General features: G+C 37.1%; 7 protein-coding genes across 7 annotated transcripts in view; 3 read left to right on the top strand and 4 right to left on the bottom strand.

Moving 5' to 3' along the window:
* Nucleotides 1–52,001: 52,001 nt before the first annotated feature.
* Nucleotides 52,002–103,244, bottom strand: LOC128093078 (uncharacterized). The gene is made up of 3 exons (XM_052708642.1): nucleotides 102,872–103,244; nucleotides 97,223–98,702; nucleotides 52,002–52,284 (listed from the first exon to the last, which is right to left on the bottom strand). The coding sequence occupies exons 2-3, from the start codon at nucleotides 98,510–98,512 to the stop codon at nucleotides 52,054–52,056; spliced, it is 1,521 nt and encodes a 506-aa protein (XP_052564602.1). The 5' UTR covers nucleotides 98,513–98,702; nucleotides 102,872–103,244; the 3' UTR covers nucleotides 52,002–52,053.
* LOC120425808 (protein snakeskin) lies at nucleotides 77,910–89,308 on the top strand. Its single transcript, XM_039590427.2, has 4 exons — nucleotides 77,910–78,067; nucleotides 78,153–78,266; nucleotides 88,317–88,643; nucleotides 88,725–89,308. The coding sequence occupies exons 2-4, from the start codon at nucleotides 78,216–78,218 to the stop codon at nucleotides 88,830–88,832; spliced, it is 486 nt and encodes a 161-aa protein (XP_039446361.1). The 5' UTR covers nucleotides 77,910–78,067; nucleotides 78,153–78,215; the 3' UTR covers nucleotides 88,833–89,308.
* LOC120425795 (uncharacterized) lies at nucleotides 103,244–104,001 on the top strand. The gene is made up of 2 exons (XM_039590403.2): nucleotides 103,244–103,541; nucleotides 103,615–104,001. Exons 1-2 carry the CDS (start codon nucleotides 103,440–103,442, stop codon nucleotides 103,999–104,001), a joined length of 489 nt encoding a protein of 162 aa, XP_039446337.1. The 5' UTR covers nucleotides 103,244–103,439.
* A 5,589-nt stretch (nucleotides 104,002–109,590) lies between these two features.
* LOC120425799 (chondroitin proteoglycan 2-like) lies at nucleotides 109,591–110,436 on the bottom strand. The gene is made up of 2 exons (XM_039590410.2): nucleotides 110,384–110,436; nucleotides 109,591–110,320 (listed from the first exon to the last, which is right to left on the bottom strand). Exons 1-2 carry the CDS (start codon nucleotides 110,391–110,393, stop codon nucleotides 109,752–109,754), a joined length of 579 nt encoding a protein of 192 aa, XP_039446344.1. The 5' UTR covers nucleotides 110,394–110,436; the 3' UTR covers nucleotides 109,591–109,751.
* A 13,707-nt stretch (nucleotides 110,437–124,143) lies between these two features.
* Nucleotides 124,144–144,179, bottom strand: part of LOC120431882 (uncharacterized) — a 61,494-nt gene continuing 41,458 nt past the window's right edge. Inside the window, exons 6-9 of the mRNA XM_052707000.1 lie at nucleotides 136,405–136,895; nucleotides 134,846–135,519; nucleotides 124,917–125,326; nucleotides 124,144–124,855 (exon numbers count right to left, since the gene is read on the bottom strand). Coding sequence (XP_052562960.1) covers nucleotides 124,199–124,855; nucleotides 124,917–125,326; nucleotides 134,846–135,519; nucleotides 136,405–136,895 — 2,232 coding nt within the window. The 3' untranslated portion in view covers nucleotides 124,144–124,198. The remainder of the gene's footprint in view (nucleotides 124,856–124,916; nucleotides 125,327–134,845; nucleotides 135,520–136,404; nucleotides 136,896–144,179) is intronic.
* On the bottom strand, nucleotides 125,737–126,305 carry LOC120425791 (uncharacterized). The gene has a single exon (XM_052707901.1). The coding sequence runs from the start codon at nucleotides 126,303–126,305 to the stop codon at nucleotides 125,841–125,843; it is 465 nt and encodes a 154-aa protein (XP_052563861.1). The 3' UTR covers nucleotides 125,737–125,840.
* On the top strand, nucleotides 133,035–134,038 carry LOC120425811 (integumentary mucin C.1-like). The gene has a single exon (XM_039590428.2). The coding sequence runs from the start codon at nucleotides 133,061–133,063 to the stop codon at nucleotides 133,937–133,939; it is 879 nt and encodes a 292-aa protein (XP_039446362.1). The 5' UTR covers nucleotides 133,035–133,060; the 3' UTR covers nucleotides 133,940–134,038.

Genomic DNA, 144,179 nt, shown 5'->3' with positions numbered 1-144,179 from the left:
GATTACTTACAGAGAGCGAGTTGTGGCGCTATAACCACGGCAAATAGTGTTCAGGAGGGCATTCGTGGATATACAATGTCCCAATGGATGGATCCAAGAGGGTCCCGGAGTACCAAACCTTCTTAGCATGTTGCTCCCAACGAATACAACCAAATCTCGGAGCGTATGGTGGTCGGACACCTAGTTTCGAGTAGGAATCTCGCAATCGAGAACGCCAAGGCAATAGGGACGTGGCGTTACATCGTGCTGCCATCTGGTTTTTTTAAGTGCAAGAGTGGAAAAGTGCTGAGTCATCGTCTAAAAATAGACGGTGTCCTATCTCGCCCAGCAAAATGAAGTCGGTAAAGTAGTCGGTTTCGATGTGAAAAAGTGGAAAATGCGGTCTAAAAATAGCGACGCCATCTCCCTATGCTGTAGAGTGAATAATTTGAATTTTGAACTTGTTTTTTTAACAAAAAAAAACTCACCGCGTACACCAAGGTCGAACCGGTGCATTTAGCGTGAGAGACTAACTCTTTACCGCTGTGCCACGAGAGCATGTTGATAGAGAAGAAATAGAACGTTGACTTTTTTCTTCCTGTTAAAATAAACTTCTTTTCGCACACAGTAAAAAAAATGATAATGTTACATCTGGGAATGGGAACTTCTTTATCACAAAAAAGCGTTAGTTAATCTTCAACCCTATTTTAGTGTTTTGTAACTTATTCAGTCTAAATTGAGGTAATATTACATCATAAAAGAGGTAATACCCATACAAATAATATAATATACATTGAGCTAATATTGCACCTCGTCATTATAAAGCAAACGATCCAGTCCAGATTCATCCAGATCCAGAATTCCATGCAAAACAAAAGTTCAGCACATTTTTTTATATGTAACATCAAATTTGCAATTGAAAAACTAACTATTTAAGTTAACTGCACCAATTTCTAGTTATAACAGTTTTTAGTTCGATTTTAGAATATATCGTTGTATTTTTAAGGTTTTTTGCCGGGACCGTGGTGTAGGGGTTAGCGTGGTTGCCTCTCACCCAGTCGGCCTGGGTTTGATCCCAGAAGGTCCCGGTGGCAAATTTTGAGACTAGATTTGTTTGACCACGCCTTCCGTCGGACGGGAAGTAAATGTTGGCCCCGGACTAACCTAAAAAGGTTAGGTCGTAAGCTCAGTCCAGGTGTAGTAGTCGTCTCCCTGGGTCCTGTCTCGGCGGAGTCGCTGGTAGGCAGTTGGACTAACAATCCAAAGGTCGTCAGTCAGGTTTGCAATTTCCTCAACAATCAAGCCTTCGGACAACTAGTTTCGAGTAGGAATCTTGTAATCAAGAAAGCCAAGGCAATGCTATAGAGCGAATAATTTGATTTCATTTTGTTGCTGAGATATCGACGCAACAAATGGTCCGATTTACAATGTTGAAATATGAAACATACATGAAATTTTTCGATCTTTTCGAAAACAATATTTTCTTTAAAAATTAAAAAAGGGTCAAACATTCACTATTACACCAAAAAATCCTTCAAAAGATACGTTTTTTTTTTATTTTCATACATCATGTTTGTTTGGACATCTGCCAAATTTGTAAGGAAAATTATGTGGACAAACTAATGATGCAAAATGGCTTCTTTGGGCATACCAAAAAACATTCATTCGGATCAAAATATACAAAAAAATGAATGACCGAATTCTGAGAGAATTGATGTTGAGCTGATGTTTAACGACGCCACTGATTTAGCTGCAAATTTACCTCACTTAAAATGGATTAAATCTTTGTCCCATTACAGGTTTATAGTTTTGCGTTGCAATGCAAAGGGTTCCTTTCATTTGGAATTGTGTTCATTGGATTCTCCGAAGAAATGTTGATATTGTCACCCTTATTCCGGATGAAAATAAACCTTTTAAGCACAACATTACGGTTATCTTGTTTATCAAAACTGTAAAATAGGGGGTTAATCTGTTTCAATAATGAGTTTAGACAGTCGTCCCTCTTGGTCGGTTCACATCTTAATAGCTTGATATCTTGACAAATGACAAGCAATCAACATGATGGCGGTAGACAAGCTGGGGACATGATAGATATCAATTCAATCTGTTGCCATCAGAAGGCAAGCCACGGATACTTAATAGCCCATTTAAGCCATCTGTTATCCTTCGCAGATTGAGATTGAATGATACGTTACCAAATGTCGGTTTACACATGTTTGCTCTGGAAACTTTTTTTGACAGCATGATATCCGACAAATTGCTACTGTTTTTAACAACTCGTATATCGCAACGGGCAAAGTGCCGTCCTAATCTCACCTATAATGAGACCATTTTGTCGAGCAGGGTGTCACGGCCAGATAACATGGACCAACTGACAACAAAAGTTGGTCACGGATCGTTTCAGTTTCATGCGGGTTACAACGTCAGTAAAAATTATTAGTTATAATATTCACACAATTCGAAACATTTTGTTAGTGACATTCAAATTTACTCAACATGATCGACTGTTTGAAACTTAAATGGACAAATTTTAAAGTTTTATATTTTCAAACATTTTCATACAGTGCAACTAATCAATAACCACATTGTAGGCTCCAGTATTTGGCTGGTTCGTTTGAACGGAGCAAAATCTCAGTTTAGAAGTTACAAATGATGTTGGTTCTGGCTTTATCTACCACACAGGTGTGGTTGGGCAGTTTAGTTCGGAATGATGGTGTAATCGATAAGCTGCTCTTTGGTTGAATGGCAGTTTTGTGTGAACCTGTTCTATACTTTAAAGTTTTTGTTGTGATTTTATTTTATAATTTTTATTTCATTTAAATCTGAAGTAAATTAAAAAACTTTTTTTTAGTTGCCTGTCTTATATAGTAGTAAAGTTATCGTATTTCTTCAAATAGAAACATTCTTCATCATTTTTCAAACATCCTATTGATCCAGAAATAACATCTTTAGCATCGTCAGCACAGTTTCGCAACGATGACAAAAATATGCTCCAGATGACCTCCCACTGGGAGGGGCACCCCACCGCGAGGGGAACACCAAGAATGTCCAGTCCACTCCACTTGATTCCATCACGGTTGTGGGTTTGTGTATGCTCCTGCGGACACTTGTACGTGTGGGTATTTATGTCTTCATACCAGGAAGCAAAAGCTTCTCGAGATGGCAAAAATTCGCAGCCCGGTTTGTATAACTCAATAAAAACTTTCTTTCTTTTGCTGGAAGCGATCCACTTGTGCTATAAACTGGGCTAGAGCAATCCACCCAAAAGTTATAAACATGTGCAAAATTTAAATTCTTAAAAAACAACTTTTTCTAGGTTTAGATCGATACAAACACCCAAGCAGCATCGCGCAACATGTTGAAATTGTCTAAGTCCAGTTAAGTTTCATCAAAGGCGCAACGAAGTTGCAAATGTTTCCAAACCTACCGAAAATCACAATAAAGTTTCATGGAAACATTGTTCAATATGAAATAGTTACAATGATTTTCTGGGCTACAAATCGATTTCGTTTATTTTTGTAACGTTTCGGTGACATTGTTGCAACAAGCTTGAAACAAAACAAAATCTTTGTTCGTTTTGTGCGAAGAATGTTGCGAATTGGTTGCGCCATGTTTCCTTGATAAAACTAAATGTAAACATTGTCTGCCAAGAAATGAAAACATCTTCAGTAAAAAAAGCATTTCTGCGCAGTTTGTCAGTTTGTCCAGGTCTTTTAAAGAAATTCACAATGAAAATATAAATCTATTCGCTTTCTAACAAATAGATTTTGGGAAAAATGTGCATTCCACTAAAAACTAACGAATGGTGTGTAAAACGGCCGAGTCGTAAGCGCGGATTTACAACTGCAAGGATTGGAGCACGAATATTAATTTTTACCTAGATTTTTACCCGCCCCTGTCGACGGAAAGCAGAAAATTCTGCTGCAGGAGGATTTCCCGAATCAATCAAAAGCGAATCTGTGTGATTTTTGAGATGATCCCCGTAGGATTCCGTGTTCGGTACATGCAATGAAGCTTTATTCTTAAATTATTTATCCACACCTCGGTCCACACTTTCCGAACAACTTTATTCATACAGACTTGAAGAACTTTGTTTAAAAACATCCACCAAATAATGATCAATTCCGATCCCACTGTTACCGACGAAGGGGATTGATTATTTCGTTTGACAGTTCTGTAGAAAATTTGAATGATGGCAGGGGATGCCGATTGTTGCAATGGATACAAATATGTAATGTTACCATTATGCTTCCACGACGTTACCCAAATATAATAAACTTAGATATGTGGATATTCAACTCAAACAATTTTGTAACGTATCTGAAACATTGTTGCAACATACACAAAGTGTGACAATTTGCTCAAATCAGAATAACCAGAGACGTATCAAGGATGTAATATGTGAAATCTTAACAAATTTAATCAATTTAATTCGTAATGTTTTTACTCTGAATAAAGGACAGCGATGGGAAAGAAGGAGGGATACGTAAATAAAACAGTAAAATCAAATTATTTGCTCTACTGTATTGTAGAGTCGCAACCGGGACTCCTTGAGACACGACGTTCCGGACGCAGCACCATCGCTGCCGATCATTAACCTCCCAACCACCCACTGACCTCATGTCCGCTTCCGTCGTGTCCTGCTCCGGATTCCGCCAACCGGTTCCAGCACAATTCAATCGCACTTACACTTCCGCGCCAAACGTTCACTCTCAACTGTCCACAGCGTAAACATAAAAACGCGCCTCTTTTCATGCGCTGTCAAAAACCAAGTACACGCTTCAGTAAGGGATAGTCTGTTTCGGGTTATTATTACCCGGTCAATATATTTATATTGTTTACACACGGGGATGCTTCGGCTGTCATCTGCATACAATGTCACTGAAGCCTAAAAAGTACCAAAGTTTTGGTGTCTAGTGTCAAAATTATGGGGAGTAACATGACGAAAAGGGCGCAAAATCGAAAGGACGAAAATATTTTTTTTTCTTTATTTTTGTTTCGTTAGTTAAAATGAAATTAAATGTGTACCATTATCCGGGGCAAATCGAGACACATGGGGTGAATTGAGAAGTGATTTTAGCAATGTTTTTGCACAATATTTGAATATTTTTTAATTTGTTTCAGTAGGAATAGACACAAAACAACAAAAATAGTTTCTAAATTTGAACTTTTATGTCTAAAAACAGCTGTTTTGGCTTTCTTGTCGAAAATTTACCAACACATTCAAACCACGGGGTATCGTAGAAGTTGGTTTGTTTGACTCAAAAACATGCTTTTTTGTAAAGCCCCACAACGTGAGCCCCATAACGTCCCTAACAATGGGCTATGCCCTGTTCGTGGACTCGCTCTTAAGGTTTCCCAACAACATGGTTGAGCTCAACCGCCTCAAATTGAAGATTTAAATTAACATTATGATGATCTGTAAGTTCATTGGCCAAATAAGAATTTGCGGAAGACATTTCAGAGGATTTGAAAAAGACACCTGCTGGGAAGCTTTGCCTGAGACCTGATGCTAAACATATATTGTTGGTGGCGGCATTTATGGTTTATTTTAATGAAAAGAATCAATATGAGCAGCTACAGGATTATTTTCCAAAAAAATAAATAAGACTTATTATATTTTGATTTGTGACCCTCTGAAATGTTATTACCGAAACAGCGCCACCAAACATTTGGTGGCGGCTTCAGCAAGCTACGTCAGTATCACGGGCCTGTGTTTACATTATTTTGAAGGACGAAAACCCTACATGTATGGTAAGTTTCGTACTCGGGACTAGGTATCTGAAGGCTGTAAGGCAAATTCGGAATGCGCTGAATTTGATTAAAATTTTAAAGATATAAGTTACACAATTATTGTGAATATTCTACAATTGGTTTATCAAGAATAAAATATGATAACGTAATTTAACTTTACTCTTCTTTCAATTCCTGTGCTCACCAATCTCATGGAGACGATCATTGAAACCGCTGTTACACTATCACAAACAAACAAACAAACAAACTAGACAAGACACAAACCAAAAACGCTTCGCAAACAAACAAACAGTTTGATTGCCCATTACACTACAGCATACATGTTTGGCAAACTTATTGAGGAAAAGTTTGGGCAAACTTACACGCTTATGAACTTTTAGAAATTTGTGTAAGCCATGTTTTATTATTTTATAAAAAGAATTTCTTTTAGCATATCACGGTATTTCCACAGACTGTCTTTGGTATTTCTGTGTGTTTCCTTTTGTTAAACAGGTATGAAAATCAACATACTAAACATACTAAATTCTGAAAATTATTAGTTCTTTATACTGAAAAATATTTTTTAAGTACAAATTAAAACAAAATCTTTGAGTTATTATACAAAATAAAAAAAATAAATAGCGGCTCTAAAATATTTAATGAAAAAATAATATGTTTTGAATGGCAACCTAAAATTTACAGTGTAAAAGTTTGAGCAAACAGTTTGTTTGCCTGCAAACTTGTTTGCCAAACTCGCAAACTGTTTGTTAAAAAACTTTTCCGCAAACAATATGGGCAAACTGGCAAACTGTCAAACGTCAAAAAGGTGCGTGTCTTGTCTAGTTTGTTTGTGATAGCGCAATAGCGGCTTCAGACAAACTTTTTAAAATATAATGATATCGTTTCTGAATTGGAAGCCTATTTATTTTTGCCTCCTTGATTTTTCGGGCCGACTTTGGAGGGGGAGGGTATTAGTGTACCAGCCTAAAATCAAAATTAAACAATGAAACCGTTTTAGAAGTTGCAAATTAGTATTTACTTATTTTTTTTTTGTCCCTAATGTACACGTTTTTGCAAGCGATGCAACAAACAAATCAAGGAAAATTTTAAAATTTTCTTAAACATGGAATTAGTATATTTTCCAAAATAAATAAAAAAAAAGCTTGAACGATTCTTTCTAGAGGAATACTAATGTGTGTTTTGGACTTTTTTATTTCAATTTTCAATTGTAATCAAATTTAAGAATTGCTCACAAGGACAACCAGCAGTTAAGCGTCGAACTATATTTTACATTTTCGACCAATTGCGCATTTCGTCGCCATCGTGCTAACTTGTCGTACGTGCATTTTGGGCCAAATTGAGTTAAGAACGCCATTTTGTGCAGCTCACAATGCCTCACCTTTTGACCTTCACAGATTCCCAAAATTCGATTTCAATCCTGAGATATTCAACAAAAACCGAAAAAACTCCGTGCATTTTTGTCACTTTACATATGAAAGTAGTTTCAATCTTGTCGTGCTATCTTGTCACTCCATGAAAATTGATGTAAGTGCGACAAAAGGCCAAAGGGATTTCAGGCCAGGAAAGTCAGTATGCGTTTGACGCACGTACAAGCTAGACTACCGTAAACATTTGTAATTATAACTCGGGACTCCAGCAACCAACTTCAACCAAACTTCGGGACAATGCACAGAATGGTCAGCCAAACAAAACGTGTTGTTTCTATTGTTGTTTTTCTTCAGTTATATTGCACTAACAGTGCTTGAAATTTCTGTCGACAATAAATATCTACGGCACATTTCTTAAAGGGTAATTGACAATATTCGAAGCTACTTTGATGGCACTCAGTAAACATACATTTTTGAGTAGTAATCTTGCATTAGAGATATCCACGACACGTGGGTTGCACTCTCGTGCACAACAATCTATTGTAAGTATTTATTTGTGTTCTTAAAAAAGTATGCTTTCCTAGTTTGCATAAAAAAACAATAAAAAAAATCATACCGCTAATTTTACTAAAGGTTCCTGAATACAACCCTGTGCGTACAAAGCGCCATGATGGTAGATGTGGAGAAAAAAAATTAATAATCAATTTTCGGCTATTTAAATACATTTTTTATAATGTTTTGCTACAGAATTTACATTCTATGTAACTTGCATTGAAACGCAGATAATTTTCATATATTTTAACCAACTTTTGAAATTTTGATACTAAAATAGCTCCAGAAAAGATAGCAAATTTAAAAAAGATTGAGGGCGCATGAAAGAATCATGAGTAGAATGCAATTTTACTCGGTAAACTTGAAATGGCCATAGAAATCAACCTTCTATACATTTAAGAAAACCAATTTTGTTTGTTGTCGACGAAAAATGTGACAGGTTTATTTTTCCAGACTTATCCATTTTTGTTTTGTAGCGAAATCAAAGTGGAAACATATTTATTGAGAAATAAATTAGAAGTTTGTTGCGCTTGAAATCATTTCGGGTGCACGATTGATTTCAAGCAACCAAAAATTTCACCAAAATGGTGACATATTTGCAACATATTTGTTACATTGTGGCAACACCATCAATTTCTCCTACAAAAATTAGCATTGCATAGGAAACATTGCCGCAACACGTTCACAACTATCTTGCTATTGTTGCCAATCGCGTTGATGTCGTGCGCTTTTTTTGTCACCAGGAGTGTTGCGTGCATGTTGCCTCAGCGATTTTGGATTGTTTTGAATTAGTTGCAAATAAGGCTTGGCAACAATAATTGCTGCTTGGGACAAGATAATTATACGGAAAATGGAACAAATTTCAAATATAAACATTCTCAAAAAGAAGAGTAAAACTACTGAATAGAAAAAGAACGCATTGATCCCCTGCTTTTATGTGGCTTCATGCTGGTGTCCAACCCCCCGCCCTCCCCTCAATATATCTCGGCTTTCAGAGCGAGTAGAGACTGGAAGTATGAAAACTATTTCCCAGCTCGACAAAGCTTTTTTTAATACCATCCCAGCAGCTAAAACGGTTTCCCAATCTTGTTTTATGATGTGATGTATGCATAAACATCAAAACCTATAGGCTTGAGCCGTCCCGATTCAGTATCGATTGATTGTCGACAGATTTTGTGCAACTTTTTTCAGCGAACTCGAAATTTTGTTTTCACAGCTGCTGCTGCAAAATTGGTCCAACAAATCCGGACGCATTAAAACATAAAAAAAGAAAAAAATCAAATTGATCGTTCTACAGCATTGCCTTGGCTTGATTTTGTTGAGGCAATTGTAAATCTCTTTTTACACCTAAGTTTCCATCCACCCCGGGAGATTGGTGCGCTGGAAGTGGGGACGTGAAGTCGTGATTATGCAGGTTAATTTATTTGTGTGCTTTTGGAAGCGCGTGGCCGTAAAAAATATTCGGAGTGAAAAGTGATTTTTTGTGTGTGCCTTTTGTCGTGTTTTTATGTGTGCTATTTCTTGCTAGCAATTATAATATCAGTCCTTCCTTTATCATCGTTGATCGGAGGGCACGCCACCGGTTGAGTTTGTCGTAGTAATTGTGTTCCAAAGTAACAGGGTGTTAATTGTGTCTCCTACTTCAGTCGATTGCGGGCGGCGAGGCCACGCTTTTGCCTTACTGAATTATTTGTGTCTTGAGCGTCATTTTCGTTGAGTAATTGGTGTTTTTTGTGCTTTTGTAATCTTGATCAATTGTTTTGTGATTTTCAAAGCCCTTCATATGTCATCGTTGATCGGAAGGCACGGCGTCGGGTAAATTATGTATATTTTTTTCGAATAAGGTTTTATTTTTTATGGTGAAGAAGCCATTGCTTTATAATGATTGAAAGGCGCACTGACATTTTGGATCGTCGAGTTAATAGTGGAGCAAAATAATTTTGTGTGAGTGATTTTGTATGTTAACCAGAAAGACCTTCCCATAGCTTCGTTGCTCGGAAGGCTCGCCGACGGGTCTGTTATGAAAGTCCTTCCCATACCATCGTACACAGAAAAAAAATATGTAAATTTACACAGCACGTAATTACTGTTTCTTATGTAAACTCACTCAATGTAATGTTGAAATATGATGTAATGAGTAAAAAGTAATGGAAATTACTCCGATGTAAATTTAAATCTAATGTAAATCATGAATCTAATGGAAACATTGAGCATGGAAACTCAAATCTGATGAATTTCTACCCGCGTTCGGCTTCCTGTAAATTCCTATTTAATGTAAATCATATATCCAATGTATTTCTGCCAAACGTTGACTTCAAAACTACCCGAACTAAAAATAGTTATGTTTGGTTCTCTTTCTATCGCTCCCATACTTCGCTGGCTCACTGCCTGTGCCTCGACCTGAACAAGTTGATGCTTTAGCCGCTCGATTATAAGATGCGAAGATGGCTCAGTCGGCAGCGGGTAGCAGCAGTAACACCGAACATCCTACTCGTCGTCTGTTCGATTCCAGTCCAGCGTTATTCCACTTGGCCGTCGACGAGAAAGCGTCCCCTACCTGTGTAACAACTTTTTAGAATCAGAATTTCCTTTTGCTGTCCGCTTCAATAATTTTAAAATAGAACATAGGCCACACCCTTTTCCTACTGCAATCCATGTCGAGCTTCTCATTCCCATTGGCCAATCAGAATTAGTTGATTTGAAATAAAGTAAATTCCAAAACTAATGTAAATTTCAAAACTAATGTAAATTTTCAAAACTAATGTAAATTTCCAATGAATCTAATGTAAATTTCCAATGGATCTAATGGAAATATACATCATTTATCATGATACCTTTTGGTACATGATAAATAATGTAAATTTACAGAAATATTTTTTTCTGTGTAGCTCGGGAGGCATCGAAAAGCCAATACCTTATCCTACTAACCCAAAAAAATAATAATCACGTGATGCTTGAAGGAGATGCTGTGGATTCAACGGTCGCAAGCGGTATCAACAGGTATATGGCGAAAAACTATGTGCTTGATGAGTCTGCAACTTCAACTATCGGACTAACATTCCTCCCTTTCGTTGAACTGCAGGCTTCTTGGGAGGGCGCCGGTATTGACTAATAAAGTAGGGATCTTCAGAGGTTAAACAGTGTACGGATGGTTGGCTCCCACTGATCATTTTTGATTCATTGTTTAACTTCAGCTGATCTGTCAATAACGGAGTAGCAGCTCATTGGCAGACAACCATGCTCATCATGCTCATGCTCTAAGCTTCCATCCACCCCGAGATTCGAACTGACGACCTTTGGATTGTGAGTCCAACTGCCTACCAGCGACTCTACCGAGACAGGACCCAGGAAACGACTCCTACTCATGGACTGAGCTAACGACCTAAGCTCTACGTTAGAACGGAGATTGGACTTAGGTTTATGGTCAATATAGAGACTTCAATGTAAAATTGTCTGAATAATCAATTCACATTATGGGTTTTTGAATATTTTTGACGTTTAGGCCACTTTAAATGAAAAAAACAAAACACACATTTTCAGTTAATGATTTTTTATTATTTATTTTTTTAACTTTATATATCATCCTGCATTTCTTGTGAGTATTTTTGTAACATCTTAGGCTATTCATTCATCGTCACATCATTTTACAATTTAATTATTTAACTTAAATGTGGAAAAATCTCGTAGAAGTGGTGTGTATTCTACTTACAGTGTAAATAGAGATTACCAAAACTTGATTTGCAAAAAACATGTTTTATATGTTTTAGTGAACAACAAATGCCAACTTTTCAGAAATTTGCAGGTTGTGTAAAAAATCTTTAACCGAGTTATAAATTTTTTAATAATTACTGATTTTTTTTTTCAGAAAATCGAAATATTGGTCACACAAAATATTCAACTTCATTTTTCAATGTAAAATCAAATTTGCAATCAAAAAGCACTCAAGTAAAAATTTGATAAAATGCACCGTTTTCAAGTTAAAGCCATTTTAAGATATCTTTTTTTGAAAATAGTCGCAGTTTTTCATTTGATATTCCCTAAAACATATAACAAAATAAAAAAAGTGTTTTTTTTTTTGCAAAACAAGTTTTCGTGACAAAAAGTTTAGTTAAAAATCACAAAAAAAACCCTGTATCATTTTTATTCAGTGTGTCTCTTACCAAAACATACAACTTTGCCGAAGACACCAAATCGATCAAAAAATACATTCAAAAGAAACAGATTTTGGATTTTTTTTCATGCATAATTTTTCTATGGGCAGCTGCCGAATTCGTAAGGAAAATTATATGGACAAACTAATGATGCAAAATGGCTTCTTTGGGCATATCGAAGGCACCAAAAAAGTTTCAGACAGATTTAAAAAATACAAAATTAAATTAAAAAAAGGCTGATTTCGTAGAGCTTATAAATCTTTAAAAATAAACTTAAGAAATATTATGTTCAAGAAGTTCAAGATGTAACATTAACAGAATAACTTTTTTGATAAAATACTTTTTTCTTCAATGTTCTAGACTGCATTTATCCAGTGTGATATAAGTTTTATCGAGTCTATAGCTAATTTAAGCTTTAATTATCATTGGTCACAAAAACAACATTTTTCCGAATTTGAAGTAATCGTAACATTTAATCTCACGCCGTTTGTTGAGGTTGTGCTTGAAACAGCAAATAAAAAAATAATAAACAAAATCTTGACAACGCATTGTTAATAACAACAATGCATGTGCATTGTTCCGAAGGTTGGTTGCGTCTTGCAATTTTGAATATTTTAGTGCCCAAGGAAGTATACGTCACTCTTCTCATTTCAGAGAATTTTTCGTAAAATTCCCAAGGAATCAGATAAAATTATTTTTAGATATAGGCAGATAAAGTTTCATAAGACTTATTCAAATATTAGGCTAGATTTTTGAAACTTAGAACTATTTTTATCTTAAAATCCAGACTAATCACCATTAAATTTAATTTTATTGCATTCAAGTAAGCTTGAAATGTCACGGAGTTATTTTTTTTTTGCGGAAACGCTGCTATTTTTTGGTCACTTTAACCCTTATAGACAATAAAATGGGGCTTTATTTATTTCAAACAGGAAAATGTCAGTCCAATTTTAAGCCTGATCCAAGCATTTTTATTCGCAGATGAGCTGTTCTCGTGGGAAATTCTTGCATTGTTATGCTTTTGAAAAAAAAAATTATTTGCAATGTATAGAAAATTCATGAGTAAAGCATGAGTTGGTTGTTTATTGAAATATTTTTTGAACTGAGTGTTAATGTCCGTTACATTTCCCTACATTTTTCACATAATTTTCCCATCTGAATGACATTGAGCCCCCGTGCCGTGCGCTCCATTTCTGTGAATTCAAAACGAAAAAAATATATATAACGACAAAATGTCCCCATTAATGTCCGACGCGCGGTCATTCAGTGGATTATAACGCAACGACCGCTGTGACCATCAGGACGAAACCCGGAGAATCATGTTGTAAAATCAGCAGGCAAAAAAAAAAGAAGGGACCAAGCACACGTGCTCAAAGGTGGAACGACACGTGCGAAAGGTGTTCTACGGCCGGAGGGAGCACTAAAATTAATTTGCACGGTTTTACATCCGGTTCCAACGTGTGTATGTGTAAATGTAAGTGTGTGTGTGTATGTGGGTTGCCGTTGGGATTTTGGTCGTAAAAATATATTTCAATCATAAAACTTTGTTGATGGGCCATCATCCGGTTATTATTTGTTGATGGGATGAATAGAGATTTTGGAGAGGACCGTAGATTTAATTTATGGAGAGCTTTGATGGATCATTTTATTTGATAGTATAGTAAACTATACTTAGATTATTATTTTCAGCAACTCTATTGAACATCTTAGATTTTTTTTCAAATACTGCTCAAGTTGATTTAATTGCAGTTTAATAATGGACCATGAAAAAGTTAAACTATTATTTCATTATACAAGGAAAAAGATAAAGTTTTTTAGACAAAATTAAATCGGTTTTAAGCATTCTACTTATAACATAGACAACAATCCATTTCACAACAACCAGCAAACCAAAACTTCCTCCCCGATAACTGATCCAAGCGGGAAGCTTACTTTTCTCGATGAAAGCAGCATTAAGAATTCCACCCCTTTCGGCGCATTTACTTTCAAAGGATTTGCGCTCCCCCCGAAAGCGCTTTTCATTCCATCTTTGGCATCGTGCACGTTGTCGTCGTTTTTTTTTTTCATCTGAGATCGTTAAATTCTTTCAAACTTTGCTGGTTTGAGGTTGGAGGTGGCATTATTGGTTGAAAGCTGAGAGGAGAGATCTTTCATTTTTCTCACTTCCTTATCCGCTTACCTGTTAGGTTGGGGGAGGAGGAGCTTATTGAAAGTAAATTATGCACTTTATATTTTAAAGAAAATTCCATTTTAATTGTGAACCGTGCTGAAAGGGTGATTTTAAATAACATGAAACGTAAATGGGTAATTCTCCGCCAACTCACACAGCAGTTGCCCCGACCCCTCTTCAATTTGCGTGAAACTTTGTCCTAAGGGGTAACTTTTGTCCTTAATCACGAATCCGAGGTCCGTTTTTTGATATCTCGTGACGGACGGGTGGTACGACCCCTTCCATTTTTGAACATGCGAAAAAAGAGGTGTTTTTCAATAATTTGCAGCCTGAAACGGTGATGAGATAGAAATTTGGTGTCAAAGGAACTTTTATGTAGAATTAGACGCCTGATTTGATGGCGTACTCAGAATTCCAAAAAACGTATTTTTCATCGAAAAAAACACTATATTTTTTTTTAAAGTTCTCCCATTTTCCGTTACTCGACTGTAAACAAATTTGGAAAATGGCATTTTTTGGGAAATTTAATGTTCTTTTCGAATCTACATTGACCCAGAAGGGTCATTTTTTCATTTAGAACAAAATTTTTCATTTTTAAATTTCGTGTTTTTTCTAACTTTTTAGGGTTATTTTTTAGAGTGTAATAATGTTCTACAAAGTTGTAAAACAAACAATTACAAAAATTTTGATATAGAAACATAAGGGGTTTGCTTATAAACATCACGTGTTATTGCGATTTTACGAAAAAAAGTTTTGAAAAAGTTGGTTGTCATCGATCATGGCCGTTCATGGTCACCCGCCACAGACACGGACGACGAAACAAAGAGAAACGCAAAAAGTAACATTTTCAAAACTTTTTTTTCGTAAAATCGCGATAACTCGTGATGTTCATAAGCAAACCCCTTATGTTTCTATATCAATTTTTTTTGTAATTGTCTGCTCTACAACTTTGTAGAACATTGTGACACTCTAAAAAAAATAACCCTGCAAAGTTAGAAAAAACACTAAATTTTAAAATGAAAATTTTTGTTCTAAATGAAAAAATAACCCTTCTGGGTCAATGTAGATTCGAAAAGAAGATTAAATTTCCCATAAAATGACATGTTCCATAATTTTTTACAGTCAAGTAACGGAAAATGGAAGAAGTTTTAAATTTTTTTTAGTGTTTTTTTATGAAAAATATGTTTTTTCGGAATTCTGAGTACGCCATCAAATCGGGCGTCTAATTTTACATAAAAGTCCCTTTGACACCAAATTTCTATCTCATAACCGTTCCAGGCTGCAAATTATTGAAAAACACCTCTTTTTTCGCATGATCAAAAATGGAAGGGGTCATACCACCCCTCCGTCACGATATATCAACAAACGGACCTAAGATTCGTGATCAAGGACAAAAGTTACCCCTTAGGACAAAGTTTCACACAAATCGAAGAGGGGTCGGGGCAATTTTTCCCGATTTCATGTGACTTGGTAGAGAATTATCCAAATCATATTTGGTTAACTCTCCCCCAACTTTTCGAAATCGGAAAAAATCCGACCCTTCTTTGATTTTGGTGAATCTTTGCTCTAAAAGGCAATTTTGGTCCTGTTCGCGAATCCGAGACTACTTTTTCGAAATCCTTTGACGGTAAGGCGTGATGACATCTTTCAATTATTTTGGATTTTTGCAATGAAACGTTTTTCAAGATTTGTAGCTCGAAACCGCGAAGAGATTAAAATTTGGTGTCAAAAGGACTTTTGCGTAAAATTCCAAAAAATAGCCTAAAGTGATAAAATTGCTACCATTTTCTGTTACTCAATTGTCAAAAATCGAGAGATACGTCGTTGAATGGGAAATTTAATTTACTTCACGAATTTGTAATAACCCAAAGAGGTCATGTTTTTTTTCAGAACATCGTTTTTCATTTTGAAATTACATGGTTTTGTATCTTTGCAGGATTACCAGTAAAAATTTTATACTACCTTTGGAAATAATAAACTATAGTTTTGGGTTATGAAATAAAAACATTACAGTGGAATAAAAATACAAACACTCTTTTTTTAATAAAAATGTTGAAATATAAATTTTGAAAATGCATCTTTGATTTTTTTTGTGTGTGGAAATAGCCTACCCTAGCAGCATTTTAGGTTTTAAGAAGGATATCAGAACCATGATAAAACCAATAACTTTAAAAATGTTACTAGGGTAACATGTTGGAATATGCGTAAACATGTTGAAAAAAACAGGGGTGTTGACCGTTTCTGGTAATTTTCATACGTGTGATTAAATTTTTCAATCTCAAAAATATTCTAAAACCGGAAAGCTCGTCCAATTTAAAATTAGTTTTTTTTGACTGCATTTCAATTTGATTCGTTTTTATTGATGAATGCTTATTTACAATCCATATTACTACCAACTTCCAAACCGCCTTCTCGCGTATTTTCATTGCTATTTCTGAGAGAACGAAACACTCAGTGATGAGCGCACGAACATTCGAGGAAAAGAGGAGCAGTGGAGAAAGAGAATGCACTTGATAGGCATCGCGAAACAATGGAAGATATTTTGCTAGCTATAGTGACAGTTGATATAATCTCTGATGTTTCGGTGCAGGAATCTTCAAATGATAGTTTTTTTTATATCATTCAACACTGCCTTTAAACAATGTTTAATGTGGATTTTTTGATAATGCAAAATTTTCAGGAGAAGGGATCCATTTGATCGGTTATTGTAAATATTGACGTTTCGACCACTAAAATAAAGAAGGGTGCACAGCAACGAAGGAAGTAGTAGTCTTCTTAGTCCAAAATTGTCTAACTTACGGACCCAATCCTTCCACAACGTTATTGTAAAAATAGTCAAAGTTTGTTGTAATTACTTGGTGGATAGTACTTTAGGGGATGAATGAAATAATATTTCGATGGTACCCGTAGTTTTGAAGATACTAAAATGTCTGTAACAAAAATCTGGGTGCAAAAGCTCTGGTTGATGTGCACCGTTAAATAAATAGTTTTTGTATTTTATTGGAAGAGACATCCCTAGTAACATTTTAGGTTTTAAGTAGGCCATAAAAGGTCGTATGAGGGTTGTCAGAACCATGATAAAACCAGTAAGTTTAAAAATGTTACTAGGGATCGGTGGGCTCGCGTTCAAATTTCACTTTAGCCTTAAAATCCAAAAATCTCGTGGAAACTGCGCGCACTTTTATTTTAGTATGTTTTTTTGTTTTGATTACTTTTTGATACGATGAATTGGGGCCGAGATATATTTAAATGACTTAAACACTTCTCAAGTCTAATTCTTGAGTGCAACTGGCCCCATATCGCTTCGCTTCGCTAGGAGACGGTGATTTAAGCGGATTGCAGACTGGATTTTCGCCATAAGATGTGGAGATTGTCTAAGCCCAAGTTGCCTAGGAATCGATAATTGGGAATAGAACCAATTCCACCTGAACTAGATTCTCACCACCATGGCAGCCGTCCATTGCCGGCCGCTCCCATCTCCACCGCGCACCAGGTACAAGGAATGGGATTTGGAAGACGGGAAGTTGTGGAAGTGTTGATGCTCCACTTTTTTCAGAGTATTAAGGGAAAATCTCCACGGTATCCTGAAGTAAGTTTTGCTTGGAGTTGGACGGTTTTTGGGAAGGTGAATGGTCTGGGGAGCCACCCTAGGCGAGTGGTAATGACCGTTTTGCATTGTTGTTCGAATTCTTCGTCTGTTCTCATTTCTAATGGGAAAACTTTCAATTCTTCTCATCTCTTATTGGATGAATTCTATCAGTCGCCCAGGCTATTTTTGGCGAGGTATTTTTAGATGCAATTTCAACTGCGCTTGCAATCTTGCATGCAATGTTGTTTGAGTTCTAATATTCAACTTGCATTCAATTTTATTGTTTGTCCGATTCTTGGATTCAACTACATCAGTCTCAGTCCTCCTCAAGCTACCAATGCTCCACGGTTAAGTGGAAAGCATTTCTACTTGTCAATAATCCTAAGGACAGGAGACCGAACCCCGCCGTGAGCTTCAAGTTTTTCATTTAATTCAAATTTTAATGAGTCCATAATTTTCTGGTTGGGAGCAGATGGGTATCGAACCCAGGACCATTCGCTTATTAAGCGAACATCGTAACCATTCAGCCACGACCGCTCCTCTTGAGTGCAAAAAAACGGTGCAACTGGCCCCATATATACAAAAAGTTCTCTCTCTGGCATTGGATTCCTCGTTAGAGTATTTAACTTAAATTTATACATTCGAAGGAGATTGAGTAACTTAACAATACCTCAATACCAAACCTATTGTTCGCCAGACCAAAAGATGCTCTGTTGATTTTGATCATTTGGCCGATTTAAATTTGTAATGCTAATCTGACTGCTTTGCAAGGAAATTTGTAATCTACATAAAAAAGATGGTAATATTACATCTGGGACTAGTTACAAATTTTTATTTAAAAAAGTGTTATTTTACAAGAGGGACTGGTTAAATTGTCATCAGTTTCTACTGAATTTCACGTTTGTACACATTATTTAGGTGAAATTACTCAAAACAGAGGTAAAACTCAATCCAACAAATTTTCAACCATCCAAAATTCAACTTTTTTTACTGTGCAAGTAAAAGTCTGATAATAGGCTGAAAACAGGTCACCACCAAAAATGAACCAAATTCGTCTTATTGCTTGCCCAAGTTCAAGGTGAATAATGTGTTTATTTGCGTTGACAAACATAATCAAGTTGATCCTCCAAACAGCTTGAATGATGCTGTGGAACATCCTGCCCGAAGGAATCTCTATCGGCAAGATTCATCAGTACATGTCGCCCCCGCGAGTTTGTCGAGCCTCTTGGGAATAATTTACCATGGGAAGCAGCAAGGACATGGCCAGAGGATACTTCTCTCGGTAGCCGGCAGCAGCCGCTAGCTGAAGAGTAATGTGCGTTCATGAAAGTCGCTTTAATGGATTTTCCCACTCTTGGAGTTTCCCCCGAAAATCCTCCGGGAGGTTTGCCGCACAGTTTATCGTCGTAGGTACGTTTAACCTTCAATCTTGGCTTATCCGAAGGAAGGATGGTTGGTCGTTTCGGATGAGATTCTCATCCCGGATAACAAACTGCGCGACCTAGAGAACGAACCCTCCTGGGATTGTGGATTGGCGCACACTTGATCTGAGATCCAAAGCAGAGGTTGGGTCAGTTCCCCGAATATCGATTCACCGAATGACCAAAAAATGTTACCAAGTTTCAAAATTCCTTAAAAATGGCATTCTATGAAAAGTCTTTTCGATGAACCAGCTTACACCCCCACGTGGCCTACCATCTAACTAGCACTTCTTGGCCTGAGTGATAGCATCTTTCCGGATTACGGGCACTTCTTATCCACAAGTGGGCACTGACATCACCACCTTGGTGACCGTCGGCGCCAGCAAAGAAGGAAGAAGAAGGTTACCCGGGTTATGTTGACATTTGGTTCCGAGGGTGGGCTCGGGACCACCGGTCGCCAACGGGACGGAGAGTTATGTATAGATTTATATTCCATTCACGCCGTGCCGCGTCATCGTACACCTTGGAACACGGTAACAATGAGGCAAGTATTGATCGAAAATGGAAAACTAGAACATATTGACACGGGTTTGTGAGGGGTTGTCACACGCCACCTTCACGAACTGACGGGAGCGAGTGAAGATGACGTCGTGTCAAGGTTGAAAGCTTGAGCAGCAGTGTTGCGACGACCGGTGTGGTGTGGTTCTTGGAAGGGTTTGTGTGGTGACTTCGGATTGATGGGATATTTAAATTGAATTTCTTTTGCTGTTTTTTTTTCCTTTTTGTTAGGAACACTTCTCCTACACATTTTATTTCAATATTTTAAACTGTGCAACTATTTTGATCTGTAAACAATGTTTCATTTATTAGTATTATTTGTTTCATAAAATATTCTTTTTTTTTACTAAAACTGGTTCCCACAATCAGTTTGATTGATTTAAATATAATATGCATCATTACATCTGAATACTCAACTGAACCTTAATATATTTGCATACCAATTTACAAGCAATGAATCGCTCGTACTAGTTCAAACAACCCTATTCTTTTTCCTCCGGTCATTTTCTTCTGCAATCACAATCCTGTGCGAGGGGAGGTAATTTGTTCCACTTAACAAGTCAATTACGACCTCTCCACTTACCTTGTTACTTTTGCTGCTGATGCTCGTACTACCGAAAAACCGCCCGGATGGTTGTGGCTAGTAAGACGAAAAACTCCCTAAACTAAAGCCAACGTTGTTGCCACAAGGTGGGCTTCCCACGTTGGTGGTCAGAAGCCCCAGGTTGGCTGCGATTAGAATGATTAAGGACCGCACTGCGCCTTGTACTAAGCACGCACCCCTCACGTGGTTTTGCTTCCTTCTTCTTTTTTTGTTAGTTAGTTAGTACGTCGACATCACCCTTAGTTAAGGTGAGCGGCGCGGGGGGTGGTTTCGAATGACGTAGCAATTAACACGGAACTAATTGTGGTTTTTTACACCTTTTACTAAGCGATTTGATTAATTTGCAAACACTTAAAACAGCTACAAACACTAATTACTGGGCTTATTTCTTCGTTACAAATTTGTGACTGCGCTCGTTTCTTCGAGGTGATTCGAAAGACAGAGAGCAAAACGATTACAAATTTTTGATTTAGAATGTAAACACTTTATCGTTGGAATTAATATTTACACAAATTTTTCACTTGTTTTCCTCTACACTAACTGGCACTCTTGCTCTAGCTCAAAAAATCACACCGTTTCACCTGAATTAACAAAATTTAATCCAAACTGCCGCCGGTTGCTTGCTGCTGCCGTGCTGGAAAACTGCTGACACTCAAGAACTGACGATCGCCTTTCATCGCCGAACGGTGTGAGCAGTGGAAAAGTGGTTGTTGGTGGTGGGAATTTTCCAATTTCCCGCGGGATTTGTTCCCGCGCTTTTTCCAACGCTTTTCTCTCTTCCGGCAATTTTGTGGTGCCAAAACAAAGCGCCCTTGCTGCAGCACGATGACTTTTACTTTATTCTTCTTGCGAAAATCAACTTCCGGGCTTTTAAGGAAGCTCTGCTAACTAGCTAAAACCACAAAGAAGCGAGAAAAAAGTACACTCAGTTGCGTTTTTGAAATCTGGATTCAGAAATGAGAACTCAAAATTGTTTAACTTTGATTTAAATCATTTTATTATGTACTTTTGATTTAATAATTTTGAAATCATCTTCAAGACAAAGCAAAGTATTTCTTTAAAAAAAGGCAAAGCTTGGAACCAGAAATTCTTTTGTAAAAAAACCAAAATGCATGGAAAGTTGAAAAGATACGGAAATTGACAAGAACGCCAAAAAATTAAACACAAAAACTGAAATAACAAAAATACAACACATTTTTATTAACACAAACTTTAAAAAGCATTCCGTCTATTTTTAACTTTTAGACCTGTTTAAGGCTAGCAATTTCACTTGAATCTCATATTCATTAGTTTTTTTTTAATTTTACAAAGCCAAGATTGAGCGAAGTTTGGCACCATAACTTAATGTCCGTTTTACTGGAACTCTCATTTTCTGTTGTCCAACGAGTACAGTGAAGCATTCAGTTTTCAGAATTGACACTTGGATTTTTTTATTTTTTTATTCAAAGATTTCAAATCTTTTAGTTTTTTATTTAGATTCTTTGAAAATATTTTCTTCAATATTTGATTCATTTTAGAATCATTGAGAAACAAAAAAAAATACAAAAAAATGTTTTATAAGAGATTATATATGTGCAATATATACAAGATTTGATCAGCTTTGGCTTTCTATTTTTTGACCTATTTTTGTCAAATGTTTGTAATTCGATATAGTTTGTGGTCCAACAGGTCCCTGTCAAAACTACAAACTTTGTTACAAAGAGCAAAAAACTGTGTGAATTTGGAAGGTGTAAAATTGGAAAGATTAATATTACTTCTCTTAGGATTTAAAAAAGGGACATTACAACGAAAGAGTGGTAAATTACACATTTTCAGAGGTAAAATTACACATTTTTTCTGTCATGCGTACTGATTCCCAGAAGTTATATTACCACGATTTTTTTACTGTGTAGTTATTCAAAAATTATACATAAAAAACGATTCTGTGTATAGTCTAGAAGTTTGATGGTATTTAGAAGAATCAAGTTATAAATTGCTGGAAAGATATTAACACTTGTAGCACCAACGGGGTCAAAACTTACGCGAAGCACCAAGGGGGTCAAAAAAGTTGGAATTGCAACTTCAACCGGCTGTGTCTCGGCGAAAACTCAACCGATTTGGATGATTCTTGTTGCATTCGATCCGGAAAAATCACCTCCAACAAGGTAGATCCAAAACAGATGCGTCTGCTTTAAGTAATATTAAAAAAGGCATTTCCAACTTTTATTCCAAGGGTCGTATGAGCCAGTGGAGTTGCATTTCCAACTTGTTTGACCCCGTTGGGGCTACAAGTGTTAAAAGACGGATGTGGTACATTTAATTTTTTTGCTGAACAAATTAACTTTTTTGTATAAATTATGCTATTTTTTCGCTGCAGTGCCATCTTGTAACTCACTCATGCAAACTTGTAGAAGGAGTGGCAAGATGGTAATATAATAATGTAAAAAAGTTAAAAAAAGTCTCATGTTTGAAAGAGTGTGAAAACTCACAGAACTAACACAAATAATTTGCTTAAAAAACAAAGAATGCAAAAACAAACGGAAACGAGTCAAAATTATTTGCTCAACATAAAACTGCTCAGGTTTAAAAGAATGTAAAACCTTACAGAAATAAAACAAATTATTTACTTTAAAGTGAATGCAAAAACTCACAGAAATAATAAAAAAATGCATAAAAATCCAAGATTGCAAAAACTAACAGAAATTTTCAAAATGTTATGCAGAAAATCAAAAGAACTGCTCATGTTTGAAAGAATGCAAAAACTCACTAAAGATTTACAAATAACATGCTTAAATACAAAGAAGGCAAAAACTAACAAAAATTAATCAAATAATAAACAGAAAATAAAAAGAGCTGCTCATGTTTGAAAGAATGCAAAAGCTCACAGAAAACAAGAACGCAAAAACTAGCAGAAATTAATGCAAAATTATATGCAAAAAATACAACTCCTAGTGTTTGAAAAATTGCAAAAACTCCCAAAAATGATTAAAAATTGTATGCAGAAATCAAACAACTGCTTATCAGTTGCAAGGTAACCGCCGACCTTACAAGTCGCATTATCAACGCCTGTCCGCAGTTTGTGTGCGCGTCGCCGCTTTTTTTTAAATGTGCACCGTAGACAAAAACAGTGTGGTTCTGGATTTTTGTCAACTCCAAACCCAACCAGGCCCGAAGCTTGTAAAAAAAATCCTCGCAGACCTTCAAGTAAACCAAGAAAACTTGCGAGCATTGCAATTATGCAATAGAAGAAGAATAGCCGTGTTGCAGTTCGCCGACTCAGCAGTGGCCTCGTCCATTATCGACAAACCTCTGGTATATCAGGGTTGCAAAATCCCGATTTACCTGGACAACAACGCTACGGAAGTTCGTGTGCTTGACCTACCTCTAGGCATAAGCAATGACGACGTAGTAAAAGTGATGAGTAAATACGGCGAAATTTTGACCATCACCAACGACCGCTGGATTAACTTCTTCCCAGGAATCCCAAATGGAGTTCGGGCCCTGCGGATGTTGCTTAAACAGCCAACGCCGAAATCAATCACTGTAAACAATGCTGCTGCAACAGTGACGATTATAGGCAAAAAATCGCTTTGCAAACTCAAAGCAAAGAACAAAAAATGTGCGGATTCAACTAAAAAGGTGAACCAAAAAAGCAGTACACCACCGATTGAACCTGAGCCAAGTAGCAGCAGCAGCAGTAAAAGCAACAACAGTAAATCAGACCAACATCCAAAGCAAACGAGTCAAATTGACGAAGAAGACAACGATGGATTCGAGACCGTGCTTTCTAAGCACACTCGCAAAACCCGGAAGCGCTTATAAGCATATTTGGACGCGGATGACGAATTGACAACAAAACGAAGAGAGATGGCTGAAGAAGAAACAACAGATGAAGAAGATGAAGATGTCGTAAAAGCAAAATATTACAGGAATAAGTGTTATGAGATAACTGTTAAATCCCTGGAGGAAGAGGACGAAGATAAAATTGAAGAACTTGATAATTTAAGATCAAAATTTTCCGCTAAATATTTGAAACATAGACAGAAATATTTAGAAAAAAGGCATGGTAACAATTATTGAAAAATAGCCAGACAAGTGATTTAAAACTCTGTAACCTTTCCTCTTCCACTATCCACCTTGAAAAGATGAATGCACAATGGTGTAAAGTCTCTATAATAATAAAAAAAAAAACTGCTTATGATTGATTTTTTTTATACAATTGTTATGCATGTAAAAATGCATAAAAACAAAAAAGACATACTATCAAACAAAAAAAATATAGAGAAATGACATTCGGCGAAATATCCCGCACCCTAAAAAGACCTTCTCACGAGGGAAAAGAACTAAAAATAGTAATATTGAAGTAATATTTGGCCCTTTTGAAATGTTAGTCTTGAATTAATTTTTTTTGAAAATATTGTTTTCGAACAGATCGAAAAATTTCACGATGTTTCATATTTTAACATTGTAAATCGGACCATTAGTTGCCGAGATATCGACTTTAGAAAATGGTGGGTCGTTTGGGTGAGACTTGGAAATCATTAATTTTCATGTTTTTAAACCTTTGCATGGCCATATCCTCAGCAACTGAGGGTAGTATCAACAAAGTTCAAAAAAGCAAAATATAGAGAATTTTCTCAGCTTTTCAAAAATATTTTTTCAAAAGTGGGCAAACATGTGCACTTATTTTAAAAAAATTAAAAACTGCGACTATTTTGAAAAAAGTTACCTAAAATGGCCTTAACTTAAAACCGGTGCACATTATCAAAATTTCACTGAAGTACTTTTTAATTGCAAATTTGATTTTACATCGAAAAATGAAGTTGGAAAATTTTTGCGACCAATATTTCGATTTAAAAAAAATGTATATTGATTAAAAAATTCATAACTCGGTCAAAGATTTTTTGCACAACCTGGAAATTTCTGAAAATTTGGCATTTGATGTCTTCAAAAACATATCAAAAAATAAAAAAAAATAAAAATAGTGTTTTGTTGCAAATCAAGTTTTAGTGACAAAAAGTTAAAGACAAAATCACCAAAACTTTTTTTACCGTGTATCATTTATTTCCATTGTAGTCCGTATCCATACCTACAACTTTGCCGAAAACACCAAATCGATCAAAAAATTCCTTCAAAAGATACAGAATTTTGAATTTTCATATATCGTTTTTGTATGGACAGATGCCAAATTTGTATGAAAAATTATATGGACAAACTAATGATGCAAAATGGCACCAAAAAAGTTTCAGTCGGATTAAAAAAAAAAAAAATTAAAATTCTAAAAAAAAACGATAATAACAAGAAAATTTCAGTGTTTTTGGTATGTTGACGATGCTTCAAACTATCTCTCTTAGACCAAATCCTGCTTCTAAAAATTCATCAAAATCCAATTTTTTCACCAATTTCAAATCATCAATGTGTATTGAAAACCAGTAATTTTCAATTTAAAAAAACTTGCAGTTGATAATGCTACTTGTTCTATGTGATTTTGGTACTGTTTTGAAAATCGTGCTTTTCATACAAATTTAGAAGTTTAGTTTTAATTAATACCCCCTTCTCTAAACGTAATGTTCCATATTATGGTTTACCATATATTGTTTTGACCTTAAAATTAATGGTTAAGTTTATCTGAAAATGTTAAATGTTAGAAATTGAAAAAAAACCCAGGAAAACTTTGAAAAATAGCATTTAGCCAAAAGATAATGTTTGAAAGTTGTAGAATTTGTCTGAAATGCATATGAAACTACTGAAAAAGAAAAACTTAAAACAAGAGAAGTATAACATTTCGTAGAAAGATTTTAATCAGATTTAGCTCAAAGTTAAATTATTTTGATTCACACTTCATGATTATTTTACATTTTTAATTTCTTCACGCCACTGACTGCACAACAAAGTGACGATGATGTCGCTGATTTTAGAGGAGAGACCCGATAACAAGAATGACTTTCGTTTTTTTTCTTGTTTTGCTGTCTTATCCCTACCACCCGGAACCTTTGGGCACCCGTGAGGTCCAGGTCTTCTGGGAAAACGGCTTACGTACGCATCCTCTGATAGAAATTGTGTTTTGGGCGGGTGACAAGGAACCACAAGCAACAACCGAGAAGGTGTCAATCTTTGAGAAGGGCTAGGTTGACCACGTGACGCGGGGTCAGCAGGGGGAGCAGATTTAGTCAGATTTGAGGCCAGATTTTGGGCACTAGAGGAAGAACCGAGTTGGTTGGGGGTTGTGACACCGTGGTCAATTTTGGGATTTTCTTTTCTCTTGATCCGCTATCTGATCGGTTTATCGTTACTTACGGAAATTGTTTTGACTATGGAAAGGAGCAGTCTTAGGAGTTTCCTGGAATTAACTTAGTTAATTTAAGGTTTTTCTTTTTTATCATTGTGGGCCCAATGGCAGCGATACTTTAAAAACTTAATTTTATTAGCAAACTGTACACAAAAGGTTTTTGGTTTTTCAAGAATCAAGTGCTTGATTTCCCTAAGTTTTTAGACATACAGAGTTCATCAAATGCATACAGGACGCTGAAGCTATTAATTTTGTGAGGAAGGCATCAGTTTCTTAGGCGGTATTTGATAAAATATATACTTCCAAACTTGATCAACCGAACACCTCAGATAAAATACACTTCGGATAATAGAATCACGAAAAAAATCGTAGTCTAATTATCGGTCTTTGAGCTCAAGTATGACCCCAAATATACTCTACAAAAAATTGGGAATAATTAACTGATTGTTCAAAAATTTTATGAAACTCTCGAAATTTGGACAAATCTGGACTGTACAGCTTAAGTTGGGATTGAATCAGTGAATCACTGCAAATCCAATTATTGGTCTCACTTCACTCCATCGCAAAATAACCCAAATTACCACCCCAAATCTGCAAAACACAACAACTCCCCGCCTCAGCCTCACCTTCACCCAGATTGCCTCAGGTCACGTGGTCAACAGTCGTCGCCATACCCTTCCCCATCGGGGTCAACATTTGCATGTTCAGTTCCGCGGATACTCACAATTCGCTGCAGGAAGCAGCTACCAGCGTTGGCCGTTTGCCAAGCCACAAACAAATCCTTCTCCCCGGTGGAATCTCACGTGCCTTGACACACACTCACACGTACAACTACACCATGTTTCTGGATGCAAATACAATTACATTACTTGGGGGTGGGACACCAGCCGCCAAGCGCTCCCCACTCCTCACACTAATCCACCATGGGCCGAGGGTCTTCAACGTGGTTTATTTTCCAAAGTTTTGCCGGGCTAACCCTCTACTGTCCGAATTGTTTTTTGGTATTTTTTTGTTTTCCTTCATTTTATTTTCTTCATTCAAAGGGTTTTCACTTCTTCTGTCTGTTCCTTGATTTTCACTATCTATTATTTTGATTTGTTTCAAAACTTGTAAAAGTTTCCTCCAAAATAAAAATTCTTGTTATGACTGTGATTGATTAGGCCGTAGAAGGTTAAGGGGTGGGAGCAGTAGAAGGGGGGTTCGTCGCTTATCGATTCCAACTTGATTCACTTTCCTTCCACTTCCCCCCTTCATCCCCAACAACTCAATCGACGCCAGCCCCCCTAGTGGAAACGAAAGGGAAAACGTGATGTTTTTCCTTTAGGTTAGGCTGGCAAAGTGTGTACTGGCTTAATCCTTCCTAAGATGGGGGAAGGGAGGTTGCCCCGAGGACAATCCGCCACCAAGATTTAGCTGGACAAGCGTCAAAACAAGCAGCGCGTCGTGGAAATTGAGGCCACCATTCCGGCGGGGTTTTTTCCCGATTGCAGCGCAGGGTGAAGGTGGGTGGAAGGGGGTGTTGGGGTGGAAAAACTTATTTCCTTCTTCCTTCAAGGTCTTTTCGGCTTGGCGTTTGTTGTCGATGGCGTCATCTTTTTGGTGGAGGAGGGAGGTTGAATGTTTTTATTTGCCTCGAAACATAAATTTGTCCTCTCTCTCGTAGTAGATCAACAAGGTCCTGCTGAGAGGGGGGGTTTGAGTGACAACTTTTAATTATATTAAAGTGACCGGTCTGGTTCGTTAGGGTGGGTAGCGTCTTGGGCCGTTGATGTTTTCTTTTGGGTTTTTGGGAGAGCAGGAAGACCAGGTGGCAATGTCTATTTCGGGAATGGAACGGTGATGATGTTTGATGACTGTCCCTGTTTGGGCGGTTGCTTTTGAAATTAATTGGACGTCATTTGAATTTGTCAAAGTTATTTTTATTTTAGCATGTTTAAAGAATGATTAAGGATTTTTGAGATACTTTGAGATAAAAATTTAATAACAAAAGAATTAAGCTTGTCAGGCTTCAACTGCAATTATGATTTATTTGATAGATGATATTAAAAATCTTTTTTACTATAAACCAACTTTGCCAAAATTAAGTTTTAATTAATAAATCATCGATACTCAAGGCCAAAAATGGCAAAAAATACTTAAAATTTAAAAAAAAAATCAACATTACAAAATGATATAACTCAAACTTTGAAATCTTTGTGTGATAAATTCAGTATTGTGATTATTTTTCAAAAAAATATAAAAAAATCAAATACTTATAAAAAAGATTATGTGAATTTAGATCATTGAACCCCTGATCAAACATTTTCAGTGCCAAAATTTTTGATTTTGAGTTTCAAAAAAGCTTCAAACAGAATAGGGTATTTTAACCATTAGTGGACCCCCTAGTAGAGCCGAAGCAAATTTTTCACAAATTTTCAATATTTTAAGCACTATTTCAAAACTTTTTGTACAAAACAGTTAAATTTGAAGTCTTTTGAACAATTCTGACTATTTGTTTGCTCATTTATATGCTTTCGTGCAGAAAAATAGCCATTTGAAAAAACGTGTTTTTTGCCAGTTATGGACCCCCTTTTCCTATAGTGGACCCGGAAAAGGGGTCCACTATAGGCAAACTGTTATTTTTATACCAAATTTACCAAATTCACTTTTCATCATAAATAAATATGTTTTGTTAACAAATTTGGCTTTTAACAACAAAAAAACCTTACAGACATTTAAAACCATTTAATTCCGAAAAAGATCAAAGCAAACGTTTCAAAAACCACTGTAAACATAAAAAAAATCAAGAAAGTAATATTGATGCAATTTTTGCCCATATTAATTACATAAATGGCTGACAATAGAATTGTTTACAGTTGCTGATAAAACCACGCATGTTTATTTAAAAAGAAATGTTCAGTTATTGATTTATTATTATAAAATATCATTTCAAACTGCAATTATAATGCTTCAGTTAAGTACAATTAATTATTCAAAACAATAATTATAAATTCCTTCGGCTTCAGCATGTTTGGTACTTTTAACATGAAAACAACTTTATTTTTACTCATAATTAAAAAATATGCGTTTAGGTTGATTACAGCAAGCATTTATTGTATGTTTAAGAGAAACTTTTGCTTAAATACACAGTTTTCTTTATTTTTGAAGGGTAAATTAACAGGGTCCATTTTTGGAAAAGTTAGGATTTTCATTGGCTTATAGTGGACCCTTCTCATTTTTGCTCGAAAGTGAGCAATTTTTCGCTTTATTTTAGTACACCCAAAGTTAAAGAACGAGGGGATAGTCCTCACGAAAAGAAACGTGAGGAAAGTGCTATTTTGCGAGAGTAAAGTCCTCTCGCGTGTTCATTCGTTCATTGGAACAGTTCATCCTATTGAGTGGCTTATATGGACAAATGACCGCCTCTTAGACACCGAATCATCATATTTATTTATGATGAAAAGTGAATTTGGTAAATTTGGTATAAAAATAACAGTTTGCCTATAGTGGACCCCTTTTCCGGGTCCACTATAGGAAAAGGGGGTCCATAACTGGCAAAAAACACGTTTTTTCAAATGGCTATTTTTCTGCAAGAAAGCATATAAATGAGCAAACAAATAGTCAGAATTGTTCAAAAGACTTCAAATTTCACTGTTTTGTACAAAAAGTTTTGAAATAGTGCTTAAAATATTGAAAATTTGTGAAAAATTTGCTTCGGCTCTACTAGGGGGTCCACTAATGGTTAAAATACCCTATTCTGTTTGAAGCTTTTTTGAAACTCAAAATCAAAAATTTTGGCACTGAAAATGTTTGATCAGGGGTTCAATGATCTAAATTACGGCAAAGGCACGGTTCAATATGCCGAAGGTCTCGGGTTCGAGTCTCGGTACCGGTACTTTTTTTTGATAGATGAACTTTTTTTGAAGATGAACCCATGAGTACACTCAAAATTCAGGTCGAGATAATCGTTCTCTCAAAATTTATCGAGGGCTCAGTGCCAAAATCGATAGAATAATGGTACCAACTCACACCATCATAACAAATGAGTTCATTCGTTAGTTGAATCAATAAATCTCCAACAAGTGTCATACATCGACTTCTGACTTCTCCTTGGTCACCAAGCTGTGGTGGCCGAGGCAGCTAAGTCATTGGATTGGTTTGTCAAAGGTCTCTGGTTCGATTCCCGTTGTCGAGACTTTTGGTTTTTTTTGACGGATGAACTTTTTTTGCAAATGAACCTCGAGAGAATAGTTCTATCGCCCATCTCGAGCTGTGTTCTCTGCGTCCGTGAATGGTACCACTATTCTCTCGACTCGAAACAATCATTCTCTCAGACTAGCGCTGCCAGTTTTGGGTGTAAAGTACTCTCGGTAGTTTCAGGATTTATCCTCTCAGTCCGCACACAGTACCATTTTACTACCGAATCGTGCTCTTTATCCTCTCGAATGCCGATGTCCAGTTCTGGGTGTAAAGTTCCTTAAACTTACATTGTTTCGACTTGCTGAAGTTAAATAATTAATCAAAAAAAGATTGGATAGTTAATACAATCATAAAATAGAAATGCTGTTTTGTTGTGAAAATGCTAGTGGCCATGGCTGATTTGAGATGTCGAACTCAAAACACTTATTTTGGTGAGAAGGACAATTCAATGTCAGCCAACATTGTTTTAAATGATGCTGAACATGCCAAATAAAAGATTTGTAGAAGACAACATGCTTGAAATTGTGATTTTATTGAATTTTTCATCAAAAACCCTTCAGAGGGTCCACTATAGGAAAGGGGTCCACTAATGGATAACGTACCCTATCTCGCAAACAATATTTTCTCAGTTTCGATCAAAAGAACAACTTTTGATGTTTTAATTTAATATATAAGGTTTTAGCAAGAACAATAATCAAAACACAATCTTAAATCATGTACATTTTTTTCAGCGTAGATTTTGTTAGTGTAACACGGTTGCCAGAATTGAAATAAAATTTAGTCCAAATAAGCATTATTTTTTTGCTTGAAAATTGAAGAAATGTCCATGGCCATTAATTCATTCAAATATCAAAAAGGAATAAACAATTTGATACAAATAACATGGCATATGATAACATAAATATATTGGTGCGTCAAATTTTAGGTCCAGGGAATTTTGAAATGTACTGATTTTGAAAAAAAAAAAAATCAAAAATAAATAGTGAACTTGATTTAATTTGATATACTGTTGTTATTTAACGTACTCTTTTAAATTTTTTCTCTCAGATTAAATGATAACTATTAGGCTTTTTTTAAACAAACCCCATTTTGCTAGATTGAAGACAGTCTGATTTCTCACCCACATGAGAATAAATAACCCCACACGGTCAATTTTGGGAAATATCCTCCGTTATTTCAGCTTCTACCAACACAAAAATATTCACTTTTTTGTAATTCACCGCAAAACTCGGGATTGAAAATGCAGAAAGAATAAAATTCTCGGTAATCCATTCAGAGCACAAACAACAAACGTCACCACCTTTTCCCATTTTTTGTATGTGCTCGAATGAAAAGGGGTGGAAACCCCCACACTCGGCATCATTTATCATCATTTCACTCAACATCGTGCCGTCGTCCGTCCACTTATTTATCCACTCGTCATTTTCAACCCACTCCCACCTTCACGCACTGAGCACGCACGCACGTTATTCTTGTTAGCGTTTGTCCAGCTTGATCCACTTTTCACGCGTGATTCCTTAATTGGATAGTGTCGGACGGCTCCAACTCCTTGGAGCGGGTTCTCGACGGGATTTCAAGATTTATGCTCGAAGATAAGGCCGACGGTGGCAGTTGGTTCCGAAAATGTGGTCGATATAATTATTAATTTGGTGTGTTTATTAGTGGACTCTTTTGAATGTGTGCAGAGTCCAATATATATTCAAGTAAGTTGGACATAAAAGTATACTCAGTTGCAATTAAATTTATCAAGGATCAAGAAACATACATTTATCAAGGATCAAGAAACATACAAAAAAACGTTACGTAATCCACCTTAACTTGGTTTGTGCCTTCCTTACGATAAAATACTTTTGATAGGGGGTTTTTTTTTGAGGGTTGAAAGATTTTTAATATTTTGTACTCATTGGAAAGTTCTTTTGATTATGTGTCTAACGATGGGTCGCATGATTGATTTGGTCATCATTTTCATCAAAATATTTAAGATCCACCTCTCAGCAACTACAATTATCCCGCCTGAATAATCATGCCTCAAATACAACTGCTCTTCTCTCCTTATTGAAACTCTCAGCGCCGAACATAGCCGATCACGTTTTCGTGTTTACACACTCGCGATTGACATTTTCCTTTTCTCTCTCATTCCCGCTTCCACGGTCATCCTACCGCAACAGTGTTTAACCACAAAAGCCGCCACAAAACCAATTTCGCAAGCGCATTTTAACGAAACGTCATGCGTGGTCTGCTCCTAATCGTCATCTCGCGTTCTTTCATTGCAGTTTTCGGAGAGATTGAGAGACTCAGCGGTGAGAGCGCAGAGTCGAGGAAAAGGGAAGAAGTGATAGAGAGAGAATTCCATCGCTGGGAATCACGAGACACAGAGATGCAGGTGCAGAGGTGCAGAGATAATCACTCATTTGCAACACTGCACATAAGTAATCATAACTTTTGATATGGTTGTCTGATTTTCAATATTTTGGGCGCGTTGGGATGGTTTTTGATTGCCCATTAGGGTGACAATAAAAATTCGACATCAGGGATACCGCTTGGCTCGATTTTTTAGGCAAAAATAATTAACTGTGCCAAATCGGCTAAGGTAAGAGCCATCGTGACCTCCGACACTAATATTCGTTTTTTTCCCAATTGTAACAAAATTTCAATTTTAAGCATTTTTGAAAATTGTTTTTTGTAAGTAGGTCGGATACCGATGCAAAAAAAGCTTTTTTACCATTGGATCTTACGCATTTTTGAAAACTAATCCGAGATATGGGGAAAATCACGAAAATATATGGGGAAAACATCGCTTCAGAGTGTAAGATTCTTGTAGGAAATTTAATTCCCTACATTTTTGTCGAAGGGTGCAAGAAGATCCGAGCAGATCCTGATGAGTTATTAGCAATGCGATGAAAAGAAATCGGCTTATATACTTGAAAGTATATAAGGGGTATAAAGGAAGAATACAAAACAATATTTTTGCCTTCCTCACCTTACTGAAGAAAGGCTATAGAATCACTCAAAAATGAACTTTTTAAGTCGAACTCGTAGACCAACCTTCACGTATACCTATCGACTCAGAATCATGTTCTGAGCAAAGGTCTGTGTGGATGTGTGTACTGTGTAGGTGGGTGGACAAAAAAATGTCATTCGATTATCTCCGGATTGACTGCACGGATTTTTCCGTTTTGGTCTCATTCGATCAGTCTTGGGGTCCCATAAGTCTCTATATAAAATCAGCAAGTTTAGTAAAGTACTTCAAATGTTATGCTAAGAAAACCATTTTCAGGAAAGGCCGGAAGGGTGGTTTTTGTAAGTTATACATTTTTAGAAAGGTATTTAAAAGACCTTTCCAACGAGCCCAAAACATCGAAGATCTGATAATTCTATTAAAAGTTATTAACACTTTTGTGGTATTTAAACACTTTTTGGAGGCCGGATCTCAGATATTTCGATAAAAATGGTATCCGGGTCTATCATGCGACCATGTTGTAAGTTAGATAATTGAAAGACCTTTCAAATGAGCCTAAAACATCGAAGATCTGATAACCCTATAAAAGTGATGACCACTTAAGTGTTATTTATACACATTTTTTAGGTCGGATCTCAGATATTTTGAAGAAAATGAAGTCCGGTTCAATCATCGGAGGATATTGAAGATCTTACAGCCTTGTCAAAAGTTATGAGTAGGGTATTTGTCCCTATTTTGGGCCTTCTAAGCCGAGCGAACTTTTTTTTTATGTATTCTCAAAGGCTGCTTGCTTGTGTTACATGAATAAGTTGGTTTTTTAATGCTAATGCTCTTACTTAATCACAATTTTGACGAAAAAACTTTATATTTCTATATAAGCTCGAGAAAACTAAAACATTTTTTGTCCCTATTTTGGGGATATTGCTTCTAGCATACGACCTTCTTTGTGCATATTTTCGGCCTACCTTCTGATTGGTTGAAATCTTAAAGCACGTGGCGAACTTTTTTGATATACGGTTCAGCCCCAGCTCGTACAGTGCAGCCGCACAAATTCGGTTGACAAACATGCTCAATCATTGTGATGTTTTAAGCCACAAATCAATATTAGAACGATTGATTTCACATGCATTACGTGCATCATTAGCTTGGACATGGTTTATATCATTCTTTACGAGTTTTAAACATAATTAAACATTTGTTGCGAAGCCAAACAACAAGCCCGTCATTTGCAAGAAACACTGTAACTTGTTAAAACCGCACACACACTGTCGCAATTTGTAGAAGTGTCAAATGGACTGAATATAGAGCCATTCTCTCCGAAATGAACGAAGTAACTTTAATCAGTTATTTTATTGATTTGGTGGCAGTTTAGTGATTGTTTTTGCAACGGATTTGTGCAATCCAAAAAAAAAAACATATTGCCGGTGGTTGGAGATTCGGGGGACGGCTCTCATTCGTGTGCTGAGTGATGAAAGCCGTGACGCTGAGCATTAACAAGCGGTTAGCAAAAGTGGTGAAAATTTTCGACCTAATGGGCAACTAGCGATTCGCCAGGAAAAAAGTGAAGAGTGCTATTTTATTGCTTTATTTCTAATTTAGGCAGAAACAGTAAATTATTCTTGCTCACCTAAATGAAGATAATAATGACTGCACGTATCAATATCAAGTGGCGGATTCCTGCAAGATTTGGTGTAATGCTCAATTTCGTTGAATTAAGTTTGGTAGACCCAAAATAGGTACTAGGCCCAAAATAGGGACAAATACCCTATTTGATGATAGATTTCGTATTTGTATTTGCATTGCTATTTAGCAGGAAAAACTGCATTAATGTGAGGAAGGCACCAGCCACCCCAAGGTGGAGGGTTAAGTAACGTTTTTTTCTAAAAAAATCACCAAAATCAGGATGAACTCGGATCGTATGTAGGATTTTTTGCCATAGATTAAGATGCACTATTAACATTTGACCAAATTTTAAGTTTTTTGCTTCTCCCATGCTGATTTAGGACGAAAGATCGTTTTTTCTGAAACTTTTTTCAGAAATGCTCATTTAATTTAAGGTAGCTCATTTTGATCATTAAAACCAATGTATAAAGCTTGTAGGAAATTTCACCACGAACTTTTTTTCCTTCTAATAAATGCAATTTCAACGGCTCCAGATATTAGTGTTTTATTGAGAAAAAAATGCCAAATTTTAAAATTTCTCCGAATCCACAAGTAAACCCTACTAATTACACGACGTTTGTCATAGAGACCAAGCATTCTTAAAGTATTTTTGCCATTGAATTTAAATCTGGAATCTTATTTCAAGTAGACAAATATGATTCCGAGCTATGAACATTTGGAATTTTATTTTCGGGTATTAGCTGCAATTTAAATCAGGTATCGTTTCGATATTTAATAGAACTTTTAATATTTATTTTGTTCACGTTCTGATCATAATAAGAAAAATTCAGCATAAAACGTTAAATCGAATTTTCATTTTATTAGATCATCAAGAGACACTTCAATTGATATTTAATAGAACTTTTAATATTTATTTTGTTCACGTTCTGATCATATTAAGAAAAAATTAGCATAAAACGTTAAATCGAATTTTCATTTTGTTAGATCATCAAGAGACTATATGTCCAATTTCCCGGGGTTACAAATTTCCCGGGAAACGGGAAATTTTCAGCCAATTTTCCGGGAAATCCCGGGAATTCCTGGGAAATTTTAAATTTATTGAAAATTGTTATGATCTTGGTTTTAATTAAAACTATGCAACAAGATTGTATAGAACATCAACATCAATGGTTTAAATAGGTGTGAAGATCAATTAACATCTTGACTGCATGTAAAAATCATTCAACTACAAGAAAATCTATGTTGGTATTTTTTGATGAGAAATTTTAAAATTGCCTCTGTGAAATAAAAAAAAAACATGCAGAAATTATGTTTTTTTGTGTCAAATACTGGATTAAGATCTTGAACAAATGCTAAAGCTTTTTAGTGTTGGTTTTACTCCCAACAACCTTATGTTTTCAACGATTTGAAGCAAGCTTTGAATATATTTTTGCATTTTTGAGAACAAACAATAGAAACTAATTTTTCAATTATTTTTTTTCTGTATTATAATGCAATATGATTTAAATTATACGATATATTAAAATCATTCCACAAAAAGTCTTCTATTTTTTCACATTTAACCCTCTAACACCTGTAGATGCACTAGTGCTCCATAATTCTTTTACTTTAAATTTTATTTTCTTCAGTACAAGGTATTCAACCAATTGAATTAATTCTTTATGCACACATTCGAATTTCATCCCATTTGATCATGGTAAACAAAAACGTAAAAAAAATCTCAGTTTTGATTTTGAGGTAAGGAGTTAACATTGTTTTGATGAAATAACGTGAATCTGTTAAAAGCTTACTCAATTGTATTAATTTAATACTCATAAGCAATTCACAGCAAAAAATCCGATGGTAAAATCGCATGCAAAAGCATGCACATCACCTTTGTCAAAATAAACACTTAATATTACACACTGCATGTACAATTTTTCTACTCACAAAAAAAAAGTTGCAACCGACGGGATTCAAACCCAGCACCAACAGTAAGGGCTGGCGCCTTAGCCCGCTCGGCCATCAGACCGATGAAGAATTGAAAGGATAAACGCATATATGAGCTTGACATTTCGGTCAAGTAGGTTTCCCATACTGATGGGCTACATATTTCAGGGTGTAATATTACATAGAATTTCATAAAATAATGCAACATTTATTTTACACCCAGGCCTTTTACACGCAGCTGGATTACTACTTTATTTGCTGTGAAGATCTATTCCCAGTTGCTTCAAAACTTAATATCATCAGAAATAATTCTGATATCATAATTTTAGATAGTCTGATTAATCATATATAAACCAAACAATATATTGAATTGAACAAAATCATGTTGAGTTTGTTCATTTATATTTTATTTCATACAAATTTCCCGGGAAATGGGAAATATTTTTTTTTTCGGAAAATCCCGGGAATTCCCGGGAATTTTTTTCCCGGACGGGAAATTGGACGCTCTATTGACATATTATAAAAAAATAAGAAAGCTGAAAAATAATGTTTGGTGATGTGTAAATCTAAAAAAAAATACTATTCAATTTCTACTTGGCCACGATTAGTATAGAAATTCGAAATCGTATGCATGCCTCAAAACAAATCGGATTTGTCTTTTTTGCCAAAAGATCACTTAATTTGTCAAATATGCTTTCTAATATATTTTTTTTCATTTCATTGCTGACCATAGCAAAATTTTGCAGCAAGATTGAAATTTGGTAACTTTTTTTCATTTCATGGCACATAATAAACAAGATGTTTAAGCAATAAAAAAATGTATTCACTCAAAAAAAAAAATCACTTTTACTCGACACAAAGAATAAATAACCTTTGGTTTATTTTCTTTTTTTCAATTTTAGAAATATTGAAAGGACTGCAATAACATTCAAAAATTCTCTGATTTAAGCCTCAAAATTACGAAAAAGAAATTCTTTTCGATCAGGTTAATTATTTCTCATAATTCAACTTAACCTTAACCAATCATTTTCAATGTTGGTTATTGAAATATTTCGATGACATTCTCAAAATTTATTAAAGAAATATTTATGCAAACTGCAGTTTGAATTTTATTATATTTCCTTTTTTTCTTAATATTCTTTTTAACTCAGTTTACTTATGATCCAAAGTTTTGCAGGAAAAATTTGTTTACCAAAAATTCCATATGTTCACATCACTTTAACCAATTTTTGCCAGATTTTGATTTTGATTTACTTTTTTTCATTCCGATCACTTCCTTAAACTGTTTAATCTATCATATCCACACTTAAATCCAAACATAAACTGAGTGTATCCTGCGGCTGGTTCCAAAAATAAAACACACTGATGACGAATTACGCCGCGATTGACAACGGCTTTTGATGACGATTTTTCCTGTCGCGTCTGAGGAGGAAACCCGGCGGTGGGCGGGAAAAACACAAACAAATACGACCACTTCTCGAAATAAAAAGCGGAGAGGTTTTTTGCCCCCCCTTCTTATTAGTGTCACACTTTTCCTTTTCTTCTGTATCCACTTTAGTGCTGTAGAGGACTGCCCTTCGTTGTTGATTCGTGTGGGGAGCGAGGGGGAGGGGGGCTCGGTATCCGACGGGGTGGGGAAAACTAGTTTCGTTTCTTCAAGGGACGGCTGATTATACTTCTTCTTTATCCAAACTTTGCCTGCTCCTTTTCTTCTTCTTCTTCGTTATTCCGCGGGAAAATTAAACTGGCACCGGTACTAGCAGTGTGTGTGTGTGTGATTGTGACTGAATGTGTGTGTATGTGCGACTGTGTGTATATGTTATATAGGTGTCTACTTAAAACTATAAAAAATAAAAAGACTGAAATGCTATGTAATGGTATGTGTAATGGTTTGCTGTTGGGTGGTGTGTTGTGCGCGTTGTGTGTTTCCCGTTCGGCGGTACGACTAAAACTGAACCACCAGCGTCGAGTGTCGGTGGAAGTCCTTCAGCGAGAAAAAGAGAGAGCAAGTCCTGGTCCGGGCTCCCGGTTTTCGAGTTGATGGCGCGCAAGGACACATTCGGATCAAAGCTTCGGGTGCCGACTTCGGGAAAATCATATGGCTGCCCGCTGCTGCTGTGTGATCAATGAAAAGCTCACTCTCCGGCGTGTGGGGCGGCTGGCAGTGATTCAAGGAAAGTGGGAAAAAGAGAAAAATAACTAGAAAAAGGAGCTTTTACTACGACGGCAAACGGCAGGGGGATTTGGAGAGGTCGTTGAGGGTGAAGGGCATTTCGGAGAAAAAAAAGTAAATAAGCTGTGAATTGATAGAAAGGGCTTTTGGCCTGGAGTGTTTAGGGCATGTGTACGGTGCTTTGTATTGGTAAGGTTATAAGATATAAGTTATAACTTATAACTTATAACTTATAACTGACAAAGGATGTTTAAAAATTAGAAAATAATACCAACGATTTAATAGAAACCAAGTAGTGTATTTTATTTTTTAAGTAGTGTATGTTTAAAGGTTTTGTTTACAACGTTTTCACATACTTTGATTTTTTTTTTGATCTTTTGAAGTCATTTGTGAAAGCCATCAACGCTCAATCGAAACCTGAGACTGTGTAACGTTATTACCCAGAGAATCACCAGTTCCTTTTGGATTCTATGTCGAATATACAAAATAAAAGAAGTGAAAACGGAAGTCCACGAATAAGAAATAAAATGGAATGGTAGAAAACTGCGTGGCACGCAGTTTGTATGAGAAATAATGTTTTTTTTTATTTTGTAATTTCGAACAAAAATCGAAACCAGAAGTAAAACCTCCATTAATTACGTCCCATTTATAAATGAAGAAGGTTAGATCATGAATTCTGAATAAATAACCGATTGTGCATGTTTTCTACATTCGATTTTTTTTTGTTTTTTACCTTAATAGATAACTTTGAAGGGGATTTACAATAATATTTAATCAAATTTGATTGGCTTAACAGTTTTGATAGAAATGTCTCCCACCACTCGAATTGATTACGAAAATTTTTCCTGAACTCTCAAAAAAACATCATCGAGCACATGATTTTTAATTGCTCTTTTTGTTAGATTCTTTTGAGCAATTCTCTCAAATTACGTTCATTCGATTGTTTTTTGTATTTTTTAATCATGTTGAAACTTTTTTGGTACCTTTGAAATACCCAAGAAGACATTTTGCATCATTAGTTTGTCCATATAATTTTCCATACAAATTTGACAGCTGTCCATACAAAAATGATGTATGAAAATTGAAAAATCTGTATATATTGAAGAAATTTTATATTTTTTATAATACCCATTTTTTATTTTTTTTATTTTTTTTTTTAAATGTTTAAGGAAACATTTAATGCCAACTTTTCAGAAATTTCCAGGTTGTGCAAAAAATTTTTGACCGAGTTATGATTTTTGAATCAATATAGATTTTTTCAAAGATCAAAATATTGGTCACAAAAATTTACAACTTCATTTTTCAATGTAAAATCAAATTTTTAATCAAAAAGTACTTAAGTGAAATTTTGATAAAGTGCACCGTTTTCAAGTAATAGCCATTTTTAGTTAACTTTTTTGAAAATAGTCGCAGTTTTTCATTTCTTTAAAAAAGTGCACATGTCGACCAATATTTCGATTTAAAAAAAATCAGTATTGATTCAAAAATTCATTACTCGGTCAAAAATTATTTGCAATACCAGAAAATTTCTGAAAAGTTGGAATTTTAGGTACCCTAAAACATATCAAAAAATTAAAAACAAAAATAAAAATAGTGTTTTTTTGCAAATTATGTTTTAGTGACAAAAAGTGAAATGAAAAGTTACCTTTTCTCTACCGTGTATCATTTTTTTCAGTGTAGCCTTTATCCATACCTACAACATTGCCGAAGACACCAAATCGATCAAAAAATACCTTCAAAAGATACAGATTTTCTAATTCTCATTCATAATTTCTGTATGGACGCTGCCAAATTTGTAAGAAAAATTATATGGACAAACGTATGATTCAAAATGGCTTCTTTAGGCTTACCGAAGGCACCTTAAAAGTTTCAGCCGGATTAAAAAAATACAAAAATTAAAATTAAAAAAAAGAACGATTGCGTAGTGAACTGCTTTTTTGTTAGAATTAAAATGTGTTTTGTTTTTTTTATTTAAATACATGAAATTTATAGTTATTCCAACTTGTGTGTTTTCAAGATATAAATAGTAGCGCACTCTTTTTTGAATTTCGCTGCTCAGTAAGTGCTCAACTCATAGATATTGCTTAGATATTTTAAGAGAAAGGTTCTTTGAGTAGGTTAAACCCTATGTAAAAATTGCAGTTTTTTGGCCGGCAGCAAAATTATGGGAAAGTATAATTTGTATCAGACTTGGGTTGTGCTGATACAGCTTACCTCAGTCCCGGGTGTTAGGTGGTGACAGCTCTCCCGCTGCTTCCAATGACCCATTTCAGAATGGCAGAGATCCTAGCGGCCCAATTCCGAGGTCATTGGGCATTGTCTGGCCCCGCCTAAACATAGAGCAAGAACCAGACAGGTCCTCGAACTATCTTTAAACTTCCAATCCCATCAGGCAAAACAGGGTTCAGCGCGTGTATAATAATAAATAAATGGCATTTGTGTAGAATATTTCATGGTTATGTGTCACCGGATCCTGTCCTTCTGTTCCTCGCTCGCGCCAAACGACAACTCAAAATTCCTGTTTTGCGCTGGAATTGCTCTTTCCTTAACACGAAAAAGTTTTGTGATTTAAGAGATTTCTTAAAGGTTTTGATCCGGGAAACAACTTTGCAGAATATCACAATGCGCTGAGAAATGATCCCGAAAAGATGCAGGTTATTTTTTTTGCCGAAAAAATACTCCAAAAAACATCATTTGCATAGGGGTAATTCTCCGCCAACTCACACAGCAGTTGCCCCGACCCCTCTTTGATTTGCGTGAAACTTTGTCCTAAGGGGTAACTTTTGTCCCTGATCACGAATCCGAGGTCCGTTTTTTGATATCTCGTGACGGAGGGGCGGTACGATCCCTTCCATTTTTGAACATGCGAAAAAAAAGGTGTTTTTCAATAATTTGCAGCCTGAAATGGTGATGAGATAGAAATTTGGTGTCAAAGGGACTTTTATGTAAAATTAGACGCCCGATTTGATGGCGCACTCAGAATTCCGAAAAAACGTATTTTTCATCGAAAAAAACACTAAAAAAGTTTTAAAAATTCTCCCATTTTCCGTTACTTGACTGTAAAAAATTTTGGAACATGTTATTTTATGGGAAATTTAATGTACTTTTCGAATCTACATTGACCCAGAAGGGTCATTTTTTCATTTAGAACAAAATTTTTCATTTTAAAATTTCGTGTTTTTTCTAACTTTGCAGGGTTATTTTTTAGAGTGTAACAATGTTCAACAAAGTTGTAGAGCAGACAATTACAAAAATTTTGATATGTAGACATAAGGGGTTTGCTTATAAACATCACTAGTTATCGCGATCTTACGAAAAAAAGTTTTGAAAATGTTGGTCGTCGTTGATCATGGCCGTTCATAGTCACCCGCGACAGACACGGACGGCGAAACAAAGGGAAACGCAAAAAGTAACTTTTTCAAAACTTTTTTTCGTAAAATCGCGATAACTTGTGATGTTTATAAGCATACCCCTTATGTCTATATATCAAAATTTTTGTAATTGTCTGCTCTACAACTTTGTAGAACATTGTTACACTCTAAAAAATAACCCTGCAAAGTTAGAAAAAACACGAAATTTTAAAATGAAAAATTTTGTTCTAAATGAAAAAATGACCCTTCTGGGTCAATGTAGATTCGAAAAGTACATTAAATTTCCCATAAAATGACATGTTCCAAAAAATTTTACAGTCGAGTAACGGAAAATGGGAGAATTTTTAAAACTTTTTTAGTGTTTTTTTCGATGAAAAATACGTTTTTTCGGAATTCTGAGTGCGCCATCAAATCGGGCGTCTAATTTTACATAAAAGTCTCTTTGACACCAAATTTCTATCTCATCACCGTTTCAGGCTGCAAATTATTGAAAAACACCTCTTTTTTCGCATGTTCAAAAATGGAAGGGGTCGTACCACCCCTCCGTCACGAGATATCGAAAAAAGGACCTCGGATTCGTGATCAGGGACAAAAGTTACCCCTTAGGACAAAGTTTCACGCAAATCGAAGAGGGGTCGGGGCAACTTTTCCCGATTTCGTGTGAGTTGGTAGAGAATTACCCATAGGATCATTTAGGAATTAATCATATTAAATTTATGTATTCCCGAAATATTAAAGTAAAAACTTGTTTCTTCTTTTTCAACCAGTCAAAATGAAAAAAATCTTATGAACTTTGGCTTAAAAATGGACAATTTAATGTTGTTTTTTTTTTTAACAATAAAGGCCTTTGCAAATATTTTGTTGATGTTTATATTCCTCAACTCTAACAAAAGTCGATTGAGAGAGGGGCAACATTTACTTCGATTGCTATAAGCTGCATTGAAACACCCTCAGCATGAAACAACCTATAAATTCTAAATTATGCAGCAATACAAATTGCATACACGACAAATGTTTCGGTAAACCAACAAAAAATCCTCCTCGATTTGATTTCCACTTCTTCTCCACGGAGCTTTCCCAATACCTTCTCCCCCTAAAAGTAATAAAATTTATGATGACCAAATGCCGGCCATGGGACAGGTGTTTTTACGATGTTATTCGGGTATGTGTGTGTGCGTCATATTTTAGGACACAGAAGGAACAATTTACGTCACACGTGTTCTCACATACACACCCGTACACGAGAGTGAAATATGAACTGGCGATTCGGTTGAAGAGGCGAACCAAATTTCCACCAATAAAACAAACATGTTTCCACTTTATCGCCTTTTCCAGGCCGGACCACGCTCTGTCGCCGTGCCGTGCTCAAGTTTTGTAAAGCTCTGCGAATGAATTTCGGCGTTTGAAAAGCTCTTGAAGGTGGTAGTAAAACCTTGTGAGCTTTATTGGATGCCAGTTGAGTGAAAATTTGAACAAAAAAAGGTACGAGTTCCACTTACCTCTCTTATCGACTAATAAAATGGAATGATCTAGACCGATATTTGGTCGTGTGCACACGTGCGATTTATTGCTGAAAGGTTTGCCTCATTTCATGAAAACTTAAAGTTTGGTGAGGTAAATTGTGGAGATTTGCTGTCTTAAAAAAAACAGACTAGAAATACATTAATAAACGCTTTGAAATAACAAGTTATAAACAAAATAAGATGGCAATGATTACAGAAATTTTCAGCAAGAAAATTTATTGATCAATTTTCATTTCATCTGAACCAAGTCTATTCTCCAGTGATGTAAATAATGATCATCCGTCATCGCCGTCCGATACACTTCTTGACTATGGTAATGACTTAATCCTAGCCCAAATTACTTATTCAAATAAACTGAACCAACACAAGCCGAAGAAAAACAAAGCGAGAAAATTAAAATTTTCCTCCATTTTCCTTTTGTTTTTCCCCAACGAAAGTTCTCTCTACAGCAGCACCAATCTGGGCAGAAAAATAAATCTTTTCCTACTGCTTGCAATTTCTCAACTTCCTTGACAGTCTCCTTGCGTGGAAGTTCTTGACTGAGCAAATTTTTCGCTCAAATTGAACCCCCCTCACTGAGCAATCGAATTCCCCCGGCGAGTCATCGTGGTGGGAGGGTTTTCCCAGCATTCCACGCCAGGATGACAAATGACCTTCCCCAGACGAGTTTGTCAGCTTTTCAATGCACAGGAAAAACTTGAACAACCACAATGCCGCATGTCAGTCTGCGAGACGGCTGTTTGGGCAGGTGACTTTTTGTGCTTGAACTTTAATGCTACACTAGGGGAGATGATGAATGGCAGAGCAGGTGTGCAAGAGTTGATTGTGAACGTATGCTTGCAACTTGTCTTGATTATTTGCAGCAACTTACAGGTATGTTTAAGAATGGGGGAATGTTTCTATTAAGTAATTTTCAAATGAAACGCTTTTACACTCAACCTCCGCTGGTTGGTCACTTTTTCGTTTGACACTTGTTTAGTTTGTACTCCGATGGTTTGACAAAGTTAAACTAAAAAGTGACGAACTGTTACGCATTTTGACATATGAGCAGTTCACTCAGATTTCGGTCATTCGATATTTTTTGTATTTTTAATCCGACTGTATCTTTTTTGGTGCTTTCGGTATGCCCAAAGAAGCCATTTTGCATCATTAGTTTGTCCATATAATTTTCCATACAAATTTGGCAGCTGGCCATACAAAAATGATGAATGAACATTCGAAAATCTGTGTCTTTTGAAGGAATTGTTCGATTTGGTGTCTTCGGCAAAGTTATAGGTATGGATATGGACTACACTGTAAAAAATGATACAAGGTAAAAAAAAAAATTGGTGATTTTTTATTTCACTTTTTGTTACTAAAACTTGATTTGCGAATAAACACTATTTTTAATTTTTTTTTATTTTTTTGATATGTTTTAGAGGACATCAAATGCCAACATTTCAGAAATTTCCAGAATGGGCAAAAAATCTTTTACCGAGTTATGGTTTTTTGAATCAATACAGATTTTTTCAAAAAATCGAAATATTGGTCGCAAAAATTTTTCAACTTTATTTTTCGATGTAAAATCTAATTTGCAATCAAAAAAAACTTCAGTGAAATTTTGATAAAGTGCACCGTTTTCAAGTTAAATCCATTTTTAGGTGACTTTTTTGAAAATTGACGAAGTTTTTTATTTTTTTTAAATAAGTGCACATGTTCGGACGAGAATGGTAAACTGAGTTTTACAGCGGCGCTTTTTCTTGCGGCTTAAAACTAAAAGAAATGATTTATTAGTTCATTGAATATTTGCTTATCATTCTTACTCACATCATTAGTTTCATTCTTAACCTCCTCCTCAACTCATGAATCAGATTCAAGTCCTAAATCTTTTCAATTGCTCATAATTGGTTTATAGTTTAACTTACGATACAAATTGTGATACGATCAATTTAATTGTGTTGCAAGCAGATCTTACGGGTTCACTTCTTCACGTGATAATTTGTTTTTAACTTCTCGCTTCTTCCAATTCTTGACAAACGTCTATCTGACAAATTGCAAAGTGCTATGGTAAAGGTGCGACTCTTTTGCCCACTTTTGAAAAAAAATATTTTTGGAAAGTTGAGAAAATTCTCTATATTTTGCACTTCTGAACTTTGTTGATACGACCCTTAGTTGCTGAGATATTGCCATGCAAAGGTTTATAAACAGGAAAATTGATGTTTTCCAAGTCCCACCCAAACAACACACCATTTTCTAATGTCAATATCTCAGCAACTTATGGTCCGATTTTCAATGTTAAAACATGGAACATTCGTGAAATTTTCCGATATTTGCGAAAAAAATATTTCCATTTTTTTAAACCAAGACTAACATTTCAAAAGGGCCAAACATTCAATATTACGCCATTTTAAAATGTTAGTCTTGGTTTAAAAAAACTTAAAAATATTTTTTTCGAAAAGATCGGAAAATTTCACGAATGTTTCATATTTTAACATTGAAAATCGGACCATTAGTTGCTGAGATATCGACATTAGAAAATGGTGTGTTGTTTGGGTGGGACTTAGAATACATCAATTTTCCTGTTTATAAACCTTTGCATGGCAATATCTCAGCAACTAAGGGTCGTATCAAGGAAGTACAAAAGTGCAAAATATAGAGAATTTTCTCAGCTTTTTAAAAATATTTTTATCAAAGGTGGGTAAACATGTGCACTAATTTAAAAAAATGAAAAACTGCGACTATTTTAAAAAAAGTCACCTAAAAATTTATTTAACATGAAAACGGTGCACTTAATCAAAATTTCACTGAAGTACTTTTTGATTGCAAATTTGATTTTACATCGAAAAATGAAGTTAAAAAATTTTTGCGACCAATTTTTCGATTTTTTGAAAAAATCAGTATTGATTCAAAAATTCATAACTCGTTCAAAGATTTTTTGCACAACCTGGAAATTTCTGAAAAGTTGGCATTTAATGTCCTCTAAAACATATAAAAAAATAAAAAAAATAAAAATAGTTTTTTTTTGCAAATCAAGTTTTAGTGACAAAAAGTTAAATAAAAAATCACCAATTTTTTTTACCGTGTATCATTTTTTCCAGTGTAGTCCATATCCATACCTACAACTTTGCCGAAGACACCAAATCGATCAAAAAATTCCTTCAAAAGATACAGATTTTTGAATGTTCATACATCATTTTTGTATGGCCAGCTGCCAAATTTGTATGGAAAATTATATGGACAAACTAATGATGCAATATGGCTTTTTTGGGCATACCGAAGGCACCAAAAAAGTTTCAGTCGGATTAACATTCCAACGCCCAAGGCTCCAAAAAAGTTGGAACGGTAACTTCAACTCAATGATTCTCGGGCATAACTCAACCAATCAAGATGATTCTTCTTTCCAGTGATTTGTTAGGATGTCTAGATGATTCTAGAACTTTGCAGAACTTAATTTGATCAAATCTGTAATTTTTGCGATCAAAAACATCGTTCCAACTTTTTTTTTCGCGTGTAAAAAAAAATTCGCCAAAAATTCCGCGGAGGCAGTCGTTTTGAAAAAAGGTGGAACGATGTTTTCGGTCGCAGAAATTACAGATTTGATCAAATTGGGTTCTGCAAAGTTCTAGAATCATCTAGACATCCTAACAAATCACTGGAAAGAAGAATCGTCCCGATTGGTTGAGTAATGCCCGAGAACCAGCGAGTTGAAGTTACCGTTCCACCTTTTTTGGGAGGCTTGGGCGTCCGTGTAAGTTGGACATGCGTTGGGCGTTCCAGTGTTAAAAAATACAAAAAAACTAACTTAATCCACCTATGTGGTTGATGCCTTCCTCACTTTTTACCAACAATGGATAATATATCTGGTTTGGACACATATTTCAGCTATTTTTTTAGATCTAGAAAAATACTGGACTCGTTGGAAAGGTCTTTCAATTACCTAACCAACTATGGGTCGGATTATGGATCCGGACATCGTTTACATACATTTAAGTGAGATCCAGCTTCAAAAAAGTACATAAATATCACTTAAGTGGTCATAACTCGAGACAGGGTTGCCAGATCTTCAATGTTGTGGACTCGTTGGAAAGGTCTTTCAATTACCTATCCAACGATGGGTTGAATGATGGATCCGGACATTGTTTACATACATTTAAGAGAGATCCGGCATTAAAAAAGTACATAATTATCACTTAAGTGGTCATAACTCGAGACAGGGTTACCAGATCTTCAATAAGTTGGACTCATTGAAAAGGTCTTTTGATGACCTATCCAACGATGGGTTGGATAATAGATCCGGACATAGTTTACATACATTTAAGTGAGATCCGGCTTCAAAAAGTACATAAATATCACTTAAGTGGTCATAACTCGAGACAGGGTTGCCAGATCTTCAATGTTGTGGACTCATTAAAAAGTTCTTTCAATTACCTATCTAACGATGGGTTGGACGATGGATCCGGACATAGTTTACATACATTTAAGTGAGATCCGGCATCAAAAAGTACATAAATATCACTTAAGTGGTCATAACTCGAGACAGGGTTGCCAGATCTTCAATGAATTGGACTCATTGAAAAGGGCTTTTGATAACCTATCCAACGATGGGTTGGATAATGGATCTGGACATAGTTTACATACATTTAAGTGAGATCCGGCATCAAAAAAGTACATAAATATCACTTAAGTGGTCATAACTTGAGACAGGGTTGCCAGATCTTCAATATCTTCAATATATTGGACTCATTGGAAAGGTTTTTCGATTATCTCCCTAACGATGGGCTGGATGATGGATCCGGACATAGTTTACATACATTTAAATGAGATCCGGCTTCAAAAAAGTACATAAATACCACTTAAGTGGTCATAACTCGAGACAGGGTTGCCAGCTCTCCAATATTTTGGACTCGTTGGAAAGGTCTTTTGATAACCTAACCATCGATGGGTCGAGTGAGGGGTCTGGATATAGTTTACATGCATTTATGTGAGATCCGATTCGCAACTCTGACACTTTTTTATACGTAACTTTTGAACTACTTATCGGATCTTCAAACAATTCGATAGTGCAGTATGGGGCACCAAACCGGATCGAATGCAACTTATTTGACTCAAATCGGATCACCCAGTGCCGAAAAAACTTGGCAAGAATTTTGAGCACCATGGGGAATACGCACACACATACACACACACACACACATACATTTGTTCAGTTTTCGATTCTGAGTCGATAGGTATACATGAATATAGGTCTACGAGCTGTTTTTTAAAAGTTCATTTTTCGAGCAGGATTATAGCCTTACCTCAGTGAGGAAGGCAAAATCGGACCATTAGTTGCTGAGATATCGACATTAGAAAATGGCGTGTTGTTTGGGTGGGTCTTAGAAAACATCAATTTTCCTGTTTTTAAACCTTTTCATGGCAATATCTCAGCAACTAAGGGTCGTATCAAGAAAGTTCAAAAATGCAAAATATAGAGAATTTTATCAGCCTTTCAGAAATATTTTTTTCAAAGGTGGGCAAACATGTGCACTAATTTAAAATTGTTTATTGTTTATTGTAAAAAATATCATTTGACTACTTATGGTCTAAATGATTCGGCTTATAAAAACTAGCGACGAGACCGACACATATACATTAAAACTGACTAGAATACCAGAGTCGAGCACGTTGTTGAAACATGGAAGTGGAAATGTTAGGACGATAGAGTTGAGAAAAAACATTAAAACGACTACACATAAATCGAATCGGCTCATGTTGTCCATAGTTGGTGTTGCGACGTGCGAGCTGCAGGTATGGACGTTGGCGGAGCGGCCTTTCGGGAGCGTAAACTTGGATCTGCGCTAGGATCCAGGGACTGTCGATTTCGCCAGCCAGCACTTTGGCAACGAACGATGCTTGTGAGATGTGCCGCCTTTTTTCAAGTGTGTCCAACCGCAGGATTCGGCAACGTTCCTCGTACGGACTCCAACCAGCAGGATTGTGCGCACGGCGAAGGGCAAGTCGAGTAAATTTTCTTTGGACTGATTCGATCTTGGCTGTCCAAGTGCTTTGGTATGGACACCAGACAACAGAGCAGAACTCGAGGATGGATCTTACCAGCGCGCAGTACAGGGAGCGCAGACATGCAACATCCCGGAAGTCCTCAGCGATCCTGAAGATGAATCCCAGCTGACGGTTGGCTCTGGACACGATGTCATGACGATGGCTGGTGACACTGAGTTTGCAGTCCAGAGTAACTCCAAGATCTCGTACTTGGGGCACCCGCGCCAGTGTGCTTCCCGCGATGGCGTAGTCAAAGATCACAGGCTTCAGTTTTCGATGGAAAGAGATGGCGTTGCATTTGTCAATGCTGATCGTCAGGAAGTTACGCAAGCACCACTCGTTGAAACGATCCAGCTGTCTCTGCAGAGTTGAACAGTCCAAAACGCTCCTTACAACTGTGAATATTTTCACGTCATCTGCGTAGAACAGCCGACATCCTCCGGCTAGCAGCAGTGCCAATTCATTGGCGAACAGGATAAACAGTAGGGGCCCTAAGTTACTGCCTTGGGGAACGCCAGACAGACTGGTGAATATGTCCGATTCAGAGTTCCCAATCCTGACACGCATAACCCGGTCAGTGAGGTAGGACTTCAACCAGCGAATGAGATTAGCAGAAACTCCAAGTACTTCCAGTCGTTTCAGAAGAACTCCGTGGTCGACTCGATCGAAAGCAGCCTTGAGGTCTGTATACACAGCGTCGACTTGCGCTCCGGCATCCATTTCCTGAAGGCAATGAGACACGAATTGGGCCAGATTCGTGGCAACCGAACGTTTCGGAATAAATCCATGCTGGTCTGTGGAGATGTAGTGTTTACAGCTCTCAAACAGGACACTGTTTATGAGGATTTCAAAAACCTTGGAGCAGGCCGAGAGGGAGGTGATTCCACGATAGTTCTTGATGCTACTTTTGGCACCCTTTTTGTGGACTGGAAACATAAAAGAGCGTTTCCACTTAGCCGGGAAGGTACTTTGACATAAAGAAAGGTTGAAGAGGATAGAAAGAGGCAATAGGAGAACATCTGAACAACGTTTGATGACAGAGGAAGGAATGCCGTCGGGGCCGGCCGAGTAGGAAAATAATGAAAAACTGCGACTTTTTTAAAAAAGTCACCTAAATATTTATTGAACTTGAAAACGGTGCACTTTATCAAAATTTCACTGAAGTACTTTTTGATTGCAAATTTGATTTTACATCAAAAAATGAAGTTGAACAATTTTTGCGACCAATTTTTCGATTTTTTGAAAAAAATTGTTTTGATTCAAAAATTCATAACTCGCTCAAAGATTTTTTGCACAACCTGGAAATTTCTGATAAGTTGGCATTTGATGTCCTCTAAAACATATCAAAAAATAAAAAAAATAAAAAAATCAAGTTTTAGTGAGAAAAAGTTAAATAAAAAATCACCAAAGCTTTTTTTACCGTGTATCTTTTTTTCCAGTGTAGTCCATATCCATACCTACAACTTTGCCGAAGACACCAAATCGATCAAAAAATTCCTTCAAAAGATACAGATTTTTGAATTTTCATGCATCATTTTTGTATGGCCAGCTGCCAAATTTGTATGGAAAATTATATGGACAAACTAATGATGCAAAATGGTTTCTTTGGGCATACCGAAGGCACCAAAAAAGTTTCAGTCGGATAAAAAAATACAAAAATTAAAATTGAAGAAAAAAGACCGATTTCGTAGAGAATTTCTTATGACACTATTTAAAATGTAGGCGAAAATTTGTCTAAGGTTCGACAAAGGCCTTGTTGTTTTAAAAAATAACAGCTAAGATCATTCACAGTGTCAAGTTGAAATAGTCCCTCAGAAACAAACATCCTTCTTCAAAGGTCTTCCTTGATCACTGATGCACTGGTCTCAGTAACAGTCGGTGTCATCACATCTCTTATTGACTTCGCTTTTCGTGACTGTGACTTGGGAAAACAGGAAAATTCTTACTGCTGCTGCTGCTGCCACTAACTGTTGACTGCTTGTCGATGCTGGTGCAGTGTACGACGCATTCACCGGGGAACGAATATCCAACTCCAGTAAAGATGAGTGTTCACCAAATGATTGCACTCGGTTGATTGGAAAACGTGAAAAGATTACCTGAAATACGAAAAGAGATGAGCGGGGAAAAAAGTTAGTTTGGATTTTAAAAGAGATAAAACGATTGAATGTAAACTACTCCACGAAGAAACGTTTTGAGCTAGTGAAGCAGCTACAGTTGGATGTACAAACAGGCAGAGAGGATTTGCAACCAGAACGATCAGAAATCGATGATCGGTTTATTTATTCTGGAAAGGTTTAAGGTTGACGTAAAAAGGTTGAAATTTTTGGGGTGAAGAAGAAACTTAAAAATGTTATGCTCATTGTGTTTTCTTGGAAACATTGCTCCTTAAATATATAAATAATCCAAAATAATGTGCTCTTGTCTCATTCCGAAAGAACAACAAAATGTCATAAACATAATTCTTCCCAAAATTCTTCCACATTTTCTTTTCACTTCTTACAAGACACACACACACACCACGCAACGCATCGCTACACACCTTTTCAGACTTCACCCCCCTAAAAAAAACACAAAAAATCTCAAAACACCCCGAAAAAACAAACTTCATTCACCGATCCGCGTCGCCCTCGTTTTGGGTTGGTTCGTTCGTTCTTCGTACTCGCAATCTTGATGCCAATGCTGCCAGCATACATTTTTTATGCTCATGTGCTCTCAACGCTGACGCATTCGCGCCCGCCAGGACTATATTTAGAACCTAAGTTTTGGGGTGGAATCTTGCAGGGGAGGGGGTGGGAAGCTTTTGTTTGGAACAAAGTTCGCATTAAAGCTGTAAACTTTGCAAAGTAACACCGTTTTTGCGAGTGTGAGGAGGATGTGCGAGTATGTGTGCAGTTCTTTCAACGGTTTCGAGGGGTTCAACTTTTTCCAAAGCTTCTTCCGAAACTGCCACCCGAGACCTCCTCAACAAGTGAAAGAAAAGTGGCAGGAGCGTGAGGTGCTCTGAAAGCTATTAGCACCTAGTCATCAGTTCTCATAAAGGTGCGTTGGAGTAGAAAGGAGGTATAAAAACATAATTTGGAGGTGTTCAATTCTCAGCTCAATTTATTTTATTTTATGGATATTATTATTAACTTTGACTCTGACTCTAATTCTGATTCTGATTCTGACTCTGGACTCTGGAATTTAAGTTTTTTTTAATTGATAAAAAAACTGACCATTCCTAGTCCTCGAAGCCACGTGTATGTCACGTGCCAGATTGGGACGAAAGGTGTGAAACTGCCAGCAAACTCACGTTCCGATGCTTTCATGCGAGTGAGAAACCAAACAAAATCTGAGACGAAGGCGGAGATGACAGCCCGCTGAAAGCTCAAAGAAAAACTTTTGCGAAAAGCTTTCGCCGAGATTGAGACAAACCATGGGGCCAAAACCAGCTAATCTGTTCGTTTGGATAAACATTTTAATCTTTAATAACAACGCGAGTGCGCGCGGGGGATGTCTCCAAGTCTGGTGTTGCAAGAGCTTGGAGAAGACGGGGCAGCGATGCTCAAATATTTACTGCCAAAGTTTACTCATCAAAGGCGGATGGTGCTGCTGCGGTGGATGACGTTATTTGGGGAGGAGATTCTTCGTTGGTGTGTAGCATAAACAGTCGCCCAGATGTTCGATGCCGGTTTGCCGGGGTGGTTTATTGGGAAATTGAGGTTGCTCGAGAGGATCTCATTGTAATACCAAGGATTAAGCTGATTATGCGTGTCATTCATGGATAATTTGTGCAAAATCTTTTAGTGGCAGATATTGAGAGAGTCAGCATCAATTATAAATCAATTTCAATAACAATAATACGTGTTAATCACAGGATAATTGCATGCAACTGGCACCAGGCTTTATTTTATTAATGGTAAACAAGCTCATGCTTTTTCACAGATAATTATTATTGTTATTTTTTGCTTTTCATAAAATCTTGACATTCGATGCAAAATGAATTATTATTGTATCTTTCTGACTTTCAAATGTTACCACAAATGGATAGTGCAAAAATCATTAAAAAATATTTGCACCGACTTTCATCACTTTAAACAATTTGGGACGGTAAATCTTTTTGTTTTTAAGGTTCAGCATTCTCCGTATAATTTCCATTGATTTTCTATTTCACCCTCGTTACGAAATCGGACCGTTTATGCAAACGTGCGGGCACGTTGAAAATTGAAGAATTTCGTTCTAGAAACCAAACCAAACAAAAAAAATAAACCTCATGCATATTTTCTCCCCTTTTTATGGTCGATCGTATTTTACCACCGTCTTATTTACGACTTTATCTTATCTCGAATTCCTTTTATTTTCCTTGCTTTCGTGTTTTATTTTTTGTTCGCTTTTCCAAGACCCAGACACCGAGCAGGTGTGCAATTCCAGAAAAAGGATTGAGGTTAAGCGTATTTACCGGAAAAAGCTCTTGCAGGTGCTTTCTTAGCACTAAACTTCTTTTCCTGTGCTTTCTTGTGGAGGGGGTTTTCCCCTAATTGTGGACCAGGAAATGGAATAAGTCGGAGGGGACAAACTTTTGCTAACTTTGGATGACTTTTTTTTTGCCTGTTGCAGTGTTTGAAAAACACAAAAACTGACGTTTTAAAGTTAAAGTTCAATTTGTCATTTTTTCAAATTCTGCTTTTTATTAAGATTTAAAAAAAAGTCCGCCTTACTGTTAGGCATACTGCTTGATACTTGATAATATTTTTTTTTATTTTTTCAACTCTATCCCACAAAATTCTTGAACTTGTGGCAGAGGTAACTCGTTTGCTCCCAAAATAACCACTGCCGAGGAGTTACTTGTACTTTCTTCCATGCTCTCGCTGTGAATGATCTTTTTCTACGAGTCTGTCCATTCACCCGGTCTGCCCGAGACGGGCGCGCATTCCGAGCATTCCCAGAATGAAATTCACTTCTAACCAACCGACGCAAAAGCTTCAAATTGTGAGTATTTTTTGGCTGAAATCACTGTTGAAAAGTTCATCTTATGTGACAAATTTGAAATGTATTTTTTAAATAGTTCAGAACAAACTGCACTTAAAATTTGTATCTAATATTTTGAACCAAAAAAATGTGAAAATCTCAATTAAGCTTTTTCAACCTGTGATGAAAACACAATGAAGCAGCTGGGAATGTCCAGCGCCGGCAGTCATGAAAATCGCATAAAGGTTAGCAAAGGAGCTTTTACAGGACCATCTGGTGCAGAACAAAAAAGGAATCCAGAATGTCCAAAATGTGTGCCCTGTGTGAGTGTGCGAGAATGAAGCGGACAGGGGCCATGAACTTTGCAATAAATTTTTAATCAAGGACACTTTTCTCGTCGCACTCGTGGCACTCGGAACCTGGATCTGGCCATTTTGTGCATCAACCCACACAAAAAGGGAGAGGGCGACGAACAAAAAGGATTGCAATCATATTGTTTCACGCTCAACTGGGAAACCCAAGAGGACTTCCACTTGAGGGGTAAAGTTATAGAGAAAGTGTGACCGTAATAAATGCATTTATGGTTTGTTTGTCTACCCGGAGTATACGTGGATGAAACAGGGACAGTCATGGATGGGCTTTGTTGGAGTGTCAATGAAATCGAACAATGACGTGACGCATTCGCTGGAAATGTAGGATTATGTTGTTTTTTGTCGATTTTAGTATTTTTTTTTACATTTAGCAAAACAAAAACAAAAGTTGAATTTTGGATGGTTGAAAATGTTGTTGGTTGAATATAATATTGAATATTAGTTGAGAAATTTTACATCAAAAAGATGTAAAAATGTTAAATTCAACAGATCAAAATTACACAATTTTTTGACACAGCTGTTACCATTCCCAGATGTAATATTAGCATCATATTTTTGTGCAGCATTCTTAGAAATATCAATTCGCAAAAAAATCTTTTATATAGTTTAAATCAGAGGCAACTCGTCCACCTGTTCAACCTGTTCATTGAACAGGTAGCCGATTTCATGCGAATATTTTTTTTATTTAAGTACCGCGGTGCTTTTTCAACCAGCAACATACAATTACAATTTTTGTTTGAATAAACGTTAACAAAATCGACGCCTTATGTTCAGCAGCGCTGCATGCACCAAAAAAGCATTGGCCCGCCACCCTTCACTCTTTACCTCTCTTTACAACCCACCAATACTAAAGCGAGCCAGCCTGGCGGGCCACGCGCAAATGCTCGTCGCGTTCACACCGACCCTCTGAACGTCGGGGAAAAAATCTCCATACGGAAAAAAATCAACACATGTAAAGAGCTTCCTATTCATACGCAGCGGCATTATCGATGTGTTGGTAAATCTGGTTCAATCTGAGAGCGTGAACTGACAGCATTTTTGGGAGAGAGCGAAATGCCACCCCCAGGCCCCAGCTGACTTAGCTCGCTCAGCTCTGCAGGGAGCTGCTTGCAAAAGGTAAACAAGCCAGCGCGTTGACAGCATGTTGAGAGCATGAATAAATGAGAGAGCGCGAGAGCACCACAGATATTGCTCTATATTTGGCGCACTTTTAGGCATCAGGCTGTTTTGCGCAGAGTGGTGATGGCTTGTTTTAAAACTGGAATGTTCAACTGCGCGCGTTGAACCTCTTCGATCTTCTTGGTAACTAGTGGATTATTGCTCTACTGGAAAGTGATGTAATGTTAAGTTTAGATAGTGTGATTGATAGATTGAGTTGAAATAATTGAAACAAAAAAGTACTGTGTTTTTTCCAGACTCAGGACACATGAGAAGAATTATGATCGTAGATTCAACTATGATCGTTATTTTATTTTCAGGATGATTGTATTTAAAGCGGATGCAGTCCTAAAAAGTGCAAGATTTGATGCCATTAAATGCTCCAAAAACGACTGTGTTTATTCAGACTGTTGGTCCGGTTCACTCTAGTTGAATATATTATTATCATATATTGTAGCATGAATTTGTTCGGAAAACTTTTTTTTCACTGATGCTAAAAACAAATATTTTCATTATCTCGGATTCATGTCAATATAGTTTTGTTTTTAACATCAGAAGAAGCTCTTCTTTTTATTCAGAAATTGAATTCCAAAACCATGAGGACATAACAGTGAGTAAATTCAATTCTCTAAAAATTTGACAATGGATCAAAAGCGATACGACCTGGTTCTAAAAAGTATAAAGTAAAATGTCAATTGAATTTTTAAATAGTAACCAAGTTAGCTCAATATTAGTTGGTCCTTAAAAAGCCCAACAAACAGTTTTCCTTTGTGAAGGATGAGGTATTTTTTTCTGAACATCCTGATGAAGAGTTTTGAATTTTAGTACAATGTTCAATAACTTCCCTAGTCCCTAGTCCCTAAGTCAAATCATCCAAAAGAGTTGAACCAGCCTCCGGCTGAAAAACTCTATAATAAAGAATTTAAAAAAATAACATTGAACAGGTACTACATTCGGGCACGAGTCGCCTCTGGTTTAAATAGATAGATGATCCGCATAAACAAAAACAGTGAAATCGGATTTGTTCAATTTTTATCGTAAAATTATAAAAATACGTTTTCATCGAATCTCCTAGATTTCACGAGTCGAATTTTATGACTTTGTCTGCCAACTTTTAAGAGCAGAACTTCAACCTACTATCATAAATATAAAAATTAAAGTATGTTTCAGCATCCATTTCATTGCCGACAAGTTTTACTTTTCAGCACATTTATGTAAAAAATGTTATGAGTTAAACTTAGAGAAGGCCTACCATCCTTCATAGTAAATAAATGATTTATTTTGTTTTAGTTATTGAGCCACATGGTGACGACCTTCCAGGTGGTCAACCAAAATCTAACTTTATTGGAAGATGTCTTCGGCAAAGTTGTAGAGGGGAAAATTTCATAAAAATTTTGTCGAAGACGTCAAATTTATTGCTCTTGCTCTACGCATTTTTTGCAAAAATGGTTGAAATCAAACCAATCAAACAAAGCATCTGAAAGCACGCACTTTCAACTACATTTACTCCGTGTCTTTCGGTGTCTGTTTCTAGATATCTCAATTTGAATTAAACGGATTAAAATCAATTTAACCATGATAATATATATCTGCTCGTAAACCTTCCATGTTACACAGAAAAAAAATTATGCTAATATTCATCAGGAAATGGTGACTGATTTTGTGGCGAAAAAAATGTATTATACAGCCATGCCTCGGTTTTGCACGCCTCGGTTTTGCACTGCCCCGGTTTTGCACCGTTCAGCTGCCTAACTGAAGCACAGAGCTTATGGGATTTTGGCTATATGGGAGACATTGGCTATAATTCTATGAATAATCATGCAAACATCAAAAAATTATAGTGTTTTGGAATCGGGATGATGTCAGCTATCCATTAAAATTTTTATTTCATGAAAATTTTCACAAAAATACGTATTTTTCCTATATTTTGAAAATGCATATTTTTGTCTCTAAAGAAACCAAAAATATATTGTTATTGCAATATATGTACCAAATGATCAGGTTTTTTTCATACATTTTGGATGTAACAATAACATTTTTAGAAAATACTCAAAATTTTTACAAAACTACGTATTTTCGAAAAAAATACTCAAAATTTCAATTTTTACAATATGGGTATCTAACGATCGGGATTTTTTCATACATTTCGAATGTAATAACAACATTTTTAGAAAATACTCAAAATTTTCACAAAACTACGTATTTTCGAAAAAATACTCAAAATATCAAATTTTACAATATGGGTATCAAACGATCGGGATTTTTTCATACATTTCGAATGTAATAACAACATTTTTAGAAAATACTCAAAATTTTACGTACGTAAAACACTCAAAATTTCCGTTTTTGCAATGTGGGTATCAAACGATCGGGATTTTTTCATACATTTCGAATGTAATAACAATATTTTTTGAAAATACTCCAAATTTTCACAAAACTATGTAATTTCGAAAAAAAATACTCAAAATTTCCGTTTTCACAATGTGGGTATCAAACGATCGGGATTTTTCATACATTTCGAATGTAATAACAACATTACGTATTTTCGAAAAAAATACTCAAAATTTCCGTTTTTACAATATGACTTTTTAAATCAAATTGAAGCATAGTCTCAATCTTCCTGCTCAGCGGATTTCGCCAGAAGGAGAAGACGATGATCACGATACCAAATGAACACAAAGCGATCTTAATATACTGTTGTCATATACTGTTGGCATAGATACCAAACTGTCACACGTAGCAATACGGTGGTTTGAGATATCTAGAATCTCAAGGGCCTCAGTGGTACAATTGGCGGTGCGTCTCAGTACTAATGAGGTGGTTGCAGGTTCAAGTCCCGTCGTACCTTAGAAAAATCGGTCACATGACGATACAAAGTAACAATTAATGAAAAAATCTCAACCATTTATCATATAGTAAAAAACTGAAATTTGGGGTTTTTTTTTGAAAAAAAACGTAGTTTTGTGAAAATTAGGGTAATTCCACAAATTTGTGTTATAACTTTTGAAATGTATAAAAAAATCCCGAACGTTTGATACCTCTTGTGAAAAACAGAAATTTTGAGTATTTTTTTTTCAAAAATACGTAGTTTTGTTAATAACTTTCGAAATGTATGAAAAAATCCCGAGCGTTTGATACGCACATTGTAAAAACGGAAATTTTGAGTAATTTTTTTTCAAAAATTCGTAGTTTTGTGAAAATTTTGAGTATTTTCTAAAAATGTTGTTATTAAATTTGAAATTAATGAAAAAATCCCGATCATTTGATACCCATATTGTGAAAATTGAAATTTTGAGTATTTTTTTTCGAAAATACGTAGTTTTGTGAAAATTTTGAGTATTTTCTAAAAATGTTTTTATTACATTCGCAATGTATGAAAAAATCCCGATCGTTTGATACCCACATTGTGAAAACGGAAATTTTGAGTATTTTTTCGAAAATACGTAGTTTTGTGAAAATTTTGAGTATTTTCTAAAAATGTTGTTATTACATTCAAAATGTATGAAAAAACCCGATCATTTGATACCCATATTGTGAAAATTGAAATTTTGTGTATTTTTCTCAAAAATACGTAGTTTTGTGAAAGTTTTGAGTATTTTCTAAAAATTTTGTTATTACATTCGAAATGTATGAAAAAATCCCGATCGTTTGATGCCCACATTGTAAAAACGGAAATTTTGAGTACCGTAATCTGGGGTGAATCGGGACTACAGTCTGAATAGGGACAGCAGTTTTTAGAGCACTTAAAGCTTTTAAATTTGGATATGGATGTATACATTTTGTTGGCCTGAATCTGTTCTAACCGAAACCAACCAGAAAAATCAAAATATTGTGCTCCAACATGGTAAAAACTGCTGTCCCAATTCGCCCCATGTGTCCCGATTGACCCCAGTTTACGGTACTTTTTTTTAAATTCGTAGTTTTGTGAAAATTTTGAGTATTTTCTAAAAATGTTTTTATTACATTCGTAATGTATGAAAAGTCCGGATCGTTTGATACCCATATTGTAAAAATTTAAATTTTGAGTATTTTTTTCGAAAATACGTAGTTTTGTGAAAATGTTGAGTATTTTCTAAAAATGTTGTTATTACATTCGAAATGTATGAAAAATCCCGATCGTTTTATACCCATATTGTAAAAATTGTAAATTTTAAGTATTTTTTCGAAAATACGTAGTTTTGTGAAAATTTTCAGTATTTTCTAAAAATTGTTGTTATTACATTCGAAATTTATGAAAAAATCCCGATCGTTTGATACCCTTATTGTAAAAATTGAAATTTTGAGTATTTTTTTTCGAAAATACGTAGTTTTGTGAAAATTTTGAGTATTTTCTATAAATGTTATTGTTACATCCAAAATGTATGAAAAAACCTGATCATTTGATACCCATATTGCAATAACAATAAATTTTTTTTTTCTTTAGAGAAATAATATGCATTTTCAAAATACAGGAAAATTACGAATTTTTGTGAAAACATTCATGAAATAATAATTTAATGGATAGCTGACATCATCCCAATTCCAAAACACTATAATTTTCTGCTGTTTGCATGATTTTTGGTACGATTAAAGCCAATGTCTCCCATATAGCCAAAATCCCATAAGCTATGTACCTCGGTTATGCACGCCTCGGTTTTGCATCCCCCATATGCGGTGCTAAACCGAGGCACGACTGTATTACATCAGGAATTAATGAATATTCATCAGTTTTTGACGGCCCTTGGTGGGCCATCTGAGGAACCATACACTCTTCGGGAAAGTTGTAGAGCAACTTTCTTAGCATACGATTATGAGTCTGGTTTCAAAATAATAAAATCCAAATAACATCAGCTTTCTCATACAAATTGCCATTGAAAATTGAATCACTTTGCGCAAAGTGGAGACTGAACCACACAGAAAAAAAAAGTTGAATTTTGGAATGTTGAAAATTTGGTAGGTTGAATATTACCTCTTTTTGCCTTCCTCACCTTACTGAGGAAAGGCTATAAAATCACTCGAAAAACGAAATTCTTAATTTGACCTCCTAGACCCACCTTCATGTATACATATCGACTCAGAATCAAATTTTGAGCAAATGTCTGTGTGTGTGGTGGGATGTTGATCAAAAAAATTTGCACTGAGTTATCTCGGCACTGGCTGACCCGATTTGGACCGTTTTGGTCTCATTTGATCCGTCTTGGGGTCCCATAAGTCGCTATTGAAAATGATAAAGTTTAGTTAAGTACTTCAAAAGTTATGCTAAAAAAACGAATTTAACAAAAGTCCGGAAGATTGTAAAAAGGGTGGTTTTTGTAAGAAACCTCGTCATGCTATACATTTTTAGAAAGGTATTCGAAAGACCTTTCCAACGAGTTCAAAAGATTGAAGATCTGACAACCCTATCAAAAGTCATAAGCACTTAAGTGTTATTTATGATTTTTTTGGAGGCCGGATCTCAGATATTTTGACAAAAACGTTGTCCGGATCTATCATGCGACCTGTCGTTAGATAGGTAATCAAAAAACCTTTCCAACGAGTTCAGTAGATTAAAGATCTGACGGTCCTATCAAAAGTTATAAGCACTTAAGTGTTATTTATGAACTTTGTGGAGGCCGGATCTCAGATATTACCTAGCATTACACTCAAAATGTGAGGAAGGCACCAACCACCTAATGGTGGATTAAGTAACGTTTTTTTGAGTAATATTACATAAACAATGTGTAAAAATGTGAACCTGATGCATATTCATCAAAAACTGATGAAAATTAATCAATTTTTTTTACACAAAATTTGTCACCATTTCCTGATGAATATTACCATCATTTTTTTCTGTGCAATCGCTCCCAAACTCAGAGTGTTCTAAGGACCCTGTTCCGGTTGTTTGAGCCAACTCTCCCATCTGGCGATTTGGCAACCCTGCTCATCTGACACACTGGTAAACAGCATTACACTTTTTTCAGTTCACTTTTACACACTTGTATGGGATTTTTCAATCCCATACAAGTGTGTAAAAGTGAACTGAACAGTGTGTAATGTTGATTATCAGTGCAGATCGCCCGCAGGATGAGAAGCAGGAGGAAAACCACGCGCATTATTGTTTTACGACTCGAACGGAATAAACAAATAGTTTAGTTTAGTTTATAAACGGTCGTCTTTCTTTCCTCCGGGATCTCTCGCGTTCCGTCGGCCCAGTCCAAGGTCCAAACAGACCCCAAAAGGAACTGAAAACGACAACGTAACCATTTTGGATCAATTGTGTCCAGCCTCATCTAACAGGGCTCTGGACTTGATCATCACCGATTTGGACCAAACAAATTTAGTAGAAAGCACCCTATTGTGTTAAAATGATTTGTAATACATTTTATTCCTATTTCTACATAGATTCTAACTGTTTTAGAAGAAATGATTTCAGAATGATTGAACTACGGCTTTTTTTCACAATTATTAAACTGTACATACGAAAACGTGATATGAATACTAGGTTGACAAGAAAGAAATAAAATTTTGGAAAATCTTAAAAGAAACCTGGGTCGATACTTTTGGCAAAAATAAATAATGTGTAGATGAGAACTAATAAGATTTTTTTTTATTCACTAACTTGCAACGGTCATCCTAACATGCATTTCATAGTGTCCTACTTTCAAACTTGTCAAACGATGCGCATCGGAAGAATAAATTAATTTAGAACGTGCAACCAACGACGCGTGAAACTTCATCAGGAACGGAAACGAATCTTCCAGGTAAAATAGTTTTCTAGACAGCTTGTCATCGATCTGGTTTTGTTTGCTCAAAAGTTGTTCGAATAATTTATAACGAGACATTCCATCGCCGTCACTTAATCCTTTGCTGTAAAGAACGGATGCCCATCAATCTTGACTCCATAAATAAACTCATCCCTAATAATGGCACAAATCTGAATTCCGTTCCCGCTTCCCCAAAAGGCAAGCAAACTTTGAATGGCAGCTGCCGAAAGGGAGCTTTCCCAAAAGTTCAATAAATATTCACCCACTCAACATTCCTCGGGTGGAACATTCCAATCAGCGGCTACAATTTACAAACGATATAATTTACCTAGCAAACCCACCCCTGGGTGGCCCCTGATTGAAAACGACCTCGACGACGATGGATTCCAGCGCAGACCCTGAGAACTAATAAACATCGACTTAACAGAGCAAACCTTCCCGGTGGATGCTGTTTTGCCCGCCCTCTCGGAACAGATAAATCTCGATATAGACTAGAGTGTAACAAAAATGACTTTTTGGCGGGCATTCAAGGGTTTGTTCCGGTGGGCATACTAAGCCCAAATCCAAAATATGAGCTTGATTGGACGTAACAGGAGCTGGCGCTCCGCCCTTCAATTTTAAATGGGATTTAACCCGTAAAAAAAGATTTTTTCAAAAATGTCACTTTTTGAGGCATTTTGGCCACCAATGCGTTTACCAAAAACATCACTGGCGTGTAGGCCAGATCCTTGCGCATCTTTTGGTATATATAACATTGACATTTGGAGCACCCTGGAGCTCGGTACAGGCCTTCAATGTTTGGCATTTTTTCGAAAAATCGGTCCCGGCAAAAAAGATATGCGTCGCGCCTCGCGACGCCCTAGACGCCATTTGATTTTGCCGGGGCCGATTTTTCGAAAAAATGCCAAACTTTGAAGGCCTGTACCGAGCTTCAGGGTGCTCCAAATGTCAATGTTATATATACCAAAAGATGCGCAAGGATCTGGCCTACACGCCAGTAATGTTTTTGGTAAACGCATTGGTGGCCAAAATGCCTCAAAAAGTGACATTTTTGAAAAAATCTTTTTTTACGGGTTAAATCCCATTTAAAATTGAAGGGCGGAGCGCCAGCTCCTGTTACGTCCAATCAAGCTCATATTTTGGATTTGGGCTTAGTATGCCCACCGGAACAAACCCTTGAATGCCCGCCAAAAAGTCATTTTTGTTACATCCTAATATAGACACAACCAAAACATTCCAATAAATCACCACGTGCTTCTGGGGCCGGCTCCACGTGTTGTTCGTTACCCGAGCGGCGTTGAATCACGTACCAACCCTGCCCCGCCAACGAATTCACGGGCGTCGATTTTCCCTGACCTCCGTCGAACCTGGACAAAATCGGCCGGAAGGAAGCAGGTACGCGCCATTTGCAATTCCAAAACGTGAGGACCACTCTCGCGCGGACCCTTGTCACGCGTTCTTAAGTGATTACGTCGTTACGATCGTGATTACGGGCTGCAACCGTCCCCGTGTTCCCCAGTTCGCTTGTTATTTGAAATGATTTAAATTGTAGCGGTGTGCTTTTTGAGTTGTGGGCATTGCAAAAATGTGGTTCACTGAATGAAGCAATTAAACTTTTGCTGGCGCGGGAGAGGTCAGTGAACTTTGTATCTTGATCTTCCACGAGAGGAAATTACTTATGGAGCTTAAAGGTTTGAGGAAATTATGAAATAAAATATTACAAAAGCATAATTACAAACCATAGTGATTTGCACACAAAACTCAGATATGAACAATAAGCATTTTTTTAGGGAACACAGGGATTAAAAATTTAAGGAAGAAGATTTACAATAATTCTTATATAGATATCAAGACAATTGGCTAAGCTAGAAATATGTTGATTACTTTTAATGAAATTTTGGAGTAAAACTTCTATTTTTCTCAAAAACTACAATTCGCTTCGCTTCGCTAGGAAACAGTGATTTTAGCGGATAGCATACTGGATTTTCGCCAAGTGATGTGATGATTGTCTAAGCCCAAGTTGTCTAAGAATCGATAATTGGGAATAGATCCAATTCCACCTGAACTAGGTTCTCACCACCATGGCAGCCGTCCGTCCATTGCTCTCATCTCCACCACGCGCCAGGGACAGAGAAGGGATTTGGAAGACGGTAAGTCGTCAGCTGTGTGCTATCTTGTGACATAGACCATTTTTGTCGAAAATGAGTCATTGATGACGTTTTGCTATACTTAACAAACACTACAAGATGCTTTAACCCGATTTTGGAAACTCGCTTCCGTTTAGCGGATATCGCAATACACACTTGTGACATGGACCAATTTATCATCAAAATGATCGTGCACATTTGTGACACGTCATACATGTTGTAGGAAAATGTGGCAAATTTTTCTTGTTTTTCACAAAATTATGCGCACACATACTTTCTAAAGACAATGAAACCCTTTTGCCTTCCTCACTGAGGTAAGGCTATAATCCTGCTCTAAAAATGAACTTTGAATCAAAACGTCGTACACCCACCTTCATGTATACATATCGACTCAGAATCGAAAACTGAACAAATGTCTGTGTGTATGTGTGTGTGTATGTGTGTGTGTATGTGTGTGTGTATGTGTGTGTGTATGTGTGTGTGTATGTATGTATGTGACCAACAAACTAGCTCATGTTTCTCGGCACTGGCTGAACCGATTTGACTCGAACCTGTTGCATTCAACTTGGTTTAGGGTCCCATAGATCGAGTTTTATACAGATTGAAGTTTTGATAAGTAGTTCAAAAGTTATGTTTAAAAATGTGTTTTCACATATATCCGGATCTCCCTTCAATGTATGTAAACTATGTCCGGATCCACCATCCGACATATCATTGGTTAGGTTATCAAAAGACCTTTCCAACGAGTCCAAAACATTGAAGATCTGGCAACCCTGTCTCGAGATATGGCCACTTAAGTGATATTGATGTACTTTTTGGAAGCCGGATCTCACTTAAATGTATGTAAACCATGTCCGGGTCCACCATCCGACCCATCATTGGTTATGTTATAAAAATACCTTTCCAATGAGTCTAAAACATTGAAGATCTGGCAACCCTGTCTCGAGATATGGCCACTTAAGTGACATTTATGTACTTTTTGGAAACCGGATCTCGCTTAAATGTATGTAAACTATGTCCAGGTCCATCATCCGACCCATCGTTGGTTATGTTATCAAAAGACCTTTCTAACGAGTTCGAAACACTAGAGATCTGGTAACCCTGTCTCGAGATATGGCCACTTAAGTGACATTTATGTTCTTTTTTGAAGCTGGATCTCATTTAAATGTATGTAAACTATGTCCGGATCCACCATCCCACCCTTCGTTGGTTAGGTTATCAGAAAACCTTTCCAACGAGTCCAAAACATTGAAGATCTGGCAACCCTGTCTCGAGATATGGCCACTTAAGTGATATTGATGTACTTTTTGGAAGCCGGATCTCACTTAAATGTATGTAAACCATGTCCGGGTCCACCATCCGACCCATCATTGGTTATGTTATAAAAATACCTTTCCAATGAGTCTAAAACATTGAAGATCTGGCAACCCTGTCTCGAGATATGGCCACTTAAGTGACATTTATGTACTTTTTGGAAACCGGATCTCACTTAAATGTATGTAAACTATGTCCGGATCCACCATCCAACCCATCGTTGGTTAGTTTATCAAAAAACCTTTCCAACGAGTTCAAAACATTGAAGATCTGGCAACCCTGTCTCGAGATATGGCCACTTAAGTGACATTTATGTACTTTTTTGAAGCTGGATCTCATTTAAATGTATGTAAACTATGTCCGGATCCACCATCCCACCCTTCGTTGGTTAGGTTATCAGAAAACCTTTCCAACGAGTTCAAACATTGAAGATCTAGCAACCCTGTCTCGAGATATGTACACTTAAGTGATATTGATGTGCTTTTTGGATGCCGGATCTCACTTAAATGTATGTAAACTATGTCCGGATCCACCATCCGACCCATTGTTGGTAAGGTTATCAATAGACCTTTCCAACGAGTTCAAAACATTGGAGATCTGGCAACCCTGTCTTGAGATATGTACACTTAAGTGATATTGATGTACTTTTTTACTCCGGATCTAAAAAAGAGATGAAATTTTTGTATCTGAAAGAGATGAAATTTCATATCAGCCATTGTTGGTAATAAGTGAGGAAGGCTCCAACCACATAGGTGGATTAAGTTAGTTTTTTTTATAAAAATATACTGATTAAGTCAATTAAACCATTGATTTGAGCTTATTTTAGTTTGTATGGGAATTCTGTGCACACTTGTAACACGTAGTACAATTTTACTTTCGAAACACACTTGTGACACGTGCTTTTTAGATTTTTGTTTACATTAGTTACTGTATCTTTTAACTGGTGTAACCAAATTAGTTGAAACTTGGAGCGTTTGTTAAACGATAGTATACGAACCGATTGCTTCAAAAAGTTTGGCTCTATCATTCATAGTTTTGAAATTATTTACCAACAAACTTAAAAAATCGATTTTCTCGAAAAGTACTAAATGGTCGTTGTCACAAGGTAGCACACAACTGACGAAGTGTTGATGCTCCACTTTTTTTTAGAGTATTAATGGAAATCTCCACAGTATTCTCAAGTAAGTTTCGCTTAGAGTTGAACGGTTTTTGGGAAGGTGAATGGTGTAAGGAGCCACCCTAGGCGAGTTGTAGTGACCGTTTGCATTTTTTTTTAATTCTTCATGTGTTCTCATTTCTAATGGAAAAGCTTTCAATTCTTCTCATCTCTTATTGGATGAATTTTAAAAGTCGCCCAGGCTATTTTAAGCAAGGTAATTTTAGATTCAATTTCAAATGCGCCTGCAATCTTGTATACTTTTGAAATTCAACATACATTCCATTTTTATTCTTTGCCCGATTCTTGTTTTAATGATATTGTATTAATCAGTCTAAATCCTCCTCAAGCTACCAATGCTCCAGGGTAAAGTGGAAAGCATTTTGCTTGCCAATCCTTATGACTTATCCTTCTCAAAAACTACAATGAAAAAAAAACTATTTTTGAAGCAAAAATTATACCCGTGAAAAACCCGATTTAATCCCACCTGGGGTGAGATAGAGCCTTTCTTACTAAAGAATATAACAATGATAGAACTTTTTTCAATTCATAACATCGACTTTGTTTATTTATAACGTCAGCACAAAAGAAAGTCTTATGATGAAAGCAAAGTATTATAAATGATATCTAGAGTTTTTTTTTTGAAAAGGACCAATAAACCGAATTTTCATTTTTTTTGCTTTTTGGGTGTTTTTTAATACCCCTGACTCAAGGCGGTTTTAAAAACACCCAAAAAGCAAAAACTGAAAATTTGGTTTATTGGACCTTTTAAAAAAAACTCCAGGTATGATTTCCAAAAGAAATAAAAAACGCAATTTTCACCTAAAGAATATATTCAATCGTACAATATGTTTGTACGTTTATAATCAAACAAGCGTTTATGACAAACGTGATCATAGCAAGCTTCCCACGCACCAGTGGCAACGCACACCGCGGTTTTGGTTTTTTAGCTTCGGCGAACCGCGTGTGCCGCACGGTGCAGGGAAGCTAGCCATTCAGCTTCTAAGAAAGTGACAGAGTCAGAGATAGCTATTTTCAACAACCGCACCACTACACACTCAATCGCGAGAACCTTAGGTAGAAAGCCATAGGCGTCGCCAGCTTTGAAAACTTTGAAAACGATATAAACGATGAATGCTTGGAAAGCTCCTATTGGAATCCAATGAACTCTGTTAAATAAAATTACGAAAATGAAGTCTACATTTAGGCAATTTTAGGAGCGCACGGGAAACAAATTGATTGTAGCCGAATGAATGTCCTATGTCACAAAAGTTTTTGCATAAACATTGGACAGTTATGCAAAAAAGGACAGAGCAAAAGAAACCGAAAAGCTACGATATCATACATGTTGTAGGAAACATCGGTAGACAAGCTACTACAAAACGAGTATAAGTCGAGCCACAAAATATATGCGCCAGCATTCTCGCGCCAGTATTCGAAGCTCAACTTGACAACTTGTCGACTTGGCGACGATGCGTCGAAAATCGATGCAGTGTGATTTTTTGACGATTTTTCCGAAGAAAATTCATGCTGAATCAACATATATACCGAGATGAAAATGACGTCCAGCCTTAAAGTAAAACCTATACCTTTCTTTAGTAAGAAAGGCAAAAGGTAAATAGTTCTAAAAATTGATCGGAATTGCCGATCGATGTCGAATTTGTTTCAGATGCTCACTCATGGTTTGTACTATGAATGTAGAAAGAAATTTCGGATAAAATTGGAAATGAAAAGTGTTGGCGAAGGTCACCAGGTGTTTTTTTACCTTTTTTAGGGATTTTTTTTCTTTTGGTAGGTTAATCAAACGGCTCTAACTCCAGAACCAGATTATGGATCTGGATGAAAATTTGGTAGGTTGTAGAGCTCGAAAAATGCAATTTTTGAGATAAATAAAAGATATGAAAATGAAAAATTTTGACCATATTTTCATTTGAAAACTGTGTATTTTGTTGAAAAGTCTGGCCACATCCGAAAACAGATGGATACTTCGAAATTTGAGCAGCAACTCGCCCAGGTTCAGCATATTAGCTTTTATCTGCATTCAGAAGAATCGAAATCGGATATATGGGAGCTGAGAACGGCGCGACACAAAATTTTGCAAAATTTTACCACATGCGAACATCACTCGACCTTCACGGAATTTATTTTCTCAAAATTCGAGGGTTCGAGATAGACGAGTTCTGTCAAGGTGAATCGATAGAGCGTCAAAAATCGATGCCGTGTGATTTTTTGACGATTTTTCCGATTGAAATTCATGCTGAATCGACATATTTAAGAAGCTGCAAATGACGTCCAGTCTTAAAGTAAAACCTATACCTTTCTTTAGTAAGAAAGGCAAAAATAATCATTTTGAAATCGGATTTTTTCCGGATACTATTTTTTTCCAAAATTGCATGGAACTTGTATGAAAGAACAAATGACAACAGTTTTATTGAAATAAATAAAATCATTTCTGAGAAATAGGGAGAATTGCTCACACACTAGAAACTTGTTCTGCAGAAAATGTTTTATTAGTTTGATGATTCTTTAAGTCTGTTTCAATATCGATTTATGGCAATAAAAAATGACCTCAGGGGTCAGGGATGCCACAAGATTTTTAAAATGTCTGTAAAAAAGTCTTTGTATGTCTGTGCATGTGTCTGAAATTCAAATATTTTAATTTATAGTCAAGGAAATCCATCAGAAATTACATTTTAAGCATTTTAAGACTAACGAAATAAGTTTCGGGTGATACTTTTACAAAATATTAGCTTAATGAAGTTTTTCAAAAGTCTGTGCAACTCAAAAAATGTCTGGCACAACCTCAAATGTCTGCGAATCACATATTTGTAACTGGCATCATTCTCAGGGATACCCCCTGAATCGACTCGTTAAGCAAAAACAAGTAACTGTGAAAATTCTGAGTAAAATCGGTGAAGGTTTAAGGGCCACTTTTTGAAAAGATTTTTTTGCACCAGCATTAACAATATTGTTAATGCTGGTACAAAAAAGTCTTTTCACCCAAAAACGTCTTCTTTAAATCGATAATAACTCCTCAGGGTTAACTCGGATCTTTTTGCCGTCTTCAACAAAGTTGTTTTTTTTTTATAAAATTTGACTCAAGCATCTTACACCTGCCAAAGATCCATTATATTTAATGCCCCCTTTTGGTGTAATTTTGATATTGTTGCTTTTCCCCATACATTATTGCGGTTTCCCATACAATCTACAACGACAAAAGCAACCCTTGTATCTTAACCGATTTCTCTTAAGATTTTCAAAATTTTCAATTTGTCACCCTAATGTATACTTATAATAAATAAACGATTTTTTGCTATTAGTTGAACAAGATTTCGAAAGTTTTACACGTTTTCCCATTTTAAATTATTTTCATCAAAATTAAGAAGGTTCTCCTCTCTTGCGCGGAACACCGAAGGTCAAAAAATTAGCTTTCACTTTTCGAAGGTCAACAATGTACGTAAAAAAATCTAAATAAACAGATTTTTGTGAAATTCCCAAAAATTCTACAACTGATTGATTTTCTTAGAAAAGTTCGGGAGTGTTTTTCTTTTCGGAGTTACGCCTCCTCTCTCTTTCGCGGTGAAGAAAGTTCGCAAGCGAAAAAGATTTTTTTGCGATTATTCCATTCCTGCCCATCAATATCACCAAGAGTTAAGTTCTCAAAAATTGCAAAGATTTAATCTCAACTATGAAACACATGTCTAAGTAAACACCTGGAACATTTCAAGAAAGTGAGACAAATCTGTGGGAGCTGACAGATTGAGACCATCACACCATGGGGTATTTCCATATAAGCGAGCGGCCAAAAATATTTTTTTGCTTTTTTGTGACTTTTTTGTGTTGTTTGTACTTAGTATAATGAAAACAAATGAATTTTGATATTTTTCCAAAAAAAAGTTTAATTTTCGATTTTTTCATATATTTGAGGCCACATGCATTAAAGTGGTGAATTTTAATATTCTTGCTCTGTCTATTTGATGCACGGAATGGCGGTTTATGCTATGTTAAAGTTTCTGATTTACGTTCAATCTCCCTCCCCTTCTTCTTGAGTTAAAATCCACCTCTCTTTGAATGAATTTCTAATTTTAATAAACGTACCTAAGTACCAACAAAGTCATGAATATCAAATCAATTTCAAAACATGCATAGTAGGTACATTATTTCTTCCTCTGCAGGTAAAATGATATGCTTTTAACCAAGCGTATACGCGAAATCATTAATTTTCCTGCATGAATCAAAATATTCAAAATGGCATAACTCAAAAAGTGCACATAAGTGCACTTTGAAATTTAGAGACAAGTTAGGACATGGTTCAAATTTTAGGCTGCAAAATTTTCAGATCGCACAAATGCACACAAAAAAAGTACTCCATTAACAAAGTTGAAAAAAACTAAATTTTGAATAATAATCCATCTTTTTTGATTTTTATTATTTTTTTTTAGCGTGTAAAAGTGTGTTTTGAAAAATGTTATTGAAAAGTTGAATCAATTACCTTTCTGAATATATATAATGATGCAGGAAAAAATACATAAACAGCTACACAGTACAACTATGAAAAATAATCATTTTTTTGTCAAAAAACATGTTTTTTCTTACCATTTTCGCCTTTGAAGGTCTGCAATTCAGTGAATTTTGATCCTACAACTTTCAAACTCCGGATTTTTCTTAGTTAGAATGTTTATTTTCGAAAAAAAATACCAAAAAAATAATTAGAGTATGTCGGTTTTTTGATTTATGACGCCTGAAACCCCATAGTGCATCACTTCCTTATAATAGATATATCTAAAATTTCTGATTTTTTATTCTAGCGCCCATGACTTCCCATTCCTGAAAATATCTTTCTATTTAAGGGTGCACTGACTTTTTATTCCAAAATTGATGAACTTACGGACCCAATCCTGAAATAATTTGATATAAAGATTGATTTTTTTTGTTTTAAATCGTTATGGAAACAGTAGCTTAGGGGATGACATCAACAAGAGTTTTGGCACCCAGATTTTTTAGTATTTTGAAAACTACGAGAACCATCGCTTTTTTATTCAACCCCTAAGCTACAATATACATAAAGATTCGCTACAAAAAATTTCAGGATTGGGTCCGTAAGTTCACCAATTGTGGAATAAGAAGACAACAACTTCTTTGGTTGCTGTGTACCTTAATTGTAATAAGACTCTACGCATTTTTTTTGTTTTTGTTTATCCTTATTGAAATGTTTATATTTTTTAGTAAAGCATGAATTTGTCTATAACTCAGCTTGTACAAAAATTGAAGTTCTGGCTAGTTTTCCGACAAGTCAAATCACTTCGCAGTCTTCATCAAAGTTGTTTCCTGAAATATAAACTGAAAATTCAAGATAAAGCATAAGCATAAGCATAAGCATAGGTGCCCACCCGCAGTTGCTACTCCGTTATTGACCAGGACATCCAGAAGTTACATCCACGAGCCGTGGAAGATAAGTGGGAGCTATCTTTCCTCGTTTCGCAACTTCTCAAAGGCCCCTATCATGCTGATCAATACCGGCGCCGGCCACGACCAGTGGTAGGGTCACGGGGAAGTGGATGGGAATGTTAGTCCGATACTTGAGTGATAGAGACCGCCCAATTGACTGCATCTCCGACAAAGTATCACATGAGTTTTGAGGGGGTTAGTAGATGGGATGAGGTCAGGATTCAGGAGTGGCAGTGATGTGACCATGAGCATTTTGTTTATCGGTTGGAATTTTTAAATCTTAGGCAGCCGGCTGCGGAAAGATAGATAATTGATTATTTAAAAAGTTTTTTTTATCGAACGTGTGCCAGCCGAGCAGTAGTGCTATGGGCTGGACTTATCAGTATATTTTTATTGTTTTTACAATTTAGATAACGCGAGCAAATTTCAAAAATAGTAAATAAATGACGCTTTACTCTTCATCAAATCGATAGTTTGATGAGTTAATACTACAACTGCCAGTTGGAATAAATTTTTACGATCATTTACGACGAAAATTATCGCGAAAAAAACAGGACTGCGCGTCCCCAGAAGCACTGCACTTATGATGTCATTATTCAATTATAATGACCAATCACCCCATGCACACAAACAGCGACACAAAAGAAATGAAAATAAGCATGCAAAAACAAGACAGCGTGCCCCGTGGTCAGCGCACTATGGGTAATAGGGTGGGTACGTTTTTCAAAAAGTTCTCGGATCAAATTTTGGTATGGTTTCCCTTGTAGGGCATGCCCATAGGTACTTTCATGCCAAATATCAGCTTATTTGGTTGTAAACTGGCTGCGCGCATCAGGGTTAAAGTTTACATGAGAATTACTATGGGAAATTGGAACTTTTTGTTCAAACGCTCCTACAGGTCTGGGAAAATCACGCGCCAACTTCTGGTATGGGCAGGCCTATGGGGAATGGTCTGGAGAACACTTTTCCCGAAGAGAGCATATGGATTCGTTGGCCCTAGACCTGGCGCATCGGCAAACAATCCGATGTCTCCGGAATCAACGGTTTTCCCTGAAAATGCATTAAATTTTCCTTAGCATGCTATGAAAGCTTGATGAACACCGCGACGCCATACGTCAGGCAGCTACCACGTGGTTGAAATATATGCAAAAAAAGTACAAATTTGCTATGCAAAGATTCTGAAATCGACTAAATTATATCAGGATTACTCGAAATGATCATTTTCTAGTTAAAAGAAGGTTTGCAATTGAATATTCCAGCCGTTTCTCACCCACTTGGTAGCTATCTGACGTATGGCGTCGCGGTGTTCATCAAGCTTTCATAGCATGCTAAGGAAAATTAAATGCATTTTCAGGGAAAACCGTTGATTCCGGAGACATCGGATTGTTTGCCGATGCGCCAGGTCTAGGGACAACGAATCCATATGCTCTCTTCGGGAAAAGTGTTCTCCAGACCATTCCCCATAGGCCTGCCCATACCAGAAGTTGGCGCTTGATTTTCCCAGACCTGTAGGAGCGTTTGAACAAAAAGTTCCAATTTCCCATAGTAATTCTCATGTAAACTTTAACCCTGATGCGCGCAGCCAGTTTACAACCAAATGAGCTGATATTTGGCATGAAAGTCCCTATGGGCATGCCCTACAAGGGGAACCATACTAAATCTTGATCCGAGAACTTTTTGAAAAACGTACCCACCCTAATGGGTAATCTCCATACAAACAGGCGGCCAAATTATTTGTTTGCTTTTTAAATGTTTTTTCATACAAATTTGGGTAATTGTATGGTATTGAAATGATATACGTCGATTTTTATGACTTTTCATGTCTTTCAATAGTTGATTGTTTATAATAAATAGTCTTTTCATACATTTGCAAGTGCAACATAATTGCATATATATTGTATTGCAAGTTTATATTATTAAATTATGGATAAGCTAATACATCCCCACTTTAAGGACACAACCCCTCCCTCCTCTTTCTTTCACCCCCCCCCCCCTCTCCTCCTTCCCTCCAACAAAATTTTGTTAAGCCTAATAAATTCATTTTAAGTCAAATATTTATTATTTACTGCTGTGTGTTTCTTTTTGTGAGTCCATGCCATATAACTGAGCCCCCCCCCCACCCTTACGGGCATAAATTGCGAAAATTTTAATTGTTAAATCAAATAACAGAAAAAATAATTTTATTCCAAATATTAATTATGAAGTAAAACGATAAAATACAAACCATATTCTTAAAATTCATTTGATTATAGAGTTTGTGACAGCTTCAGGATATGTTAAAGGTACTTTTTATGATGTTTTGTACTAACCAACATAGAACTTAAATGTGGATCAGTTTCATGGATTGATCGCAGAAATTCATCATGCTAAGTCAACATTTTGATGAATACTTTTTCCGGTATCAAACTGAGATTCTCCAGTTTCGCTTGAGAAACTTCGGTACGAATACCTTATTTTGACTAAGGTACTCAATTTTAAATGTAGGCAACAGAAAATTCCAATAAAGTCATTTCGAACTTCTTGAAACCAGGTATTAATTTTTGAAGCGACGATGCCCACGAAGTAGGTAGCAAAGCAAGTGAAATAAACGGGCGCATATGTAGATTGCAGCAAATTTTGATAAAACGTAAATGTTCAAAATGGCATATCTCCGAAAACGCAAAAAATCGCAGGCTGGAAATTTCAGCAATGTTAGATTATAATCCAATCTTTCAAGTGATCTTAGTTTCATGTTTAGCATCGGTTAGCAAAAAAAGTACTCGATTAACAAACACAAAAAAATATGATTTGTCAAAAAAAATGCTCCAGTTATTCGATGAAAACTTCAGTTTTTGGTTTGGAAACAACATTTTATCTATTAATAGTTTCAAAGCTTATCTCATTACCTTTCCAACGATGTATATTTGTCCTAATAAAACATTTAAAATGGCTGAGCTATGTTAAAATTAAACAATCAGCCTTTTTTACGAAAAACGCTGGTTTTTTACCCCATTTTTTGACTTTCAGCTTGCGTATCTCCGTAATGAACAAACTTAGAGCTTTGAAAATTTGGATTTTTCTTAGTTAGAATGTTTACTTTCCAAAAAATATTTGGAGAAGGTCACTTTTTTGAAACTTGGCCACCCAATGTACCATAGTGCAGCGCACTGATCAATATAAACTGAAAATTCAAGATGTTTCTAAACATAAATATAATATGCTAAGGCATTCAAAAAGACATGGAATTCTAGAATTTGAATCCAATCGGGTTGAAACATTGGAATCAAAATTTATGATGAAATTTTCCGGAAAGCAGACCGTAAATTTCAATAGAAGTGTACACAGATCTAAATGGATAATGAAAAAAATGATTCTTTGGACATGAATGAATCCATTGATAAAATAGGATCATTGGAATCATTTAAAAACGTGCGTTGGCAGAATGCCAAAAGTGGGACATTATTGAAACTTCTAACCGGCACCTTTTTCATATTTCTTGATAAGGATACAACTTAATGCTATCAGCAGCATACCATTGCCTAACAGTATACCAAGTGATGAATTATTTATTCGCTCTCCACCTTGATAAGCAAAAAGTTTACAATCAAGACGACCTGCGTTCCCCTTCGTTTTGCATATCGACCTCCCTCCGGTTCACTTATGTGATTGGAATTAATGTTTCTGTAATATTTGCATTTCAATTGCCCCGTTGTCGTCCAGATCCCAATTTCAGATTGCTCAACCTGGGCGTCTGGGTTGGCTGAGGCCGAGATGAATGGGAATTTCGATGACCCGCCGAGCCAACTCAATGAAATTGACGGCTGAAATGATTAAAATGTGCAATGTTATTGGCTCTCGGGTTTGAAGATTTGTGGAAGGTCCTTCAGGGTGAAATATGTGATGGGTTATAAATATTTAGTAGGTTTTAATGGCATTTCAATTCTGTGTGCAGACTGGGATGAATGGCATATTGAACCATCCGTTGAGCTTAGTTTGAAGCAGGTTCACTTATTCGATCGAAGGCAAGATAACCCAAAGCCAGTTTTAATTAACCTTCCAAAGCTTCTTCATTTAGTTATACTAAATTGACATAACAAAAACAAGATTTAAGAACTTAAAGGGTTGCCCCTTTCCACCTCCTTCTGGCTCTTCCATTCAGAGTCAGACATTACCCAATTCACAGTAATTCCGATGACTAGTTAACTCTTATCTGGGTTCAAAACCTTTGCTCATCCACACAAACAACCAAAACCGCACAAACCACAACCATTACACCTGTTCTGGTGGTGGTGGTGTGCTTGTGCGTTTGTGTAACCAAAATGAGTAACCTCACCAGAAATTGCCTCACACCTGTCACCACCTCGATCGAAACAGGCAAACATGATAGTCGTCTTCCCGTTACCCAGTTATACGAAGCCTTTCATGATGTGAAGTAACATTCCACGGTCGACCACAGCTAGTACAGATATCACAAGTCTCGTGCCTTATCTTATCTCCGCAACTTGCCTCAATGGTGGTAATGGTGCACAGATAAGCCACATCGTTTCTGCTCGAAACCGCCGAGGTGCGATGAAAAAGTTCAGAATCGATTCAATTGTCCACCGGAGCACTCCTGCTTGACGTATTCAGGATTAAAGGTAACCTTAACCCCAATCTGAGAGGACGAAACTACTCTCTAACAAGCTTTTCTAATTGGTGGTTTTCCTCATTCTTTTTTTTTAGGATTTTCCAGCCTCCAGACTACACCATTGACACAGTTCCAGGGTGCCCCCAAATCCGGACAAAATGGTGTCCGCTGAAACGATTGGTTCGATATTCATCAAAGTGTTCAAATTGGTGAGAACGAACGGTTGATTTTATAGACTAGAACCTCATTGAAAAGTCGAGTTCAACAATGACGTCGGTCAAAGTTGGGAACGACTTTTTCCGCACCCGCTTTGTCGTTTGGGGATTTTGTCGATTTTCCCACGGCAGAAACGAAAAAAAAAAACAGCACGACCGTTGCTCGAGTGCAATAAATTTCCCAACGTGGAAAGAGCTTTTCCGCAGTAGCCGCTGAAACGGACTTTTTCCGGTGAAAATGGTGGTGCAATCGAACCCCCCCTCAGGAGTGAAAGTCGTTGAGCTGTGTGGTAGATTGGTTTACAAAGTGAATCAATGATGAGTAAACCTGGCTGACCTGGTTGAGTTGAGTTGGAGGAGGTTCATAGCGCTCGCAAAGTGGGAAAAGTTTCATCATTAGTACAGGTTGTGGGGGAATGAAAAAAATGGCGATACTAAAGGTGGGATTGATAACGACCACACCCAGATAACGGAAATTGTGGTGCGTGGCGTGGTAGTGGTAGTGAGAGAGTTTCAAGTGATGTAGGTTTTTATGCTGCGGTAGTAAAAATAAGTGAACGAAAAAATCCACTTATCAGTGCTCGATATTGACATGAGTGGTTGGAATTGATAGCGGCGGGAAGCTTATTGGCAAAAATTGGATTACTCATCGACGTTTGTTGTTTGTGCAACGTGTAGTGGGGCACGCTAGACAATGAAAGGATTACTGATTGAGAATCAAATGTTGGCTTTGATACTTTTACTGAAAACAAACATTAGTGCAAAAATTGGACAAATCTGTGCAAATCAGACTGAAGTAATCAAATAATATTATTATGTTATTGTAAACTAACAAATATTGCACAATATCGTGATCTATAGCTTAACACAGGTTGTGCCATGCTTGAATTTAAATAAACTTTCAATGCAAATAGCATTCATCACTTGTCCTAGATCAGGGGTGATCAAAGTATGGCCCGCGGGCCAAATGTGGCCCACGAGGTGATTTTTTGTGACCCGCGAGCCCATTTTGAATAATCACGTAAAATGGCCCTTTGACCAATCTGTAAAGTGATTGTGAATTGATTAGTTCAAAAATTTTAAAGAACTTTTACAGACATTTTTAACATAAAAATAATTATCATTTTATATTCGACTTCGATTGAACGAACAAATATCTATTATTTATTAGCAAAATGCTAATTTGATCAAAGTAACATCAAATCAAAGTTCCATATTAATTAAAAAATCATATTTCACCATTTTTTAAAGACTAGGCCTCAAACTAATTTTGCTCCAATAAAGCACCTCGGGATTTGAACTCTTGACATTTGGTTACGAAATTGGAGAAAGTATTGTTGAAATATCCTTTTGCATAATTCCTTGACCGAACCGTGGTGTTTTAAAAATCCTTACAAAAACACTGTGTTTACTGATAAAATTTTTGGCATGAAATTAACAATTTAAAAATCTAACGAATAATATTTTTTGCTTTTTGTTTGTTTTGTTTATTAATAAATTTGTACCACATGATTGAATGCTTTTTTGAACAAAAATGTTGGATTTTTTTTCGTTATCTTATAAATAAAATCCCCAACAATTGTGTTTTTCTGTATTACAGATTGAAATAAAGTAATTTCCATTCATTTTTTGCAATTGGCCCGCAAGCTCATGTGAGCTTTAAATTTTGTCCGGCATTAAAAACTTTGAGCACCCCTGAATTAAACCCTTTCAGGCCTGATGGGTCTTGTATAACACAATAATCAAAATTTCCAAGCCAACCTATAATTTTCGTATGATCAAAAGAAGCATTTTTCCATCGACAACCATCAAATATTTTTGAAAAATGAAGGGCTGAAAGGGTTAATGGCTCTACTAGTAAAATTATATTTTGATAAATATGTTTATCGTGGATTATTTTTTCATTGCTAGCTTTTCTTAAAATATATCATTCATCAATCAATTTAATTTAATCAGAAAATAATAAACTGACTCACAATCATCAATAACTCAATGATGTTTTTCGTTGTAATATGAAGTCACCACATCACATCATTGTACTCAAAATTTAAGATGTTTTAATTTTATCGAAACAAATTGGCTTAAGGCATGTGTTTGAACTGAAAAGCTGCTTCAAAAATGTGCTTGATGTCACGTAAATTTGATCGCTTTTCAACATAGTGTTTTAATTCGAAGAATTTTTAAATGAATTCAACCATATTTAATTTGACTTAATTTTAACGAAACTTTTAATATAGTATTAAAATTCTCGATCTCAACCATTGTTGTATTTTTCAAAGATACTCTCTTTAATAAATGAAAATCATGAAAATAACAAATGTCATATGGGCTGCACCCATAACTGGGCAGGCAGTCCAGGAGAATAAAAACCTCAAGCCGAGAGAATTATGCTCTCCAGTTCATATCCATGAAAAAGTTAACCCGTCAACACAAAAATTGTTGTCTACGGGATTTAACAAACTAACTCAATGACTTAGTTGTCTCAACCACCACTGGATGTTTGATCCCTGTAGAAGATTTACGGTTTCAATTATCTACTGAACACATTTGTTTTGATGGTGTGAGTGAGTTGGCAGCACTGTACTTCGAATTTAACATTGAACTCTCAATAATTTCGACTCCATTATGTGTGTGTTGTGTTTTTCGCGGCCTTAATATTGAAATAATACTGTATGTCAAATTAAAAAACATTGAAATTTTGCGCTAATTTCAAGGTGCTCTCAAATATGTTATTTAAGCAAAAATTGTGTAAAGGAAAATTACTGCCAAAAAGAGCAGTTGTTTAAAGTCAAAATATAACCCCCAACACAAAATGTTCGTGACAAAAAATATGAAATTAATTTTGTGAAATTTTGAAGAATGGGGATCACGATTCAGCCATCCTTTTTAACGATATTTTAGGAATTTAATTTGCTTAAAAAACCCTTAAAAAAGAAGCACATCCTAAACGACAAAAATAACAAAAAAATCAGTAAAATTATAGCAATAAAATATTAAATTATTCTAAAAGGTTAGGAAAAATTCAAATCAAGCATTCTAGCTTTTTTTAAACGTTGATAATTCCAGAAAAAAATCAATACATTGCAATGTTTTAAAAAAATATCCTTATAAAAAAAGTATTTTAATTGAAATCGAAAAAAAACGTCATTTATGACCAAAATATATTTTTTTACTGAGCAGTTCTCTACAAAATCAGTCTTTTTTATCAATTTTAATTTTTGTATTTTTTAATCCGGCTGAAACTTTTGTGGTGCTTTCGGTATGCCATTTTGCATCATTAGTTTGTCCATATACTTTTCCATACAAATTTGGCAGCTGTCCATACAAAAATGATAGATGAAAATTAAAAAATCTGTTTCTTTGAATGATTTTTTTATCGATTTGGTGTCTTTGGCAAAGTTGTTGGTATGGATAAGGACAACACTGAAAAAAATGATACATCGTCAGCTGTGTGCTATCTTGTGACAACGACCATTTAGTACTTTTCGAGAAAATCGATTTTTAAAGTTTGATGATAAATATTTTCAAAACTATGAATGATAGAGCCAAACTTTTTGAAGCAATCGGTTCGTATACTATCGCTTAACAAACGCTCCAAGTTTCAACTAATTTGGTTCCACCAATTAAAAGATACAGTAAATTATGTAATCAAAAATCTGAAAAGCACGTGTCACAAGTGTGTTTCGAAAGTAAAATTGTACTACGTGTCACAAGTGGGCACAGAATTTCCATACAAACTAAAATAGACTTAAATCAATAGTTTAACCGACTTTATCAGTATATTTTCAAAAACAAAAGATTGCATTGCCTTCAGAAAATGTGTATCAACATAAATTTGTGAAAAACAAGACAAATTTTCCACATTTTCCAACACCATGTATGACGTGTCACAAGTGTGCACGATCATTTGACGATAAATTGGTCTATGTCACAAGTGTGTATTGCGATATCCGGGAAACGGAAGCGAGTTTCCAAAATCGGGTTAGAGCATCTTGTAGTGTTTGTTAAGTATAGTAAAACGTCACCATTAACTCATTTTCGACCAAAATGGTTTATGTCACAAGATAGCACACAGCTGACGACATGGTAACATTTTTTTTGTGATATTTAATTTAACTTTTTGTCACTAAAACTTGATTTGCAAAAAAAAAACACTATTTTTATTATTTTTTTTCGTTTTCTGATATGATTTTGGGGATTTTCAGAATTTTTCAGAACTTTCCAGAATGGGCAAAAAAACTATATCTTCAAAAATTTTAAATCAAGGATAACATTTCAAAAGGGCCAAACATTCGATGTTATGCCTTTTTAAATGTTTGTCTTAATTTAAAATAATTGAAAATATTGTTTTCGAATAGATCGGAAAATTTCACGAATGTCTTAAATTAAAAAAAAAATTACCGTGTATAACTTTTTTACAGTGTATTCCATATCCATACCTAGAACTTTGCCGAAGACACCAAATCGATCAAAAAAATCCTACCTCGGATACAGAATTTTGAATTTGAACATATCATTCTGCTGTCAAATTTGTATGGAAAATTAAGTGCACAAACTAATGATTTAAAATGGCTTCTTTTGGCATACCAAAGGCACCAAAAAAGTTTCAGCCGAAACGAATGACCAATATTTCAGAGAATTGCTCTTATGCAATTGATCGGTATTTTAATAAGTGTACAGAGATTTAAAAATAAAATTACTCAAACTGCTCTTCGCTTTCTTTTATTGCACTTTTAAAAAGCGTTGCTCACATTCTTTTTGAAACGTTATGTAATAAAGATTGATCGTGTCTGTGTTAGAAATATATAAATTTCATAATGTATTATTCATGCCATTCCTACAAATATTTTAAATATTGGTTCCAATATGCTTGTTTAAAACCGTTGACGTGTTCAGATATTCTATCGGTCAAATTATGTCTTATGGCATTTAGTTTTTTTTATTTTGCTTGAATTTTTAAGTGACTTACCCTAATAGGTAAAAATATATCATCATGGACCCAACAGATCGTTTCAGCAGTTTTTTGTTAATTTTAGTAGGCTGGTACACATTTTATTCAAATGTTTTGTCCCCTCTCTCCACCCTATTTTAAGTTCAGCAAAATTTTAGGACCATTTGGACATTCTTATAAATCATTGGAAATAGGAATCATCCCGATTGGTTGAGTTATGCCCGAGAACCAGCAAATTGAAGTTACCGTTCTAACTTTTTTTGGGAGGCTTGGGCGTCCGTGTAAGTTGGACATGCGTTGGGCGTTCCAGTGTTAATAAATATGCACATTCTGAACCAAAATATTTCGATTCACATACTTTCAGTGATAAATTCCAAAGCATTAAAATTGTGCCATCCACATGCTTCAAACCAGTGCAAGATTTTACAAAAACGCGATAAAGCATACTAGTCAAGGCACAAAACCCGAAAATAGCGATGCAAGAAGCAAATCGTGTAACAGGCCAGTTTTTTATGGATCTAGACTAAATCGACCCTCCTGAATCCGAATCTGCCTGTTGATTTTCCCGATTCTCAAAGGGAACCGAGATATTCAAGATGGCGTCCAATATGGCGGCTGAATGGAAAAATCACAATAAAAGGATTTTTAAGTTCAATCAACTACTCAAATTTAACTAAATTGGGGTCGCTGAACTCGAATATGATCCCTAGAATACTCCAAAGTACTCAGGGAATGTGCAATCCAAGATGGCGGCCAATATGGCGAAGTTAGAATATTGGAAATGTTTATACAGAAATGTAACAGGCTATCAACAGGTCAAATTTAACTAATTTGGGGTCGCTGAACTCGAATATGACCCCTAGAATACTCCGAAGTACTCAGGGAATATGCAATCCAAGATGGCGGCCAATATGGCGAAGTTAGAATATTGGAAATGTTTATACAGAAATGTAACAGGCTATCAACAGGTCAAATTTAACTAATTTGGGGTCGCTGAACTCCAATATGACCCCTAGAATACTCCGAAGTACTCAGGGAATGTGCAATCCAAGATGGCGGCCAATATGGCGAAGTTAGAATATTGGAAATGTTTATACAGAAATGTAACAGGCTATCAACAGGTCAAATTTAACTAATTTGGGGTCGCTGAACTCAAATATGATCCCAAAAATACTCCAAAGTAATTCCCTGAGTACTTTAGAGTATTTTTGGGATTTATACATTTCTGTATAAGAATTTCCAATATTCTAACTTCGCCATATTGGCCGCCATCTTGGATTGCACATTCCCTGAGTACTTCGGAGTATTCTAGGGGTCATATTCGAGTTCAGCAACCCCAAATTAGTTAAATTTGACCTGTTAATAGCCTGTTACATTTCTGTATAAACATTTCCAATATTCTAACTTCGCCATATTGGCCGCCATCTTGGATTGCATATTCCCTGAGTACTTTAGAGTATTCTAGGGGTCATATTCGAGTTCAGCGACCCCAAATTAGTTAAATTTGACCTGTTGATAGCCTGTTACATTTCTGTATAAACATTTCCAATATTCTAACTTCGCCATATTGGCCGCCATCTTGGATTACACATTCCCTGAGTACTTCGCAGTATTCTAGGGGTCATATTCGAGTTCAGCGATCTTATATTAATTAAATTTGACTTGTTGATTGCCTGTTACACTTCTGTATAAACATTTCCAATATTCTAACTTCGTCATATTGGCCGCCATCTTGGATTGCATATTCCCTGAGTACTTTAGAGTATTCTAGGGGTCATATTCGAGTTCAGCGACCCCAAATTAGTTAAATTTGACCTGTTGATAGCCTGTTACATTTCTGTATAATCATTTCCAATATTCTAACTTCGCCATATTGGCCGCCATCTTAGATTGCACATTCGCTGAGTACTTTGGAGTATTTTTGGTATCATATTTGAGTTCAGCGACCCCAAATTAGTTAAATTTGACCTGTTGATTGCCTGTTACATTTCTGTATAAACATTTCCAATATTCTAACTTCGCCATATTGGCCGCCATCTTGGATTGCATATTCCCTGAGTACTTCGGAGTATTCTAGGGGTCATATTCGAGTTCAGCGACCCCAAATTAGTTAAATTTGACCTGTTGATAGCCTGTTACATTTCTGTATAAACATTTCCATTATTCTAACTTCGCCATATTGGCCGCCATCTTGGATTGCACATTCCCTGAGTACTTCGGAGTATTCTAGGGGTCATATTGGAGTTCAGCGACCCCAAATTAGTTAAATTTGACCTGTTGATAGCCTGTTACATTTCTGTATAAACATTCTAATACTCTAACTTCGCCATATTGGCCGCCATCTTGGATTGCATATTCCCTGAGTACTTTGGAGTATTCTAGGGGTCATATTCGAGTTCAGAAATCCCAAATTAGTTAAATTTGACCTGTTGATTGCCTGTTACATTTCTGTATAAACATTTCCAATATTCTAACTTCGCCATATTGGCCGCCATCTTGGATTACACATTCCCTGAGTACTTCGCAGTATTCTAGGGGTCATATTCGAGTTCAGCGATCTTATATTAATTAAATTTGACTTGTTGATTGCCTGTTACACTTCTGTATAAACATTTCCAATATTTTTACTTCGCCATATTGGCCGCCATCTTAGATTGCACATTCCCTGAGTACTTTGGAGTATTTTTGGGATCATATTTGAGTTCAGCGACCCCAAATTAGTTAAATTTGACCTGTTGATAGCCTGTTACATTTCTGTATAAACATTTCCATTATTCTAACTTCGCCATATTGGCCGCCATCTTAGATTGCACATTCGCTGAGTACTTCGGAGTATTCTAGGGGTCATATTCGAGTTCAGCGACCCCAAATTAGTTAAATTTGACCTGTTGATAGCCTGTTACATTTCTGTATAAACATTTCCAATATTCTAACTTCGCCATATTGGCCGCCATCTTGGATTGCATATTCCCTGAGTACTTCGGAGTATTCTAGGGGTCATATTCGAGTTCAGCGACCCCAAATTAGTTAAATTTGACCTGTTGATAGCCTGTTACATTTCTGTATAAACATTTCCAATATTCTAACTTCGCCATATTGGCCGCCATCTTGGATTGCACATTCCCTGAGTACTTCGGAGTATTCTAGGGGTCATATTCGAGTTCAGCGACCCCAAATTAGTTAAATTTGACCTGTTGATTGCCTGTTACATTTCTGTATAAAAATTTCCATTATTCTAACTTCGCCATATTGGCCGCCATCTTGGATTGCATATTCCCTGAGTACTTCGGAGTATTCTAGGGGTCATATTCGAGTTCAGCGACCCCAAATTAGTTAAATTTGACCTGTTGATAGCCTGTTACATTTCTGTATAAACATTTCCATTATTCTAACTTCGCCATATTGGCCGCCATCTTGGATTGCATATTCCCTGAGTACTTCGGAGTATTCTAGGGGTCATATTCGAGTTCAGCGACCCCAAATTAGTTAAATTTGACCTGTTGATAGCCTGTTACATTTCTGTATAAACATTTCCAATATTCTAACTTCGCCATATTGGCCGCCATCTTGGATTGCACATTCCCTGAGTACTTCGGAGTATTCTAGGGGTCATATTCGAGTTCAGCGACCCCAAATTAGTTAAATTTGACCTGTTGATAGCCTGTTACATTTCTGTATAAACATTTCCATTATTCTAACTTCGCCATATTGGCCGCCATCTTGGATTGCATATTCCCTGAGTACTTCGGAGTATTCTAGGGGTCATATTCGAGTTCAGCGACCCCAAATTAGTTAAATTTGACCTGTTGATAGCCTGTTACATTTCTGTATAAACATTTCCAATATTCTAACTTCGCCATATTGGCCGCCATCTTGGATTGCACATTCCCTGAGTACTTTGGAGTATTCTAGGGATCATATTCGAGTTCAGCGACCTCAATTTAGTTAAATTTGAGTAGTTGATTGAACTTAAAAATCCTTTTATTGTGATTTTTCCATTCAGCCGCCATATTGGACGCCATCTTGAATATCTCGGTTTCCTTTGAGAATCAGGAAAATCAACAGGCAGATTCGGATTCAGGAGGGTCGATTTAGTCTAGATCCATAAAAAACTGGCCTGTTACACGATTTGCTTCTAGACACGAAAAATGAGCACCGTTTTTGATTTCGTGCCTTGACTATACTCCCTACCGAGACTTGTCACTTGATAGGAGTGATGAGCCATCGCGCCCAAAGCAAACAGTTGATTCATCAACCCGCCCAAACTTCGCTATCTAAAGGTGCCACCGAGTGCTGTAGTGACGCAAGATTTGCCCCTCAACAGCTAAGTCTTGGTGGAATCATAACTTTTAAAAAGTTTTTAATTTCCCAGGAATGCTTCATTAGTCCAAACTTGCAATAATGACAATTCAACGGGAGCCATAAATTTCGTAAACTTTTCACACCAGGGACAATTATTCCTAGAGAGTTCCACACTTCGTACAGAAAGAGAGCTTTACCTTTCACATTCCAAATAGGACATTAATTTTCGTAAGCTCGCCGGTGGGATTTTTCGTAGCCCAAGAAGGGTGTGGAAAAAGGGTTTCCCCCCAAAGCTACGGTCTGTCACCACCTTCGCCAAAACCAAGGCATCCCCAAAGTGAATTAAGGGAATGTGTTTATGCAAATTGATCTCCGGTGTGGCATTTTAAATATTTGAATAGCTTGGTGTTTTTGTGTGTGTGTTTGTTCTCGGAGTTTTCCCGCCAAGTGGGGGCGGAGGCTTGGCCCACGTGGGGACTGAATTAATTTGTGGTGGTGTGAAGTACTTTGAATGTTTGTTGTCTCGTCGCCACCTCTGAAAAGCCGTAACGACAAATATTTGGTGTCGCACCGGAGACGCGGGAATTTTCCGGCATATTTTCCACTCGGTTGGGCAGGTGCTCGTCTCAATTTGGGAAGATTTTTTGAGAGGTCGCATGGGGAATGAAATTAGGTATTACGGTGAGATTCCAAAACATCGACTCAAATTATGACAAATTTCACGTCCAATTTCATTGAAACCCCATTTAGAAACTAAACTCTGAACGAATCAACTTTCCTTCCCTCCGCAGGCACTCAACTTGGTGATCCTGATCATCTACCGCACCGGTTATGGCGGCGACTTCCTCGGCGTCGGTGGCACCTGGAACCTCAATGAGGAAAAGAGTCCCGATGCGGAAATCGTAGCATCGGGAGTGTTCGTCGGTTACTTCATCTACACCTCGGTCCAGCTGATTACGTTCTGCTTCGGAACGACCAAGCTGAAGCGCGAACTGTCGGACACCATCATGAACGTGGTCGGAACGTTTATGTGGATCGCCGTCGGTGGCACAGCCCTGCACTACTGGCACGGATTCCAGCCCGAGTATGACTTCCAGCAAATTACCTCGGAACGGACGGTAAGACACCCTCCTGAACTCCCATTATGTCCAATTAAACTTTGACCATTTCTTACGGATATTTTTTTTCGTCTTTTGCAGGCTGGTCTGGCCATGGGATCGCTCTGCGTTGTCACCGGTGCTCTCTACCTGGCCGATTCCGTCCTGGCGTTCATTCACTACGCCAAGCACGAGAACAGCAAGTACTAAATTGAGCAGGAGTACTTCGGCAACTTCAGCACATTACCCCAGCAGGGCTAGATTGTAAGCTTGAAATATTACGTTTTATCATGATGAAGAAGTCTCGGCGCAGACTTCGAAGAGGGTGGCCTTTTTAGCACGTAAGGAGGAAAAACTGTCATTATTCATACGTAATTTTTGGTAGTCCGATAAGGAGAGAAGACGAAGTGAAAAGTTTCGTTTCTAGCGTTTAGGTTTTTTTTCCTTTTTTTGTTTTACGAAGTTTACAATTTACGACAATTTTTTCATAAGTATACCAAATAAAGGTAGATTAAGATTAAATAAGTTTCACTGGAAGTTTTAATCGGCAAAGCTACACCTTCAAATTGCAATAGAGTGGATAGTAGAGAACAGAAACGAACAACCCACCCGAAGAAATATAACATATAAATTCATAAAAATCAACCAGACAACTACACACTATTTGGAATAAACCGTACTGGAGCTATCTGCGTTTTGACTCAAACTATCCGAAATTCTTAATCGTGTATTCGAAACTGAAAAAAAATATTTATTTTTCAAAAACGCAATTGGACATGAACTTTTTGACTTTTCATGATAGTAGTTCAGACAATTTAAGATTGAAATATTAAGATCAACTCTTTCAAAACTTAGTACTTTTCCACCTCAAATTCTAACTCACAATCATTGGATAGCTACTCCAAGCACTCGAAGTGACGAAATAGTAGTTTATGCAACAAGTTGCAATAAAAAAGATTTTTTCAGCACGAGTCGTACATTTATCGAACAAGGTTAGTCATATGTTTTTATATTCAATCAATCGTTTAAATAAAAAAAAATGTTGAAAATTATTACTTTTCCAAACAACTACTAAAAAGATCAACTTTTCAGCATCCTTTTCAGTGCTTAAAAGTAGAACTTTTCAGCAATTGTTTTGAAAATGGTTAATATTCGATTCTGTTATCTTTGATAGAGAAAAGTAGGCTGTTTCATCGTTTGAGGATGACAGGAAAAGTAAATAGTTTCACGACGGAATTGCAATAAATGTTGTTTTTTTTAATTTCGAAAGGTCAATGCTCGTACAATTTGAACGAAACATCAAAAAATAAAAAAAATAAAGTTCTGAAAAATTGAACTTTTTAGCACTTGAATCGAAAAGTAATACTTTTCAACACTGCTTTGGTTTTTTAGTTGATGAAACCAAAACGGGAAAACAAACGTTTCACTGAAAAATCATTTCCAAATACACTCTTTTAGTTTGTACCCCGTTGGTTTGACAAAGTCATACTAAATAGTGACGAACTGTCACTTTTTACACGACGCTCACGCACACTATCAGAACAAACGTTTGCTAGTGTGCGTGAACTCCGTGTAAAAGGGGTGTCAAACTAAAAAGTGACCCCGTTCGTTTGACAACAGTTAATGTCAAAACATCGGGGTTTGAGTGTAGTAGTTTTTGCAACAAGATTCAAAAAGAAGTTTTTTTTCAGCACAAGTCGTATATATTTATGCAATGAGGTTTACCTAGTTGGATCAATTAGTTTTGAAATTCCAAAAAACGCTTTTTAAATGAACTTTTATGTCAAACAATCATGTCAATATTCCATTCTGTTATTTTTGGGCAAAAAATGTTAGTAGTTTCACGACAAAGAAGTTGCAAGAAATGTTAAATGCAACCTGATTTTTTCGGCACTTGTCGTATTTATAAGGTTACCACGGACGAACGGACATGACACGAGGTTTCAAAAAGTGAAGCAGGTTTTCTTTTACTTCTTCTTGACGAAAACTTGCGCAAGCGAAATCGCTTATGTCAAAATCTTCGCGCCACGTGGTTTAAAACTTAAACAAAGCCAGCCGATGATGCTAACTCATGGGCATTTTTTTAAATGGTCGTATGAATTTATTTTGAAAATACCATTTCTATAAAAATTTCAGCAATTTTAGTATTCATGATAAATTACATAGAATCATAAAGACAAAATTAATGCCAAAAAACTGTTTCTAGCACCATACTAATGCTAAATGTTTTAACTAATTATTGAATAAGACATTTGAGAAATCATCGCGCGATGCTACTTCGACAACTCGAATGTAGATGGCGCAAGTGATAGTTTGCTTCAGAACAGGGGCGCCGACTAAACCAAAATGTTGGGGGGACACGGTTGTTTTTCGAAATCGATAGGTAAGAGTGGCGATTAGATGTTAAAGTTTCTTGTATATCACGAATTTTAATAATTTTATTACGATGTGATACGGATTTTTTTCATCCGGAATCCTTTTTTTTTAAATAGATAATTTATTAAAACGTGATTGAGAATGTTAATTGGGGGGAATTTTGCATATGTTTGGAAGGCGAATTCATTCTCATTGGTATATTCTTAGTTATTTTCTAGAAGTAACAGTCAATAATAAAAATAATCAGATATCTAGAAATTTAACAATACAAATATTCTAAAAATAAAAACAAAGGTAAAAAGCAAAAATTAAGAACTTCAGAAATTTAAGAATACAAATGACACATTCCGCCGTGACGTTGCAACGCTTTGACTTTTCTTTTTTCAGTATTTCGGCTGTAACTCAAAAATTACATTGAAAAGGTATAATGTTATTACAGATTCGGAAAGTACATTAAATTTCCTATAAGAAACAATGTTGAAACATTATTTTAAGCAAATATTCTATTTTTGACAGGGGGATATGTAGCGTGACGTTGCAACGCGTGACTTTTTCTCAATCCTGACCCAATTCATATTTCGCCATTAACTCTGCTCTGTTAAACGGCAAATTGGGAGTTCTTTTTCCATTTTTAGTGTAAAATTGGTCAACAAATCGAATGCAATCATTAGTTTTTCGAAAAAATTAAACCTCGATTTTTGAAGACCGCTTACATTTCGTGACGTTGCAACGATCTGTTTTTGAAAACAGGGTTTTTCGTTGCGTTGCAACGTCACGAAATTATAGTTTCAAAATAAATCATAGTTTTTGTTAGGCTGAACAACTGTAGGTTAAGATTTGATTATAAGACGTTAATAGACAGTACAAGGACATGTGAATTGATTGGCCTGCCCATGTTAGACCCCCCCCCCTCCCCCTCCCCATATTCTGCTTTCACAGTTGCAGTACGATTTACGAAGTTTTCCAAAAGGTTTTCAAAATATATTTTTTTGTATTATTCCATTATCACGAAGGAAACCCCCCCCCCCCCCACCCCTCTCCCGTCCTCTATCCATGTAACGGGACGTCCATGCATTACGTAACGGCGTAATATCAAGGCAGAGGGAGGAGGGTTCGAGGATTTATACAAAAAAAGTGTATCGGAAATGTATTTCCAGGGGGTGGAGGAGGTCTAAAAATATAAATGTTTTGTTACGTAATGCAAGAACGCTCCCTTAATATTTTAATGGTTTTGGGCAACTTACAAAACACGTGGAAGTTTGAGAAGGGAGGTGAGGAGCTTCAAGTTTTCAGGAGGGCTTATTTTGAATTTATAAATAAAGTGCCCATATCGTTTGTTCATGGCCCCTAAGGGGTGATCTGCAAACAACGTAACTTATTTTGTTGACTTTTGTGCTTTTCAAATTAAATTTGAGGAAATAATATAACTGTTTAACTGCGCAACATAACATTTTTAATTGTGAACAACAAAACGTTGCATACAACTTATTTAAGTAAGGGTTCGTCCAACAACAGAGAGACAAAAGTTTGAGAAAAAAACAATCGAATCACGTGATTTTTATTGTTTAATGAATTTCACTGTAATTTGACTTACATAAGGGTGTGGGATAAAAAAAAATCATTGCGTTGTATTAGAATGAACCCTCACGTAAATCAGTTTATCATAAAGGGGCCATCCAGTATCCACGTGATTACTTTTTTGAAAGTTGTAGAATTTTTCCCCCTTGTGAACATCGGTCTATTTTGATTTGTTCAACAAGTTTCATAAAATACTTTTTTTTCGAGTTGCATCAAACTTAAATGACGGAATTTGTGAATGACCCATGTACAATTCTTCTGTAAATATGCTCGGAAACATTATAAAACAAATATATAATATTTAGTACCCTTTTATCTTCAACAACCAACTATGCATACACCTTTTTGTGACCAATATGATTTAAAATTTCGTGACGTTGCAACGCAAACTTAAACCTGTTGTAACTTTGGATCTAGACAACCAATTAAGTCGCTCTAGATTGCATTTGAAAGCTCTTTCCAAGTACAAAGAGCATCCGAAATATCAAAATGATTGAATGTTTAGTTTTTTGTTGACATAAACAAATGTCCCTTTTTCGTGACGTTGCAACGCAATAAAATGGTAAACTTACACTAGTTTGAAAAAATACTTAACTTAAGATAAACTGCAAACCCATGACATTTCCGTTTAGTACAACTAAAAACCTACAAAATGCAATCAAAAGAATATTTTTTGGATTTTATTTCGCTGAAAACCAGGAGTTTTTAGAAAAATGTTTTAAAACGATGATTTTATCACGAATTGATGCATAACCTAACCAACTTGTACAAAATGATATTCAAATGATCAATTAATGAAAACCATGATTTTTGAAGCTTCAAGTAGTCTAGAATCGAGGAAAAATATCCAAATAGCTCATACACGCTTTTCAAAATTTCATCCTAAGGTGTACATTGCCGGAGAATGTGTCAAATACACATTTAAAAAACATCCATTTTCACATATGCAATTTAGGAAAAAAAAACAGATACACCAAATTCACTATTCCAAAATTAAATAATAATAATACATAGAAACCTCTTTTTACGCGGTGGCGTTACGCTTTTTATTTCGTAGATTTCTTTTAATTTCTCGACAATATTCTTGAAAGCTTCAAAAAGCGTTTTGTAAATCTGAACCTACAACCTACAAATTGCTTTTAAAAGATTGCAAAGATGTTGCGCCGTTCCAGAGAAATTTACAAATTAGAAAAACGTAACGCATCGCACAAAAAGAGGTTTCACTGTGGTATAAAAAAAATTCTAGGGTTTAAAAAAATCTAAATGTTAAGAAATCAAAGCAGAAATTTAGAAATAACAATAAAATTCAATGTTTAAAAAAATCAAAAATTTCAAAATTATAAAATTATGATACATCTATTAATTTTTTAAGAATTTAAGAATTTAAGAATTTAAGAATTTAAGAATTTAAGAATTTAAGAATTTAAGAATTTAAGAATTTAAGAATTTAAGAATTTAAGAATTTAAGAATTTAAGAATTTAAGAATTTAAGAATTTAAGAATTTAAGAATTTAAGAATTTAAGAATTTAAGAATTTAAGAATTTAAGAATTTAAGAATTTAAGAATTTAAGAATTTAAGAATTTAAGAATTTAAGAATTTAAGAATTTAAGAATTTAAGAATTTAAGAATTTAAGAATTTAAGAATTTAAGAATTTAAGAATTTAAGAATTTAAGAATTTAAGAATTTAAGAATTTAAGAATTTAAGAATTTAAGAATTTAAGAATTTAAGAATTTAAGAATTTAAGAATTTAAGAATTTAAGAATTTAAGAATTTAAGAATTTAAGAATTTAAGAATTTAAGAATTTAAGAATTTAAGAATTTAAGAATTTAAGAATTTAAGAATTTAAGAATTTAAGAATTTAAGAATTTAAGAATTTAAGAATTTAAGAATTTAAGAATTTAAGAATTTAAGAATTTAAGAATTTAAGAATTTAAGAATTTAAGAATTTAAGAATTTAAGAATTTAAGAATTTAAGAATTTAAGAATTTAAGAATTTAAGAATTTAAGAATTTAAGAATTTAAGAATTTAAGAATTTAAGAATTTAAGAATTTAAGAATTTAAGAATTTAAGAATTTAAGAATTTAAGAATTTAAGAATTTAAGAATTTAAGAATTTAAGAATTTAAGAATTTAAGAATTTAAGAATTTAAGAATTTAAGAATTTAAGAATTTAAGAATTTAAGAATTTAAGAATTTAAGAATTTAAGAATTTAAGAATTTAAGAATTTAAGAATTTAAGAATTTAAGAATTTAAGAATTTAAGAATTTAAGAATTTAAGAATTTAAGAATTTAAGAATTTAAGAATTTAAGAATTTAAGAATTTAAGAATTTAAGAATTTAAGAATTTAAGAATTTAAGAATTTAAGAATTTAAGAATTTAAGAATTTAAGAATTTAAGAATTTAAGAATTTAAGAATTTAAGAATTTAAGAATTTAAGAATTTAAGAATTTAAGAATTTAAGAATTTAAGAATTTAAGAATTTAAGAATTTAAGAATTTAAGAATTTAAGAATTTAAGAATTTAAGAATTTAAGAATTTAAGAATTTAAGAATTTAAGAATTTAAGAATTTAAGAATTTAAGAATTTAAGAATTTTAATTTTAGTATTATTTTCTACTCCCTGATTTTTTGGCATATTTTTTGAGGGTGCAGTTAAAATTTCTATAGCCTTTTTATTATTTTTTTTAAATCGATCATGAATTGCAGAAGGCGATGTACACTTGTGTTTTTTAAGATTATAATGTGGATTATATTTCAATTTGTCGGTTTCTCAGTAAAGCGGTGCTCTAGTTTTCAAAAAATTACTTTTTTTGAAACAATTGTATTTTTCGGCTAAAATCGGTATACAACGGTTAACGGTTGACAAATGTATTTGAAATCTTTTCAAATCCTTTCTAAAATTACCCAAAAAATAATTGAATTTATCAGCATTTTTTTAAATGTAAAGCAGTCAACAAATGACCATTTTGAAAAGTGCTTCAGTTTATATTCGCTAAATCCTGATCTACAATGGCAAATCGCAGAATGTTGCGTTTGAAAACTTGATGATTGTTTTCGCAAGAATTTGCGTAAGTTTGATTGTAGATAATGTGCTATGGAAAAAGTACATTGGGTTTGTTTTGGAACAACATGCACAGATAGAAATCTTATGAGCAAATCCGTAAAATTTATGTTGACAATATCTCTCAAATCATATACCGGTGCCTCTGTGCTCTTGTATTAAGCTTTCTGATTTTCCTAGAGAGCACAGTGGTATAGATAAAACGTTGTCGATTTAGAAAAAAATGCATCTAAATCCAAAAAATGGTAAACGATTTTGTTCAAAAACTTTCAGCGATTTCGAAAACAACAATTGTTTTTGAGCTATTTTGCCGATTCGCTTACAAGAATTCTATCCGTGTGTACAAACAATGTTCCATTTAAGTTTTAGATATTATTTTCAATTATTTCTGTATTTTTTTATATTTGAAATAAAAATATTTTTCTTCCAAAATTTCTGGGGGGGGGGGGGGCACAATGTATGGGCTGCCCCCCAGCCAAATTTTAGGGGGGGCAAAAAGTACCGTGCCCCCCCAGAGTCGGCGCCCCTGCTTCAGAAATTTGAAGAAAATTTGTTCCTGGTGTCATGTCCGTTCGTCCGTGAGTGTACGACTCCTACTACAGAAATTTCACCAGTTTTGCCTTCCTGTCTGGTGTAAGGCTATAATCCTGTTCTGAAAATGAGCTTTTAAAAAAGCATGAACAATGTCTCATTCCAGAGGGTCCCGGAGACCTTAAACTTCTTAGCATGGTGCTCCCAACGATTTATTGCTCCAACAAACAGAACCGTGAATGGTTGATCCCCACGTTTCCTCCCCTGCAGATTCAGAACTGTACAGTTGTTTGAACATAAATGCTCAAACTCAATCTTATTCAACGAATCATCTTTGCGGTTAACTTTACGTAGTTGGCCTGGCCTTTTAGAAAAGAAGTATATTGGAAGTAATCGCAAAAATGATGGATGTGCTAGGGTTAGATAAAATTTTCATTGTTTTTAAGCAAACAAGTTGAGGTTTTTTATCGACAAATCTCAAGAATAAAATTCCATGGCAGTTTGGAAAACAAATGCAATCTGTATACTTGGGATTAAGAATTTATTTTTGAATGGGGCATCGAGTTGGTGTCATTCTTACGTAAATTTTAATTTTATTTGGTGAGACTTTTTTTCTCAAAACAGTATTTGTCAACACCGAAAACATTGTTTAAAACGATAAATCGAACAGGAAATCCCTTTTCAAGCTACAGATTCTAACATATTAAAATAAGGTGATCTTGATTAGACATCTCGATTGCAAAAAGAAAAATAAGAAATACCATAATTTAAGTTTTGTTTATCAAATAAACAATCTGCTTTAACAGTCTGAGTCAATCTGAATGTGACTCAATTTTCAGCCAACTCGATATCATGACATTCAACCAGAGTAACAACGAATCCAATAAACATTGCATTCCAAATCCCTAATCGAAATTCCAACCTTTATCGGTGTCGTTCTGATATCAGCTAATCCAGCTTTTACTGTGTGCAAAGGGATTTCAAAAACATACTGCTACAGACTGCTTGGTCTTCGTGACTCAACTTGTGAAGTGGATTTTGAACTCACCTGTTTATCCAGAATCCTGTCCCTCGCACTTCCCTCCACAGCATCACTCCACGACCTTGCCCTTCTCAAGCTCTGACTTCGGCTCACATAACCCACACTAACACTGCGCCTCTTATCCCCGCCAAATCCTTCACCACTAACTCTACCGTGCAATCCCTCCCCATCCACCATCCCACTATCACACACATCCCCTCCTCCGCTACCACTCATCAGCAATCCTTCCGCCGACTTGGCATGGCCCAGTCCGCCACCATCCGGTGAATCCACCGTCAGCTGATCCAAACTGTCCAGGTAGAGCGCATCGACGTCCCGCTCGATGTGTGCACTCCAGCGAAACGATTTACGGTTCAGCTTGCTCAACTGTCGCAGCTTTTCGCCGTCCAAACTGTTCCGGTACAGGTTCTTGTCCTGATCCAGGTTGTTTTCGAACTCGAAGCTACGCCGAACGAGGGTCTTTCGACGGAGGTCTTGATCGGTTTTTTGGCGACGTTTGATAACTGGAGCGTTGGTGGTTTCTAGGGGTTGATCTACGGGTCGTTTTGGGGCCAGGTCGAACTGACTGGAGCTAAGGCGACGTTCCAGGCTGGCTTCGTACTGGTTGAACTGGTCGTAGTCGACGAAGCTGAGATCGTCGTAGCTGACCATGAAGTCCTCCTGGCGGAGGTTTTGAAGGGAGGTGTTCCACTTTGCGGGAGGTTTTAGCTTCTTGTCCGAGCGGAAGCTGATCTTGCGACGGAACGAGGCTAGAATGCTGTTGGAGCGTTCCAGCTTTGGAGGTTCAATTTTTGCTGGGACGGATTGTCGGTTTGCTGGAGCAGCGGCGATTTCTTCACTACCTTCACCGTGTTCCAGGATAGCATCTTCGTGTAGCTTCGCCAGGTTGGACTCGTTCTGGCTTCTTCGGTAGCTCTTCTTCAGTTGGATCGATGACAGACTCAAACTTCTCGTGAACTGGTACGGCTTAGCCGGTTCTTCCCCAGACAAACTCTCACGACTTCCGCTAAGCTTGTTGTAGATTTTGGAAATCTTCCGAGTCAGAAAGAAACTATTGGCGCGTTCCATCTTCACCGGCGGTTCCGGCACAGGTTCTTCAATCTTCCTTGCTTCAACCACCTTCGGTGGTTCACTACCCCGCCCGGTATCGACTTTGGCCGTGACGTCCTTAAACTTTCCACCACTTTTCCCATTGCGTTGGGACTTCTTCTCACTAGTTTGATCACTTGGACGCGGTGCTTCCTTTCCGCTCACTTTCGAAGCTTTCCGCTGACTTTTACCTCGCGAACGGTTCATGGTTTTCCCCCCTAAATTTTCAAGATCACAGAAAACTTTTCCAGCACTCCACAAAACAACTTTGCCCAAGCTTCCACGTAAGAATTCTTCGTACACAAGCCGTGGCGACGGCAAGCAATTCAGACTCGACAGAAAAACTTTTCCTTATCATTCAGGTGCCATACCGAAGTACATCGCACGTTAGCTGGAGCTGGGACAACGGGAAGAAAACGCTACTTTAGCTGGCCGGTCGTATGGAGGCAACAGTTTGACCAAGACATGTCATTCGAACAGCTTGTGGAGGTGCGATAGCGGCTTAGCGGTATACAACAACAGTTCTTCGCCCAGTCAGTGGGCAGAGGGTAGCTTTGCTTGCATTTTTTGCTGACCAGACCAGGCCAGTCAGTCAGCGGGTAACACTTCGGCTAGTTCACAGCTGTACAGCAGGTTCTCCAGCAGAGGGAGGGGGGCTGATGGATCGTTCCGGTAAGGGACGCTCGCGTAGATATTACACACATCAACCGTACGTTAATGGGCAATTCTCTGGCAAATTACACAGTTAACAAAAAAATATAGTAATAAAACATTTGGGTTAAAGTTTCATCTTGTTCTGTAAAATCGTGAGATTTAGTTTCAAGAATTTAGGTTTTAAATAATTCTGCTGAAATTGGATTTAAATAACAAACAAAAATCAATTTTCCGATTTCCTGGAGACATTCCCCCTCGCTGTGGGAGTAAACACATGCGTACGGTTTGTTTTCCCCATTAATTGTTGTTTCATTTGCTCGAGCCGCTCTCCGTACCGTATCACACCATGGCCGTCGTCAACGTCGTGGCCAAATGTTTGTCCAAACATCCAGCAGCAGCAAGTGAAGAGCGTTATCGCGGGCGCGCGGAATGCCCGGAGAAGTGTTGAACAGGTACCACGAAATGATAAAAAAAAGTGTGCTTTTAAGTTCGCCACCGACTAACTGGTTGGTTGCTGAAGCAGCGATGGTGGTGGTCTGTGCAATGGTTCTCGAAATAAACGAATGGAAACGGTTTATGGCAGGGCATTTTGATGGGCTATTAATTTGGAATAATTTGTGTTGGACTTTCATGGCAGATGGTTCAAAACAAATTTCAGTTTATGCAAATTTTAGAAAGTTATTTGTAACAAAGAGAACTTAAAACAACTATTTTTTAACTTATTGCCTTTCCACCTTACTGAAGAAGGGCTATAAACTTACTCAAAATATTAACTTTTTAATTAGAGTTCCAAGATCCAGATTTTTCTATAAACTCAGAATTAAATTCTCAGCATGTCTGAGCAATGCCTGGTTGGTTGTAGAAAGGGTGGTTTTTGAAAGAAACCCCTTCATATAAATTGGGTAATTCTCCGCCAACTCTCACGAAATCGGTTGTCCCGACCCCTCTTCAATTTGCGTGAAACTTTGTCCTACGGGATAATTTTTGTCCCTGATCACGAATCCGAGCTCATTTGTTATATCTCGTGACGGAGGAGCCTTAAATTTTTGAACATTTGAAAAAAGTGAAATGTTGATGAGATGGAAATTGTCAAAGGGACTTTTATGTAAAATTGAACACTCGACAAAACAAAAAAAAAAAAACGCACAAAAAGTCACATCTTCAAAAAAATGTTTTTCGTAGAATCGTGATTACTCGTGATAGTTAGAAGCAAACTCCTTATGTTAACATAACATTTTTTTAATTGTCTGCTCTTCAACTTTATAGAACATTGTTACACTCTGAAAAATAGCCCAACAAAGTTTAAAAAAAACAAGGAATTTTAAAAATGAAAATTTTTGTTCTCAATGAAAAATTTACCTGTATGGGTTATTGCTAATTCGAAAAGTTCATTAAATTTCACAAAAAATGACACGACCCTAATTTTTTTACAGTCAAGTAACGAAAAATGACAGAATTTTTCAAATTATGTTTGTATTTTTTCGTCAGAAAAAAGGTTTTCCGGAATTTCTGAGTTCATTGAATCGGGCTCAAATTTTACAAAAATTTCCCTTTGTCATAAAATTCCCAATTCATCACAGTTTCAGGCTACACATTATTGAAAACACCTCTTTTCGCATGTTCAAAGATACCGCACTTCCGTTGTGAGCTATCGTAAAATGGATGTTTCAATCGTGATCAAGGACAAAAATTACTCCTTTAAACAAAGTTCCATGCAATCCTATGATGGTTATGGGCAACTTTTTTCGATTTCGTGTGAGTTGGCAGGGACTAAAATCCATGTTTTTTGATTTCTTTAAAATGTTTTAGGGGCCAAAAAACCAAATCATTTCTGAAACGTCTGGTTGCTGAAATACAGAAAATAAAAAAAAAGAAAAAAGAAACCGTTTTCCAGTTAGAACAGAATTGTTTTATTTTGTGGTTTTTACCTGTACCAAGCTTAACCTTACGCAGTAAAAATTTGTGTTCATGTGAAAGCTGTTATTTTGGATGATTATGATGTAATTTTACCTCAACTTAGACGGAAAAAAGTGACATTACAAAAGAAAAGTGGTTAAATTACACCTTTTCAGAGGTTAAATTACACATTTTTCCTTCCCAGATGTAATAATACCATGATTTTTTTACTGTGCATCTGAAAATATTTTTTTTTTCGAATAGATCAGATTTTTTTTTAATAAATTTGCTTCACCCCAAAAAATAATGCATAATTTGAAATTTTTTGAATCGTTATAATTTGTATACCATCCTTTCCCGTCTATATACACTACAACAAATTTAATTAACGTAATGGACAAAAAAAATGTAATCAAACATTGAACACATTTATAAATCATGTAAAATAGTTCAAGTTTAAAGTTTATTGTGAGGCTAAAGTGTGCAATTTATGAATGTAAAATGTGGAAAAAAAACATATATTTTATGTCTTACTCTTTTTATTGATATTTTGTTGATGTAAAATTCAATACTTGTTAAAGGGTCAAAAAGCAATCGTGTAATATTTCAAATCTGATGTAACTTAACGATAAATATGACCCTACAGTAGTAAAAAAAGTTAATCTTTCCCAGTTCCCGAGGGGAACACCCGTGAAGAGTAACGGGGCCAACATTTACAAAGCGGATTCAGTGGCAGTTTTACTCTCAACTTAATGTTAACATGTTAAGGTTAATGTTAACATTCCATAGGTCGCCTCCCTAAGGTGTCGTGATAAGGTCCAGTTGTGACGATGCACTACTTTCCCTTTACTAAGCAATCGATTCCAGAAGGGAAAAGATCACCAGTTGTGTTGGTCCGAGCCGGGATTTGAACCTCGCTACACAGCTAAAAAAGTAGTAATCCAGCTGCGTGTAAATGGCCTGGGTGTAAAATAAATATTGCATTATTTTATGCAATCTTATGTAATTTTACACCCTGAAATATGTAGCCCGTCAGTATGGGAAACCTACTTGACCGAAATGTCAAGCTCATATATGCGTTTATTCTTACAGCGTTTCTTCGGTCTGATGGCCGAGTGGGCTAAGGCGCCAGTCCTTACTGTTGGTGCTGGGTTTGATTCCCGTCGGTTGCAACATTTTTTTTTGTTTTTGTAAAAATTGTACATGCAGTGTGTAAGATTAAGTGTTTATTTTGACGAAGGTGATGTGCATGCTTTTGCATGCGATTTTACCATCGGATTTTTTGCTGTGTACAGTAGGGTGGCCAGGAAAAATTATCCCCTGCTTCACAAGCGGAAAAGGGGGTTTTGGGTTATTTTGAGCGAAATCGGATTAACCCATTGATACTCGAGTCTAATTTTGGTGAAAAAAATATTTTTCATGCAAAAATGACATTTTTAAATCGATAATAACTTTTCAGAATCGAGTTGTATAACTTTGTAGAACATTAAATTAGCAATAAGATTCTCATTTTTGAGAATATTTGAATGAAAGAACCACGCTCTGCAGACAAACCCGTAAGAAAATTTGGCTTTTCATACATTTTTCTATTTTTTTTTCATACAAACTTCACCCTTGAGTAACTAAGGGTAAAAGTTGACCGATTTTTCTCATATTTGATACAGAGTGGGTTTTCTTTACCATTTGGCCATAGCTAAGACGGTTATTGTCATTTACATTGCCGTTTGCACTTCATATTTGAAGAAAACGGATCTCCAAAGAGGTGTCCAAATTATCCCCAACTTATGAAAAATAACATTAAAAAATACCATCTTTGACATGAGTTCACAATGAATTCGCAAAAATCGAAAAACTATTAACTATTTCAGATTTTGTTTTGTCGAGAACCATTAACACTTCCACCGTCTCCTTGCTATCAGCACGTATTCTCCGCGATAAAGTAACACCTTCACGTCGCGTTGCTGTTACCCTCGCTCAGAACAATTATTTTCCATTCATCACTGTATCGTTCAGCACCTTGACGAACACCACCGTCTGATACACGGTACGCCGTTCTTCTTCAACTTATCAGCTCACTATCAACCGGCCAGGTAACACTCCCAACAACTTAAAGCTCTCGAAGAATCTCACCAAAATCATACTATATTGCTCGCGTAGGGTGCAGGTACCTTTCAAGTGCGGGGTGCGTTTATCAAGCTACCACCGTTATCACACACATAACAACAACACCCCAAACGGTTGATAAAGAATCGAAGTCACCAAACCCCGCACACCCTCACGTAACGCCCGGCGCAACTAAAGGGTCGTCAAGCCCCGACGATGACGACGAACTTCACTGCGCTGCATCTCGTGACGCTGCTGAATCACAAACCGGCTCGCGGAGTAGCGGCAGAAACCGCAATCTCTCACACCTTCACAGCGTAGAAGAGTACGCGATCTGTTCCAAAAACAGAAGCTCGCAGCTCTACGCACCACTTGGAGACTCGCAGTACATCAGCTGACGCCACGCGACCTGCAGTACTTTCAGTTTCGCACGCTAGAGGAACTACCGCTTGTTGTTCACCGGTACTGGTACGGATTGTTGATGCCGTACACGCCGATGACACGCCCACCGACGACCAAGTCTGGCAAGTCGCCACTGAACGTGAGCCAAACTCGCGTGGCCAAAACTTGTGGAGAAGCAACGGTAAAACGGCAAATCGCTTGCATTTCGGCGAATAATTGCGTGAAGAAGAAGTTGTACAAAACCTGCTCACTAGGTCACTGGAGCTGACGGCGGTTCTGGGTGGGAATGCAACGTAAGAGGAGGTCAGAGCACTGCACAAACGCATCGTGGTCGAGCACTCTACACCATCAACCCTCCGGGAATCGATCCCAAAACTTCACCGCAAGCAACGCAGCATCCACACTCACCGGACCACTTCGTCACGGCAGGTTTTTGCAGTACGAGCACCTCCCAAAAAAAAAGCTCAACGGTGAGACATCTACACAGAGAACTGCGAGAACTTGGAGAGGAATCAAAATCAACAAATATGGATAAACAGACACCAAAAATAAAAACCGAGTCTCTTTTTATGAGCCTAGTAGGGCTCAAACCCCGCGTGCCAAGTCGCGGCAGTTATTCAGCGAAGTTACGGTCGCGATGATGCAATCCCGCGTGAACACCGCGCAGTGGTGATGATGACGATGATCGTAAACTGACACGGTCGTTGGAAGTTACTGGGGAGGGAATGAAGGTGGAAGACACTTTTTTGTTGTCATTAGCGCCCATGTGCGATGATCGCTGCTGGTTGCGGCCACTTGGTCAGAACTCAGATGGAAATAAAAACTGTATTTGTACGCCGTTGTTGGGCTCAGATTTGTTTGTCAATAAATTAAAGCAGAAGTGCATATCGTAGCAAGGAGGGCTAATTGGTTTCGAATGTTTTTAAAAATAACCGGACTTCAGGAAGTTTTTTTATTTGATATGATTTGATGCTTTAACTAACAGGGCCACAAGGATGATCTATGTAGCGGTTGCCTAGAATTACAGTTGCTAAAGGGAGCATCTTTAAATTACTGCCGTATGAAGGGCCAAAAAAGCAAAATAATTCTCTTTAAAGACCCCCGGGTCTTTTGTGGTCTCTGTTGCAAGTTTCTGCTCATTTCTAGGCGTCCGAAGGTTGTGTGTGATGAGTCACCCAAAACCTCTTTTACGCAAATGGACCGACGTTTTACTTCCCCATCCGATAGAAGGCCAGGAGGATAAGGCGGGAATCGAACCCGCGCCCCATAGCTGCTTAGGGATCGGCAGCCGAAGCCGCTAACCACCGCGCCACGGCCCTCCCTTTTTTATAAGAAAATCAATAAAAATGAATTATCATTAGTATCACATATCACGAGTATCACGAATATATGAAAAAGATAGAAGTGTTTAATTTAAAGCGCCTGAAAATTTTAGTGAGTCAAGTTTTAACCTAAAGTTAGCATGGAATTTTAATATGGGGAATTTTTACTTTTAACATCTTCTTAGAGAAAGTTTCCCAAAATCCTATCAAATTTTCTTTAGTCAGATCCGGGGAATAACTTTGTAGAACATCCAAAAGCGCTAAGAATTGATCCTGAAAAGATGTTTTGAAGTTTTTCGGAAATATTTTTTTTTTGCAAAATTAAAAAAAATGCTCATAAAATTAACCTGTATCTTTCCAAGATCATTTTTTAGCGCATTGCGATGTAATAAACCAAACAATAAAAAAATAAGGTGAAAATTTTATTGGGTTAAGAAACACTTTCTAGAAAAATACCAATTTTAAGCATTCTAGGCAAAGCAATACTGTTGATATTTTTAACCATAAAGAAATGTTCAGCAAAAATATACCAAAAGCAGTTGCTGACTAACGATATTTTAAGCTTTAGATCAGTGGAAATGCATTTTAAAGCTGATATCGATATTTTTTCAAAAATCACCTTTTTCCAAAAAAAAATCCCTGAAACCTGATTTTGCACCATCATGCACTATGGATCAAATCAGAGCAATGCTCTACGAAGTCGGTCTTTTTTTTATTTGAATTTTTGAATTTTTTAATCAGACTGAAACTTTTTTGGTGTCTTCGGTATGCCCAAAGGGGCCATTCTGCATCATTAGTTTGTCCATAAAATTTTCCATACAACTTTGGCAGCTGCCCATACAAAAATGATATATGAAAATTCGAACATATGTATCTTTTGAAGGCACTTTCGATCGATTTGGTGTCTTCGGTAAAGTTGTAGGCATGGATAAGGACTACACTGAAAAAATGATGCAAGGTGCAAAAAAACACATTTTTTCTAATATGTTTTATAGGATATCAAATGCCAACTTTTCAGAAATTTCCAGAATCTTTGACCGAGTTGTGAATGTTTAAATCAATTCTATTTTTTTTTTTTTTGCAAAAAATTTCATTTTTTTTATTTTCAACTTCATTTTTCGATGTAAAATCAAATAAGCAATCCAAAAGCACTTGAGTAAAATTTCAATTTATAGCCATTTTTAGGTAACTTTTTTGAAAAAAGTCGCAGTTGTTCATTTTTTGAAATAAGTGCCCATGATTGCCCAATTTAAAAAAAAAATTGAGACTGGCTTAGAAAATTCTCTATATTTTGCTTTTTTGATACAGTGAAACCTCTTTTTACACGGTGGCGTTACGCTTTTTCATTTCTTCGATTTCTCTTGAACGACGAAATATTTTTGCAATCTTTTAAAAACAGTTTGTTCAGATCTACAAAACGCTTTTTGAAGCAAAAATATTGTATGTTTTAAGAGAAATCGACGAAGTTAAAAGCGTAACGCCATCGCGTAAAAAGAGGTTTCCCTGTACGACCCTTACTTGCTGAGATCGCTAAATTAACACTTAAAAAGTAAAAAAAAACTCTATCATTTTCCGTTATACAGCTGTAAAAAAAATTTAAGCACTTAGACACATCAGAATAGAATGTATTAGAAGCGTTTCTTTAATTTTTTTGATGAAATAATGAAATAATTATCGTCAACTTTACATAAGACACCAAATTGATCAGAAAATTTCATCTATTTACCTAAGCATTTCATATGAATAGCCAGCAAAATTGATTTTTTTTTTCACATAGGAAATAAATAGACAAAGGTTCATATAAATTTAAAAAAAAATACAAATTAAAAAAAGAAGAAATAATTTGCGAAAATCACGAAAACTACTCAACTAACGTTCATTTTGATATTTCAAAGCCTCTTTATCTTTGGAACAGCAAATCTGAACTGCGCATGTCCAGCCAAAAGGAATACCTTCTTCAAGGTAGATGCTCGTACAACTTTTTAAGTTCGCGCCAACAATTTTCTTCTTTGTACAGAATGATAGATCTTGCAGGTACACCGAAACTTCGATGGTTTGACCCCAAATGCAGTTTGGTTCAAAATCGTGTGCTCTTTCCGAAAAGCCTACAACATCCAGTACTTTGTTCTAGAAATCAGGAGGAAATCCAGTTTTTTTTCGCAAAAACTTATGTAGCCTTATGTGTGGGACAAACTTCAAATGCGTTTTTCTCAGCTTGCTGTTTTTGCATATGGGACATTTATGCGAAAATGGGCAGTGCACCAAACCGGATGAAATTAAAAAAAGACTTAAAGGACCTGAAGACAAAACCAAAAACATAGATCCGACAAAATCATTTGAGACAGTTCCGAAAAAAGTGAGTGAGAAACAAAATTCTACGTCAATCAACACGACATTTGCTCGGAATTTGATTCTGAGCCGATATGTATACGTGAATACCTTGGAGGCTTATTTAAAAAGTTCAAATTTTTAGTGATTTGATTTATTTTCCTAAAATTGGTTTTAGAACGATTTGAATGTTGCAAAAATATAAAAAAATTAAGATGCGATCGGAGCATTATTGCGAACTGAGATTTTCAGTTTTTAAATCAAAAGTGAAGATGATTTATGTAGGTATACTAGTGGATGGTCTCATTTTAGTTTGTGCATCGTTGGTTTGACAAGTCTAACTAAAAAGTAACAAACTGTCACTTTTTACACAGGACTCACACCTACTATCAAACCAAACGTTTGACAGAAAGTATAAGTTCTGTGTTAAAATGGGTGTCAAACTACAAAGTGACCCCTTGTTGTTTGACAACAATTGGGGTTGAAAGCGATGAAAATGCATATGGGACATTTATGCGATCATGGGCAGTGCAGTACTTTAAGAGTTATGTTTGAAAAACTGTTTTGGTGGGTAATTATTTACATAATTTGAAAGCTGTCGGAACTTTCCGCTTAGCGCACGCACACAAACACTTCAGTGCTTTCAAATGGTTCATTAAATTTATCATAGATGGCACCACTCAGATGTATAGAGCTTTATGACGTTTCTCGTACGCACACTAGCGCACCATTTGATTTTGCTGGTCGGACAAAATTTAACCTCAATCTTGTTCGTGTATGTATACGGAATACATGCGCACGTATATACCTCTATAGTGTCTTTTAGAGAACCTGAGAGAGTATAAACTATGGAGGGCTTATCCCAGCATTAGTGAGACCCCCCTCTTTGCCTCAGGGTAGGCATGTTAATCCGGAATCGGAAAGGGAAACACTCGATTGAACCTACGGACAAAACAAACCCACTTTATTCCGGTTACAAGCATTTATTGGCAGCCAAGCTACCTATAGGGTACCTGTAGGGATTATGGGTTGCAGGATTGAATATGTATTAAATTATTAAATGAGTATTTATTATAAGATTGATATAATTCATAAATAAGTGTTTAGAGCGCAACAAAAAGTGCGCACCTTCATGAATATTGCCTTGTAAGCTGATTGCGCATTGAGTGCGAGAGCGCGCTAGCAAGCTGCGAGAGAGAACAACGAGCGAGAAAACAACGAGATGCGCGCGGCTGGCGAAAGAGAGAATGAAGATTGTCAAATCAGTTTTGTGGTTAATTTGCGTGGAATAAGACGTGTTGTTTGTTAATTGCAAACTATCTGTGTTTTTATTATAAAAGAAAGTCCCCGATCACGACAGTACCGTTCCTCGTTCTCCCACTTTCTTAAAAGCTACTCCTACCTCACACGTCCTTCTTCCTTCTTCTTCGGGCCCTTTCCGGAACTGCTGCTTCCGCTTTCTCTCCACTCTCAGCTCGCGTTCCTGGAACAACCGCTACACGCCTCCACCGACCTCCGGGACTCGGTCAACCTGGGCGGGACACGTCTTCCTCTCTCGTTGTGCGACCACTATGGGCGGTCAACTGCTGCTCTCGTACTCGACCCTCTTTTGCGCCACCTGCCTCGACGCTCCCAAGTATGTTGACGGACTCTGGGACTACGGCGGACGAATCCACCGGTCTGCCTGGTTTCCGGCGTCGGTTGGTGTAACGGCTGGCGAGGCTGGCGTCTTATCTCGCGACGGTTGGTCAGAAGACCAAAATGGCGGCGTCACGAGGGCGGTTCCCACACCGGAACGGATGCGTCTGCGCCGGCCTGTACGCGAAGCGTACGAACACCGAGGGGTTCTGTGGGCACAATGGGGACGGAAATTAGCGATGGCGGAGGGAGGTTGGACGGCGATAGATTGGGGAAAAGCAACGGTAAATACCTGGATGTCCACAAATCAACGCAGGCTCCTCCTGCTTGCGTCCGGATCTCCAGATCGTAGGACGGCTTTTCTACGGGATGGCGTCTACCGTGCGCTCCTGGCGGTGACTAGCGCAACTAGCGGTGCAGCGTTGGTAGCGTCCTTAGGGGCTGGACAGCTACGCTAGTAGGTCGTTCTGCCCGCAAGCCTGCTCAAGTGCTCCCTCCGTAACGTGCCGCGAAACAAACGATCGCACTAATCTTGGGATGCAAATACCATAGGTTACAAGAGAAGAAGCGAGCTCCTTCGTTTAGAAGCACATGAGCATGAAGGAGACGGGAGAGCGAATTTCTCTAAAGTAAGTGTAAGCCAAAGCTTTCGTAGTGGGTGGTTGCAGGGCTTTTAGTTACGTTTTTATTGAGAGTTTGATAAAGAATTAGGTAAATTCATCGCTATTGCATAGAAGTTGAATATTTCATGCAATTAGTACAAGGAGTGGCTAGCACTATTTGTCCATATAAACCAAAATTGTACAGTTTATGGAGATGCTTATTTATGAACAGAGAATGATCACACAAATGATTGGTCGATTTATACAACAGAAAAAAAGTAATTCTGGACAAATGAGTCGTGAAGTTTTTTCTAAGGCAATACAAGAGACAAACAAGAGATGCATTTTCCGATTAGAAATTTATTTTAATCTTAGCTTAATAAGGTAAATACATTTAATTTGGTTAAAGATAATACTTTTGTTTATTACAAATATGCATCCAGCTTTCAGTACAACGAAGTCAATTTGTAGCCATGCACAAATCGTATTCAATCACGATTTTTACACGACTGGGCACTCTCCAACAATGCAATCCAATACGGTGGCGTCGAAGATGAGTCCAGTATCGCAGGCAAAGGCAATCGGTTCCCCAGCTTTATCGCAGATGTAGTAATTTGCACTGCACACATCATCACCGTAGATTTTCGGATCGGTCGTAATGGTGGCGCACTTGTTCTCGATGCACCCGGCATCTGCAGCCAACACGCAGTTCTGCTTGGCCTCGCTGAAGGCCAGTCCAGCAGCGCACGTCTTCGGGTAGGCCGTTCCGTCAATGCACAACGAGTACTCGGCACAGACTCCGGCCACAGGCTGCTTGACGATTCCGGTTTCCGGGCACGTGCTCGGAGCGGGGCAGACGTACGTGGCGCTGCACTTCACCAGGGTAGGATCGAAGAAGTAATTGATCGGACAGGCCATGTCGTACGGGAGTCCCTTGAAGCAGCTGACGTACATGGTGCAATCGGTCGCGTTGGGCAGAAAGCCATCCGTTGTTTCCAGTCCGGCATCGATGCAGACGTTGGCGGCGCACGTGCCGAACAGAACGCCGAGAAGGCCAATGATCACGAGCTCTGTGGAGGATCCAAGAACGGAAGTTAAGTTATGATAAGTCCAACACATTGTCCGTTACTTACTTTGAGACATTTTAAAACGTCTTTTGCGTCTTTGATGAGGAGAATACTATTGCGACACAAGTAAGATTATCCTGCTTTTTATACCGAGTAGCGACACCCAGATGAAAAAGGGTAATCTTATCTCGTTGTTTTAGTGTCTGGGCAATTGGAGTGCTAATCTTCCGCATGACGCGTGAATTCCGAAAAAAAAGAATGTTAGCACTCTTGCTCTTGACATTTCGTGGAAAGTATCACGAGATTATAAAAATTCCAAGTACAAAAACATCTTAAACACTCCCCCAGACAGGTAATAAAGTGCTGCAGTGATTTCGTGAAATATTCTGTTTTGTAAACAATCCCTTTATTTGTTCAAAGAACACGTTGATGTTGTTAATTTCACTTTTGTATGGACATACCTCAAACTTTTCGAGAGACTTGTTAGGAGCAGCAATGATTCAAAATTGCCTATTTGGACATAAGGAATTGATAAACATAAATTCTTGCAAATTCAAACGTATTTAATAAAAAAAAAAGTTGCTTAATCCACCCTAAGGTGTTTGGTACCTTCCTCACATTTAAAAGGGTAATTCTATCAAAAATAGACACAAAAGGACGGACCTTTCAGTGTTTTATCAATTTGACTCATTATTCATACTCTTGAACTCGTTGGAAAGGTCTTTTGATTACCTATCCAACGACAGGTCGCATGATAGATTGGCAACGTTTCCATCGAAATATCTGAGATCCGGCCTCCGTATAGTGCATAAATAACACTTAATGCTTATAACTTTCGATAGGGTGTCAGATCCTCAATCTTTTGATCTCGTCGGAATGGTCTTTTCGATACCTTTCCAACAGTTTTTTTATTCTTACAAAACCCACTCTTTTTACAATCTTCCGGACTTTTGTTAAATTTTGTTTTTAGCATAACGTTTGAAGAACTTAACTAAACTTTATAATTTTCAGTAGCGACTTATGGGACTCCAAGACGGATCGAATGAGACCAAAACAGACGAAATTGGTTGAGCCAGTGCCGTGATTACCCAGTGCAATTTTTTTGATCAACATCCCACCCAACACACAGACATTTGCTCAGAATTTGATTCTGAGTCGATAGGTATACGTGAAGGTGGGTCAAGGATGTCAAATTGAGAAGTATTATTTTCGAGTGATTTTATAGCCTTTCCTTAGTAAGGTGAGGAAGGCAAAAACAGTTTGAAAAGTGCGAAAGCAAGAAAACTGCACGAGTGTCAAAATTTTAAAAACATTTTTTTAATCCTCGTAGTTGGAAGGTTTTCCCTGATCATTTTTCCCGGAAACTATACAAAGCGTGTCTGCCATAGCGTTTACAATTACAGCAATTAGAGCAGATAAGTCATACTGGATGACGCATAGGTCAGACCATCATAGCTCCGTAAATTTTAATGTTTCCGCTATGATCCCATATGAGTAATTGACGGGAAGTCTAGAATTTAGACATAATAAAACACAGACATTTGTACACACTTTATGAAAATCTTAATGATGACATCGTTCACTCTTAATTACACATCTTGGAATAAATTACCTACAGAGTAAATCTTATAATAAAAAAAAAATCCTTCTACACGATCAAGCTCGAGCAGCGAGCCCGCTCCGGCTGAAGACACTGGGAGGTGTCGGCATTCCAGAGGTAGTTCGCCGGGCAGCTCATCAGGATCGGCGACGATCCGATGCAGATATAGTACTTGGCGCAGTCCTCAGTGCTGGGGTAGAATATGTCCGGTCCGTGACAATCTGCGTAAAAGTCGGGACAAGATTAGAATTGGCGATGTTTTTGTTGCACAACATTGATCTTACTGGGAAGCTTCGAGCTGGCCGTAGTTCCTGCTGAAGGGGTTGAATCTTCCGGTTTGGCTGGGTTCGGTAGGTTCGTGCAGTTGGTGTTGGCAGGGAAGTCACACTGGTTCGTTTCCGTGTTCCAGTAGACACCCTGGCCGCAGCTGTGCAGAACCAGCATTCCGTACGCGCAGATGTAGTAGCTTTCGCAGGCCGACGGGTGAGGCAGGAAGTAAAAACCATCGCTGTCGCAGTACGGATAGGGACTGTTTTCCGGCGGAACTACGCTCACCACTGTGGTCACTGGAGGGGGGACCGTCGTTGTTGGCCGGACCGTTGTTGTCTGGACGGTGGTGGGGTTCGGAGTTGGTGCCGTCGGGATGTACGGAGGGTTCGTCGGCACGTAGGGTGGATTCGTCGGGATGTACGGAGGATTCGTCGTAACGATTGGCCGGGCCGTAGTGACGGGTACGGGGGCAGGAGTCGGTGGTTGCCAACTCGGTGCCAGCGTGGGAGTTTGTCCACAGTGCACCATGAAGGCCCAGTTGCACACGTGTGTTATCGGGTCGAACAGCGTACCCCCTGGACAACGTCGAACACTTTCGGTATTGTACTCGCAAACAATGTACGCCTGACAGTCACCCGTTATGGGCAACTTCTGCCCATTGGGCATTGCTAAACATATCTAGAGAAATCCCAGTTAGAAAAGGTCTTTATCACACTCACATCCGTAAAACTTACATTGTCCGATATAAATCTAGCCTTAGCCAATTGTGCCAAGAGTCCATAAAGGACTAAACTATAAACTATAAAAAAATAATAATAAATTATTCAAAATCTTCTTTCAAGTATCACAGCAACTCACTCAACATTTTCGGACCTCTTCCAAAGAACTTCAACTTCAATAAATTCGAATACACCTGCAAATGGTGCCGATGCTGTCCCCGGGTATACTTATACCTTTCACGGTCGAAGAAAAAATCGGTAATGAATTCGTATCTAAATTGAAATCAGTTGTTCGGAAACGTTGCTGGAAGTTGTTTTGACGCGTTTTCTTCAATGAAGGTAAATCACATGTTTTCCTTCGCTCAGTCTAGCTGGTGACGTGCTAAACAGTTTGAGGAAATATTAAATTTGCTTCATTGAGGAATGATGAGTCAAAAAAGGTTATTTCATATATGATTCAACGACAGAGAAGAACGATTTGTTAGTCACTTGATTAAGTCTTATGTCGCAATTGCAATTAGATCCCATGTTAACTGCAAATTTTTAGTAATTTTTAAAACGGAAAATTTTGCGAATGATCGACGAATTCACACAGTCAAATTTCATCTTACAAACAGGATGTATATTGAGTTAAAATTTGATTGAAATATAAATTTAGAGCGAAAAACAAAGTTTACCCTATGTTTTAAATGTTTGTGCTAATTGCAATGCTTTTGGTTCTTTTGGAAATGTGCATAAAATGAAAAATAAAGATCAAAATACACCTATCAAGGACACATTCAATCATTTTGTTTTAAGGTAAAATTGATCTGGCATTTTTTATTGAATGGATTTTTCTGATTGTTACCCTTTAGTTCGAAATTTGTAAACGCCAAAATTTTTGAAATTGTTGATCAGATTTTTCATTTTCAAAAATGTTTTTTGTTCTAAATTATATCATCTTAATGAAAAAAAAAAATCTCACCTGATTTTTCTGGAATAGTCCCTTAACTTTGCCAAAGATAGAAAATCAATCAGGAAATCCCCTCTCGAATTACAGATTTACGAACAATTTAATAGTTAAATATTTAAACTTATATAATAGGAAATCAGGCAACCAGGTCTGTGGAGTCGGGTCATATTCAAACGACTCTGACTCTGACTCCGACTTTCTGAACTAAGCCGACTCCGACTTTCAGCTCCAACCGACTCCGGCTCCGACTCCGACCCACCAACTCTAGCCGACTCCGACTCCGGCTCCGAGCAAACAAATTGTCGACTCCGACTTCTCAGTATTAGAACATTTTCACAATAAGGCCGATGCAAATATTATACCAAAGCTGTAAAACACGATCCTTGTCATTTTTGTCTGAAAAACAATTTGTTCACCAACTTTAGGCTCGCGTATCAACGGGTTAATCTCAACCAATTTCGCTCAAAATTTGCACAGATGCTTAAAATAACCCAAAAAACCGTTTTCCGCTTGTGGAGCAGGGGGTCATTTTTTTCTGGGCACCCTAACCGTACAGATGATATGCTATCATAAGTTTTCATAAAATATAAGATCTGACGAAAAAAAATGGTTTTGCGAAAAAAAAAATTGTGGTTTTGTACACACAAAATTTGAAAAAAAATTAAATGGGAGCGGCCGTGGCTGACTGGTTACGATGTTCGCTTTGTAAGCGAATGGTCCTGGGTTCGATTCCCATCTGCTCCCTACGAGAAAAGTATAGGAGATATTAATCATGAAACTCTGAACATGAATGTAAAATCAAAGTCGCTCGAGGTGGGGTTCGATCCCCCGTCCTTTGGATTGGTAATCAAAAATTCCTATCTCGCCGCTGTAGGTTCCCCATACATCGTATGCAGTTAACACAGTATACGACGTACGGAAAACCTACTGTTACATTGGCATTGATCCGACTATTTCATAGTGGCTAGATAGCCGAGTGGGTTGGGGCGCGGACTTGGTAATCTGAATATGACTCTCGTCGGATTGATGTTATTTTTGGGGTGAGCAGACCTGATTTTTTTCTTCGGCACATGCTTTTTGTGTACACGTTTTCTCATACAATATTACATGCTTTTTCTCACAAAGGTGATGTGCATGCTTTTGCATGCGATTTTACCATCGGATTTTTTGCTGTGTAAAGTGACAAAAATGCACGGAGTTTTTTCGGATTTCGTTGAATATCTCAGGATTGAAATCGAATTTGGGGGATCTGTGAAGGTCAAAATGTGAGGCATTGTGAGCTGCACAAAATATCGTTCTTAACTCAATTTGGCCCAAAATGCACGTACGACAAGTTAAGTCGACGGCGACGAAATGCCTATGCGGTTTATTGCATGTATAGAATGTACACACGCAAACCTGGCGCTTATCAGACCGATCTCTGATAATCGATTATCAGAGATTCTCTGATAAACTTTACGGTTTGAGTTCATCCAAGAAAACAACTTTAACGCACACATGAGCACAACATTGTATCGTACACGATAATTCACCCCTAATTCATCCAAAGATCGTTGCGCCCCTAGTGGCGGATATCGGCATAAGCCGTCATCTCAGACGGGGAGCATTCAGCGATTATGTGAAAAGGGGCAGTCAAAAATTACATAACCCAATAATTTATTGGATAAATTTCGAAAAATCTTTTTAAATTATTCAATTGTTTAATTGTTTAATTGTTTAATTGTTTAATTGTTTAATTGTTTAATTGTTTAATTGTTTAATTGTTTAATTGTTTAATTGTTTAATTGTTTAATTGTTTAATTGTTTAATTGTTTAATTGTTTAATTGTTTAATTGTTTAATTGTTTAATTGTTTAATTGTTTAATTGTTTAATTGTTTAATTGTTTAATTGTTTAATTGTTTAATTGTTTAATTGTTTAATTGTTTAATTGTTTAATTGTTTAATTGTTTAATTGTTTAATTGTTTAATTGTTTAATTGTTTAATTGTTTAATTGTTTAATTGTTTAATTGTTTAATTGTTTAATTGTTTAATTGTTTAATTGTTTAATTGTTTAATTGTTCAATTGTTTAATTGTTTAATTGTTTAATTGTTTAATTGTTTAATTGTTTAATTGTTTAATTGTTTAATTGTTTAATTGTTTAATTGTTTAATTGTTTAATTGTTTAATTGTTTAATTGTTTAATTGTTTAATTGTTTAATTGTTTAATTGTTTAATTGTTTAATTGTTTAATTGTTTAATTGTTTAATTGTTTAATTGTTTAATTGTTTAATTGTTTAATTGTTTAATTGTTTAATTGTTTAATTGTTTAATTGTTTTATTGTTTTATTGTTTAATTGTTTAATTGTTTAATTGTTTAATTGTTTAATTGTTTAATTGTTTAATTGTTTAATTGTTTAATTGTTTAATTGTTTAATTGTTTAATTGTTTAATTGTTTAATTGTTGAATTGTTTAATTGTTTGATTGTTTGATTGTTTGATTGTTTAATTGTTTAATTGTTTAATTGTTTAATTGTTGAATTGTTGAATTGTTGAATTGTTGAATTGTTTAATTGTTTAATTGTTTAATTGTTTAATTGTTTAATTGTTTAATTGTTTAATTATTTAATTGCTTAATTGTTTAATTGTTGAATTGTTGAATTGTTTAATTGTTTAATTGTTTAATTGTTTAATTGTTTAATTGTTTAATTATTTAATTGTTTAATTGTTTAATTGTTTAATTGTTTAATTGTTTAATTGTTGAATTGTTTAATTGTTTAATTGTTTAATTGTTTAATTGTTTAATTGTTTAATTGTTTAATTGTTTAATTGTTTAATTGACAATTTGACATTTTGACATTTTGACATTTTGACATTTTGACATTTTGACATTTTGACATTTTGACATTTTGACATTTTGACATTTTGACATTTTGACATTTTGACATTTTGACATTTTGACATTTTGACATTTTGACATTTTGACATTTTGACATTTTGACATTTTGACATTTTGACATTTTGACATTTTGACATTTTGACATTTTGACATTTTGACATTTTGACATTTTGACGTTTTGACATTTTGACATTTTGACATTTTGACATTTTGACATTTTGACATTTTGACATTTTGACATTTTGACATTTTGACATTTTGACATTTTGACATTTTGACATTTTGACATTTTGACATTTTGACATTTTGACATTTTGACATTTTGACATTTTGACATTTTGACATTTTGACATTTTGACATTTTGACATTTTGACATTTTGACATTTTGACATTTTGACATTTTGACATTTTGACATTTTGACATTTTGACATTTTGACATTTTGACATTTTGACATTTTGACATTTTGACATTTTGACATTTTGACATTTTGACATTTTGACATTTTGACATTTTGACATTTTGACATTTTGACATTTTGACATTTTGACATTTTGACATTTTGACATTTTGACATTTTGACATTTTGACATTCTGACATTTTGACATTTTGACATTTTGAAAATGTCAAATAGTTTTGAAATTTTCTATATGCACGTTATAAATGAATGACCCCTTACATTCATTTGCTTCGTTCTTTTTGAATTCTCCCTCGCCAGACACTTCGATCAAAGATGGCTTTCGGACGGCTCTGTTGTTTTTTGCAGTTTTGCAAACGTTTCTGTTGTAGAATCTTAAAGAAAGTTTAAATTTGAATACTTGCTGATTGTTACGGCGGTAAGTACATAAAATTTAAGTGAAAGTCAGTGCAAGTGAAATTCAAATCAGTGTAGTTTACCAGCAATTGGTAAAGTTTGATTTGGATGAAATTATCTTCGGTTGTTAAATGTTGACTAATATTTCATAAAAACGGTTTTTCTGTTGCAGGTCACAGCAAAATGTTAACCCACCGAGTGGCACACATGGCAGGACGGAAGACAGGCCACGCTGAAAAAGACGGACACCGTTCTGTATTTCGCGGGATCCGGAACGACCAAGGCTGATCTTCACGGATGCTTGCTCGGCAAGAACGAGGATTTGGCAAGTGTCTGCATGATTGGCGGCAGGAGAAAAAAAATGTGTGCCTCAAGCGTGGTGTTTATTGGAATTATGATGAATTTAATGAAATAAATTTTGATTCGAATCCCTCATATTTTTATTGACGATCCGACACACAAAGAATGGCTTGAAACACACCAATACAAACGTAACATTGCAAATGTGTGTGTTTAGTTTGTAAGCACAGCGCTGCCCAAGCGGTGGGATTTGGAACTAGCGTTCATTTCAGTTTTGTTTACCAATACATAGAGAGAAACGTCAAAAACGGATTGAATGAATTTGACAGAGAATCTCTGATAAAGCATTGACGGAGAATTCTCTGATAGAGACGCTCTATCAGAGAATTTCTGATAAATAAACAGACAATTTCGGTAGATTTGACCGAAGTGTGGTTTGCGTGCAGTATGTAAAAAAAGTATTTACACCCCTTGGGCACTATGCACAATTTGTGAAGAAACATGTAAACAATTTAAAGTTTGACAGAAACCTAGTACAACGTTTTGTTCAGAAACTCATGCCAAACATTTTGCTACAAAAAGCTCATGAAAAGATGATTTCTATAAAAAGTTATATAACAAATACTATTACAAAAATAAAAAAAGTGCAAAAAAAGTTTGTACACCTTTCGAAAAATTTACATAAATAATGTTATTTGTTGACAAATCACCATAAATCCAGTCTCCCAACTATAAATAGGCATCCTTGATTGATTTAAAAAAATAATTTGGATTGAATATAAAGTTTACTTACTACTTAGTATAAAAGTTTATATAACTCTGAAAATTCTATAAAAAACTTATCTAAACTTAATTTTGCAAACATTCAATTTAACTAAATGTCAATATATTACAAAAAATTGCAAAAAAAAAACATTCTGGTGTGGGTATAACACCATTTTGTGGGTTTTTGTATCGATAGAATAGATTTTTCGTTGGAATTTCGTACCAACCCGGAATTACGTCGTCGGAAAATCCGCCGGCATCCGAACCGGTCCACGATTCACAAGTCAACCTATGTGGCATCGGAAAGAGCATAAAATGTCCGATCTTTTGATACCCATACATCTAGGCAAACGTTGTTATGGTTTCGTTTGAGTTAAATAAATAGGTAGGTTTTGTTAAATCTCTTCAACCATAATATAAATTAAATTGAAAAATGTCTACGAAATGGACGAAACTGAAAAAAATAATCATTTGAAATGGTAATGATGTTTTGTGAATTTAACTGCATTACAAAAAAATACTGATCAATAATAAAAAGTTTATGTTTCGTGTAAATGTTGATAACTCCGACTCCAATTCCAGCTATTCGAGTTTTGACGACTCTGACTCCGACATCGACTCCAGGTCCCCAAAAATACCTGACTCCACTGTATCCAGCTCCGACTCCGACAACTATGTCAATTTACGTAATTTATGAAAAAAAATCTAAATTATTCGCTCTACAGCATTGCCTTGGCGTTCTCAATTGCGAGATTCCTACTCGAAACTAGGTGTTCGAAGGCTTGATTGTTGAGGCAATTGCAAACCTCTTTTTACACCTTAGCTTCCATCCACCCCGGGATTCGAACTGACGACCTTTGGATTGTTAGTCCAACTGCCTACCAGCGACTCCACCGAGGCAGGACCCAGGGAGACGACTCCTACACCTGGACTGAGCTAACGACCTAACCTTTTTTTTAGGTTAGTCCGGGACCAACATTTACTTCCCTTCCGACGGAAGGCGTGATCAGACAAATCTCGTCTCGAAAAATGCCACCGGGACCGTCTGGGATCGAACCCAGGCCGACTGGGTGAGAGGCAATCACGCTTACCCCTACACCACGGTCCCGGTCAAGGCAATTAATTGCAAACTTCTTTTTACACCTTAGATTCCATCCACCCCGGGATTCGAACTGACGACCTTTGGATTGTTAGTCCAACTGCCTACCAGCGACTCCACCGAGACAGGACCCAGGGAGACGACTCCTGCACCTGGACTGAGCTAACGACCTAACCTTTCTTTGGTTAGAGTCCGGGGCCAACATTTACTTCCCGTCCAACGGAAGGCGTGATCAGACAAATCTCGTCTCGAAAAATGCCACCGGGACCGTCTGGGATCGAACCCAGGCCGACTGGGTGAGAGGCAATCACGCTTACCCCTACACCACGGTCCCGGTAATTTATGAATATATTTTTTTAATGATTGCCTGTGTAGAACTATCCAGTCAGGCCAAACGCGAAAGTAGCTAAATGTTCTACGTACAAGAGCTCTTCAGAATAGTTTCATCAAAGCAGTTTGGGCCGCGGCAGGATTAAATTGTCTTCAAACTTGTGTGGAGTGATACACCCTGTTGCGGTGTAAGTGAGCGCACTCCATTGGATCGAGTCGAATAGGCCCCTCGAACGATGGACTTGACGCAGCCATGCACTGACAGTGCATGGACGCAGCCATCGAACGGTTCGGTGACAGCTGACAAAGCAAGTCTAGCTCGCGTCCTCTTTCCTCGTGCGACGCTCGACCGGATCGGATGCAGGACTGCACCGGTTTCCTCGGCAGACGATTCCCGGTACGGATCTGGGATCACACATTGGCGACCGTGACGGAGTTGTTTTTCATTACAACTTTTGAGAACCTACGGGGAATCGTCTGCCGGGGAAGATTTTTTTTTTAGTTACTACAGGCGGAGTGTGTTTTGTTGGGTAGGCGAAGTGCTGCTGCTGGTTGACAATGTGAAAGGTTTAGTTTGAGTGAGTAAGGGAGTTGCTGCTTGAAGGTGTTTTATTTTGCGGAGCGTGGTCTAAAGGAGTGTGCAGAAGTGTTTTCGGGTCTTGACGAGAGTCTGGGAAAAGAGCTTTCTTTTAAGGAATTTTCCAAAATATTGTTTGTTTCCTTAAAAGGTCTTCTGAAGAGTTGGCGTTCGAGCGAGAAAGGTGCTGCGGACGCCTGGGCAAAATAGGACAAAGTTGGCGCACCGCGGTGAAGGTAATAAGTGGAAATCGTGTTTGACAGAAATGCGAGTAAATTGGTATATGTAATCGCGTAGGGCACGGTGGGTCAAATGGGCCCGCCGTGGGAAATAGCCTGGAAGGCCGCGATTAGTGGAACATTTTGTCGCGTTGGGCACGGTGGGTCAGATGAGCCCACCGTGGTAAATAGCCTGGAAGGCCGCGATAGTTCCTAGAAAAAATGAATCGCGTTGGGCACGGAGGTCAGATGGGCCTGCCGTGGTAAGTAGCCTGGAAGGCCGCGATTAGTGGAACATTTTGTCGCGTTGGGCACGGTGGGTCAGATTGGCCCGCCGTGGTAAATAGCCTGGAAGGCCGCGATAGTTCCTAGAAAAAATGAATCGCGTTGGGCACGGAGGTCAGATGGGCCTGCCGTGGTAAGTAGCCTGGAAGGCCGCGATTAGAGGAAAATTTTGTCGCGTTGGGCACGGTGGGTCAGATTGGCCCGCCGTGGTAAATAGCCTGGAAGGCCGCGATAGTTCCTAGAAAAAATGAATCGCGTTGGGCACGGAGGTCAGATGGGCCTGCCGTGGTAAGTAGCCTGGAAGGCCGCGATTAGTGGAACATTTTGTCGCGTTGGGCACGGTGGGTCAGATGAGCCCACCGTGGTAAATAGCCTGGAAGGCCGCGATAGTTCCTAGAAAAAATGAATCGCGTTGGGCACGGAGGTCAGATGGGCCTGCCGTGGTAAGTAGCCTGGAAGGCCGCGATTAGTGGAAAATTTTGTCGCGTTGGGCACGGTGGGTCAGATTGGCCCGCCGTGGTAAATAGCCTGGAAGGCCGCGATAGTTCCTAGAAAAAATGAATCGCGTTGGGCACGGAGGTCAGATGGGCCTGCCGTGGTAAGTAGCCTGGAAGGCCGCGATTAGAGGAAAATTTTGTCGCGTTGGGCACGGTGGGTCAGATTGGCCCGCCGTGGTAAATAGCCTGGAAGGCCGCGATAGTTCCTAGAAAAAATGAATCGCGTTGGGCACGGAGGTCAGATGGGCCTGCCGTGGTAAGTAGCCTGGAAGGCCGCGATTAGAGGAACATTTTGTCGCGTTGGGCACGGTGGGTCAGATTGGCCCGCCGTGGTAAATAGCCTGGAAGGCCGCGATAGTTCCTAGAAAAAATGAATCGCGTTGGGCACGGAGGTCAGATGGGCCTGCCGTGGTAAGTAGCCTGGAAGGCCGCGATTAGAGGAACATTTTGTCGCGTTGGGCACGGTGGGTCAGATTGGCCCGCCGTGGTAAATAGCCTGGAAGGCCGCGATAGTTCCTAGAAAAAATGAATCGCGTTGGGCACGGAGGTCAGATGGGCCTGCCGTGGTAAGTAGCCTGGAAGGCCGCGATTAGTGGAACATTTTGTCGCGTTGGGCACGGTGGGTCAGATGAGCCCACCGTGGTAAATAGCCTGGAAGGCCGCGATAGTTCCTAGAAAAAATGAATCGCGTTGGGCACGGAGGTCAGATGGGCCTGCCGTGGTAAGTAGCCTGGAAGGCCGCGATTAGAGGAAAATTTTGTCGCGTTGGGCACGGTGGGTCAGATTGACCCGCCGTGGTAAATAGCCTGGAAGGCCGCGATAGTTCCTAGAAAAAATGAATCGCGTTGGGCACGGAGGTCAGATGGGCCTGCCGTGGTAAGTAGCCTGGAAGGCCGCGATTAGTGGAACATTTTGTCGCGTTGGGCACGGTGGGTCAGATTGGCCCGCCGTGGTAAATAGCCTGGAAGGCCGCGATAGTTCCTAGAAAAAATGAATCGCGTTGGGCACGGAGGTCAGATGGGCCTGCCGTGGTAAGTAGCCTGGAAGGCCGCGATTAGTGTAACATTTTGTCGCGTTGGGCACGGAGGTCAGATTGGCTCACCGTGGTAAATAGCCTGGAAGGCCGCGATTGTTCCAAGAAAAGATTGAGTCGTGTGGGCACGGTAGGCCGGTTTGACGTGGTAAAAGCCTGAAAAGCAGCTATTGTTGTTAGTATATTAGAAAAAGGTGATCCAGACTGACTCACTGTGGCTGAAAAGCCTGAAACAATCAAAATGCTGAATTGTTGGTAACTGAGGTTGTTTGTGAAGAAGGCTATATTGTTTGGAATGCTGTCGTGAACAATGGATGGCAAAGCTGTTATAGGATGTTGATGGTACGCTTAACAGTGACTTTTTAAGCGTAAACTTGGGCAAGAAAATATCGAGGAATGGCGTTTCGAAAACAAGTGGAGGAAATGTGTTAGAATTATGAGAACAAGAAAAATAAAAGAAAAAGATTTCTGGGCTAAGAAGTATAATGAAGTAATTGTTTAAAAAGATCGAGAGTTAAATAGAGAGAGAGAAAGATAGATAGATAAAGATAGAGAGATATAGATATAGAGAGATCAAGATATATATAGAGAGAGAGAAATATATATAGAGAGAGAAAGATAGAGAGAGAGAGAAAGATAGAGAGAGAGGCAAGGATAGAGAGAGGGAGAGATACAAAGATATAGAGAGAGGCAAAGACAGAGAGAGAGAAAGATAGATGGAGAGAGAGAGAGAAAGATAGAGAGATATAAAGAGAAAGATAGAGAAAGATAGAGAGAGAGAAAGATAGATAGATAGAGAGAAAGATAATTTCTTAATCTTTTTATAGATTGATGGTGTTTATCTAATCATAATTGAATCTTGTATAACTGACACTAAGAAGAAATATTGTGGAAGCAGACTAAAATCAAAATACGAGAGCAAAGCTGTTGCGCCATAGGCTGATGTACACGCTAACGACTTCGGTTTGGTGCAGCGCGCATAATATCGGATAGGTTTGAATATCGCGACTACGAAATTTTTCACGAGCTACCACTACTTAATTGGGCTAGATCTAAAATTGGCCGAAAAACTTTAATGCAGATATGTACAAACAGTTGACCGAGTCATGGACTAGCAGCTAAAGAGCGAGCCGATGGTGGATCAAAAGAAATATGTGGCACAAAACATGGAAGATTTTTTTTTATGGAGAAGAGGAGAGATGTGTGGAGTGATACACCCTGTTGCGGTGTAAGTGAGCGCACTCCATTGGATCGAGTCGAATAGGCCCCTCGAACGATGGACTTGACGCAGCCATGCACTGACAGTGCATGGACGCAGCCATCGAACGGTTCGGTGACAGCTGACAAAGCAAGTCTAGCTCGCGTCCTCTTTCCTCGTGCGACGCTCGACCGGATCGGATGCAGGACTGCACCGGTTTCCTCGGCAGACGATTCCCGGTACGGATCTGGGATCACACAAAACTTTTTGCTAGAATCCAATCCAACCGATTACACAGAACCAAGCATTTATTGTCATACAACTACACAGTGATTGGACCTATATTCACAAATTACAGATGGCACTGTACTCGCACGACTGACGGTACACATCGAAGTACTGATCTGGCGGACAGGCCACGCGGTAGCCCTCCTCGTTGGCGCAGACGTAATAGTACGAACAGCTGTCCGGTGCGGGAACCAGATCCCCATCGTCCACACCACGGCACACGTTCGGCGTCGGAGGTCTCTGCTGGCCGCCGTGGGGACAGTACGCGTCCATCGGGTGCACACAAGCCTGACTCTGCTGGTCGAACCAATCTCCGTCGGGACAAATGGTCGGTGTTCCTACCTCACCGTTGCAGGTAAAGTACTCGTTGCAGAATCTGTAATGAAGCACCCGGAAGCCGTCCACTACGTCACGGCAAATCTCCGGAGCTGGTGGGGGTGGATTCGGTGGAGGAGTGGTTGCACCACACTCCGTCTCGGACGGATCAACGCAGGTCTGGGCTTCGTAATCGAACCAGAGTCCATCCCAGCAGACCATCGGGAAGGGATAGCCGTTCATGCACATCGAGAAACGGTAACAGTAGCTGGGATCCTGGATGAAGCCAAAGTTTGGCTGGTCGGCGCATGGATTTGGTGGCGGAGGAGGTGGCGTCGGGGTTGATGGTTCCAGGTCGCATTCGAACTCGTAGCGGTTTCCACAGCGTTGAGCTTCTTCCTGGAAGATTTGAGTTTTGTAAATCCAGAGTTTTTCCACTGTGAACTTTTACACTACTTACGTTGAACCAGAATCCCTTAGGGCAGGACAGCAGGTACGCAACCTGATCAATGCACATGTAATAGTACTGGCAAGTTTCCATGGACCGGACATATGTGTAACTTGGAACGCCCTCACACACTGGATTAGGCGTTGGTGGTGGAGCGGTGGGAAGTTCCGGTGCTGGCTCGATGTCACAGTCTGACTCTTCCGGAGGAACGCACGCCTGGAGTTCCGTCGAGAACCATTTGCCGTCATCGCAGTTGTATCCGTACGCGGTTCCATCCAGACAGAGATAGTAATACTCGCACGAGATCGGACTTGCCACGTACGTGGTGTTGGCGCCTAAGCAAACTTCATCGTAGCCTCTGCTTTGGGCGGTTACGAACGATACCGATACCACCAGCAAAGCTAGTAGTTGTACTAGAGATCCTGTGAGATTTCCTTAACTTAGTAGGTAATACGAAAATTTAAATTGACTCAAACTTACTCTGCATCCTGACGTTCGGACCTCAGGTGACAAATGTTTTGCAGTTACACCGAAACAGCGCTTTTAAGCAGCAATATCATTGCGTGACAGCAGTTTTTTAGGTGACCAATTATCTAATTCCGGCCATAATTTGGTTCCGACGCATTGACCAAAGGGGTTTATTGGCAAGGCGGCCTTTTTGATACTGAAGACTCACGCTGTAAACTTTATGAACCATCGATTGCCGGGCGGAACTTATGCAATGGAGATTGTAGAGGGTGAACGGAAAGCGTGACATTGGGCATTTTTGAATATATCCCAAAAATAATCGATTTGCTTTTCAAGTGACATAATTCTTTCTAATGAAAACGCCTTTTTCAATGTTTTCAATTGTATCATGTATAATGTATTTAATTTTTATATCAAGCGGATGAATTTTACAATAAAATCGGCACGTATTTTCCTCTTTGAGAAAGTTCAAATTTCACACTCGTCAGGACTGCCAACTCCACAAACGCGCACCGAGGGATAGAAAATGTGACCATCTTCGCACTGGTTCACCTCAAAACGTCCCATGACACAGAGCACAAACTGCGTACAATCCACTGGATTCGGCAGAAGGTCGACAACGATACCGCGGCACATTGCGGTATAATTTGGCGGGGCTACAGTCGTGGCAGGTTCACCGGTGGTAGAATCGTTCTCCTCCGTAGTGACGGTAGCGCCGGTGGTTGTGGTTTTCCCAGATGAATTTTCTTCTGAGGAGTTTTCCTCTGATGAGCTTGAAGACTCCTCGGAAGAACTGCCCTTTTTGAAACCGGTGATTTCGGTCTCCTCGCCATCCCAACAGCTCAATTTGTCCATACAACGATTCGATGATCTTGGCATGGCATTGGCCGTAGCCAAAAAGGCCAGCACAACAAGAAGGAGAGTGTATCTCATGTTGAACGATTGTGGCACTGAATTCAAATAATCTCTAACAGAACAAACCTAACTCTTAAATATTGTTCAGAAATCTCTCGAAATTTCAGATGAATATCTTCCAAAGCTATAAAAGGATTTTCCCATTGGTGATAAGTTTATCAGTAGAAAAAGTTGCACGCGTTAACAATTTACTAGTTTATCGCATCACGTTCATTCATTGTTTTGGCCTGATTAGCTTATTAAATGGGTCGTAAATTGCAATCTCAAACTTCGAGATTAACTTATGGGGTTGATGTTTTATCATTTCCTATTGATTTTTGTTGTTTGACATGCTGCCTTGAAACATTGTGAAGTGATTTCAGTTTCCTAGCTGAGAAAATTCAAAAGTTTTTAATTTAAGCAATTTTTATTTGATACTATAAACGCAATTTTCATTTCTAAAAAAAAATGTGTATTAACACCATTTTCTGGGATTTTAAACATCGATAAATACATTTTTTCCATTTGTTATTTAAAAAAAATAATTAAAATCCCAAATAATGTCATTTTTATCTAAGTAATGTGATTTTTCCCTTAAATTTATTTTAAGTAATAAACAAGTTCAACCACCTCTCAACTCTTTCTCTTTTAACTTCTCTCCCCTTCTCGAGACACCGGTTTTTGAAAATGTGAACAATTGCCAAAATTGTATGAAAACCCGGGCAGACGGTAATAACAAAATTCATGCCATTTCAAAAAAAAACTGTTAAAATAAAAAAAAAGTGTTATGGAATATTCTTGTGAAATCTGTTATTGCATAAGAATTCAATAACAGTTTATGTTATCATAACAAAATTTGTTATTGGTATGATATTGGTTGAAAGCCAAAACAACTTTGGAATAACATTTTTTGTTATGGAAGAATACCTCCATCTGTTATTGGGATGGTCGGATTAGTTGTTAAAATAACAAAATATAATAACAAAGATTTGTTCGAAGAATAACTTAAATTTTTATTAGTCTGTTATTACAATAACAATCCAATAACAAAAAAATCATAACGGCGAATAACAAATCTTGTTATAAATAACATAAAATGTTATTGGTTAGTATTTTCAAATATCAAAAAATGTTATTACCACGTTATTTCCGTCTGCTCGGGAACATGAATAAACGAACTAAAGTTGCAAAATACCTTCTTTGGTCTAAACGATGTATCTACTCACAAAGTAACATTCAGATGAAACAAAAAAACTAAACAAAAAAACATATCAAATTTGCACATCATTGGAAGATGAATTCTAACAAGACTCAAAATGGCTGAAACGTCATTTTGAAAACTCATCCGAACAGAAATTGTAAACTCTCTGTGAATCCGCATCTAGGCAGGATTCCATAAACAAAATAAGGAAAAAAATCTAATTTTCAACAATCATTCATGGGTTTAAAATTTTTAAATTGTTCCATATGATCATTCCCTTGTGAATCACCAACCAGTGAGGTACTCCTCGATATTAGCTCCTGAAAAGTGCTAAAAAATACAAAAATGCCTCACGGCAAGAAAAGTGACGTTCCAGCAGGATAGGAAGATTTGAAGATTTAAAGAATGCCGATGCGCTACCTGCAATGCCAGGCAGTTTGAGCAAGGACGCTCAAAATTCGTCTGGAAACCAGTACGTTACCCTCCCTGTGGACGTGAGCGAGAAGGAAGAATTTTTAACGACGGAAAAAGTTGCCACCCATTTTTGTGAAAACATCGTCATCGGATTCGGTGCGAAAGTGGCTGACCGGGTTTATCAAATCTGGTGCATTACGAGCTTCCATTCGCTTGTGTGCTGATGGACTCAAAATTCTGCTACCTACCAGAAAGGATTACAACTACGTTCGGGATTTCCTGAACAACACAAAGATTGACTACAGCCATGAAGATCCAGGTAAACGCCCCATGAAACAGGTCCTCCGAGGCCTGTACGACATGGATGTGAGTGTGCTGAAAGAAGAGCTCAAAACTCTTAAGTTGAACGTGATCGAAGTCTTCAAGATGACGAAACACAACAAGGACATCATGTATCGTGATCAACTGTACCTGGTTCATCTCGAGAAAGGATCGAAAAGGCCGTCAACATCATCTTTATCGTCCAGTGCACCGTAACGTGACACAATGTTCGAACTGCTTGCAGTTTGGACATGGTGGAAGGAACTGTTTCATCAAGAGTCGTTGTGCAACCTGTGGAGGTGAGCACAAAACTCAAGCTTGCAACACAATCAACGAGAACATCGAAGCGAAATGCTTCAATTGCGGTGGCGACCATTCGACCAAGAATCGGAACTGCCCAAAACGAGCTGAGTTTGTGAAAATTCGGCAGCAAGCAACGATGAGGCATCAACCAAATCGTCGCAAAACACCAGCAGCATTCACGGACGTGGATTTTCCTGCTTTGGCGTCATTTGGAGCGGGGTCTGCTCGAGTGATTCCAAATCTGCAGCCATTGCCGTTAAATCAGCGCGACAAAAAGTTGCAGAGAATACAACACCTCCTGGTTTTCAGTCAGCAACCGAAGGAAAACCAACCAGCATCAACGGATGAAGGCAGTAGTGACCTGTTTTCACCACAAGAACTTCTGAACATTTTCATCGAGATGACAACAACACTGCGTGGGTGCAAAATTCGCCAGGAACAAAATAGAATCCTTGGAGCAAAAAAAAGCAAAGTAATCCACTTTAACGACCCCCGGGCCTTTTGTGGTCTCTGTTGCAAGTTTCTGCTCATTTCTAGGCGTCCGAAGGTTATGTGTGGTAAGTCACCCAAAACCTCTTTTACGCAAATGGACCGACATTTTACTTCCCCATCCGATAGAAGGCGTGGTCAGGCAAATCTCGTCTCGAAAAATGCCACCGGGTCCGTTTGGGATTGAACCCAGGCCATACTGGGATTTAGAGGCTACCACGCTAACCATTAAACCACCGGACCCTTGGAGCATTCATAGCATAGCATAGCATTGGTGTCTACCCGTAGCTGCTACTTCGTTATTGACCAGGACCCCCAAACATTGCACAGTGGTCCAGATCGCAAAATTAAGTGGAAAATGGATTTTCCGAAAAATGGTGACGTTTTGGAGCTTTGGTGTCTTCAGAAGAGTTGTTGCAAATGGAAAGGGGCAACTTTTGGTTTGGTTCAAAATTAGGGTGGTTCACGATTAGGGTGATTTTGAAAATCTAACTTTTCAGGAATATTTTTGGGAATTTTTTTGTCTTCTAGAAAGTTGATGGGCTTGCCAATCCAAGCAACTTTGTCGAAGACACCAAAATTTTATCTCGTAATCTACGCCTTCTATGACCAAATTTATAAAAAGCATCTGAGCAAACCTTCAAAAATCAGTTTTTTGAACGTGGCAATTCAGGGTTAACTTTTAGAGAAAAGTGATATTCGGAGCACTTTTAGAGCTCTACAAAACAAACATTTTCATTTTTTGACATGTCAATTTGGACTTAAGGGTCAAAAGTTACAGCCATTTTAAGGTAAAAAAGATGCAAATTTAAAACTTAAATATCTCAAAATGGCGCAAGCCAAATTTTAAGCACTAGGTTGCATTTGAAAGAAGAGATCTAGCACTACAAACGCTGAAAAAATCTCAGGGGTGTTTTTCTTTAAACTTGAGATATCTTCATTTGAAAAAGTCTAATTTTCAAGGGAAAACCATATGGGACCACCCTAACGAAATTCGAAAATTGTCCAAATATATGTTTTTCCATGTAATTTTGCCCGCTGAATCTGAATCTGCCCTCAGAATTGAGCCAAAATGTCAACAAATCGATTTTTGGTCATATTTTGGGTTTAAATGATAATTTTACATGGAAACCCAAAATATGACCAAAAATCGATTTGTTGACATTTTGGCTCAATTCTGAGGGCAGATTCAGATTCAGCGGGTAAAATTACATGGAAAAACATATATTTGGACAATTTTCGAATTTCGTTAGGGTGGTCCCATATGGTTTTCCCTTGAAAATTAGACTTTTTCAAATGAAGATATCTCAAGTTTAAAGAAAAACACCCCTGAGATTTTTTCAGCGTTTGTAGTGCTAGATCTCTTCTTTCAAATGCAACCTAGTGCTTAAAATTTGGCTTGCGCCATTTTGAGATATTTAAGTTTTAAATTTGCATCTTTTTTACCTTAAAATGGCTGTAACTTTTGACCCTTAAGTCCAAATTGACATGTCAAAAAATGAAAATGTTTGTTTTGTAGAGCTCTAAAAGTGCTCCGAATATCACTTTTCTCTAAAAGTTAACCCTGAATTGCCACGTTCAAAAAACTGATTTTTGAAGGTTTGCTCAGATGCTTTTTATAAATTTGGTCATAGAAGGCGTAGATTACGAGATAAAATTTTGGTGTCTTCGACAAAGTTGCTTGGATTGGCAAGCCCATCAACTTTCTAGAAGACAAAAAAATTCCCAAAAATATCCCTGAAAAGTTAGATTTTCAAAATCACCCTAATCGTGAACCACCCTAATTTTAAACCAAACCAAAAGTTGCCCCTTTCCAGTTGCAACAACTCTTCTGAAGACACCAAAGCTCCAAAACGTCACCATTTTTCGGAAAATCCATTTTCCACTTAATTTTGCGATCTGGACCACTGTGCATTGCTCCGTGGACCACAGATGAAAAGTAGGAACCAATCATCACCCCTTCGCAATTTTCAAAGGTCCCTATCATGCTGATCAATACCGACGCCGGCCACGACCAGAGGTAAGACACGGGGAAGTGGATGGGAATGTTAGTCCGATACTTGAGTGATGGGACCGCCAAATCGACTGCGTCTCCGACAAAGTATCACATGAGTTTTGAGGGGTTAGTAAGATGGGTATGAGGTCAGGATTCACTGTGGTAGGTGATGCGACCATAAGCAATTTGTTTATCGGTTGAAATTTTATTAATCTTAGGCAGCCTGCTGCGGAAAGATAGCTATCTAGGGATTTAAATATAGTATTAATTCGACCGCGATTCTCCAGAAATTCTCCGTCGGCGTGCCTTCCGATCAACGGTGATGTAGGAAGGGCTTCTTTTATTGAAATGATTATTGAAATGATATAGAAAGGGCTTAATCCAGCAATACGACTTGCTAGTCTCAAAAAAAAAAAACGTACGTACGGTACGTTTTTATAGAAAACTATAAATAGAGAACAACACAAAAAAAACTCATCGACCAACGAACGCGAGTGGAAAATAAACAATGAAAAAAAAGAAGGTAAAAAAACAGAACTGCGCGTCCCGAAAAGCACCACACTACTCACCACCGGACCCTTGGAGCATTCATCTTGAAACACAGTTCGTAGTTTACTCGTTCTGATGATGTTGAATATTTCAATGATTTTAGTTTTTGCCTTCCTCACTAAGGTAAGGCTATAATCCTGCTCGAAAGATGAACTTTTGAAAAACAGCTCGTAGACCTATATTCATGTAAACCTATCGACTCAGAATCGAAAACTGAACAAATGTCTGTGTGTGTGTGTGTGTGTGTGTGTGTGTGCGTATTCCCCTTGGTGCTCAAAATTCTTGCCAAGTTTTATCGGCATTGTCTGATCCGATTTGAGTCAAACAAGTTGCATTCGATCCAGTTTGGTGCCCCATACTGCGCTATTGAATTGTTTGAAGATCCGATAAGTAGTTCAAAAGTTACGTATAAAAAAGTGTCAGAGTTGCGAATCGGGTGCTGGAATTTTGATGCCGGATCTCACTTATCTATATGAACACTATGTCCAGATTCATCATCCAAACCAACGCTGGATAGGTGATTGAAAAACCTTTCAAACGAGTCTGAAATGTTGAAGATCTGGCAACCCTGTCTCAAGTTATGATATTTATGAACTTTTTTGAAGCCGGATCTCACATAAATGTATGTAAACTATGTCCGGAACCATCATCCGACCCATCGATGGTTAGGTAATCAAAAGACCTTTCCAATGAGTCCAAAACATTGAAGATCTGGCAACCCTGTCTCGAGATATGACCGCATAAGTGACATTTGTGTATTTTTTTTACTGAGAAATAGATGGAATTTGTGTCCAAACCCATCATATCACCAAATGTTGGTAAAAAGTGAGGAAGGCACTAACCACATAGGTGGATTAAGTTAGTTTTTATTCTAGTTTTAAGGTAGGATTATTTGTTACAGTGTTTTTTTTTTTCTTTTTACCCAAATGTATTTTATTCAATGCAATAATGTTAAACAATTTGATGAAAATAAAATAAATGTGATCAGTTAATAATAAAACGAAAAACACAACAAAAATGAAGAGCATTTAGCCACACCACTTAGCATGTAAAAGAAATGTAATTACTATAGGAAAGTTCAATAAAGACATATTTAATTTCAAAACAAAAAAATCCATATGATTTTGCAAATGTTAAGGAAATTTTAATATTTAAACTCATTTTTGACAAATTCAAAAATAATGGTTCAATTCAAAGCAATATGCTAAACAAGAAATGATAAGCAAGAACTGCTAAACAAGGAAAAATAAATGTTATTACGTTATTAAAATCACGTATGTTTTGGTGGTAAATGAGCAGACATAAACAAATGCGTCTTTTCTAGATAATTTTATCTGGTCAAAGAAATGAATCAACGTGTTATGATAAACAAAAATGTGAGATGATTTATCAGGCGACGAACAATATGTCGCAGACCTGCTGGTATACTTCTAAGAAAAGAAGAGAGATCTCGGATTATCATTTAAGAGCGAGATTCCTCCGGAAGAGTATCATTTTAATCCTGTTTCTTAATCGTTTAACATGAATTATATTGTGAGCATCCTCGCATTAGCCTTCGTGGCTACAGTCAGTGCCGCGCCGAAATCAACTAACCGATGTGCGGATGTCCCGAGCGGAACTGTCCTGCCATCCATCGATTGCCAGTTCTACGTCGTATGTCAACGGGGTCAGGAAATGAAGGTGCGTTGCCAACCAGTTGGAACGTTCTTCGACGTGAATCGCCAGGTTTGTGATAAACGTCCAAAGGTCACCTGCTGGGATGGCAACACCTCAACTGAGTCTTCCGAAAGTACGGAAAAGACCATCGTTACGGATTCATCGAATGAATCAGGAGAAAGCTCTGGTGAAACGAAAAACACTAACCGTTGCAAGGACATCCCAAGCGGAACCATCCTGTCATCCCGTCAATGTCAGTTCTTCGTCGTCTGCCAGAGAGGCCTGGAAGTTCAGGTGCGCTGCCAACCCCTTGGAACCTTCTTTGATATCAACCGAATGGTATGCGACAAACGTCCCAGTACTAGCTGCTCGGAACTCAGTACAACCACAACTACAACGACGACGACCACCACTACTACAACTGAAGCGACTACAACCGAGGCTCCGGTGACCACCGAGGAATTGACTACGACTACGCCAGTTACGGAAACTGTTACAGAGGAAGTCACCCAGGAAGAAATCATCACAGAGGAACCTACCACAGAAGAACCTGTCACGACTGAACCAGCCACAACTGCGGCCCCGCCAAACTTTGCCGAAATGTGCCGTGGTGTCCTAGTTGATGTTCTGCCCCACCCAACGGATTCCAATCAGTTTGTTGTGTGCATGTTCGGTCGTTACCAGTTGCAGCAGTGCCCTGAAGGTCAACTTTTCAAAACATTGGTGCGCGCTTGTGCTGTTTGAATCGTTAACTGTTAACTTTAAAATCCAAAAGTGAAATTCAATAATTGAAGTGTTAAATCAAAGAATCAGAATGATATGAATTAAAAACATTCACAAATAAACAAAAAACAAACAATTTTTTTTGTTCGTGCACCGATTTTTTTCATCTAGGGAGATAGAATTTCCGTGCAGTCTCCCGCGAAGTTATTTGTTGGAACACGAATTGTAAGGTAAACAGCTTGTTGGAATTTGGAACATGTGGATTACAAAAATAACTTTTTGACGGGCATAAAGGTGTTTGTTCCGGTAAGCCTACTTAGCAAAAATCCCAAATATGAGCTTGATTGGAGTACAGGCGCTTTGCATTTAAATTTTAAATGGGATTTAACCCTTATAAAGAGATTTTTTCAAAATTGTCAATTAATGAGACACATCGGCCACTAATGTGTTTACTTTTAACATCACTGGCGTATAGGCCAGATCCTTGCGTATATTTTAGTATATACAACATTGAAGTTTGAGCTCACTACAGGCCTTTAAAGCTCGGGAATTTTTGAAAAGTTGGCCAAGCAAAAAATATAATTTGAATTTGCTGGGCCGACAATCACAATTGCAGCTAATACTTACAAATTAAATTCCAAAGGTCTTAGCTCCAAATCAAAGATTTACAAAAAAGTGTCCACGTGGTTTTTGGATGGTCCCCAATGAGTTTCTTCAGTAGAAAACAAATTCTGTTATTTCTGCATGCATATTTTTATTTGTTTAAATGATCATATCCACTAAAATATTCGATTTTGATTTGTTTTCCAAAACTCATTGTGATCATTTTACATCATGTAACTGAATAACACGAAACGCATCCATTTCTTGAAAATCAATTAACGAATTAAACGCCACAAGCACGCACAAGTGCTTTGAAAGTTTGACCTTCTCTGCACTGCTGCACCTGGAAACGGCCCATGACACAGATCACAAACTGCTTGGGGTTCGTTGGGTGAGGCAGAATATCTATAACGATACCACGGCACAATTCGGCAACGGTTGGCGGGGCAGCAGTCGTGGCTACCTCAGTCGTGGCCACCTCAGTCGTGGCAGGTTCCCCGGTGGTGGACTCCTCCGTAACGGTTTCGGTTTGGGCAGACTCTGAAGTTGTCTCATCGGTGCCAGTGGTAGTAGTTTCGTCGGAGTTTTCCCCAGATGTTTCCTTGGAAGATTCCTTAGATGACTCCTTGGAGGATTCCTTGGACGATTCCTTGGAGGATTCCTTGGACGATTCCTTGGACGATTCCTTGGACGATTCCTTGGAGGACTCCTTGGATGATTCCTTCGAAGAAGCCGTCGTCGTAGCATCTTCAGTGGTAGTTTGCTCCGCAACGGTTGTCTCCTCCGTACTCTCGGATGACTCAGACCCATCCCAGCAGGTGACCCTCGGACGTTTGTCACAAACCTGGCGGTTGACGTCGAAGAAGGTTCCCATGGGTTGACAGCGCACCTTCATTTCTCGACCCTGCTGACAGACGACGTGGAACTGGCAATCGAGGGATGGCATGATGGTTCCACTCGCGACATCCTTACAACGGTTAGTTGATTTCGGCGCGGCACTGACTATAGCCACAAGGGCTACGGCAAGGACTAACACAATAGATTTCATCTTGAACGTTTCGGCCACTAGATTCAAGTGATACTCAACGTAAGAAATCTTGCTCTTATATATTTATCCCAAAACTTCTTAAATTTCTGAAAAAATTCATCTGCTTTGCGACGCATTGTTCGTTTGATAATAAATCTTCTCGGTTAAAAAAATTGCACGCGCAAACTCGTTGCCCGGTTATCATAGGTTATCATCAAGTTCTAGGAATGAGCCTGTGAAAACCAACAAAATTTTGCAGCTTATTTTTGTTTATTTTTTTTCATATTCTCATCACATCAACACTTTTTTGCACAGCGCCGGAAATTGATCTGCACGATTTGGCAGAAGTAAAATTATATAAATTGAGATGACCCATGAGGAATTTATACGTAGAAAATTGTGTTCCGTAATATAATCGATTCAAATAATGAGTATTTTTATATAAATGGAGACGCCTGGTACTGATCAAAAATTAAAAAAAAATAATATTTGAATGATATTTAATGGTAAAAGAAATAAAACATATTTTGAATTATGACAAATAACAAGACTTATCTACAAATTATTAAAATTCACTTGAGCCACCATATTGCTCATTCCATTCGAATCTTCACATACTCGGAGGAAATTGATCAGAAGGTTTCGTTTTGCCAACAAAGGTTGACCCAAAGGACCTTTTTTATTTGATTTAATATTTTATTTTTCCTCAAACTAAAATGAATCAAAATTCACTAACTTCTGGATTGTCATCTGCAAATTCAATACGATACCAGACATCAATTAAACTCAGTGAAGTATATTTGGATGAACAGAACTTCAAAGATCAATGATTGAATTGAAAAAAACCTAGGTTTACGGGATCTCATGAATGTGGGAGAAGGTTTCATCTGATTCTTCCGATGATGATGAGAAGGAGGAAGAAGACGACGATGATGACGAAGAAGAAGAGTTTGATTCCTCCGACGATTCTTCCGAAGTTTCTTCCGACGAGGACATGGAATCGGTAGTGGATCCCTCGGTGGTATCCGATCCCTCCGTCGTCACCTCTTCGCCATCCCAGCACGTGACATCCGACTGAGTATCGCACACCATCCGGTTGACATCGAAGAAGGTTCCCATGGGAGTGCATCGCACTTGGTGCTCAAATCCTCTTCGGCAAACGACAAAGTACTGGCACTGGACTGACGGCAAGACGGTTCCGTTCGGGACGTCCGCACAGCGGTCCGTTGATCTTGGCACGGCACTAACCGTGGCCACGAAGGCCAACGCAAGGAAGCACACGGTGGATTTCATATTACACTTTTGAAAATCTGGAAGCAAACAGTAGCTGTTGGAGGGAATCTCCTCCTTAAATATTGATCCAAACCCATTCATCCGGTGATAACTCGTATCGGTTGTAAAATTTGGACGAAGAAATCTGCACGCGCCAGCATTTCTAGGGTACATCTCTTCGTTCATATTAGTGTGACTTGAAAAGGTAATTTATACCCGAAATTGCACATTCACTTCATCGCGAACAATTAGAAGCATGTTGAATCGAGCGAACTCCCCCGGGTACCGCCAGTGATGGCAGTATATTGAGCACTTTGGTCCTTTTTGCGATCGATACCTTGGACGCGTAGGTCAGATTTTTGCTAAACATTTGGTTAACAAGAGGTTTGTAGTTAGAGGCTATGTCCTAAGAGTCGTACACGATTTTCACGACTTTAATCTCATTTTAAAATCAACGTCCTAGGGGCAGCTACAGCCTGAGAAACAAGCCTCTTAATGTAAAAAAAATATATGTACATTCAAAATATCGATAATCGTGATAATACCACTGTTGAAGGCTAGCACACACAGAAAAAAAAATCATGGTAATATTACATCTGGGAAGGGGTACATCTTTTATGTCAGAAAAAAGGTGTAATTTTACCACTGGAAATGTGTATTTTTACCACTATTCTGGTGTATTGTAACTTTTTCAGTCTAAATTGAGGTAAAATAACATCATAATAGAGGAAATATTCAACCTTCCAAAATTACAGCTTCCAAATTTACATTATTTTTTACTGTGCATTTATAATAAGAAATTGCAAAATTAGTTAATAGTGCCTTTCCACTCGATTACGTACGCTATTTAATTTTATCAAAATTTCAGAAATATTTCCGGAAAAAAACTTCTCTCATAAACACTCCCAAAAATGTCTTCTTGTCACCCTAGTGTTCATGGCTCGTGGCAACCTGATAAGGTGCTCCAAATCAAAAGATACGTAAACAAACAAATCCTTCATCAATCCATATAATCAATCAGAGGACCTCATAGCTTCTGACATCACATGATTCACTTGACAATTTGAATGAGTCATAAAAAGTATCTATTTGAATGAAGAAATATCAATTTAAATTGAAATTTTTGATAATTTTCACTACTCGACCTTTGAAGTTGATATTAGTAAACATTTTTAAGATTTGGAATCCCTGAACTTGCTCCATTAGACAGAATTAAAGCATAGTGAAGTTTCTACTCAAAAATAAAATTATAAATTTAGATATAAATGCTATGAAATTATCTGAAGCGACTATGCGCACCCTCTGGAAATTATCTGCAATGCAATGATCGGCCCTCTTGAATTTTTGATGAATGATATGACAATTTGTGGTGTTTTTCTAACTCAACCTGGCCACTCCGGGAATAGTTATCGGAGACTTGAAGAAGAAATTTTCTTCTTCTTTTCTTCTTAATATGCTTTCCAATAATTTCGGGGGGGGGGGGGCTTCAGCCCGAAGCCCACCCCCCTGGCTACGGGCCTGATTCTCATCCACTTCCCAGTGACTCTACCTCTGGTCGTAGCCCGCGCCGGTATTGATCAGCATGATAGGGGCGAAACGTGGGAAGATAGCTTCCACTTATCTTCTGCGGCTCTTGGAGATCCTATGCTTATGCTTATGCATATTGAAAAATACCTGTCAAATGCATCCAGGGGTTCTGAGGGGCCATCCATAAACCACGTGGACACTTTGGGGGGAGAGGGTTTTTTTTGGCGATTGTCCACGCTCATAATAAAGGCAATAAAGGACGCCAACGCCATGCTGTAGAGCGAACAAATGGACTTTTTGACATGTCAAAGTTGATTTCTCAGAAAGACTCCAGGTGGCCAAATTTAGTTTTCCAATGTGGTGTTGGAAAGGAGAGCTTTCTTATTAGACCACTGGGACGAAATTTGATTAAGAATTTTCAAAAGTAACCCTCTGCAATCTAACCCTATCTCTAGGCGGGCTTCGATCCAAAAATTCACCAAGCAAAAATTTTCAACCAACGTTTGATCTTTAAAAAGCCTTGGGAAAAAGAACTATTAAAAAAAAACGATTAAAAGAAACGATTTGACTAGTTTTATGAGACCTTTCCAATTTTTACAATAATGCATTTTTTCAGTAGTCAACTTTGGCTGTGTTTTTTTTTTCACTAACATTTACTATTTTTTTATTTTTTTAATGCCACAAAACATTTTTTTTAATTGAAGTGTTATTTTTCAATTCCAATTCGATTTTATTGGCGAATAATCAAAATACAACAAGTTCTTTTGAGGTACATAACAGAGTTTTGGAGTTCCTTTCAGCTGTGTATTACATCATAATCCATTTTGGAACAATTATTGCTTGTAAATAAAGGTGTCACCAAGATTAAGAAAAATTAGGAAAAGCTTACTAAAATTTCAAGGGAAAGGGGATAGAAATAGAGACAACTTAAAACTAGATCACAGTTTTTTATTCTCTACAGATGTGGTTGATCATCATGTCCCCAAGGGCCAGGAATTGCTCCGCCTTATTACGGCAGGTCCGAAACCGCGTCATTACCGCGAGAGCAAAGAACTCTAGCAGGGTAAAGAGATCTTCCCCGGTAACTTCTTGCTGGGCCGCATTGGTCGCTACCTGCAGCGACCACACTGGCAAACGATCACCCCCCATCTAGAAGGGAACGCTGAATTGTCCGCCTTGAACCGTTCGCTGGCTAGCTGCAGGAACGGCTGCGCTCGTACTTCGTTGAGGAGGGTGGGACGCTGCTGCTTTCTTTTTCCTCTTTTCCTGCTCCTCGAGGTAGTTCATCCGTGCGCTGCATTCACGGTTGTTGCTGGTAGGGTTACCACCACAGTTGGTGCACTTGATGCGCGCCCTGGTTTGCTCTGCCTTGTCCCCCAAGTCCGCCTTGCACGGCAGTGCACACGCCTCAGAGAGGTGTGATTCACCGCATTTCACACAGCGGCATGGGAGGTTGCAGTTCCGCGAGCCGTGGCCGAATTTCTGGCAACGGTGGCATTGTGCTGCGTCCGACGGGTTCTTTGAGTAGAACCGCCACCGTAAGTCTTGAATCTTGACGGTGCCGCGGTCGAAGTACAACAGGTACAGTGTGTGTGTGTACCTGTGGCTGTTGTCTTCCGCGAGAGGACTTTTATGTCACGCGGCGTTATACCAGCACCCGAGAGGTCCTTCTTGATGTCGGAGATCGGGCAGTCTTGGTACCCCTGCAAGACGACCTTAACAGCTGTCTTCTGCACGGGGTCGAATGTGTAGAACTTAAAGTTTTTACTATTTAATTTCTCCACAACCAGGTCGAAGTTCTTTTTGTGGAATGTGTAAACTTGCACTGACGACATACCAATTTTCAGACAATATCCGAGGACTACCAGCAACTCGTCGATATCGTCCGCCAACGCGTCCAAAACAAAAAATTTAGGTGTTCTACGTTCCTTTGGAGAATTGTTTTTTTTTGACGTCGACAACGTCATGATTCGAATTCCCGGACGCTTCGAAACCCGGACACTTCAACTTGTTTTATCAATTATCTGGATATAAGTTCGCATTATTAATGTCAAAACTGTGATATTTGATGAATTCTAACATCAACTTTCATTTAAAGTTTGTTTGAACGCTGTAGTTAATGCCAAAACAATTAAATAAAATAAAATTATAAGTTTACCAAAAATGCGAAACATTTCTACTGAAATATTTCATAGGCGTCCCATGCACCGGGAAGGCAAAGCAGAAATTTATTTTTATGATTTCCTTAAATTCTAGCAAATTTGTATATAAACTATCGATTGTTTTGTTGTTAAGGGCTAAGAGAAAGACCGAGCTCCGATTTTTGTCGTTTTGCGCTTGCTAGATATCGCTCTCCCCGTGCGTTGCTTTCTCTCTCTATTCTCTCTCGTCGTGTGCACCGTGCTGCCAGCAAGGCGATAGGCATACTTTTGCGCCGCATGAACGTGATACCAATAATTATGCCGTTGATTCCATATTACCTCTGATGTAAAAATCTTCAATTATTATTTCAAGAACATTGTGAAGATTTTTGTATTCCAGTACTATAAATTATTACAAAAATATGTAAATACTTCAAAAAATCGTAAATTGTTCGAGAACTTGATTTTTATAGCACAACCCCCGATGTTTTTAGTTGCATAATGTTTCATCAAGCGTTGGAAACATATTTCAAAAGCAATTTGAAGAGTTTTGTATTGAAATACTACAAAATATTACTAAAATTCGTAAAATACAGCAAAATTCAAACATTGATCTAGAATTCAACTGTTATCGTGACTACCCCCACAGTTTCTAGTTGCAAAATGTTTCATCAAGTATTAGATATATATTTCATAAATAATCTGCAGAGTTTTGTACTCAAGTACTACAAAATTTTACAATAATACGTAAATACAGTAAAAAACGTACATTGTTCGAGAATCTGATTTTTATAGCAATGACCCCAAAGTTTTTGGTTGAACATTGTTTCATCAAGTGTTGGAAACATATGACAAAAGCAATCTGAAGAGTTTTATATTCAAATACTACAAAATATTACAAAAATACGTAAAATACAGTAAAATTCAAACATTGTTCTAGAATTCAACTGCTATCGTGACTACCCCCACAATTTCTAGTTGCAAAATGTTTCCTCAAGTGTTAGTTACATATTCCTAAAATAATCTTAAGAGTGTTGTAATCAAGTACAACAAAATATAACAAAAATACGTAAAAACCAGTTGAACATCAAAAATTTATCTAGAACTCGAATTTTATCGACATGAACCCCACAGTTTTGGGTTGCAAAATGTTTCATCGAGTGTTGGAAACATATTTCAAAAGCAATTTGAAGAGTTTTGTTTTAAAGTACTAAAAAATATTACAAAAACACGTAAAATACAGTAAAATACCATTATTGTACCAGAATTCGCCTTTCATCATAACGACCCCCACAGTTTCTAGTTGCAAAATGTTTCATCGAGTATTAGATACATATTTCTGTAAAAACTGGAGAGTTTTGTTTTCAAGTACTATAACTTACTACAAAAGATTGTTCTAGAACTCAATTTTTATCACGATGATTTCCACAGTTTTGATTCGAGCATGTTTTTTCAAATATTTTTTATACCACAATTCCCCACACCAAAAGCTCATTATTCCAGAGCCCCTTGGTTATGGACGCAAACTGATTTCAGATCGAATTCAAAATGAAAATAAGGCAAAGTAATACAATAATGAGCTGACTTTACTAGGATGTGCGGTGTGTGCGACATATTTCTAATATAATCCTAGGATGTGTTTGAAACATATTTCTAAAATAGTTTTACAAAAATAAATGAATTGTTCGCTCTACAGCAGTGTTTCTCAACCAGTGAGGAATTTCCCCCCTGGCCATTCTAAAGGGGGAATGAAGGTTCAATAGAAATTCAATGCCTTTATCTGACACATTCTTTGTAACTTTCAGTTTCTTTGATAAGTAATAACAACATTTGTTTTCTTTTTTTTTCTAAAAAAATAATTATTAAAGTTTCAATTTCTGATGATTTTGTCATGCTTTGAGATAATTAAATGATTTTTAAATATTTCTCAGGCATTTTTATTTTAAACTTTGTAAATTTTTTGTAATTTTTTTGTGACTGTTTTTTGTTGGTTTCTAAGAGATTTTTGTACACTTTTTAACAAGAACAATTTTTTGAAAAATAATTGGAAATTGAAAAAAAAAATTTCAAATATTATTTAAGATTGTTTAACTTCTTTACTTTTTTAGAGTAATCTGTCATCTGCCACAGATATTTTTTTTAAATATTTGTACATATTTTACAATTGTATTTATTTATTGTAATTTAAACGAAAAGAAGCCTAGAATAGTGGCATTTCTTGTTCAAGAAAAATTGATCAAATAAACAACCAATCAATCAAATTAAAATCTGCGAAACTGTCGAAATTTAAATAACAAAAAAGTTTTCAAATCCTACTACAGTTTATTGCAAATTTTACAATTTAATTTGTTATGAAATTTGTAATCTATTTGCAAACCTAAAAAAATGTAATTATATTTCTGCATTGATACCAATAACATAAAAATAAAGGAGGGGGGGGGGGGATGAAGTTCTTGCAAATCAGTCCAGGGGGTCACTGCTACAGCATTGCCTTGGCGTTCTCGATTGCGAGATTCTTACTCGAAACTAGGTGTCCGAAGGCTTGATTGTTGAGACAATTGCAAGCCTCTGTTTACACCTTACCTTCATCCACCCCGGAATTCCAACTGACAACCTTTGGATTGTAAGTCCAACTACCTACCAGCGACTCCACCGAGACAGGACCCAGGGAGACGACTCCTACACCTGGATTAAGCTAACGACCTAAACGACCAGGTCCAGGTTCAGTTCAGTAATGAGAGAACTAAGACATCGGAATTAATTTGAGAGATGTCGTCAACATAGGTTTTACAGGAAAAAACTTTCTTCGTTGGTTGCTAAGCATTAAGAGTTTTACAAATGTATTGATTATGCATTTTTTTATTTGTAGAATTTTGCATTTAAAAAAAAAATGAATTATTTAAGGCCGTTGCAAATATTTTGTGAAGTTTATGTTCCTCGACTCTGACCAAAGTCGAGGGGGGGGGGGGCAAAAAAATAAAAAAGCATAAAAATTTAAATTACGAGCCATGGTTTCAACATTTTGATGCAAAAACTGTTTTAAAATGCATTATACACATGTCCAGTTGTTATGCCATCATTCGTTTCCAAAATATCTAAGTATTGACGAAAATTTTATTTTTTGCGAAAATAAATATTTTGCAGTGCTGTACATTGGAATTTCATAAAAATTCAAAACATTTTTAAACAAGCCCAACCATGCTGAATATGATTATCAATGCAGAAAAATGCATTTTAGATTGTTTTCAGTTGATTAGACTTCTATTTTCATGGAAATTTTTTTATTGGAAAAATATTTGTTTTGCCCCCTAATTTTTCTGACCAATTTTGAAGCTCCCCCTCCATAAACTTTGAAAAATATTTGCAACGGCCTAAATTTCTTATTTTTTATCTAGAATTTTAATTTTCTAGAAATTCTGGAGTTTTTAGAATTTAATATATATATTTTAATTTCTTGATTTCTTCAAACTTCTTAAACTTAAATTTCATTATTTATTTTTTTTGTTTCTTGCATTTTTCAAATTTTACTTTGTAGCTTCCTAATTTTATTAGATTTCATTGAAATTCTATTTTTTATTCATTTTATTTAATTACTTTATGCTGAAATTTCCTGAATTTCTTGGATATCTAAATTTGTTTTGAAATGTATCATTTAAATTTTTTATTTTTTTTTATTATTAGAATTTTTTGA

Source organism: Culex pipiens, chromosome 2, assembly GCF_016801865.2.
Source record: "Culex pipiens pallens isolate TS chromosome 2, TS_CPP_V2, whole genome shotgun sequence".
NCBI classification, from domain to species: domain Eukaryota; kingdom Metazoa; phylum Arthropoda; class Insecta; order Diptera; family Culicidae; genus Culex; species Culex pipiens.
This window is presented reverse-complemented; position numbering and strand designations above follow the sequence as displayed.

What these genes read in the sequence shown, in the direction of transcription:
- LOC120425808 (XM_039590427.2), top strand. Translation starts at nt 78,216, where the DNA reads ATGGTGTCCGCTGAAACGATTGGTTCGATATTCATCAAAGTGTTCAAA. An exon ending in TCATCAAAGTGTTCAAATTG is followed by an intron (nt 78,267 to 88,316) that starts GTGAGAACGAAC and finishes TTCCCTCCGCAG; the next exon opens with GCACTCAACTTGGTGATCCT. An exon ending in AAATTACCTCGGAACGGACG is followed by an intron (nt 88,644 to 88,724) that starts GTAAGACACCCT and finishes CGTCTTTTGCAG; the next exon opens with GCTGGTCTGGCCATGGGATC.
- LOC120425811 (XM_039590428.2), top strand. Translation starts at nt 133,061, where the DNA reads ATGAATTATATTGTGAGCATCCTCGCATTAGCCTTCGTGGCTACAGTC.
- LOC120425791 (XM_052707901.1), bottom strand. Translation starts at nt 126,305, where the DNA reads ATGAGATACACTCTCCTTCTTGTTGTGCTGGCCTTTTTGGCTACGGCC.
- LOC120425795 (XM_039590403.2), top strand. Translation starts at nt 103,440, where the DNA reads ATGCCGTACACGCCGATGACACGCCCACCGACGACCAAGTCTGGCAAG. An exon ending in AAACTTGTGGAGAAGCAACG is followed by an intron (nt 103,542 to 103,614) that starts GTAAAACGGCAA and finishes CCTGCTCACTAG; the next exon opens with GTCACTGGAGCTGACGGCGG.
- LOC128093078 (XM_052708642.1), bottom strand. Translation starts at nt 98,512, where the DNA reads ATGAACCGTTCGCGAGGTAAAAGTCAGCGGAAAGCTTCGAAAGTGAGC. An exon ending in ACAGGATTCTGGATAAACAG is followed by an intron (nt 52,285 to 97,222) that starts GTGAGTTCAAAA and finishes TTCGTATTTCAG; the next exon opens with GTAATCTTTTCACGTTTTCC.